The sequence below is a fragment of the Hyperoodon ampullatus genome, assembly GCF_949752795.1.
Source record: "Hyperoodon ampullatus genome assembly, chromosome: 2".
In the NCBI taxonomy this organism is placed as follows: Eukaryota; Metazoa; Chordata; class Mammalia; order Artiodactyla; family Ziphiidae; genus Hyperoodon; species Hyperoodon ampullatus.
In genome coordinates this window covers 59,939,857-60,084,035 of record NC_136915.1, presented here as the reverse complement: position 1 = coordinate 60,084,035, position 144,179 = coordinate 59,939,857, and the positions used below count along the sequence as shown (strand labels likewise).

Below are 144,179 nucleotides of genomic sequence, written 5' to 3'. Positions count from 1 at the left end.
CTGATATGCAGTTGAGATAGAACAATATTAAATGTTTACGAGCTTTAAAGTACCAACTACAATACAATCCCCTTGCAATTGCTTGTAACTGCAACTTACATGTTTTATAAAGGGACAACCCAGAAATAAATTAGCGTTTTAGTAATTTTGATACAAGTAAGCACTTTTTCCTCCTCTATACTCAGTAGTTAACATGTGTCCTGAGAAGTGGTTTTCTAATTATAAATCCTTTCATTTAATAAAAGATTAAAGAATGATATTTACTCCTATGACCACTTACACAAGAATTTCATTTTAAGTTTATTTTTTAAGTTATAATAATGAATGAAAGGGGATATAGTAACACACAAAATTTCATTTATTGTATCTTAAGTTTTCAAAGAACAAATGCTATTGAAATGGTTCAGACTATTTGATTGATAGGATATTTTGTACTATGGTGGTTGGTTTTATATAGTTTAACATTTTGACTATTTCTTCAGAAACACTTAGGCCTTTGTTTCATTTTGAATTATTAGAACACATTAAGATCTACAAACACTGTGCACTTTAAAATAGTAATCAGACTGAGGAGACACATAAAACATAATTTTTTGAAAATCAGTAACATACTAAACCTGTAGCAAATACTTTGTGGAGTAAACAATAATGTGAAGAACATTAATTCCTTCAGGATAACAAAAGACAATTTAATATCTAAAAGAAGACTTTTATAAGAGAGGAATTAAACTTCCCCTAATAAAATAAAACAGATTATTTCTAAAAAGTATTTCATTGAAAAATTCCTAAATTGAGAAGCTATGATAACCTCTCATCCATAATGAACCAAATAATTATTTATTAATAATTCACTACTGCACCAAATACAGCTATAAAACCTGAACAGAATGCATAGGGCAGTTACTTGAGGATTCTAAGAATTAAATTGTATCAAGCAGACTGGGAAAGAAAAAACAGAAATCAGAGTGCCACTAAACTGACACTGAGTTTTAACTTTTATTTTACTCTGGCATCCCATGTCTGAACTCAATTCAGCCTGAAATTCAGAAATGGAATTTGGTCAGGAACAGCAAATGCCAAGAGAATTCCTGCAGTTCTGGCTCAAGAAATGAGAAAGGTGTCCCCTAACACTCAGAGAAAGAGCAAGAGCTCTATTTTTCTTCCTTTTTCTCCATTCTCTCATGCCCCAGATCCAAACAAGCCAATGGTGGCTCAGTGACCACGGCAAAGGTGGCAATGGGAGGTATGGGAGCCTAAAACTCTAAGTGAGGAGAACTTTCATCTCCTGTAGATGAGCTGTGGTCCAAAGAGGGTAAGGCAACTCCTCCCCACCCACCCACCTTTGTCTTCTTGCTACTTTGCATCAAATTTCATATTTAGAATTCCTTCCTATGATAGAGTCATAGGAAGTATGAGAGTGGAGTAAATAAAGACATATTTCTGGCCAGAGGACCAAAAAGGGGAGCCCCAGGAAACAGGTAAGTACAGGAAATACTGCAGACTAAGGATTGTGGGAAAGTGACACCACAAATTGTTTATGAACTACAGTGCTCAACCCTAGCTACATATGTGTGTACTTGACCTTAAACAGCACACCAACAACTCTGAGACGTGAACCAGTATTTAGACCACTGGCCAGATCCCATACTGGCCACTGTGAGTGGTACACACACAAAAAGGACCCTTTGCACTATCAAAACTTTGAAAACAGAACTGACCTTGAAACCACATTCCGCAGAAAGCTGGTTATAATTTGTGGTCTTAACCCAACTTGGCCAACTGCCAGCTAAAATAAAAATATCAATATTTTTCATAGGATTTAAACAAGACCCAGAGTCTCATAACATAATATTCAAAATGTCCTAGATATAACCCCAAATTACTTGGGGTTACCAAGAAATCTCTCACAGGGAAAGAAAATCAATAAATGCCAATGCTGTAATGGCAGATTCTGTAATTATCTGACAAAGATTTAAAACAATTATTATAAAAACATTCCAACAAGGTCATATACCTTGAAATAAATGGAATGGTAGAAAATCTTGAAATAAAACAGCAATTATAAAGAACCACCAAATGGTAATTTTAGAACTAAAAATACAATAACAAGCTTAAAAACTTACTGAATGGGATCCATGGAGATGACAAAGGAAAAAGATTAGTGAATTTGAAGATAGAGCAATAGAAACTATGTAATCTGAAAAACAGAAAAATGATTGAAAAAATTAAATGGAAACTCAGGAACCTGTGGTACAATAATAAAAGGTCTGATATTTGTGTCATCTGAGTCCCAGACAGAGTGGAGAAAGAGTACATTAATAAAACATATACATATATATATATATATATACATATATATATTTGAAGAAGTAATGGTTGAAAACTACCTAAATGTGCAGGGAAATGCACAAACCTGAACGTTCAAGAAACTCAGTAAACCCAAACAGAATAAACACAAAAAAAATCCATGCCCAGACTCATCATAATCGAACTGCTGAAAACTATAGACAAAGAAAATATCATGAAAGCAGCCAGAGAGAAATAATGCATTACGGATAGGGAAACATTTATTCAAATTAACAGCTGTCTCATGGAGGCCAGAAGGAAATGGAACATTTAAAAAATGCTGAAGGGCTTCCCTGGTGGCACAGTGGTTGAGAATCTGCCTGCCAATGCAGGGGACACAGGTTTGAGCCCTGGTCTGGGAAGATCCCACATGCTGCGGAGCAACTGGGCCCATGAGCCACAACTACTGAGCCTGCGTGTCTGGAGCCTGTGCTCCGCAACAAGAGAGGCCACGACAGTGAGAGGCCCGCACACAGCAATGAAGAGTGGCCCCCACTCGCCACAACTAGAGAAAGCCCTCGCACAGAAACGAAGACCCAACACAGCCAAAAATTTTAATTAATTAATTAATTAATTTTTTTAATGCTGAAAGGATAATTTTTAACCCAGAATTCCATATCCAGAGAAAATATCTTTTAGGAATGAAAGTAAAATAGACAGTCTCAGATCAAGGTAAATAAACTAAGAGAATTTCTTGCCAGCAGATCTGTTCCAAAAGAATTGTTAAAGGAACTTCTTCAGACAGAAGAGAAATAATACCCAAAAGATGCCTGCAGCATTGAGAATGAAGAAAGAGCAACAGAAGTGGTAAATATATGGGTAAACATAATAGACTATTCTTATCCCCTGTAGTTCTTTAAAATATGTTTGATATTTGAAAGCAAGAATTATAACACTGAGTTTTAAAATGTGTGTAGATATAATACATAAGATAGTTACAATACAAGGCGAGATAATAAAAACTATATGGTGGAAAAGTAAGTGGGTGCTTTATAAATGATAACCTATAGGAAGACAAAACTAAATATAAAGATTCCAAATGCAGTGTGACTGTCTACAGGAAAATGACTTCAAAAGTCAGAAGCAAGGTTAATCAGGAATAGACTGGGGAGTGGTATAATATGAAATCCTCACACAGCATATAAGTATGCTCATGATCTTGACCCATCATGAGGACTGCTTACCTCTCCAGCTTCATCTCACTCTTCATTTCCTTGTACTATATACCCTAGTCATATAAAAATTATTTGCAATTCCCCAAATATTCCATACTAACAAACCTCCATGACTCTGTATAAGCTGCTCCTTCTCACAAGACTTCCTTCACTCCTTTCTTCACCTGGCTAATTCCAATTTATTTGTCAAGATTATCTCAGGTGTTTCCTTCTCACACAGGACCCAAAGTTAGGTTTTATGACTTTCCTATGCAGTCCACAAACATATTATTATATGCATATGTGTATTATTATATACACATTATATATGTATATATACATATAATACATATTATTATATACATTATATACATATTAATTATATAATACATATATAATATGCTAATATATACATAAATATTAATTATTTGGTTTAAAATTTCTAACAAATGCTATCAAATTAGTATATAATAAAATTATAAAGCAATAAAACTATTTGGGGAAATAACAAAAGTCCTCTTAAATCAATACATCAGTAGAATAATTGAAAAATAAATGAACTAATTTAAAATCATTTAGAATCAGTAAAAAATTCATTTAAAATTATCTCTAATACACTATCTTATTTAGTTATCATCTTGCTACCATTATTAGAATGATCTTAACTAATGTATTAAATTAAATGCCCTAAGGTAAAATTACTTTTATGAATAATATTTAATGATCCAGAAGAACAATATTAAACCCACAAAAATGTTTTTCAAAACCCATTTTTAAAACTCCATATTAAAATCACTGTTAAATAAACGTGTGTTCTGGCATTTGATAAACTTATTATAAGTTTGCCGGAACTGAATGAATCTAAGAAATCTACTTCAACTTCTCTATTTTACAGACAAGAAAATAAAGAACCAGGGAGGTGACTTGGGGAAGTTACATAGCTAATTAACGGTAGAGCTACATTAGAATCAATATTCTTTGACTCCTTCCTAGAGCAGAGTTCTTTTTTTTTTTTTAATTGGGGTATAGTTTCTTTACAATACTGTGTTAGTTTCTGCTGTACAGCGAAGTGAATCAGCTGTATATATACATATATACCCTCTTTTTTGGATTTCCTTCCCATTTAGGTCACCACAGAGCACCAAGTACAGTTCCCTGTGCTATTCAGTAGGTTCTCATTAGTTATCTATTTTATACATGTAGTGTATATATGTCAATCCCAATCTCCCAATTCTTTCTAATACACTACCAAACCTCTCATAGATACAATAAATTCTAAACTTATGAATGGATTGTATTTTTAAAATTCATTTATGATTCACTTTCAGTTAGAACTGGGAATTAATTTTTCCCCTAGAATAATTTTTTATTTGGGTTGAATTCCTAAATTAGTCCCCAAATATAGGTACTCTGAGGAACTAACAATCCTTTAATTCAATGATCTGAACAGCGAAAAATTAAGTTTAAAGGAAGGGCTATTTTTATGTACAGATCTTTGACACTCATAAATTAAACTCCTTGAACATGCCACTAATGATTATTGCTATAGTTGAAAATGCAAGATGACTTTCTAAACAGGTATTACTATGATTCTAGCACAACTTCCTGATTTTCATGATCCAACTTTGTAAAATTATATTTGAGGATTTTCCCCCCTTCCTTATGGTATCTGCCAGATGTTTTGTAGTTGCTAGCCATCTTCAGCTGTGTACCTACCTGACTTCAAAACCCTCCTATAGGAGCTGGAAGGATTTTTGTAGAACATGGCAAATTCAACACACTCATTGACTTAAATCCAACCAACACTAACTGCATCCAGGAGAACTGAATGTTCTTATAAGTTTAAGGCAATTCAGGGCTACCCCCTGAGCTGGCAGTAGTATATCTCCCTGAACTTATGAGCCACGTACCAAAGGGGTGGATGGCCTAAGAAAAATCTGGGTATTATAAGGAAGGTGGGTAAGGGAAAGAGATGCTATGTAATCAATCAATAAATGTCCACTACACTAGGAGATAATGTTCCTTGTTCTATGAAGCTCCTTCAAGGCAGAGTCATTTATAGTCTTCATGCAGTCTTTAATGACCAAAAAATTCACAAACTGCCCCTCCTCTATAAATTCCCTTCTACCAATGTTTTTGTCATACCCTGAGTTTACCAGATTTCCCATGTACATAATATAGTTATGGAGCAGTCCACCAAAGGATATTTTCTGATTTGGGAATTCATACATACATACATACATACATACATACATACATACATATCTTAAACATGTATTATTGTACAGCTAAAGACCAATTGATTATTAATGAATCACTTTTAATTGAAAAACACAAAAATTCCATTAAAAAAAGGGAAACCCAGATATTTGATGGTTGTATATTACATTAGCATTTTCCACATATACTGACTAAAATTCATTATTAATTTTTACTCCCTGCAGGATATTAAAAGCCCTGACTAAGCAGAGTTAAAAGAGAATAAAGAATTAGCACTAAAGTTCAAAGAAAAGTAAGTCTATAAAATGACATATGATATGAAGACTAGAGTTCCCTGTAGCCTCCTTCCTTACTGCTACCTCTCCAGCAGATGAGACAAAGGATGAAGGGGAAAAAAGTAGATAAAATAAAAGAAGATGTAAGAGAAAACTACTTCATGTGAATGGCTGTAAGGAAAAAACTAAAGTTCTGCATTAATGGCAGAATATAATTTATAAAACTGTATTGCCTATTGTCATGCACTAAACAAACACATAAACACACACACACACACACACACATACACAAATTAGAATTATTCAAAGAGAAAAAACCCAGGGAGGGGAACTAAACACTGTAACATTCAAGTATAGTAAAACCCTAACCTAAACAAAATTGAAAATCATTTAAAAATTTTTCCATATAATTTTAATATGCATTTTTAAGCATTAACACGGCATCAAAGGAAAGTGATTTATTTTGGAAAGATATTCAACAATAATATTGAAACCAATAGTATTCTGATTAAAGAGAAAATTCTGATTAGCTAGTATACCCCATATACATCCAAGATTTTTTTATCTGAATTTCAATTTTATATACACACATGCACATTCAACACATGATACTTAAGATACAATTTTCACAGAGATTAGCTTAAATCCTAAAATGCAGAATTTCCCCTTGAAAGCTATTAGATATTGATATTAGTTTTTAAGGAAATGTTCAATTCCTTATCTCTGAAGACTTCTAAAATCTGTTGTGGTTTAGGAGCCATCAAGCCTAAATCAGTACACTTACGTGCTGCTAAACAGACAACTCCAAGGACAGTCCACTAAACAGCTAATATGCAAATATGTGAAAGCACTCACATAAACCACAGGAAGAAATGTAGAAAAGGATTCACCGTCACCTTTTTACTGTGTTCTCCCATACATGAATGAGATGTCTCAGAATCATCACTGCTATTTTTATTATTATGGCTATTGTTAACCAGCTCAATTGCAAATTCCTGCTTTTCCTTATAGTTTCCATTAAGTCTTGGCTAAGAAGCCTTCCCTGTCTCCCCTGAACAGGCTTGGGTCCCTCTTCCTTCTATGATCCAAAGCACTTTGAACACATCTCGATTATCAACATTAAATTATTGCATTTTAATTGCTTAATTGCATGACCATTTCCGAAGTAGGTTTCAATCTCCGAGAGAAAGATATTCTATCATTTTGCCTAAGTAACTTCTACTTGTTGGAGTTTAGTATATGCCTGTCGAATGAATGGTCAATCAAAATCTGTATCAGAGATTAATTCCTTCAGTTAATTATATAGAGTAGGAGTTGAGATGGCAAGACAGTTTTTCTGACATGTTTTCACTTCCCACACTCTCCGTATTACTCAGGAAAAAGCCTACATTGCCTTCTTAATAGAAGGGAGGAAGTATTTCCGGCTCCCATCAAAGGCCAGCATATCCACTTCTATTCCATTCCCTCTCAGTCTCTCATGGGGTTTGCTCCCACAATTATCCCTTTCCTGCATCATCAATTATTTTCTTGAGCTTAATTATTCCCATCAGCTTACAAACATAGCCTTGTATCCTGTATCTTAAATGTTTTAATTATAAATACATCAAATAGAAACCCCCCTCTTGTCCTCATATCCTCTCCCAGCTACCTTCACATTTCTCACCTCTTCTTCACTGCAAAACTTTGTGACCCTGTGAGTGATGTCTGTCTTAACTTCCTCATTCCCATTCTCTTGTCAAGTCACTCCAATTGTCCTTCATTCTTCCCCCACTGCACTAAGACTGCTCTCATGAAGGTGCTGCTGATCTCTATGTCTCCACCTCCCACAGACAACTTCTCTGCTATCATCCTGCTCAGCCTCTCAGGTCACTGGACAGCGTGGATCACTCCCTTCTGGAGAGTTTATTCTCTCGGCTTCCTTAACACATAGGCTAGTTTCTTTTCCTATCTCAATGATTGTGCCTTTTCTGACTTCTTTGCTAGCTCTTCTTCCTCTCCTCAATGTCAGGAGTGACTCAGTGATGAGCTCTATTCTCTTCTCTATCTACATCTCTTCCTATAATTTTAAATAGAATCTATATACAGATGCCTCGCCAATTTCATTCTGTAACTCTGATCTCTCTCTAAAACTCAAGAATCTTATGTCCAACTGCATATTTGACATTTGCACTTGAATTTCTACTTGGCATCTCATAATTAACAAGTCCAGTAAAGAAATATGTTGGTTTGTATTTGTTCTTCCCCTAATCTTTTCCATCAGAATAAACTCTACTACCATTTATCCAGTTGATTTCTTAAGAACAATGAGGATATTTATATTAATCATGTATTGATTGCTGTGTAACAATTCTCCCAAAACTTAACTGCTTAAAACAATGAACAATTATTGTTTTGAACAGTTTCTGTAGGTCAGGAATCCAGATATGGCTTAGTAGCTCTGGCTCAGGGACTCTCATAAGACTGCAGTCAAGATGTTGCCTGAGGGCTTCCCTGGTGGTGCCCTCAGAATATGGCAACTGACTGCCTCCAAAGCAAAAGATCCAAGAGATAGCAAGACTGGGGCAGGAATTTCTTTCTGATCTAGTGTCAAGAGTCACATTGTCATTTCTGCAATATCCTATTGGTTACACAGGTTAGCCATACTTGGTTTGTGATGGGATGACACAAGGACATAAATACCAGGAAGCATGAATCATTAGGGACTCTCTTGGAAGCTGGTTAATACAATTTTGCATAGGGGAAAAAAATCACATAATTGAATCCTTCACAGTCTTTTCAACCCCAAATGTTTCTTTCTTGTAAATTATTCCATCACACACAAACACAACACAGAAAAATATGGAATACAGCAGCCTAACTATAGGTCCACATCCTCCTCCTTCTCCTCTCAAACCTCAGTAGACTTGGATAGTGCACTTGAAACCACGAGCTTTACTAGAGGCTTTGGAAAAATAAGTTAGGGACTTCCATCTACTCTGTACTAGGTAGGAGATTAGAGGTCTCATGAAGTAAAACTCCCCCCAAAAGACAAAACACTATAGGTCACAGAAATAGCTTAGCTGTCAAACACCTGAGAAGCTCCTCAGGAAGACCAGCACCTGATTGTAAGCAATCCGGATAATCTCCCCAATGTAGTCATATGGGTTCTGTTACTATATAGAGTTCTGTAACATAGTGGAATGATATAAAACCTTACCAAGGAGTTAAGTGGCATCCTCCCTAAGAAATATCAACATCATTAGTATTCTTGAAAAATTCTCTTTTACTGGAGATCTTTATGTAACTGAGCAGGACCCTGTGGGTACTTCCCAGGACAGGAACCCCCCTCCAACCCCATGTCCTCTGCCTGCCTCCTGTTTGTAGAAAAGCCATAGTCTCCCAGGACTCCCCCTGAGTCACAAAAGCGTGGCTCAAGAATTAATGATTGAAAGAATGTGAACATGTAGTGACAAAAACATTAGTTGGGCCAGGAGAACTGGTAACAATTTAAACAGTCAATCTGCCATATATCAGTCACAGAAGTTTTCGTTCCTCCCTGAAGAACATAGGTAACAGTGTCTGATGCACATTTCTGAGTCATTTTACAGATACTAAAACTCCCACCAAATGGAAGTTAACTACTTGATGATCATGAGCACAGAGTCCCCAGATCAGCTGGAGCCTGAGGATTGATGATGTTAACCACTGTGACACCACACTGTTACCTCACCATCAACCAATTAGAGAATTTTGCATGAGCTGATCACTCACCCTGCGACTCCCCACCCTCACCTGGCCTTTAAAACTGCTTCCCTGAAACCTGTCACTGGAGAGTTAGGGGGTTTTGAGCATTAGCTGTCCACACTCCTTGTTTGGCACCTGCAATAAACACTGCACTTTCCTTCACCACAACCCAGTGTCAGTAGACTGGCTTTACTACACACAGGTGAGTGGACTCAAGTTTGGTTTGGCAACATTTAGATGGTGACAAATATCTAAACAAACTGAAAGAAAAAATTATGAATCATGTCATCAAATCATAGGGATATAACTAGCCTCAGAAAGACTAAAACTAGCACTCTCTAGCTCTCCTTTCTGTTTCTTTTTTGGCATCAGTGCATTTTACCAGACCAGAAGTCTCCATTCATTTGTAATTATAGCCACCACTGCCTCCTGGCTCATATCTTCCCAGTTCAGTCACAAGAAAGAGGAGGCTCTTCCCTCTTGACCCAGTTTGAAAAAAATCTCATAGGACTCTGCTTAACTCAGCTTGGTCACATGACTACCTCATTGAGTCAGGGGAGCAGAATGCTATGACCCAGCTGGACATATTGCTCATTGCAAGGAATATGGAAGAGTTCATTCAGAGTACATGCTACAGTGGGAGAAGTAGTGCTCCAAATGAGGAAGTATGCTATTCTCAAAAGAAATAAGAGTCAGTTGACAGATAAAATAATGAATGTCAACCATACTTCCAACCCTGAACTACAGCATCTGTCTGCATACCTGAGGATACAGGAATTGAGAAATGAATGGTTGAAAGTAAAAAGTAGTTATTTTTAAATACTTGCATGGACTTATCCAGTCTTCACAGGGACTCATCTCAGTTACCGATGGTAAAATTTTTTTAAAGTCTCCTATAAGAACACATAAATTAAAGAAAATTAATGTATGCAATGAAAAAACCAGCAGTTCAAAGAAGAGGGTCCTTTTTGAGCATATAGTGAGTTACTATAAAACATAAGAGAGTAAAAGAAATTGGACCAGTGAATTTAAAGCTCAGTTGGAAGAATTCTCTCAGAACTTAAAGGAAAAAAATAATAAAATGAAAATTATGGAAGGAAGAACTTTAGAAAAATAAGATCGCTCCAAGAAATAAAATAGTCAATAATCATAAAATAATCAATAGTCAATAATACTAGTTTCAGAAGCAGGGAGGCGAACAGACCGGAACAATATAAAAGAAGAGGAAATTTTCTCAGATCAGACCAAATATTAGTCAATATTCATGAAATCAAACTCACAACTAAACACAGCATGGTGGAATGGCTAAATTTCAAGAATAAATAAATCTGACAAACATGCAGAAAGATTTCATAATAAGTTTCCTAGGGGGCTTCCCTGGTGGCGCAGTGGTTGAGAGTCCGCCTGCCGATGCAGGGGACGCGGGCTCGTGCCCCGGTCCGGGAAGATCCCACATGCCGCAGAGCGGCTAGGCCCATGAGCCATGGCCGCTGAGCCTGCGCCTCCGGAGCCTGTGCTCCGCAACGGGAGAGGCCACAACAGTGAGAGGCCCACATATCGCAAAAAAAAAAAAAAAAAAAAAAAGTTTCCTAGGAAAGATAACTGAATTATATCACCTATAGATAAGCTCTCTTTTTAGTGATAAGAAACTCATCCATTCGCCAGATATTTACTAAATTCCTACTACGTACTGTTGAGCAGCTGGAGATAGAGCAGTGAAAAAACTACAGTCTCTGCCATAGAATCTTCATTCTAGTGGGAAAAAAATTAAACTGCAAGGCAGAGAAAGCTTACCAATCTCTGTTAAGGCGGAAAAATTTTGTTTCATCATATTTTATGTCTCATCATATTTAAGAGGTGATGCATACATTTCATTTTACTTTGAGATATTCATTCTGTCAATTAGGATTAGGTTCAGCCACAAGAGTAAATTAACAGAGGCCCTTATTTCTTTCACATATAAGTCCACAGCTAGGCAGTCTGTGGGCATTTTAGCAGATCAGCTCCATGAAATATACAGAGACTTAAGACTCCTCTATTCCTAAGAATGTACCCTGTACCACCCTACCATGCCCACCCACATACATACACTCCCCCAAAACTGTTTGGGGAATCCAAGGAATCTGCATTTTAACAGGTATCCCAGGTAATCCAAATGCAGGTAGTTTATAACCCACCTGAGACATCCTGATGTAGAAGACTGAGGAAAAAGATGATAAGATGACTCCTAAAACCTTGGTAATGAGAGAAATAAAATTACTTCTAAGAATCGAACTGTGAAATCAATAAATAGTTCCTAAGAGCAGAGATAAGTAAAGCCACCTTAAAGAAAGCCAAACCACCCACATTTGACAAAACCTCAACTTTTAGGTATTTTCTTATCTAAAGAAATGGTTGGAATGAAGGTGGATGATGCAGAGTGAGCCCATAAACAATATGGAAGCAACTAAAAGATAGTCTCAGAGGTCTTCTCAAGACATGTTGCCTACATCTTATTGCACACATTTTCAGAACTCCTCCAACCATTCTCTTATGAAAAGTTTGGATTTACTTTTATTGTTACCTTTTAAAATGTTTCACATGAAACTTTATAATTTTAAATTAATTTTGTGCCATTAATAGTATCCCCTGTCAGGTTATGTCTTGGAAACATAGGTAATATTAGGCTGTGGCTACTCATACCAAAGGCTGTATATCAGATAATGTTCAACTAGGTAGCTGGGCAAAAATGCAAGATAAATTTTGGCTTCCACATTCTTATCTTCATTTCATTCTAAAGGGAAATAGGGAACAAAAGAAAAGAGAGAAGAAAACCCTAGAACAATGTGTCATAAAGCCAGATTTAAAAAAAAAAAAACGGTTAACACTATTTTGTAACATCTATCACTGTACTTCTTTTCCATAACACAAATGCAAAACTGAGTTGATTACTCCTGTCCACCAAGAGCTTTTTGAAAATTCCTGAAAGAATTTTAGGTCCTGTTCAGAAAATATATGTATCTCCAACGAAATAATCCTAAATTCAATAGGTAAGGTAAACTGCACGCCATTATACTGCTCCACCCTAAAAAATTTTCTCTTACCTCTCCTTTTTACTAAAGCCTATCCTTTCAAATTGCTGTTTAATTTCCAAATTAATTCTTCCACAGCTTCACATCACTCAGGTAACCTCTCAGTCTCTGAACTAAGGGACTCCCACCACCAAATAGTTTCCGGATGGAGATAGAACTTTTAATAAAAGTACAAAGTATGAGGTCAGCCAACAGGACCTGAGATTTGGGGCAAGTTCTTCAACGCTGGGAAATTTAGCTTTTTCATTTGGAAAATGGCGTTTGATGCAGATTCCTAAAATTCCCTCAAATGTATAATGGTGATTTAAACATAACCAGAACTCTTGTGATATGGCAGTAGATTTTCTTAAGGGAAGCAATTTGGCAAGTTTTGCATCACCTGTCCCAAGCCCCTTATTGTGTGCACTTACGGAAAACTACTTAAGCTCCATTTTACTACCGAATTAACCGGTGGGGAGGTGGAGCGGGGGGCGGGGATGTTAACCTACATTTTAGCACTGGGGAGAATGGAACTGTGGCCCCTGCAAAAATCTACGAAGGGAACAGCGCTGCAACATACACCCAGGAAGCTTTCCAGAAGCAAAACCAAGGGATCTGTCAGGTGAAAAGTACGCCCCAGGTTTTTTTCACATGCTAACCACTGCCTGAGATCCTCTAAGGCCAGGCAGAAAAGGGTTGTCTGTTCCGGTTTTTCTTTGCAAATTTCAAATTCCTTTAACCCAAAGGCTTGGCTCCAAACCATGCTGTGGGGGACTAAACCGCCTCACCCGTTCTGAATGTGGAAACATGACTCCGCCTCGCCAACGACCGCAAGAGGGAGGAGCAGCTACAGGGAAGCCAGGTGAGGCCGGGCGCCTGTCTCGCCGGCCCCGCCCGGGAGTAGACCAGCCGGCGCAAGCTCCACGGCCCCGCGCGAAAGCCTTGAGAGTCCACAGCCCACGCCGAAGGCGGCGGGGTCAGGGCGGTGCGTCACGTGACCCAACGGCGCAGCCAATCAGCGCAGCCCTCTGAGGTATTCAAATCGATGGCGGGGCCGACGGTTGTGTGGGACTGCGCTGCCGGCGGCGTCTCGGGGGCTGAGTGTCGCCTTCCACCGCCATGCCGGGCACCGGGCGCTGACAGACCTTCGGGCCCGGTGGGCGGAATGGAGAATCAGGGTGTGCCTCCCGGGCCTTATCGGGCCACCAGGCTGGTAAGACCGCGCATGAACGAGACTGGCCAGCCGGGATGATGGCCGCTTTTACGTGAGAACGTTTGTAGCTTTCCCTCGGGCGGAGGGATAGTTCCCAGAACCTCTTGCGTGGCTGAAGAGGAGAATGAGGGGAGTTCACGGGTATCGCGGCCCCTTGCAGGACACGCCTGTCCCCTCCTTTGCTCCGGGCTCCCCGGGTGGGCGCATCGGACTCAGCTTCTGAAGCGACCCCTGTTCTTGGTGCTGTCGGCGTCCCCTGGAATGTCTTGGAATATTCTGAGTTTAGCCGCTCCCCACGCCTGATTTTCTACCCGCATAAGGATTCGAGAAGAGTTTTGAGTTCTAGTGCTTTGTAGGGTCAGACTGGGGACAAGCCCGATTGTTTGTGACAGCTTCGTTTTGCCGGTCCTGTAGAATTTAATGCAGGATGTACCGACTGAATGCCACTCAGTAACAGCTATTTCATAACTAAGAATATTTTAAGTACCCATCAGGAACCACTGTTGGTAGTCACTGGATTTGTACTTGCATAGAGTGTCTTGTGTATTTGCATCATCAATCCAAGAGGATACTGTGCCACTGGTTATGTGACATTAGGAGAGTCACTTCTGTGAGCGTCAGTTTCCACCTTGGTAAACTAGAGCTAATGATACATGCTCAGGCTAAGAGATGTCCCAGAGTAGACATACTGTATGTGAAAGTGTGCTGTGATCTGTAGAATAACAAACAACTTATTCTCTGGATAAATTGCAGCTCAATATAAGTTTCTTGAATAATATATGAAATGTGGAAGTGTGGAAAGAAAAGAATACAGTTATTGTGTTTTCAGCCCTTAAATTCTGCGTTGTGATGTTGGGACCACATAGGCTAGATAAGTGGTAGCATAGCGAGTAGTAGCATAGTTGGGGTTACAAATCAGATTTCTTAACCTCTAATGTAAGATTTTTTAATTAAAAAGTTATATGTTTATTCTATACCACTCCTCTTAGACCTGCCACGAACCCAAAAGTTAGGGTAATTTGAAAACAGTTTTGGAAAGTGTGAGTATCTTTTGAAAATGTAGATATATCACAGCGTCATTAAAAAACAGTAGACTTAAAACTTAATTTACCGCATCTGTTCTATGTAAATTATTGGGATCTTCACTAGTAAATATACTAAAGGTATATTAATACTTTAATACTAAAGGTATTTTACCAGTAAAACTATTGCCTGCCAAGAGTTTTGTTTTGCCTGCATAGTTAGTTGTGAGTGCAGGTTCTAGAGTCAATCCAATGCCTGGGTTTTAGCTGTGTGACCTTGGTCAAATTATTAAATATCTCTGTGCTTCATATTCCTTATCTGAAAATGGGATAGTAATAGTACCTATTCATAGAATTGTGAGAATTAAAGTGAAATAATGAGTGTAATGCATAGTGTCTGACACAAATGCTACTATCATATTATTAATATTAGTTGAGGTTAAAGAAACAGGAAGAAACAGGAATAAATGCTTTCTCTGTTGAGGACTAAAGGCAGGTTCACTGTAGTTCTCCATTATTCCTAGGTTTCCTAAATAAGCCAACCAGCTAGTGAAGTGCTTTTAGTCAAAAACTATTACATAAAAATATTATTACAACACTAGAATTAATAAAAAGAAATCAGTATGAGATGTAAAATTTTCTTTAGCACAAATAAGACAAGTGATTTCTTCATGAATTTTAATGATTTAATAAGATGTGAATGAGAGAATTTTCTTTGTCTAATTAAAAAAAATTTTTTTTCTTTCCATTTGCAGTGGAATGAAGTTACCACATCTTTTCGAGCAGGAATGCCTCTAAGGAAACACAGGCAACACTTTAAAAAATATGGCAATTGTTTTACAGCAGGAGAAGCAATAGACTGGCTTTATGACCTATTAAGAAATAATAGCAATTTTGGTCCTGAAGTTACAAGGCAACAGACTATCCAGCTACTGAGAAAATTTCTTAAGAACCATGTCATTGAAGATATCAAAGGCAAATGGGGATCAGAAAATCTTGATGACAACAGTCAGCTATTCAGGTACTAAACAAAGAAATAACTGCAAAACTGAATTACTTAACAATGAAGTTTCACTCCACTTCTAATACTTTTACTAAAACAGCAGGCTTTTCAGGGGAAGTAATATTTTCTGTTGAAAACTTACTGCTCTTAGTCCAATTAAAACCATTTAAAACTTAAAGTTAGTTAAAGGTTATTGCTGCACAATTCAAACTTATAATAAAATAAGGAGTTGGGAGGAAAGAATGAGATAGTGTCACTTTTACATATTCTGAAATCTCTGTAACATGTCAAGGACAGAACATTATCAACCTTTAGTTTCATAGATTTAAGAATTACAAGACAAGTTCTCACAGGTCCTTACCTTCAAGTGATATGTAATCTATATAATCTAAGAACACATGTGATGAAATAAATAATAGCAAACTTTATATAATAACTAACAAAAGAAATATACTACAGGTTGAAGAGATTATTAAGAATTTATCATGTACCAGAAGCCCTACTTTATGAGTTACATGTTTTCTTTATTTAATCCCTAGAATAGCTCAGCAAGGAAGGTATTAACTCCTTCTTACAGGTGAAGAGCCTGAGACCATGCTTCAACAAATTTTATTCCCTTGGTCTGAAATATGTTCATGTACACATTCATCAGACTAGTAAACACGTTTCTTCTCATGTCAGCTGTATTGTAGCCTCTGTGGGGCCTTTCTGACTCCCTTGGGCCAGCATAATTGATTTTTCTCTCTTGTACCCGGAGCTCTTGATTATATATCCCTTAAATTAGGCCTTTGGATTCTAATACCCATGGGGTTTTTTTGTTTGTTTGTTTGTTTGTTTGTTTTTGCGGTGCACGGGCCTCTCACTGTTGTGGCCTCTCCCGTTGCGGAGCACAGGCTCCGGATTCGCAGGCTCAGCGACCATGGCTCACGGGCCCAGCCGCTCCACGGCATGTGGGATCTTCCCAGACCAGGGCACGAACCCGTGTCCCCTGCATCGGCAGGTGGACTCTCAACCACTGCGCCACCAGGGAAGCCCCCCATGTTTTTTTACTCTACAAAATTAGTACTTTTCAAATGAAATGTAGAAATTGATTTTTGCCTATGTGTCAAAGATGACTTATGTCATACAAGTAAACTGCAATAACAAGCATATGAATATCTTGTATAACACCCTACAAATCTTTCCTCTCTCCACTACTCGTCAGTCACCTTTTGAGTTCCTTTGCTGCTGCTCATCCTTTAGCTTTTACTGTCCTCAAGGTCCTAGGCTTGTCTACCCTTCACCTCTCTCTCTGGGCAATCTCATACCATGTCTCCACTTACTTTTCTTATGACTTTCAAACCTCCAACCCAAATACCTCTCCTGAGCTTTAGGCCCACTTTTGCCTATTAAACAGGCACTTCAAGTATAGTATATGGAAAATCACTAACATCTCTTAACCTAAATTCTGACCTCTTATATCCATATCTGAATGAATGGCACAGTCTTCACTGTAGTTGCCTTCATTCTTTCCCTTCTCTCCTTTAAATATGATGTAGTTATCAAACCATGTCTATCGTACTGCCTCAGTATTCTCTGATCTGTCTACTTCTCTTAATGAATGTTCTTTTCGTGAGACTACTATTCTCTCTTACCTGGAATTCTGCATAACTCTTCAACTAGTCTGTCTACCTCTAGTGCTTTTATAGTGGTAACAAAACTATGACGTAGTTAAAAATAAAGTATAACAAAAATGTGTAAGAACTTACTGGAGAAAATTATCAAATTGTACTTAAAGTAATAAGTGGAGAAGGATATTCTGTTCATGAATGAGAAGACTTAGTGTCATAAATAAGTCACTTCTTCCCAAATTGATGTATAGATTCAGTGCATCTTCATTCAAAACCCCTACATAATTTTTTGTAGGATTTAACAAGCAGATTTTAGAGTTCATTTGATAATGTAAAGTCCAAGTCAATTTTGAGGAACAGTGAGGGGAGAATTGCCTTACCTGATTATCTGGGCTTAATTAAATTTAAATTAAGACCATTAAGTGCTGAGAATATAAACCCTTACATATAAAGAAACTTGGTGTGAGTTATACATGAATTAAATACCTAAATATGAAAATAAAACTCTTCGGAAAGAATATAAGAAACTATGTTTAGGACAGAGTAATAAGAAAAAAACTTCCGAGGTGACTAAAAACTTATGCATAAACTTGATGTATGTTAAAAGATACCATAGAGATATTGTTTATGTATATTTATTTAAAGTATGAAAACATGAACAAGAAGGAAATACACTAACTATAGGTTAATGATTTCCCTTAGGAAGAGAGAAATAGAATTAGCAAAGAATTTCTTTCATTTATAAAAAAGATAATGGGGCTTCCCCGGTGGTTCAGTGGTTAAGAATCCACCTGCCAGTGCAGGGGACACAGGTTCGAGCCCTGGTCCAGGAAGATCCCACATGCCGCGGAGCAACTAAGCCCATGTGCCACAACTACTGAGCTTGCGCTCTAAAGCCGGTGAGCCACAACTACTGAGCCCACACGCCGCAACTACTAAAGCCCACGTGCCTAGAACCCGTGCTCTACAACAAGAGAAGCCACTGCAATGAGAAGGCTGGGCACCCCAACGAAGAGTAGCCCCCGCTCGCCACAACTAGAGAAAGCCCACGCGCAGCAACAAAGACCCAATGTAGCCATTAATTAATTAATTAATTAATTAAATTTTTAAAATAATAATTTTTTTTTAAATTTAATTTAAAAAATTTAAAAAAGATAATGAAGTCTTGGTAAAATGTTAATAGTTGCATTGGTTGATGGTTACCTATGTGGATGTTGTTTTATATTATTTTCTGTACTTTTTTGTATCTTTGAAATATTTTATATTGAATTGAAGGGAGGAAAAGCATTATAATCAAAAGGAGCAAGCGTTCTGGAAATTTTACAATTACAAAGGGTAGAAAATATATACAAATTAGATAACTAATGAGAGAAATTTAGAAAATGTAACATTCTAGAACCATTTATTATGTAAGTGATACCTCTCCAAAAGAATTGATCCTAATAATAACCCTGATTTATATAGGAATAAAGTTAAAATACATACAGTTTACTAAAGAAAGCAGGAAACTATTAAAACTTTTTAAAAGGTTAAATGGGAAAATTAATTTATATAGAAGATTCATTCCTTGGTAATGCAAATAAATCCAGTTTTTTTAGTTATTTTTAAGATAAATGGCACTAAAAGTTTGTTTATGATCTCACATTATTTAATTGCATATTATTCTTAAACCAGATTTCCTGCAAATTCTCCACTTAAAACTCTTCCACGAAGGCATCCAGAATTGAGAAAAAACAGAATAGAGAACTTTTCCAAAGATAAAGATAGTATTTTTAAATTACGAAACTTATCTCGGAGAACTCCTAAAAAGCATGGATTACATTTCTCTCAGGTAAAACATCCTTTTTACTAGTTACTAGTTTAAATATAATTACTGCGTGCTTAATAATAGAATCATTAAAAGTGAATGATTAATATTTGAAGCCAATACTTGGAATCTCTTAACTATATTATATTTTAAAAATGTATGTGTAAATTTGTTTGGATAATAAAAACGATAATAAAAATGGTATTGAGACATACTTGAGACAGACTTGAAATAGTATTTGTATAATTTAAGCACGTTTTGTTTTAAATTAATTTGAGGGTAGTGGAGGCAGCTGCAAAACCAAAAGCTCTATTATCATATATTGCATTATTTCTTCAGGTGACACCTTACAGCTCCACAATGGGCTGATGCTAATAGAATTACTAAATATTAGAAGTGGTGTCAGTTCATTATCTCCAAAATGTGAGCATACCATATTAAACCAAAGTAATTCTTTTTTCAGGAAAATGCAGAGAAAATTAACTGTGAAATAATCAATGAAGATCAAGAGAACTCCATTGATAATAGAGAAATAAGCCAGAAAGATGTTGAAGAAGCTTGGAGATATGTTATTCTGATCTAGTAAGCTATAACTAAGCTATAAACAAGTTCCTGAGGTGTTTAGAATGTTAATTTGATATTTTCATCAAGATATGCAGTTGAGGAAGAACAGATTAATTTGCAAAGCTTAGAATTTAACCTGTATATGTGTTTCTTAATAAATATTCTTGCGATAGTTCTGGTACGATAGAAGTAGAATGTTTTCAATAGAATTTGCTTTTTCTTTGACTCAAAGTTGTAGCTCTAGTTTGGGGTCTATATTGGAATCCTGCAAGGTTATTAAGATACTTTAAAGTAGATACTAATATAAGTCTTAGAGGTTGATTTAAGAGAAATATTCCAAAAACTTTGTTTGTTTTCCATTCAAACTCTTTCATATTTGTATTCTATTCCACTTATTTTATGGAGGAAAAAAAGTTTGTATTCTTTCTCCTATTTAGCCTGCAAACAATTTTAGGTGTGTCATCCCTAGAAGAAGTCATAAATCCCAAACAAGTAATTCCTCAATGTATAATGTACAACATGACCAATACAAGTAAGCATGGAGTAGTTATACTGCAAGACAAATCAGGTTGGTATCAATAAAAGAAGTTGAAATCATTTTAAACATGCTAACAAAGGTTGCAGCTATTGTGGGGATAAAGAGAGACCAAAATGTAGAAAGTAGAACACTTCAGTTGAGAGAATGTCAGGGAGACTACTGTTTTATCAGAGGCGCTTTAGTAATCATAGTGGACTAATTTTTAAATGAATATTATTCACACTTATTTTAGCTCTTAAGGTGGATTCCTGAATGATTTTTTTTTTTTTTAATGACAGGGTTAAGCATCCAAAAGATATGCAAACATAATTAAAACTATTGGGCTTCCCTGGTGGTGCAGTGGTTGGGAGTCTACCTGCCAATGCGGGGGGCATGGGTTCGAGCCCTGGTCCGGGAGGATCCCGCGTGCTGCGGAGCAGCTGAGCCCGTGTGCCGCGGCTGCTGGGCCCGTGCTCTAGAGCCCGTGAGCCACAGCTGCTGGAGCCCACGTGCCTAGAGCCTGTGCTCCTCAACGAGAGAAGCCACCGCAGTGAGAGGCCCACGCGCTGCAGCACAGAGTAGCCCCCGCTCGCTGCAGCTGGGGAAAGCCCGCGTGCAGCAAAAAAGACCCAACACAGCCAAAAATAAATAAATAAATAAACTTATTTAAAAAAAAAAAAAAAAAAAAAACTATTGATTAATCACATTTTATTGAGGACCTATAATGTGCCAGGCACTGTGCTGAAGATTAGTGATGAACAAGAGAGAAATGGTCCATGCCTTCCTGGAGCTTACATGAGAAGTTATATACAAATTTAAAGGGGTCAAGACATACATGCAAAACCAAAGTCACACTCTATAAAATAAGTCAAAACTCTCAAGAACAGTATTCTAAAGAACACTGGCTTTGTGTTATATATATGTTTATATAATGTATTGATTTCAGATATAAGATAGGAAAATCGGGGAAATAATTTAAGCCAGATGTATTGGAAAGCTTATAGGAAATGTATTAATAAATTTACTGAAAATGTTGGCTCATTTTTTTATAATCAGTTGCTGTCTGTAGAATTAATTGACATGCATTACTTTGAGTTTCTTTTTGTGGGCAAGAACTTTGAGGGTTTAATTGTAGGAACAAAAAAGTAAATGTTAAAACTTAAGAACTATGTTGTGTATGCTTGTAGCTTTGGACCAGTTGTATCTTTCATTACCTAAAATAACTTGATTATACGCTCTCCATCTAAGCTTTCTATTCTTTATAACTATTAACTTTTCAAGTCAAATATATGTGTGGTTTTTGTGTTTGTGTCAAAAAACTGCTACACTTATGTGTCACGTTTCATATAGTGGCAATTGAAAGATTTTAAGCAAGCCTCACTGTGAAAGTACCTTAATATTCAAATATAGCTTGTTTCAATCATAAGTCTCACTCAAATCAGTAATATTCAAATAGCATAGCTAACTTTTTAAACTTGTATTGTAAAATACTGTCTTGGCCCTATGTCTTATTAAATATGTAATCATTTTTAATCCTGCTGGTACACATACATGTGTGTATATATATATATATATATATATATATATATATATATATATACACACACACATGTATGTATAATTATATAATATAATAAGTGTGAAGTTTTAAATATACTATCATCATAATTGTATGATTGAACACTATTAATTTTTTGTGTAGATGACCTTCCTCACTGGGTATTATCTGCCATGAAGTGCCTAGCAAATTGTAAGTTAAACAAACTGTGTGTGTGTGTGTATTATATTGATAATATTTAATAAGAACCAAGGAATTATTTTTAATAATTTATAAAGTCCTGATAAAATTAAATTATATTATTTCTGTTGATGTTTAAATGAAGATCTAGTAGAACTGATTACACTTCTTTGCATGTGGAATTTGTTATAGAGCCCTTAACTTTTTCTACGCAGATAGTGATTCTATAATCCAAGCCTGTCATTTATGACTTAGTTCTCATAAATCATCAAATCATAGGCTAGAGGATCTCAGAGGATTTTTAGGTATAATCTACATCAATTGCCTTAGTGAGTCCAGAGAGTTCAAATAGCAACTTCTAAGTAAAGCAGCTTGTAAGTTGAAAGTTTCAATCAGAAATGAAGTCTTATAAAACCCACTTCAGTTCCCTTGCCATTGTACACGGCTTCAACATTTGGTGTTTCATGACATGCTTCTACTCCATAGGGTATATTAATGGGACTTTTATGTTTATGAAAAAAAATGGTCTGTCACTAATCAGATCATTTTTTAGCATTTCATTCTTCAAGCTTTTTCCACGGTGAGTTTTATAATTTAAGACCCTAGTTCAAGTATAAAACCCTAATTGCTCTCGAAGATCAGTTTTTAAAATGTGCAGAGGTGTATGCTTCTAAATCATCAAAAGTTAAATTATATTTTAATAATTTTGTTACAAAAGTATTTTTCTAGTTTTTATAAAATTAGTGTTTTAGTATTGTTCAGGATAAGTATATATTCCCTTGTTGTCCACTGGGTGTCAATATGACAAAATAACAGGATAAATAGCAATAAGTAAATAATATTAGTTATAGAAAAAATTTATCAAATCAAGGTAAAGATCTTGATCAGAAGCTAAAGATTTTTGAGATTCTCTTTCTACCTTCTCGCTACGTAACTGTCCTTCTCTCTCATACCTTGACTCATGATTAGCAACTCAGATAGCATACTTCCAGGGATTTCTCTGATGCCCCATCTTTAGGGATTTGTTTCTTTTTCTTCTCAGTCCACGTTATACATAAATGATACCAAGATATAGCTTACTAAATTCCAGTTTAACAACAATATGTCTAGCCAGAAGCAATATTAAAACTTTTACTTAACTTGTTTGTTATTTAATCCCCCACCGTAATCTTGTGACATACAGGAATCAAAGATCAGTATACTGTTCATAATTGTTTTTCTAGAAGAGAAAACTAAGGCTTAGAAAGTCTTTATTTCTGATACATAAGGAGCTATGTATTCAAACCTAGATTGTCTAACTGTAAATTCTGTGTTTTTAATTCCAGTAAAGTATTTTCTATCTTAGAAAACTTTTAATGATTATCAAATTTTTTATTCTACATATTAAGGATATTTCTTATATCCTCCTCAGAAAAATTGTCTATTTGTTCCACATAAAATCCTTATTAGCCTTTAAGCTATTAAGTGTGTGTATGTGTGTTAACTTGAAAGATAACATAGTATCTCTCAAATCTGAGTGCATATCACAGTCACTAGAGAAACTCAGCAAATATTCAGATTCAGTCAATTCAGTATGTCAGGATTTTTTTTTTTTTTTTTAAATCACGTCTCAGAAGATTCTTATAGCAAGATGCCTAGCTCAGTGTTAGGAAACTACTTAATTAGTGAACCAGAAGCAAACATTTCTAGATCAGTAATTCCTAGCTCCATAGGAATTCTGATAGATTCTGGACTGTTTAGAGGAGATTATATATACTTTTAATAGGTACACTGGATGATTCTGATTAAGTAGTCCATGGACCACACTTTAAATGCTATTAAACCTCAAGATCCTGTGACTTGCTCTCACTTTATACTGCTCTAAGTTCTAATTTTAGCTTTGCCACCAAACCTCTTTTACCTTGAGCAAGTTGCTCTGAGCTTCAGTTTCCTCACCTGTAACATAAGATCAGAATTTATTTCTGAGGAATATACTAATGAGTAGACATGATTATTTCAATAATGTTAACCTAATGGAACAGCGATGTAAAGATATTATTTAAACTCATTCAGGGTATGCTTCACGTCAGGCAAAATTTAATCACAAAAATGTAAATTTACAAAACACAATTTGAAAGAATTATTTGCAAATCCAAATAATCTTTGCTTTATAAAATGAATTGTGATAAAATCCCATTAAAATAAACTGTCCTGATGCTTTTAAAATATATTTCAAATTTTGCTTTATATACAATTTTTCAGTCATATAAATATTAAAATTAAACAAAATGCTAATAGTTGCAGCGATTTCTAATGAAAAGATGGTGAGAAGGAATGAGATATGCACAACCCTTTAAATTTTTAAATTGTGACAATTTGTTAAACATAACTCCTTCATGAAATAAGTATATGTTTTATGCTTTTTATAAGTATCTTTAAAAAATATATTTAAAATGAAATATATTTCACCTTTTTTTTTTAATTTTTTGCCTCTACTTAGGGCCAAGAAGTAATGATATGAATAATCCAACTTATGTTGGATTTGAACGCGATGTATTCAGAACAATTGCAGATTATTTTCTAGATCTCCCTGAACCTCTACTTACCTTTGAATATTATGAATTATTTGTGAACATTTTGGGTATGTATAGATTTTTATTTATTATTTAAATTTATTTTATTAGTTTCCAAGTCCCCCATAATTTAAAAGATCTAAGAGTATAGGTAAATATGAAGGTGGCAGGCTATAAATTATTTTAAAGTTCAGGAATACTCTGGTTGTTGCTATGTTGTTTTCCAGTAATTCAAGTATACCATTCCAACACCAATTCTCTACACCAATACGTGTCTTACAATTCAGTTCATTTCTGACACTTACTACCCAGAGTTAACCCAGACCCCCAAAAGTTGAGGACAAAGTCTTTCAGCTCTGATACTAACTACCCAGTGCTAGCTCAGACCCCAGAGATCAAGGGCTCAGTTCCACAACGCTGCCCTCACTTCATGCACCAGCTGCAAATGAGGTCCTCAGGTTTACTGACATTTCTGCCTGGCTAACTACCAAGTTAGGGGTTCCCACAACCCCCTGAAGTTTAATAATTCACTGTAACCGCTCACAGAACTCTGGAAAGTGCTTTACTTAATGATTACCAGTTTATTATAAAGGATACAAGTCAGGAACAGCCAAATGGAAGAGATATATAGGGCAAGGAATGGGGGTAAGTGTTGTGCAGAACTTCTGTGTTCTCTCCAGGAATTCATCCCCCCAAGCGTGTCCATGTATTCACCAACTGGTAAGCTCCCATAACTGTGTTGTTTCAGAGTTTTAATTGAGGTTTCATTACATAGGCATGGTTGATTGAATTATTGCTCATTGTTGACTAAGTCTGACCTCCAACAACCACCACTACCCCACCACCCCCTCCAGGGAGGTCTGAGGTAAGGCTGAAAGTTCCAACCTTCCAAGAAGGGCTAAGCCTAAGTCACCTCATTAGCATAAACTGAGGCTAGCTCTAATAGGCTCATTGTGAATAACAAAAGACTCCTGTCACTCTGGAAATTCCATGGGTTTTAGGAGTTCTATACCAGGTACCAGAAACAAAAACTATATATATGTTTTATTAAACTACAGTTGTCTTATAATTAAGAATTTTCTAATACTTGTAGACTGAAAGTAGATATTTTTTCACGTATTTGACTGAATCCATTTAATTAGATTGTTGAAATAAATTTTAAAGTTATTTTCATCACAAGTTGGAAAACCTCGAGTCTTGCACTTTGTAACTGAATGTTGCATGTGTCCCTATTTAAGTGGCTTCTGAATTAAGCAACTGCTATTTGTACTATACTAACAATATGTACTATAGTGATGCTTTGTTTTTTTTAACGTTACTCTTGTTTTTGTTTTATTTTTGTCCACTGTCATACAGTTGCATCTTAATTTTTGTTTCATTTCCTGGTAGTTGTTTGTGGCTACGTCACAGTTTCAGATAGACCCAGTGGGATACATAAAATCCAAGATGATCCACAGTCTTCAAAAATCCTTCACTTAAACAGTCTGAATTCCTTCAAATCAACTGAGTGTCTTCTTCTCAGTCTGCTTCATAAAGACAAAAACAAAGAAGAATCAGATACTACTGAGAGACTGCAGATAAGTGATCAAGGATTTCAAGAAAACTATGCTAAGAAAATGCAGCTAGTTAATTTAAAAAACAGAAGAGCCAGTGTTAATGACATAATGGGAGGAAGTTGTCATAATTTAATAGGCTTAAGTAGTATGCATGTTCTATCCTCTAGCATCAAACCAAGGTGTTATTCATTAGAAGGAATTGTAGATTTACCAGGGAGTTCAAGTAAAGAGGTCTCCAGTGTCTTCCATCAATCTGTTCTGAACATAAAAGGACAAAATAATAAACAATTTTTAGAGTCTGAGACCAAACAGGAATCCCTAATGCATCTTCATTCAGAGGAAAGTATTCAAAAGCCACTCTGTGTTGGTTTTAAAAGAACCTCTACTTTGACCGTTCAAGACCAAGAGGAGTTATGTAATGGAAAGTGCAAGTCAAAACAGCTTTGTAGATCTCAGAGTTTACTTTTAAGAAGTAGTACAAGAAGGAATAGTTATATTAATATGCCAGTGGCTGAAATTATCATGAAACCAAATCTTGGACAAGGCAGCACAAATGTGCAAACAGCTATGGAAGGTGAACTCGGAGAGTCTAGTACCACAGTCAATAAAAGACTCTGCAAAAGTACAATAGAACTTTCAGAAAACTCTTTACCTCCAGCTTCCTCTATGTTGACTGGCACACAAAGTAAGGTTGATGCTTTCAATGCATGTAATGTTAACTTTTAGTGTTTACTAACCCTGTTTCACTTACCTGGCTTTTCTTATCTGAAATTGCTTTACTTTTTCCCTCCAGAAGGAAAGTTTCATATTGTAAAAGACTTGTCATGGCATAACCAAGATTTATTCTACTTACCTAAAGCACGCCTTTTCTTTCCCTTAAATTGCACTTATTCTGAGTCACTTTATTTGTAATAAGTGAAGGATTTTCAACCCTTCATAATCCAATGGGTTATGAAGAAAATAATGAGTATCTTAACCATGCTTTTGAAGAATGTGGAAATTTCTGGGAATAGTCAAAAGAAATGAAATATTAAAATATTATTTTGCCTTCTTTATATAACTATATGCTGGTAGTATGAAAGCAGCTAGTGTCATTGATGATTTTTTTCTGGGGGGTAATTTGCCTTCTAGGTTTGCTACAACCTCATTTAGAGAGGGTTGCCATCGATGCACTACAGTTGTGTTGTTTGTTACTTCCCCCACCAAATCGTAGACGGCTTCAACTTTTAATGCGCATGATTTCGCGAATGAGTCAAAATGTTGATATGCCCCAACTTCATGATGCAATGGGTACAAGATCACTGGTAAGTTGATTTCTTAAGGAAAGAATAAGTCCAGTTCATAAACTGCGCCCCCCGCCCCGAAAAAAGAAAGAAAGAAAGAAGACCAAACCATCTAAGCATACTACTCAAGTGATGTCATGGTCTTGAAATCCTAGACTCTTGAGTTTAAAAAAAGGCTCTTGAAAGTCTAACCTTTCCTAGCAGCAGAATACTGGTGCATTAGTCCTTCGTGCCCAGTCTTTTATACTTTCACATCTTGATCTTTACCTAAGGACTTTGCCTATTCACTCACACTATATCACTTCATAGTGGTTAACTGTCAGACCATATTATATTGCCTTGTGCCAATTCTGTTTGGTGGGGAAGGAAGAGGAGATGTAGGCACTGTTGAAAGCCGAAGGGCACTATAACCCTGTGAAATAAAGAATTAATGGGAAATTCATGTGTAGTAAGTCAAAGTGTTTCAGATATTGTAGTAGTGGGAAAGTTGTATTTGATGTGTTATGTGAATTAGGATAGCTTGTCATTGTGGGCAGGAAGTTGGGAGAGGTACTGTGAAGCAGTCTTAGGCTCCATATGAAGATGAGGGAAAAGAGGCATTTATATGCAGATATTGACTGGAAATGAACTCTTGAAATAGTATCTCTAATATCTCTTTCCCTCCCTCTCTTTATCTCTCTCTTCCTCTCTCTCTCTCTCTCTCTCTCTCTCTCTCTCTCTCTCTCTCTCTCTGTCTATAAAGAGCTGCCACTTCCTCAGAGCGCAGCTTCAATTTACAGAATGTTCTTGTAGCAAGGAATCTGTAGCTAAGCTCCGTTCTTCCACTTATTAAGGACAGTTTTTTAATAAAATGACATACCTAATGTAAAGAGGAAGAATTATTCTTAAGTAATTGTGGCATCATTAAAAAGCATAGGGAAGTTTGTAGGAAAAGATATTTAGAGAGATATGAGTAGGAAGGAGGTAATTTTGATTTTACACTTTTTGAGATTGAGGTTATAGAACATCCAAGTGAAATTTATCCTACAGACAATGTTGGAAACATGAACCTGGTGAAGAAATATTAGGGCAGAAAGTATATTTTTTGGAAAAGTGGTAGTTGAGGCTATGGGAGTAAATGAGTTCAACAAAGCTGAGAAAAAAAAGAATAAAAACTGAGGACTGAGCACTGGAAGAAGATAGGAAAACCTGCAGGCATGTAGGAATAAGACCAAAAATATTTCAATTCAATAAATATGCTTACCATCTATTATGTGCAAAATATTTAAAATACAATTCTGATATTCAAATTATTTTAGAATGAGGTGTGTGAGTGTTTATGTCTGCGTGTGTACATGTGTGTCTCTTATATTTGGTGGGTTATATGGACATGAATGAGAGTAAATTAGTTTTGAAACACAAAATTTACCCCAGGATTTGAAGATTGTGATGGAATTGAAAAATACAATGTGTTAATTGTTTTTAAAGACTAATAGAATAGCATTAAAAACTGTTTTCCAGTTTCAAAAGATAAATGGTGCCAACCTTGTAACCACTTGTGATTATACATTCTCCCAGTCTGTGCTTTTATGGGGTTAATTTAATAAGTCACTGTTCTCTAACAGTCTTTAAGCACCATATTTATATGGTATTAATGGAACCTATGGTGTTTAGTGATAAAATTGAGACAAAACTGAAGAAAAAGCTAAGCCTTCTGTAATCATTTGGAATTTATATTAAGGAAATACTTAACAAGTACTATAAAAAATTTGGCATTTTATTCTTTCTAATGTAATCCGTTATTGTCCTCATTCTGTAAGCTGAAGTCTGCTTATCACTTTATCTCAATCCTTTAGCATAATACTACCTAGAAATAACTGGTATTCTAATTTATATAAAACCTTAAGTTTTTAAATTCACATCTTTTAATGTTTCTAGATGATACATACTTTTTCTCGATGTGTGTTACGCTGTGCTGAAGAAGTAGATCTTGATGAGCTTCTTGCTGCACGATTAGTTTCTTTCTTGATGGACCATCAACAGGAAATTCTCCAAGTACCCTCTTACCTACAGACTGCAGTGGAGAAACATCTTGACTACTTAAGAAAGGGCCATGTATGTATTCTAAGTCTTAAAATTCTCTGCATTAGTCAGTTGCAAGTGGCAAACTCATCTCAAACTAGCCTAATCAGAAAGGGAGACTTTATCAGCTCACATAAATAACCTCCAAAAGTCAGGAATGTAGACAGAATATGGAGATTCAAATAGCAATAGGATTGTTTCCATCCCTTCATCACTTATTTCCATTTCTGTCCCATATTTGAAAAACGGCTCCTTCACATGATTGGATATGGCTGATTAAAGCTCTTGAGTCATAGACTTATATTTGCAATCCAAAGGGAAAAAAACCATTCCTCACCTCCAATTTGAAAAGTTAATGGTATGGACTCAGAGTGGCTAAATCTAGATTAAATGCACATTCTTTAGGTGGTTGAGGGTGAGTGGGTTGAAGAGAGGGCCCATTATCTGAGTGGCTCTACATAGATTAGAGAAGAATCTGTTCTTCACGAAAGGTAAGGATAGTTGGAGTAGAATGGGAAGGAACTTTTATAAGGAGAGAAGGAATCTAAGCAGCCAAAAATAACAGATGTCTGCTATATTCAGTCCTTGGCTGCCCAACAAATATATTCATGTTTCTTCCTATACATACTATTCTAATATTGCCATGACTTACTGTAATTATAACTATCCCCTACAATTCTTTCTCTTGTCTACAGATTTTTTTTTTTCCTAGAGCAGGTCCTAATTGGTCATCAATTTTATACACATCAGTGTATACATATCAATCCCAATCGCCCAATTCATCACACCACCACTCCCACTCCCCCACCACTTTCCCCCCATTGTGTCCATACATTTGTCCTCTACATCCGTGTCTCAATTTCTGCCCTGAAAACTGGTTCATCTGTACCATTTTTCTAGGTTCCACATACATGCGCTAACATACGATATTTGTTTTTCTCTTTCTGACTTACTTCACTCTGTATGACACTCTCTAGATCCATCCACGTCTCTACAAATGGCCCAGTTCCATTCCTTTTTATGGCTGACTAATGTTCCATTTTATATATGTACCACATCTTCTTTATCCATTCATCTGTCGATGGGCATTTACGTTGCTCCCATGACCTGGTTATTGTAAATACTGCTGCAGTGAACATTGGGGTGCATGTCTCTTTTTGAATTATGGTTTTCTCTGGGTATATGCCCAGTAGTGGGATTGCTGGATCATATGGTAATTCAATTTTTAATTTTTTAACGAACCTCCATACTGTCCTCCATAGTGCCTGTATCAATTTACATTCCCACCAACAGTGCAGGAGGGTTCCCTTTTCTCCACACCTTCTCCAGCACTTGTTCTTTGTAGATTTTCTGATGATGCCCATTCTAAATGTTGTGAGGTGATACCTCACTGTAGTTTTGATTTGCATTTCTCTAATAATTAGTGATGTTGAGCAGCTTTTCATGTGCTTCTTGGCCATCTGTATCTCTTCTTTGGAGAAATGTCTATTTAGGTCTTCTACCCATTTTTGGACTGGGTTGTTTGTTTTTTTAATATTGAGCTGCATGAGCTCTTTATATACTTTGGAGATTAATCCTTTGTCCGTTGATTCGTTTGCAAATATTTTCACCCATTCTGAGGGTTGTCTTTTCGTCCTATTTATGGTTTCCTTTACTGTGCAAAAGCTTTGAAGTTTCATTAGGTCCCATTTGTTTATTTTTGTTTTTATTTTCATTACTCTAGGCGGTGGATCAAAAAAGACCTTGCTGTGATTTATGTCAAAGAGTGTTCTTCCTATGTTTTCCTCTAAGAGTTTTATAGTGTCCAGTCTTACATTTAGGTCTCTAATTCATTTTGACTTTATTTTTGTGTATGGTATTAGGGAGTATTCTCATTGCATTCTTTTACATGTAGCTGTCCAGTTTTCCCAGCACCCCTTATTGAAGAGATTGTCTTTTCTCCATTGCATGTCCTTGCCTCCTTTGTCATAGATTAGTTGACCATATGTGCATGAGTTTATCTCTGGGCTTTCTACCTTGTTCCACTGATCTATGTTTCTGTTTTTGTGCCAGTACCATATTGTCTTGATTACTGTAGCTTTGCAGTATAGACTGAAGTCAGGGAGTCTGATTCCTCCAGCTCTGTTTTTTTCCCTCAAGACTGCTTTGGCTATTCATGGTCTTTTTTGTCTCCAAACAAATTTTAAGATTTTTTGTTCTAGTTCTGTAAAAAATACCATTGGTAATTTGATAGGGATTGCATTGAATCTGTAGATTGCTTTGGGTGATATAGTCATTTTCACAATATTGATTCTTCCAATCCAATAACATGCTATATCTCTCCATCTGTTGGTATCATCTTTAATTTCTTTCATCAGTATCTTATAGTTTTCTGCATTACAGGTCTTTTGTCTCCCTAGGTAGGTTTATTCCTAGGTATTTTATTCTTTTTGTTGCAGTCGTAAATGGAAGTGTTTCCTTAATTTCTCTTTCAGATTTTTCATCATTACTGTATAGGAATGCAAGAGATTTCTGTGCATTAATTTTGTATCCTGCAACTTTACCAAATCCATTGATTAGCTCTAGTAGTTTTCTGGTGGCATCCTTAGGATTTTCTATGTATAGTATCATGTCATCTGCAAACAGTGACAGTTTTACTTCTTTTCCCATTTGTATTCCTTTTATTTCTTTTTCTTCTCTGATTGCCGTGGCTAGAACTTCCAAAACTATGTTGAATAATAGTGGCGATAGTGGACATCTTTGTCTTTTTCCTGATCTTAGAGGAAATGCTTTCATTTCATTTCATTGTGAATGATGTTTTCTGTGAGTTTGTCGTGTATGGGCTTTATTATGTTGAGGTAGGTTCCCTGTATGCCCACTTTCTGGAGAATTTTTATCATAAATACATGTTGAATTTTGTCAAAAGCTTTTTCTGCATCTATTGAGATGATCATATGGTTTTTATTCTTCAATTTGTTAACATGGTGTATCACATTGATTGATTTGTGTATATTGAAGAATCCTTGCATCCCTGGGATAAATCCCACTTGATCATGGTGTATGATCCTTTTAATGTGTTGTTGGATTCTGTTTGCTAGTATTTTGTTGAGGATTTTTGCAGCTATATTCATCAGTGATATTGGTCTGTAATTTTCTTTTTTTGTAGTATTTTTGTCTCATTTTGGTCTCCGGGTGATGGTGGCCTCATAGAATGAGTTTGGGAGTGTTCCTTCCTCCGAAATTTTTTGTAAGGGTTTGAGAAGGATGGGTGTTAGCTCTTCTCTAAATGTTTGATAGAATTCACCTGTGAAGCCATTTGGTCCTAGACTTTTGTTTGTTGGAAGATTTTTTTTTTTTTTAATAAATTTGTTTATTTATTTATTTATGGCTGCTCTGGGTCTTAGTTGCTGCGCGCAGGCTTTCTCTAATTGCGGTGAGTGGCAGCTACTCTTCGTTGCGGTGCGCGGCTTCTCATCGTGGTGGCTTCTCTGGTTGCAGAGCATGGGCTCTAGGCGTGCGGACTTCAGTAGCTGTGGCTCGCAGGCTCTAGAGCGCAGGCTCAGCAGTTGTAGCGCACAGGCTTAGTTGCTCCGCGGCATGTGGGATCTTCCCGGGCCAGGGCTCGAACCCGCCTCCCCTGCACCGGCAGGCGGACTCCTAACCACTGCGCCACCAGGGAAGCCCTGTTGGAAGATTTTTAATCACAGTTTCAATTTCATTACTTGTGATTGGTCTGTTCATATTTTCTATTTCTTCCTGTTTCAGTCTTGGAAGGTTATACCTTTCTATCTAAGAATTTGTCTGTTTCTTCCAGGTTGTCCATTTTATTGGCATAGAGTTGCTTGTAGTAGTCTCCTAGGATGCTTTTTACTTCTGCGGTGTCCATTGTAACTTCTCCTTTTTCATTTCTAATTTTATTGATTTGAGTCCTCTCTTTCTCTTGATGAGTCTGGCTAATGGTTTATCAATTTTGTTTATCTTCTCAAAGAACCAGCTTTTAGTTTTATTGACCTTTGCTATTGTTTTCTTTGTTTCTATTTCAATTATTTCTGCTCTGATATTTCTGATTTCTTTCCTTCTGCTAACTTTGGCTTTTGTTTGTTCTTCTTTCCCTAGTTCCTTTAGGTGTAAGGTTAGATTGTTTATTTGAGATTTTTCTTGTTTCTTGAGGTAGGCTTGTATAGCTATAAACTTCCCTCTCAGAACTACTTTTGCTGCATCCCATACATTTTGGATCGTCATGTTTTCATTGTCATTTGTCTCTAGGTATTTTTTGATTTCCTCTTTGATTTCTTCAGTGATCTCTCGGTTATTTAGTAATGTAGTGTTTAGCCTCCATGTGTTTGTGTTTTTTACATTTTTTTCCCTATAATTCATTTGTAATCTCATAGCGTTGTGGTCAGAAAAGATGCTTAATATGATTTCAGTTTTCTTAAATTTACTGTGGCCTGATTTGTGACCCAAGATGTGATCTATCCTAGAGAATGTTCCGTGTGCACTTGAGAAGAAAGTGTAATCTGCTGTTTCTGGATGGAATGTCCTATAAATATCAATTAAATCTATCTGGTCTATTGTGTCATTTAAACTTGTGTTTCCTTATTTGTTTTCTTTTTTTTTTTTTTTTTTTTGTGGTACGCGGGCCTCTCACTGTTGTGGCCTCTCCCATTGCGGGAGCACAGGCTCCGGACGCGCCGACTCAGCGGCCATCGCTAACGGGCCCAGCCACTCCGCGGCATGTGGGATCTTCCCGGACCGGGGCACGAACCCGTGTCCCCTGCATCGGCAGGCGGACTCTCAACCACTGCGCCACCAGGGAAGCCCTGTTTTCATTTTGGATGATCTGTCCATTGGTGTAAATGGGTTGTTTAAGTCCCCCACTATTATTGTGTTACTGTCGATTTCCTGTTTTATAGCTGTTAGCAGTTGCATTATGTATTAAGGTGCTCCTCTGTTGGGTGCATATATATTTATAATTGTTATATCTTCTTCTTGGATTGATCCCTTGATCAGTATGTAATGTCCTTCCTTGTCTCTTGTAACATTCTTTATTTTAAAGTTTATTTTATCTGATATGAGTATTGCTACTCCAGGTTTCCTTTGATTTCCATTGGCATGGAATATCTTTTTCCATCCCCTCACTTTCAGTCTGAATGTGTCCCTAGGTCTGAAGTGGGTCTCTTGTATACAGCATATAGATGAGTCTTGTTTTTGTATCCATTCAGCAAGCCTGTATCTTTTGGTTGGAGCATTTAATCCATTCACGTTTAAGGTAATTATTGATATGTATGTTCCTATGCCCATTTTCTTAATTGTCTTGGGTTTGTTTTTGTAGGTCCTTTTCTTCTCTTGTGTTTCCTACTTAGCGAAATTCCTTTACCATTTGTTGTACAGCTGGTTTAGTGGTGCTGAATTCTCTTAGCTTTTGCTTGTCTGTAAAGCTTTTGATTTCTCCATCAAATCTGAATGAGATCATTGCCACGTAGAGTAATCTTGGTTGTAGGTTCTTCCCTTTCATCACTTTAAGTATATCATGACACTCCCTTCTGGCTTGTAGAGTTTCTGCTGAGAAATCAGCTGTTAACCTTAGTTCCCTTGTATGTTATTTGTCAGTTTTCCCTTGCTGCTTTCAGTAATTTTTCTTTGTCTTTTATTTTTGCCAGTTTGATTACTATGTGTCTCTGCATGTTTCTCCTTGGTTTTATCCTGTATGGGACTCTCTGTGCTTCCTGGACTTGGATGGCTATTTCCTTTCCCATGTTAGGGAATTTTTTGACTATGATCTCTTCAAGTATTTTCTCCGGTCCTTTCTCTCTCTCTTCTCCTTCTGGGGCCCCTATAATGTGAATGTTGTTGCATTTAATGTTGTCCCAGAGGTCTCTTAGGCTGTCTTCATTATCTTTTCATTCTTTTTTCTTTATTCTGTTCCTCAGCAGTGAATTCCACCATTTTTTCTTCCGGGTCACTTATCCGTTCTTCTTTCTCAGTTATTCTGCTATTGATTCCTTCTAGGGTAGTTTTCATTTCAGTTATTGTGTTGTTCATCTCTCTTTGTTTGTTCTTTAATTCTTCTAGGTCTTTTTTAAACATTTCGTGCATCTTCTCCATTTTTTCCTCCATTCTTTTTCTGAGGTCCTGGATCATCTTCACTACTATTATTCTGAATTATTTTCTGGAAGTTTGCCTAACTCCACCTCATTTAGTTGTTTTTCTGCAGTTTATCTTGTTCCTTCATCTGGTACATAGCCCTCTGCCTTTTCATCTTGTCTGTCTTTCTGTGAATGTGGTTTTTGTTCCACAGGCTGCAAGACTGTAGTTCTTCTTGCTTCTGTTGTCTACCCTCTGGTGGATGAGGCTATCTAAGAGGCTTGTGCAAGCTTCCTAATGGGGGGGACTGGTGGTGGGTAGACCTGACTGTTGCTCTGGTGGGCAGAGCTCAGTAAAACTTTAATCTGCTTGACTGCTGATGGGTGGGGCTGGGTTCCCTCCCTGTTGGTTGTTTGGCCTGAGGCGACCCAACACTGGAGCCTACCTGGGCTCTTTGGTGGGGCTAATGGCGGACTCTGGGAGGGCTCACGCCAAGGAGTACTTCCCAGAACTTCTGCTGCCAGTGTTCTTGTCCCCAGGGTGAGCCACAGCCACCACCCGCCTCTGCAGGAGACCCTACAACACTAGCAGTTAGGTCTGGTTCAGTCTCCCCTGGATTCACTGCTCCTTCCCCTGGGTCCCAATGTGCACACTACTTTGTGTGTGCCATCCAAGAGTGGAGTCTCTCTTTCCCCCAGTCCTGTCAAAGTTCTGCAATCAAATCCCACTAGCCTTCAGAGTCTGATTCTCTAGGAATTCCTCCTCCCATTGCCAGACCCCCAGGTTGGGAACCTGACGTGGGGCTCAGAACCTTCACTCCAGTGGGTAGACTTCTGTGGTATAAGTGTTCACCAGTCTGTGAGTCACCCACCCAGCAGTTATGGGATTTGTTTTTACTGTGATTGCACCACTCCTACCTTCTCATTGTAGCTTCTCCTTTTTCTTTGGATGTGAGGTATCTTTTTTGGTGAGTTCCAGTGTCTTCCCGTCGATGATTGTCCAGCAGCTGGTTGTGATTCTGGTGTTCTTTCAAGAGGGAGTGAGAGCACGTCCTTCTACTCCACCATCTTGGTTCCTAATCACCTTGTCTACAGATGTAATGGGCCCTGCCCATGCTCTTACATCTCAAAAATAGTAGATGAACACTTTATTACCATTTCAAAACGTTAATGTTTTAGGATGAATTAAAATATCACTTCATTAGTGTTTTGTAGTTAAAAGAATAAAATCCATGGTTATTGGTTCTAATGATGTTAGCTACCTTTATTTAATACTTGTGTGCTAAGCATTTTATATACATTATCTCATGTACATTCACATTTTACAGATGAGGAGACAGACCAAGACCAGTTTAAATAACTTGCTGATGGTTATAAAGCTTGTAGGTTGTAGGGCTGGGATTGAGACCCTACTGACTTATTGCTACTCTGCTGCATAATACAGTTTTCTTAAAGTGTTGAATGTTTTGTGGCAAAATAATAGGTATTAAAACCCATCAGAAGAACCCTTTACCAAATAGGAACATGACCAGCATAGATTTGACTGTATGTATCATTTTGTTCATTACAGATTAAAAATCCTGGAGATGGAGTGATTGCTCCTTTGCCAACATATTCATACTGTAAACAAATTAGTGCTCAGGAGTTTGATGAACAAAAAGTTTCTACCTCTCAAGCTGCAGTTGCAGAACTTTTAGAGAATATTATTAAAAATAAGAGTTTGCCTATAAAGGAGAAAAGGAAAAAACTAAAACAGGTAAGAGAATGAACAAGTTTCAATCGTAAATATTTTCTAATATGCTATTGCTGATTGTTATTTAATGACATTTAGAATCTAATTTCTCATTTTAATGTTTTGAATCTTAAATATCATATATGTAGGCTATGTATAACTACCTGCCTGGTTTTACTCTGTCCTGAAATTTTCATAATAACCATAATAACAGATACTCTCCTTTACTTCCAGTGTTTTATATTTAAAACATGCATTACCCTGGGAAAATAATTATAAACTTAGGACTATAATATGTAACTTTTAGTGACTCATCATTTAGAATTTTTAGCTCTACATCAAAACCCTGTAGCCACATGATTCTGGCAAGTCCAATTCCTGGTCTGAGACACTCAAAGAAGTATGAAATATACTAACTAGATCCTTGTGACCTTCATAGACTTTACCAATGAGAAGGAAGAACATCTGGAATTTAGGAGAATTAACAGCAGAAGAGAATCCTAGATGTTAATGCTAACTGGAATCTAAGAAATATTACAGGGTACCTTTCATGTGTGAGAAAGTGGAGGGAGAAGCAAAGATAAAGTGAAAGGATGCTGATCTCTGTAATACATCTTTGAGAAAGGCACTGAATCCTTATAAAATGTTGACCAGTGGCTTCAGCTCAGATAATAATGTTAAATACCCTCTAATTCCTCACCTCATTTTTAAGTTTCAGAAGGAATATCCCTTGATATATCAGAAAAGATTTCCAACCTCTGAAAGTGAAGCAGCACTTTTTGGTGACAAACCTACAATCAAGCAACCAATGCTAATTTTAAGAAAACCAAAGTTTCGTAGTTTAAGATACTAATTGAATTGAAAATTATGTAATACTTGTGGAACTTTGGTAAGTGAAGCCATATCTAAGAATTCAGCTACTAAAAAGGAAGTCTATTTATCAATAAGGTTTTTCTAAATAAAACATTATGTAGGGAAGTGCCAAAATAGTTTTTATCAATGTGAAACTGCTGAGAAACTAGTGAATCTCAATGGAGAGCAAGTGACAATAGGTGATACCAAATATTTTAATCAGAAATAATCTTTTGTTTTTTATACAACTATCTGGAAAAGCTATCATGATGTGTGCTAATGTTTCATTTACTTGAATTTTGAAAAATGACATTTGCTCTTCAAGATTAAGCTGTAATTAAAAAAAAAAAAAAAAACAACAACTTATCTGCATGTGCTTATGGATGTTAGCTTAAAGAACTAGTTGTTTAGGATTACTTTTGTTTCTAAGTGTAAGAATGTGAAGAATATTTGAAAATTCAGTGAATTAATTTTCAACTGCTAAATATTGCACTCATATATTCTTTTGCTACTTTTTATCTATTTATATATATATGTGTTTTTAAAATATGAATATATATTATAAGACTTTGGTTTGCCTTAAACATTTACCCTAACTGCTTCAGTCATTCATTTTTTCAATAAATATCTTTTGCATTCTTATCTTCATGAATCTGCTAGAATATAAAGATATGAAAGAAGTATAAGGCAATCACGTATTCATTTAAAAGATATTTACTTAGCAACTACTATGTGCCTTTCATTCTTCAAGATGTGGAGGGAAAATGATGAATAAAACAGAAAACCTCTTCTCTAAAGTATTTGCTTTCTAATCAAGGGAGATATACCTACCAGATATTTAAAAAAACAATACATCCCCTGAAATCAAGTCGAGGATTCATTCAACTGAAGACTAGCCTTTTAAATTATGCAACAGTTCCCTAAGCTAGTGTTTTCCAAATTGTTGCATATTAGAATCACCTGGAGAATTTTAAAATAATACATGCTCAGGCCCTACCTTATACTGACTAAATCAAAATTTTAAGGGATGGCATATAGGCCTCAGTATTTTTTAAACTCTCTAGGTGATTCCAATATTCAGCCACCTTTGAGAATCAGTGCCCTAAATACTTTTTATAAATAAAATGTCAAGCTGGTTTCACACTGGCTTTATTATTTCATTGGAGGAAAATGCCAAGTGTAAATCCCTCTCATCTTAATAGAAGGTTCTACAAATTTCTGCTTGGCTAACTGTGTACAAACTTGAAGCAGCGTTTCTTCCACATTTTTCTGAAGATTATTTAATATCTATTTGGTAAGTGTAAAGATATACATAATGCCTGTGATGTAATAGACACTTATTGTTCAATGACTGTTTTGATTTTTCAGTGTAAAGTTGTACTGTAAAATAACCATGTTCCATTTGAAATTAATATTTTTACTAAAAATATGGACAGAAAATAACTATATCTCTTGCCCAGAAACCTTAGCTATAAAAATATTGAAGCGAATTAGAATTCTTCCCAAGGTGTTTGTATACTAGAAGTTTTCCTGTTTAAAGGTATGTAATAATGTGAATTATGTTGCATATTGAGATAAAAACTGTTGTGGGTTTTATAACAATTTAATTTTGTATTTATTGATTGATATTAAATATATAAATATTATAAAGACATAGTAAACTTTGATCTCCCTTAGTGTGCATGCAATTGAGGTTACAAAATACATGATGTAACACTTTAATAATGTGAACTCTGAAGTCAGATTTGAATCCTACTGTGCTGTTTACTGTGTAACCTGAGACAGGTTATTTAACTTCTCTAAATCCCAGTTTTCTTATCTGTACAATAAAGATTATAATAGTACCTGTCCTTTAGGATTGTTGTGAGTATTAAATAGAATAATTTGTGAGAAGTTTTTAGCACAGTGTCTAGCACAGAATAGGCACTCTATTAAGTGTTATAAATTAATACTAGAAACACCTAGAATTATAACACTAGAAGAGATCTTAGCAAAAATACAGTCCTCTCAATTGCTTTGGGCAGAAAGGAACCAAAACAAAATTGTGAACAATTGGTGAGTCTTATTAAACTATTTTTTAGTCATGAGACACAGCTTCTGATTGTACATACTGGTTGAAAATACCTGGTCTAATATAATGAGAAAATTTGATGAGGAAGGAAAGCATTAATATCTTCAGAAACAATATCCTTGAATATGTGAAAGCATACAGGACACATTACACAAATAGAAGGCTTATTAATCTTTGGCTGGAGCATGGACAGATACCGTTGTATCAGAAAAAAAGGGAAGAGTCTTTAATTTCAAATATTGATGGGTTGATTTGATGTTGAGTGCTTATAAAAAGTATCTTCTAATTGCTTTTGCCTTCTCAGGAAATAAGAATCAGAGTCAACCCTTGAGAGTAAAGCATGGTGGGGAAGATATTGCAAGTTTGAAGGGAGAGGGTGTGAAATAGTAAATCTGTGGCAATGCACAGGGAATGGTAGTTCTGGTCCCAGAAGTTATTGCCACCAACCATTCCCAACAGCTTCTGCTAATTGTTGTCATTTAATGATCCACTCTTCTCATATACTGTCTAGTTATCTAGCACTCAGTAGTGGAAAGTATCAATACAAGGAATTTCCTACTGACTAGCTTCTGTCCTTGGAAAATGTAAACTCTGAGTTTCCTCATCCATAAAATATGAATAATAACATCTACCTAACTGGGTTGTTAAGATAATCTAAAGCAGCAATATGTTTAAATCTTGACCTTAGCAAGCCCAAGCTCAATTTCTAAGTCCTTTCCTCTGATAATGAGCTTAATAAGATTTCTGCTGATTCAAACTCCTTCCCTTCCAAATCTCTGTCCTCATATCTCACAATATATTTTCTTTTCTATTCTATCAGTGGTGATATTTTTTACCCCATCTTTGGAAGAATTAAAAATAGATCCAGAATTTTATATCCTGGCAGCCTGTGTATCTCTCCCAAAGATATATCTCCCTTTGATTTTGAAGGTAAAGCACATATGTGTATATGTGTATGCATGTGGTGTTATTGTTGAAATGAAACTTCTAGGAGAGAAAGGATTGCTGGTTTTAATATTAAACTCTAAATTTAAAGAAATTAAGTCGGTTCACTGGAATAAACTTAATAGTTCTAAATACAATAAAGTATAGCAACTAAGAATCTTCTGTTAACTCAGAATTAGCTTTTGTATTAACTAAGAATCTTATTTTCTAAGAACTGGGGGAAAAAATGTACAAAATAGCTGTTTTTATCTCTCCTGAAAACCTCTCAGAATGTGTACTGAGGAAATGCAGAATGTATAAGACATTTGAAAGTAGTTTTGACTTTTGCTCATTGTAAAAACAATTTTTGTATCATTAGTTGGTCTCTAACTTATCCTTCCATAAGCAACTAGAAAACCAAAGTATATGCAACAACTGTTTCTAGGCATCGAACTACAGGTAATAAAAGACTGATTCCTGAGAAAAGGAAAACAAAGGAGGTAAGTCCTATGATTGTCCCCAGATTACTGCCTACAGGCAGTTGCCAGGCCACAGTGCAGGGAGGGGCAGCCAAAATAAAGCCCAGTGTCTCACTGCATTAAGGAGCTAGAGATCAGAGTTCAAGATGACTGAGAGAGATATATATATTAAAAAAAAAAAAGAAGAAGAAAAGAAAAAAACCCTTCAGAGATCTGCAGTGGTCTCAAGGTTTTGTTGAGTACTAATTGGCATGGAGCACGGTGAAGTAAGTCAGTTGAGTACTAAAAAAAAAAAAAAAAAAAAAAACACTAGTCAAGGAAAGAATGAGAACGGACTGGAAAGCAGTAAACCAAACAATCTCTGTACCTCATGGATCTGGGAATAATTCATATTCCCATCAGCCAAAATATAGAGAGCTTCTAATACTTGGGACATTGGGTAGCATCTTCAGAAGAGTTGTGCTTCAGTAGTGGGGCCAAATTAGCCCTAGAATAAAAACTGCTATAAATTCACCCTAATAAATCTTAAAAACAGCCTGAAAATGTTCAAATTGCTCTTCAAGTAACTTCCTGTGTGCCAAAACAAAGTTCAATACTTTAAAGAAATACAACAAAATCCAGTACTTAACAGTGTAAAAATCACAATGTCCAGCATCCAATCAAAAATTACCAGACATGCAAAGAAACAGAAAAATATATATAATCCATAACCAGGGGGAAAAGCGATCAATAGAAACATACCCAGAAGTGACAGATAATGAAATTAGAGACACTTTAACAGTTATTATAACCATTATAAATATATTCTAGGATATAAAGAAAATCAGGAATATAGTGATAGAAATGAAAGATATAAAAAAGATTCAAAGAGAAATTCTGGAGGTTAAAAATACAATACCCAAAATGAAAAATACATGGAATGAAATTAAGAGCCGATTAGACACAGCAGAAGAAAAGATTCATGAACTTGAAAACAGCAATAGGAACTACCCAAAATAAAGTACAAAGGAAACAAAACTGAAAAAGACAAAGAACAGTCTCAGTGAGCTATGTGAAAATATGAACCGAGTAACATGTGGATTGGAGTCTATGAGAGAAGAAAATGAGAAATAAGAAAGAAAAAGGGAGGGCATAAAAGTTATTGACCAAAAATAATGGCTGAAGTTTTTCTAAATGTGACAAAGACCATAAACCCACAGAAGCTCAAGTAACCCCCAACAAAAAAAAACATAAATCTGCACCAAGGCACACATAATCAAGTTGCTGAAAACTAGTGATAAAGAGGAAAATCTTAAAAGCATTCGGAGAAAAAGCAGTTTATACAGAGGAACAAAAATAAGAATTATAGACTTCTTTTAAAAAACTGAAAACCAGAAGACAATTAAGTGATATTGTTTTAGATTTGTTTTCTTGGCTGAGAATTGGTGCCAATTCACCACTAATAAAAATTTTGGCAGGGACTGTCAGTACTCTACCAACCACCAGTGATAGTCTCCTCATTACAAGCCAGCCATTGATTGATCCAGATCCAAAATTCTATTTTAGTCAGCTTCCTAAGACTAGTCTTAGTTCTGCCTTAGGTCATGTTACCCATAATATTGAGACAAATGTTTGTGTACTGGATGCTACACTTAGGAGCAATACTTAAAGTGCTACAGGGGATGGGGCAAAAGAAAATGTTGAACTGCCACAGAATTGTAACAGAGGCCTCAACTGATCCAGTGAACAGGCTGTGGAGCTGGGATGGGCCTTCGGAATTGTCCACAATAGAGAAAAGGAGCTGGGCATTTGTACCTTCATGTAAACCAGTCACTGAATATGGGTTGATTCGGGAGGACGTGTAACCTTGAGTGAAGCAGTTCCCTTCAGCCAAGCACAGTTCCTAAAGAGGAGTGCAGCCAATATTCCTGACAGCTGGGAAATGAATGAGCACTGAGGGGTTCTATGGAGAACACCTCATATTCACTGCAAAGGATCCCTAGCATTAAAACGAACAAACTGGAAAAGAGATTGTGTTACTATGAGAGAGGTTATGAGAACTGATGTTTTGGGATTATTTTTTACTTTATTGTTGATTTATTAAAAAGTAATGTCTGTTTATTGTACATGATTTGGAAATGAAAAAGTTTAAATCACCTATAATCTTTATCAACCACATAAAACTTTGTGAAATCTTGGAGTATTCTGTGTCTCAACAACTCAAAAGAAAGTGGCTCTCTTTTTGTTTTCTAAAGCTTATATGATTGACTAGGATTAGAGATTAGCAATAATTTTTCTTAAAAGTTCATGGTGAAGCTAAAAATGCAGTGAAAAGACCTATATTCTTATTCATTATGTACAGTGTCTCAGACTTTTGTATTTTTGGGTTTTGATCAGCTTTCTGATTTATATCTTGGAAGTTCTAAAGACTGCATCCATCTTTAGATTTAGCAGTTTCAACCTGTCTCCTTACAATTAAGTGACCTGATTTGTCAGGCAGTACTTTATGCTCAAGCAAAGAGTCCAAATGTCTTTCTCTTCCCCAGCTTAATATTCATGTATCCCCTCCACTTAGATTTATATTCCACCTATTGCTAAGCTGTAGGGCTATTAAGCATTGCTATTAAGTTCATTAAACAGAAAATTAAATTTCAAAATCAAATCATAAATTGCAAGGAATTACACAATTTATAAATCACAGATGTTGGTGGAAGTTTAACTTTTGGAATCAGTGTTATATAATTCCTAAAATGACTGTGTATTTATTTTTTAAAAAACCTAGTAGTAAGTTAGATTTGGATGACTTATGGGCAGCAGTGCCATCTGCAGGCCTCCTCTGTTGTAGTTCTTTTTAGTCTCTGATGTTCTCTTTAAAAGGGATTTGACTCTACTGAATATTTATGGCTTTATAATGCAAGTACAAAATGGTATTAATCACAGACTGCAGAAGGGTGAACTTATAGGTACAGATCCTCATTAGGGATTTTTAAACCACTGAGCTAATATCAACTGTCATATCCATATTTATAATTCAAATATTAAACATAATGTGTAAGATCTAGAATATATATAGAATGAGTGTGGGTATTGGAATCAGGCAGAACTGAGTTCTAATTGTGTTTATATTAGTTATCAGCTGTGTGACATTAAAAAATTTACTTCTCTGAGATGCAGGTTTTTTATTAGTAAAATGGGGATAATACTTCCTTCATGACATCTTTGAGAGCTCAAAATAGATTAAATGTATAAAGTGCCTAGCACAAATGTGCATACAATATGCCTCCAATTGATAATATTTCCCTTTCCCTTAAAATTAAAACAAAACAAAAATCTCAAGACCATTTGTTGCCTTTGTACAAAGTGCATTTAAGAATTATAAAATATATCATTACCTTTTTGGATAAAGTGGAGTTTGAAGGAACAGTTTTACTGGGATACTTATTATCCATCCTGTCCTGTATGTCTTTTCATTCTTATGTCTTTTAAAATTTAAATGTAGATATATGTTAGAACCTGCATAGAGTATTTCTGCGAGGTATTTACAAGAAATGATAAACAGTGATTGCTGAATTTTGGGGATATGAAGGAGTCTTCTTCTTTTAATGTGTATACCCTTGGAACTGTTTTAATTTCTATCATGTACAACATTGCTTTTTCCAAAATAAAACTAACAAATATAAACATTTGGAAAAGGAAAATGTCTGAGATTATCCTTGTATTAAAAATGAATCATAGGGGGGCTTCCCTGGTAGCGCAGTGGTTAAGAATCTGCCTGCGAATGCAGGGGATGCAGGTTCGAGCCCTGGTCTGGGAAGATCCCACATGCTGCAGAGCGGCTGGGCCCGTGAGCCATGGCCGCTGAGCCTGCGCGTCCGGAGCCTGTGCTCCGCGACGGGAGAGGCCACAGCAGTGAGAGGCCCGCGTACCGCCAAAAAAAAAAAAAAAAAATGAATCATAGGGACTTCCCTGACATTCCAGTGACTAAGACTCCACCCTCCCAATGCAGTGGTCACGAGTTTGATCCCTGGCTGGGGAGCTAAGATCCCACATGCTGCAAGGCACGGCTAAAAAAAAAAAGAAGAATGATAATTTGGTCTCACCCCCACCTCCAAAAATCTTTGCTTCTAAATGAAACAAGACAGAAAGGAGAAGGCTTACCTGAGCAATTCAGATTTTGAATAAACGTTCTCTGAAATTGTAATATTGATATATACTTTCAAGGGAACCTGTATACAATTTTCTTCAAAATTGATAAGAATAGAATGAACTGCCTAAGATCTCTCCTCTCAGGAAGCAGAGGCTGACATATTGTCCAACTGCTAGCTCTGTGATTATGTAGTAGACTATGAATTGAATCACCTGACACATGTTTCCAGCTGAGGTTGAGCAAGATGAGGTTCTACCTTCTTGTTTTAGCTCTCATGCTATGAACAAGTGTCCTCTTTGCAGTCTATGTAGTGCCATGTTTTTCTTATTTTTGTGCTTTTTGTAGGTGATTTCACTGTTTAAATTGAACCCCAAGCGTAGTGCTGAAGTGCTGCCTTTTATTCCTAAGCATAAGCATAACAAGGTGGTGATGTATCTGACAAGCAAATGTATGTGTTAGATAAGCTTCACTCAGGCATGAGTTACAGTGCTGTTGGCTGTGAGTTAAATGTTAATGCATCCACAATACATATTAAATAATGTGGTTTTGAACAGAAACATACATAAAACAAGGTTATAGATTAGTCAGTTCCTGAAAATGTTATGACCAAGGGCTCGAAGGAACCTAACCCTGTAATTACCCTAGGAGCAACGGTTCAGGATTTGCTATTTCAGTGTTTGTGGCGACTTTATAGAAACATCACTGCAAATAATGAGAATCAATTGTATTGCCATATGTTTACAAAAGAGTGGAGGTATCATGGCTGACTTTTTTTTCTCCTATACATTTCTGTATTTTCCATGAACATATTTATTCTCATGAACATACACTAATTTTATTACAAGGAATAAAATTTTTCAAAATATATACACTCTTAGAGACAGTTTGATATAAGTAAAACACATTGATTAGCAGTCAGATGTGGATTTGAGTTACTGCTCTGCCATTTAATAGCTATGTAACTTTGGGAAAGTTGTTTAACTTTTCACAGCCTATATCCCCATCTATAAAACAGGTAATATTATTTAACTTGGGAAGTTATTCTGAGGATTAGGAACAATGTATCTAAGTTGTCTAGCTCAATATCTGGTATAGGATGGAACTCAAAAAAATGTAACTACTAATATTAACTCCAAAAAATGTAACTATTAATATTAACTCTCTCCTAGGACTAAACTACAGAAGCCCAAGCCTCAGAGACTCACAGGTCTTTGGAAAATCATGATTTTCATGCCAGTTGTTATCCCCGTTCACAAGCACAAATTTTATAGATTCATTGCTTCAGTTTCTCTATACTTATTCTTGTTCCATCAACTATTTTTTGAGTATCCACAGTGTGCAGGAACTCTTCTAGTGGGGAATAAAACAGACAAGGTCTCTGCTGTCTGGTGTGTTAAATCATATAATTTAGGCCTTTGTAGAAGAGCTTTAATGACTTTGACCTCCGCTTATGTATCTCATTGAATACCCGGATTTGGGGGCTCTGACAATTAACCCTAAAATACACATATTCTGGAAATTGCTTCCTTTTTTTAATCAAATCCATCAGATATTTGCTTAGGTATTTTTAATCCCTAAGCTGTTTAATATGTGTGGCATTATAATGCTTGATTTTCCTTCTAACAATACTTAGATCAAACTTTATTGCATCTACTCCTTTTTTTTTTTTTTTTTTTTTTTTTTTAGAGTTCATAATATCTCCTTTCTCTCTCTACCAACCTGGGGAGATTAAAGTTGCCAAACATTTACACTAGGTTAGTTTGAGATGGTGAATAGAATCTGACTATTATACAAATTTAGAAAGTTTCTAAAATGGAAGCTCTATTTCAAAAATCAGTTTTTGAGAATAACTGAATCCACATCTCAGACAAATTTAATAAGGATGATTTAACTTTGGCATAATTCATAACAGAAGTTATGCTTCTAAAAATAAACTACAAAAATGGGAGTTCTATTTGCCCTCCCATACACAGAGAGGTAGCAGTGTATTTCTGTGTCTCTTTGCCCCCAGTCATGATCTGCTAGCTGTGTTGTCCTTTTCCTTAGTATAAGGTGTTGGAATGTCATTACCTGTGTTCCCATGTGTTTTCCAAGAGGCTGGCAAAATCTCTCCATGTGTGGTCCAGTGTCCCATTGTGTCCATTACTAGTACAGCTTAGCTGACCTCACCCATGTGCTGCTGCCCTTTTGCATTTTTCTATTTTATCTTGTCTCTGCTTTTATGTTGCATTCAGCTTTTCTCTTCTGCACACTGCAACGTCCTCTCTGTGCATCCTCTTTTCATCTGCTTCGGCTCACAACCATGTGGGAGAGACCGTTTACCTTTGGGAAATGATTTTATTTTGTCACCAGAAAATCCAACCCCTTCCCCAAGTGCGTATTTTCTAACACACTCTGGATCTTGGAAACAGGAAACAGTAAGTAGTTTTTCTTCATTCCAGAACATCCTGGGCCATAGCTGCACAGCAGAGATCAAAGCAGGCACACATCAAAAGCACCCCAACCGAGAGGAGCAGCCCTGAAGCTTCAGTGCCTCTGGCTCTTATTATCATCACTGCCTGTGAGTCATGTATATCTCATCTTTCCCCTGTCTGCTATTCCTTTTCTAGGCTCAGCAAAGAAAGCTGCTCTTTACCAAACTTTCTTAACAACTCAAGGTAAAAACTCCTTCAATTTTTCCCTCCCTCCTTCCTCTCATAATTATTATAGTTAAACAATTTCAGTGATCCTCATTTATTTGACATTTCTTAAGCTCTTATTGTGTGCCAAGTACTATGCTGAGTGATGAGGCTAGAAAAAATGAATGCTACACTCCCTACTCTCAAGGAGCTTTCAACTAATGGAACAAGACAAACAACACAAACAGATAGTTCTAATATAGTGTGATCAAGTCCACAGTAGAGGCAGGCAAAAGGTCTTTTGCGAGTAAATGGAAGGGGCACCATTTCACAGGTAAGGTGATGTATTGGATGAGGGTTTTGCCAGGCAGAGGGTTAATGGATGTAGGGACAGGGTATGGGAGGGTTAGGGTAGTGTAGACAGAGGCAAATCACAGGGGGTGAGATATAGCAGATGTGTTCTTGAGGGAAGGGTAATAGAAGCAGGTCAGGATTGCTGAGCTATGTATTTGAGGTGGGGAGATACTGCTGGGAAGAACATTGTAAAACTTTCATTCTTTTTTTTCCCTTTTATTCTGTTTTGCGGCAGTGATTTCCACCAATCTGTCTTCCAGCTCACTTATTCATTCTGCCTCGTTTATTCTGCTATTGATTCCTTCTAGTGTATTTTTCATTTCAGTTACTGTATTGTTCATCTCTGTTTGTTTGTTCTTTAAGTCTTCTAGCTCTTCGTTAAACATTTTTTTTTGTATCTTCTAGGTCTGTGCCTCCATTCTTTTTCCGAGATCTTGGATCATCTTTACTATCATTACTCTGAATTCTTTTTCAGGTGAATTGCCTACCTCCACTTCACTTAGTTGTTCTGGGGTTTTATCTTGTTCCTACATCTGGAACATATTTCTGTGCCGTCTCATTTTATCTAACTTTCTGTCTTTGTGGTCTCTGTTCCACAGGCTGTAGGATTGCTTCTGTTGTCTGCCCTCTGGTGGGTGAGGTTGGTCCAGGGACTTCTGCAGGCCTCCTGGTGGGAGGGACAGGTGCCTGCCCACTGGTGGATAGAGCTGGGTCTTGTCTCTGGTGGGCAGGGCTCTGTCAGGGGGTGTGTTTAGAGGCTACTGTAGGCTCAGAACACATTAGGCAGCCTGTCTGCTGATGGGTGGGGCTGTGTTCCCACCCTATTGTTTGTTTGGCCTGAGGCGTCCCAGCACTGGAACCTGCAGGCAGTTGGGTAGGGCCAGGTCTCAGTGCCAAAATGGCAACCTCCAGGAGAGCTCATGCTGATGAATATTCCCGGGGGACGTCCTTGCCCCAACAGTGAGTCAGAGCTGACCCTCACCTCCCCAGGAGACTCTCCAAGACCCAGAGGTAGGTCTGGCCCAGGCTCCTATGGAGTCACTACTTTGCCGTAGGCCGCAGAGCACATGAAAGCTTGTGTGCACCCTCCAAGTGTGGGGTCTCTGTTTCCCCCAGTCCTATGGAGCTTCTGCACTCAAGCCCTGCTGGCCTTCAAAGCCAAATGCTCTGGGAGCTCCTCCTCCCAATATCAGGCCTCCAGCTGGGGAGCCTGACGTGGGGCTCAGAACTGTCACTCCTGTGGGAGAAACTCTGCAATATAATTCTTTTCCACTTTGTGGGTCACCCACCCAGCAGGTATGGGATTTGATTACATCACAAAAGCGCCCCTCCTACCATCTCATTGTGACTTCTTCTTTGTCTTTGGATGTAGAATATCTTTTTTGGTAGGTTCCAGTCTTTTGTTGATGGTTGTTCAGCTGTTATTTGTTATTTAAGTATTTTCATGAGAGGAGGTAAGCTCAAGTCCTTCTACTTTGCCATCTTGTATCCTTCCTGAACATCATAAAAATTTATCTGACACACATTCAAGAACTTGGACTTTATTCTATAAAGGTGAACTTTACTAAAATATGACTTCTTGTGTTAGGTTGAATAACAGGCCCCCAGATAAGTTCATGTCCTAATGCCAAAACCTGAGATTATAATGCCTTATATGATAAAATATATATATATATATATATATATATATATACTTTGCAAATGTGATTGAAATAAGGATCTTGGGATAGAGGGATTACCCTGGATTATCTGGATCATCTGTGTAAACCCAATATAATCACAAAGTCCTTATAAAAAAAGATAGGAAGATCAGAGACAGAGAGAGATGTGAACATGGAAGCAGAAGACAGAGAAAATGCTGTGCTGCTGGCTTCAAGATACAGGAAGAAGCCACAAGCCAATGAATATAGGTGGCCTCTAAAAGCTGGAAAAGTCAAGGAAACATTCTCTGCTAGAGGCTTCAGAAGAAAAGCAGCTCTGTGAAACTAGTTTAGATTTCTGACCTCTAGAAACATAAGACAATAAGTTTATGTTCTTTAGTCACTAAGTATGTGGTAATTAACAGCAGGAAATTAATATGCTCCTTGAGAGCAGAAGTTTTTGGTTTATTGCTGCTCTATCATCTTGAACGGTCCCAGAATAACTTTCAGAGAAGAAAAAGAAATAAAAGGAATCCAAATTGGAAAAGAAGTAAAACTGTCACTGTTTGCAGATGACATGATACTATACATAGAAAATCCTAAAGATGCTACCAGAAAACTACTAGAGCTCATCAATGTATTTGGTAAAGTTGCAGGATACAAAATTAACACACAGAAATCTCTTACATTTCTGTACACTAAGAATGAAAGATCAGAAAGAGAAATTAAGGAAATAATCCCATTTACCATCACATCAAAAAGAGTAAAATGCCTAGGAATAAACCTACTGAAGGAGGTGAAAGACCTGTACTCAGAAAACTATAAGATACTGATGAAAGAAATAAAAGATGACACAAACAGATGGGGAGATATACCATGTTCTTGGATTGGAAGAATCAATATTGTGAAAATGACTACCCAAAGCAATCTACAGATTCAGTGCAACCCCTATCAAATTAGCAATGGCATTTTTCACAGAATTAGAACAAAATCTTTTACAATTTGTATGGAAACACAAAAGACCCCTAATAGCCAAAGCAATCTAGAGAAAGAAAAAGGGAGATGAAAGAATCAGGCTCCCTGACTTCAGACTATACTACAAAGCTACAGTCATCAAAAAAAGTATGATACTGGCACAAAAACAGAAATATTGACCAATGGAACAGGATAGAAAGTCCAGAGATAAACACACACACCTGTTGTCACCTAATCTATGACAAAGGGGGCAAGACTATACAATGGAGAAAAGAAAGTCTCTTCAATAAGTGGTGCTGGGAAAACTGGATAGCTAAATGTAAACAAATCAAATGAGAACACTCTGTAACACCATACTCAAAAATAAACTCAAAATGGACTAAAGACCTAAATGTAAAACTCTTAGAGGAAAACATACACAGAACACCCTTTGACATAAATCACAGCAAGATCTTTTTCAATCCACCTCCTAGAGTAATGAAAATAAAAACAAAAATAAACAAATGGGACCTAATTAAACTTAAAAGCTTTTGCACAGCAAAGGAAACCATAAACAAAATGAAAAGACATCCTCCTCAGAATGGGAGAAAATATTTGCAAATGAAGCAACCAACAAGGGATTAATCTCCAAAATATACAAACAGCTCATACAGCTCAATATCAAAAAAAGCAGACAACGCAATCAAAAAATGGGCAGAAGTTCTAGATAGACATTTCTCCAAAGAAGACATACAGATGGTCAAAAAACACATGAAAAGATGCTCAACATCACTAATTATTAGAGAAATGCAAAACAAAACTACAATGAGGCATCACCTCACACCAGCCAGAATGGCCATCATCAGAAAAATCTACAAACATAAATGCTGGAAAGGGTGTGGAGAAAAGGGAATGTTGGTGGGAATGTAAATTTGTACAGCCTTTCTGGAGGATAGTATGGAGGTTCCTTAAAAAACTAAAAATAGAGCTACCATATGATCCAACAATCCCACTCCTGGGCGTATATCTGGAGAAAACCATAATTCAAAAAGATTCATGCACCCCAGTGTTCATTGCAGCACTATTGACAATAGCCAGGACATGGAAGTAACCTAAATATCCATCAGCAGATAAATGGATAAAGAAGATGTGGTACATATATACAATGTAATATTACTTGGCCATAAAAAAGAACAAAGTAATGCCATTTGCAACAACATAGATGGACCTAGAGATTGTCATACTGAGTGAAGTAAGTCAGACAGAGAAAGACAAATATCACATGATATCACTTCTATATGGGATCTAAAAAAACGGGTACAAATGAACTTATTTACAAAACAGAAAGAGTTACAGATGTAGAATACAAACTTATGGTTACCAGGGGGTAAGGGCAGAGAGGAATAAATTGGGAGATTGGGATTGACTTATACACACTACTATATATAAAATAGAAAACTAATAAGGATCTACTGTATAGCACAGGGAACTCTACTCAATACTCTGTAATGTCCTATATGGGAAAAGAATCTAAAAAAGAGTGTATATATGTATAACTGATTCACTTTGCTCTACACTTGAAACTAACACAACATTGTAAATCAACTATACTCCAATAAAATTTTTTTAAAAAGAAATATTGAAGTAAAATCTACAACTTGGTTAGAGTCAATAAATAAATAAATAAAAATGAAAGCTGGAAAAGTCAAGGAAACATTCTCTCCTAGAGGCTTCAGAAGGAAAGCGACTCTGTAAAACCAATTTAGACTTCCGACCTCCAGAAACATAAGATAATAAGTTTGTGTTGTTTTAGTCACTAAGTGTGTGGTAATTAACAGCAGGAAATTAATATACCCCTTGAGAGCAGGAGGTTTTGGTTTCTTGCTGCTCTATCTTGAATGATACCAGAATAATCACCCCAAAATATGCTTCTTTGAGCTAAAGGCCAGTAGAACCTGAACACCCAGGAAAAGCTCTAAAACCAGGGCACAAGATTCCCTTTTGTAAAGGAAATTTACATTTATGAAGGAAACTTACATTTGTAAATAAGATGTCTTATTTTCCTATACCAGAAGGAGGAGGACTCTTTTAACTCTTGTCAATGGAGAAGGCACCAAAAAAACTGGTTAACAAACTTTATTAAACAACTCTTGTTTACCATATTTTTCTGGCCACCTTCCCCTAACTAGCCTCTCTCAGAAGCCCTTTATCTTACCTAAGATGGTATAAAAACCCAGATTTTAACCACATTTTGGGTTGCTCATCTTTGGGTGCTCTCGTGTACATGCACAGTGCGCATTGATAAACTTCTCTTTGTTTTTCACTTGTTAACCTGTCTTTGGCCCGATTATCAGGGCCCCAGCCAAGGAACTTAAAGTGGATAGAGGAAAAGACCTTTTTCCTCCCCTAGACTTCTGGCAATGAGAATGGGCTAGCTTGGACACCCCACTTGCTCTGGAGACTGCAACTGAAATCCAGGACCCCTGACAAAGCTGGCTGAATGTAAAAATTCTTACCAAAGTCAGCCTCCCAGGTTTCTATCTGTAGTGTCCAATCAAATGAGGGTGGCAAATGTCTCTTTGTCTTATCTTTTCCAAATTTAGATTAACAATTGAAAAACAATTGTAGAAATTAGTTATTTGGATTTTTACTCATGTGAATTTTGTTCTGAGGGACTGATTATTGATCCTTTCCCTCCCAGGGACAGCTATTGCTTTCTTCTTTGTCTAGTTCTGTGTCCTGAGAGTTTGGCTTTCCTCCTGCCAGGGCATGCATGTTGTCATACCTGCAACTGCAGGCAGCCACCTGTCAGGGAGATGGGGTGGAGGCCAAGAGCAAGTAGATGAAAAGACAGAAATGTGGGTTGCACTGCATTCACAGCTGGTGTCTTGCCATTGCCAGTTCTCAGGGTTGGTTTGTCTAAGTCTTTCTTGCTTTTGGCCACCTTTGGATAGATCATGAGATCTATCATGAGAGCTTCTTCTTTTGCACCTTCTATGGTGATGCCTCTTGTGTCCCTGGTTATGCTATAAGAAAGCTAAGGTTTTTGGCTTGAGTCACAATTGGAATAGTATATCTTTGTTTAAAAAAAATCTCCAAGACCTAAAACAGTATCTGGAACATAGAAGGTGCTCAATAAATATTTATAGAGGGGTGAAATAGAGAGGACTTAACAATGAGGTAACCCAAAGAGAGAATCAGAGGCCTTGTGAATTTTTATCCTTTACTGTATCAACAGTATATAGAATTTTTTTTTTTTTTTTTTTTTTTGCTTGACCACCTTAATCTAATGTGCTTTTCCAACAGGAGAGGTCATATGCCAGGGCATAACCAAAGACAAATAGGACTCATCTTTCTGCAGAGTCGGTTTATCATGAAATTTCAGAGGAGAAAAATATGTATTTATATAAACAATCTATACTAGGTGATAGGGTATATGAATATTTTTCAAACTTCAAGGAAATTTGGTCCTCCAAGCCAGTAGCCTCTGGTTATGCCCACAGATGCTTACAGGGTGAGTTAATTCTCATCCAACATTGAGACTATTTGGGTGGAGAGATTTGATAGGCACATATTTACTGGTAATGATGCAAAACACCTCAGTCATGCAGAACTACTCTCCTAAGCTTTCCATTATCACATTCTCTTCTCTTTCGTAAGAAGTTCCTGAGCACTTTCCTTTACTTTGCTTCCAAAATCGATATGCATTTGTCCTCATTCTTTTTTATTATTCTCCTAGCATTTTGCAAATCTAGCTTTACAATTACTTATATGAATGACCTTTTACAAATCACTTTACCTCCTTGAGTTCCAGTTTCTTCATTTGTAAACTAAGGAGTTTATACCAAGATATCTTTAAAGTCTATACCAAGTTTAAAATTCTATGATAATGTTTTATAGTATTAACCAGCTGCTAGTAGTTGGCTTAGAGTAGCAAATAAGCCAACATTTATCAGTTGACATCTGTCCCTCATCTTTAATTACAAGATATCAAGTAGTTATTTTTGCATTAAACAACCACCCTCAAAATCTAAAAGCTTAAAACGACAACCGTTTATTTAGCTCACAATTCTGCAGTTCAATAATTTCAACTGGGCTCAAAAGGACAGTTTTTCTGCTCTTACCTGATCTAGAATGGCCTCAGCTGAGACGACTTATCTCCATTTCATGCAGCCTCTCACCTTCCGACAGGCTAGCCTGGGCTTTTTCTCATGGCAGAGTAAAGGCCCAAGACACAGAGTGGAATTGCACAATGCTTCTAGAGGGCTAGGCCTGGAACTGGCATACCTTCCCTTCTACTGCATTCTGTTGGTCTAAGGAAGTCACAGATCAGCCCAGACCCAAGGAGTGGAAAAATAGACTCCATCTCTTGATAGGAGGAGTTGCAAAGACACGTTGCAGAGGGCATGGAAAAGGGAGAAAAATTGGGGTCATCATTGTCCTCAATCTTCCACATAGTTCAATGATTCTTTTCTTTCTTATCCCCAGCATCATAAATACTCTCCTCCTGAAGTGACAATAATAATAATAACTCACATTTATTAAGCACTTGTTGCCAGGCACTCTTCTGAGCACATTACATTAACAATTCATTTTCTTCTCACAAGAACTTGTTGAGGTAGTTATTACTGGTATATTACAATGAGAAAACACAGGCACAAAGAGGAAAAATAATTTACAAGATCCTTTCCACCAGGAAAGAAAAGTTCTTAGAGGATAAGCCATGTGATGTTGATGAGAATTAAACCAGAATTGAACAGCTCTCCATGTCATCTGAGGGCATAAACACCTTTCCATTCCTTTTCCACAAGATTCAAAGGCTAGAGTGCTCAGGAGAATGAAGTTGTCCCACCATTGTTAAAGAGATATGTGTACATTTACAATCTCAGCCAATGATTTTAAAAAGGCAGATTTTAAAATCATCTTTAATGGAAAGAATTCCTCTGTATAAGTTTTCTTCATATCCCTATGGAATCTATTTTGTTTTAATTCCAGCAATCTTTATCAAGTGACAGTGATGCCAGACACTGGGGATATCAAGAACCATGGGGACTTTTAATTTAACATAACAAAATAAACTTCAACTAATTATGCAGTTCTAGAGGAAGCATCAGCTAGGTAATTCTAGAGCATTCAGCCTTTCCTCAGAGCCACTAATGTCACTCATTGACCTCAACTTTTAAGCACACTCTAACTGATAGGACCAAAGACATCTGCCTCTATGTCTGAACTATCTCTGATCTTCCTCTTAAGTTTTTTCTCCCCTGGTACAGCCATCTAAGCTCTATTGTACCTGCCTTGCCTGTGCTAGCCCACAGACCCTATTCTAGTGTTTTCCAACGTTGCCTAATCTATCACATCAGACCTAATGAGTCTGAATCTGCAGAGAGGGAATCTGTATTTCTAACAAGTACTCCAGGTGATTCTTATGACTATGTAGGTTTGGTAAATGCTGCTTTATCTTTTATCTAGCATGATTTTAATTAGAATGATTAGTTTAATCTAGCATGATTATAGTCTAATTCTAATTGGCTTGACTGAATCCTAAAATCTGGGTTCATGAAAATTGTTTTCCATGGCAAGAAGTAAACTTTGCCTGGGAACTTAGTCTCATCATTCATACTGGGTATAGCCTAATAGGGAGACAAGATGTGGAGCCTCCACCCATGATAATTAAAAGTGATGTAGAGAAGTACTATCTGGTATCCATTTGGGCCATACATGGGCTGTTGGATGTAAATATTTTCTGGTGGGGAGAAAAGACTAAGACTGATAGATATGGAAAAAAAAATGTGCTTTAAATATCTCAAATCTAGTTGCTATATCCTATGCCAAGGCCATTTCAATTCTGACCTAATTGAGAATAAAAGCAATGAATTCTTGGTTTTTACTAAAGGTTAGATAATTAATCTTTTTGAGTTTTAATTTCCTAACATGTAAAATGGGAAGCTTGTACTAGATATTCTCTAGGCTTTTTAAAGACTAGTGTCTTAGATTCTAAGAGTCAGTTTAGTCAAATAAAATATGACAAGTCATTAGATGACTGAAATGTTTATTGAATTTATTATAGCTTTACTATACTGATCTGATTGGTTAATTCAATAATGACTAATATAGCTATTTGTTTCTGTAAATACAGTTAATGTTTTCCACTTAATCCAAGTTTGGATATGGAGGAGAAAGGAAGAAGGAACACCTAGTCCCTCCTTTTTCTCTTCACCTCTTCTCTTCCAAGAACCTCTGAAGGGGTCCAGTGGTCCAATGATTGGTTGGAGTAGCTGTCACCCATTCCAAAATAGAGAAATTCACTTAATGCCCTTCAGAGAAGAAATGGTGCCCCATTTCTTCTTTTACTCTATTTCAAATGTTAACTTTACTGATTCTTTCAAACCTAGAATCTTCTAGTTAGGAGTATCACAACCATAATAATCTAAGATCTTTTGAATGTAACAGTTAAAATTTAATTTCAGTGCGGTTGGAACCTTTCTAAATCCAGTTGTTAAAAGAAATTCCTAATTAAATATAACATCTCTAATTAATGAATGCAAAAAATAATACAATAGGCACTCAAAAATGTGTCCTCATGCAAAAAAAAAAAACAGAAATTTGACTCAACAGTAGATAATTCAGGCAAAAAATTGAAACTGTTCATTCAGAAATATGAACATTACAGGTCAAAGTGATTTTTTAAGACCAAGATTCTTTGAATAATTGCCTCAACTACACACAACCTGGACAGACATGATTAACTAAGCTAAAGAACGATTATAAGGAATTTATGTGGGAAAAAATTACTTGCAAATCTGATTGAATGTGAATTTCTGCATTTACGATTAATGCCAGGAAAAGACATTGTAGCAGTCTCATGGAATATCTCACAGCTCTAGTGCACATTTTTGTGCCGTTATCAGCAGTTGCAAACTAATCGACAGAGCTTGCATGGTAAGCAATTAGAATCTACTAATCTCGTTTTTTTCCCACTCGGCTTTTTTTTTTTTTTTTTTTTTGGTATGCAAGATAAGCAGAGTCTGGAAATAAATAACTCAACAAGTCTGATTTGGGCATCTTCCGTGGATTTCTGATATTTCACCTTTTCATAATTATATTTGATGTCTTATCAAATGTTTGGCCAAATTTTTAATTATAAAATGTCATTAAAGCCCTATAACTTATGCACAACTTTACCACATTATCTTTGTGCATGGCTTTTTTTCTTCTCTTCCCCTGTGTGCCCTTTTACTGTTCTGCTGATTACATAGAAATATCTTCTGAGAAGCAATTTAAAACCTGACAGAAGTTTTCAATCTGACATCTCATTTTACAAACTTGATTGGAATTCAGGGTATTGAATCATGGCTTGAATAGCTTGGCTTGAGCTAAAGCCTTATATTCCACAAATATTCTAAAAAGCAATCTGCTCGCCCATTTTCTGCAGTGGGCCAAGGCCATTTGATTAGAAAATATCTGCTTTTTTGAAGAGGCTGCTTTAGAAGAAACCCTTTGAGAAATGGAAATTCTCTTCATAAACCATAATAATGCCATCCTCATCAGATATAGATATTTGAAAATGAAGTCACCTATTTCTTTTTTTCAGCTATGCTCCCAGAGTCATTTTGCTGATAGTGAATTAGCCTTGAGAAGGATGAGATGTTGTTCATTCATCTCTTCATTCATTTCTAGGCATTGTTCTAGATCCTAGAGACACATACAAAGATCCTGCTGCTATGGACATGAGCCACAATTGTCTGCTGCCTCTTTTTTTTTTTCTCTTTACATTGACGATCACAGAACTGCATTTGTCATATTGTGAAGTAAGTACTGAGTAATACTCAAGTTGATACATGACTAGCTTCTCACTTCTTTGAATTTAGAGAGTACTGCTGCTCATTTGTTTAAATTTGAAGGCAAAAAACTTGAAGTTGTCATAGAAGATTAGTATTAAAACTTTAGAAAAAATGTACTGAGCACTTAACCTATTGTTATTATTACATACCAGCCTCAGTTGTGCTTGAGAATAAATGTGTTGGCCATTTTGACTGATGGGTATTGGGGCAGTGGTCAGAAGGCCCATTTATCCAAAATAACTCCCTTGACAATCAACACTAGTACAGAAAATTTGCACCGTTCATTTATCCATTCATTTATTCGCTCATTAGTACCTGCTATGTGCTCTGCATTATGTACACAATGGGGTTAAAAGACTAAATAAAACACCCTAGTCCTGATATAGAGATGCTCACAGACTGGTTAGAGGAAGAGATGAATAAATTGCCAATTATAATGTAACAAGTGCTATAACAAAGGAAGTATAAGGCTACGAGGTAACATATCATATGTTGTGTATTTTTTGGATTACATCGTCTACCCTAATTAAATAAAGCATCTCAATTAAATGAATATAAAAATACTACATTAGGTGCTCAAAACTTGATCTCATGCAAACTGGGATGAAGTTTAATGAAGGAAGGGACTTTGTCATTTTATTCACTGCCATATATACAACAGTGCATGACACTATTTGTATCTTATAAGTCTTAACAGAAAAGTCTTTCTTAAGTTTCTTGCCTCCTGCATTATTTGACTTCCAATATCACCATATCATATGTAATGCCTTCAGTCATGAAACTCCATAATCTCATTTTCTCACTTCTAAAAATGCACAACAGAAGCTCCCCACCACTGTTCTGTATGTCACTCAGGCAGTTCTCTGAAATTTATTTCAAAAAAAAATGTATATTTATCAATCAGTGAACTTTAGCTCCCAAACAAAATTAAGTACTAAGGACCAGATTAACCCTCCTATCTGAAATAATTTTTAAAAGAAACAACACTGTTCATGATATGGGACATCATCAATAAAAAAACAGTGAACACTAGACAAGGTAAACCATCCAATTGCACCAGCTTAATGCTATGAAAGGATTCTAGGCTGTGATGCCCAGAAAGTGAATCTAGATAGAGCCTAGAAGATTCCAAGTTAAGGAGATGGAGCTGAGAATTGAGGAAAACAAGGTGACTAGAGTTCATACGAAGGAGTCCTTTTAAAGCGGAAGTCTACAGAGAGAGAATTCTGAAGCTCTGCAGAGTGTCCCCCTTGAATATTCAACTGAAATACTTATTAGTGCTTCTGTGTGAGGAGATTACCCAAGGCCAAGAGAATCACCTGAGTGGATTAGAGGTCACAGTGCTAGTCACCCACACAGAGGTGAGAATATAGTACCTATTCCCAGCACCCAAACTAGAAAGTCTCATGATTCATGGAGAATTTGGTAGAATAATCAAAAGTCTTGAACTCAGTATTGGACAGTAATACTGCATAATACAGTGTTAAGGAAAATTGGTCTTACACTGAGCACTGCTTCAATCCAACCTAACAAATCTTAAAAACAAAACTCAAAAACCAAACTGTTTCCAAAAACAATGAGTCACAGAATAAAGCTCAATAATATTTAAAGGAATACAAATAAACCTAGCAAGCAATGAAGTAAAATTTAAAATGTCTGGCACCCACAGAAGGGAGTGGCAAGATATATTCAAAGTCCTGAAAGGGAAAAATTTGCAACCTAGGGTACTCTACCCAACAAGATTATCATTTAGAGTAGAAGGAGAGATAAAGAATTTCTCAGACAAGCAAAAACTAAGGGAATACAGCAATACTAAACATATCCTAAAAAAAAATATTAAAAGGCCTTCTCAAAATAGAAAAGAAGCAAGAATCTATAGGAAAGAGAAAATCACAGTTGGAAAGTAAATCACTTAAATAAGCCAGTACACGGATTTTCTTTTTAATCAAAAAAATTTCTGTGAAAGTAATGACAACCAAAATGAACAGAAAAAGGATAAACATGAGGATGTAAAAGAGGAAATCCAAGTTATAAAATGAGGGGGAGGAGAGTAAGAAAATGTAGATTTTTTTTTTTTAGACTGTGTTTCAGCCTATATGACTCTTAGTCTAAAACAAGTAGATATAGTAATGGGTTAACATACTTGAAAAACAGGGTGACCACAAATCAAAAACATACAGTAGATTCACAGAAACCAAAAAGAAGAGAACACAAGCATAATAAAAGAGAAAATCATCAAACCACAAAAGGAAAAACAAAAAGAAACAAAGAAGAAATACAAAATCAACTGGAAAACAAGGTTTAAAATGGCAATAAATACATATCCATCAATAATTACCTTAAATGTCAACAGACTAAATGCTCCAATCAAAAGACATAGAGTAGCAGATTGTATAAAGAAATTAAAAAGTAAGAGCCTACAATATGTCACCTACAAGAAACCCACTTTAAGGCAAAGGACACACATAGATTGAAATAAAGGGAATGGAAAAAGATATTTCATGCAAATGGAAATGACAAGAAAGTGGGGGTCACAATACTCATATCAGATGAAATAGACATTAAAACAAAGGTCATAAAGCAAGATAAAGAAGGACACTATATAATGGTAAAAGGATCAATACAAGAAGAGGATACTACACTGGTCAACATATATGCACCCAATATAGGAGCACCCAAATACATAAAACAAATACTAACAGACATAAAGGGAGAAATTGATAGGAATACAATAGTAGTAGGAGTCTCTAACATCCCACTCACATCAATGGACAGAAAATCAATGAGGCAACAGAGATCCTAAATGACACAATAGAACAGTTAGACATAATTGATATTTCTCAGGACATTACATCCAAAAAAGCAGAATAAACAATCTTTTCAAATGCACATGGAACATTCTCTAGGAATGATCACATACTAGGGCACAAAACAAGCTTCAACAAATTTCAGAGTATATAAATTATTTCAAGCATCTTTTATGACTACAACATCATGAAACTAGAAGTCAACCACAGAAAAAGACATGAGAAGAAATAAATAAAATGGCATCCAATCAAAAATTACCAAGCATGCAAAGATGCAGAAAAAATAACCCATAATTAAGACAAAAATCAGTCAATTGGCACCAACCCAGAACTGAGACTTATGTTGTAATTGGCAGACAGGTACATTAAAACATACAGAAAGTTAAGAAAAGGTATGGGAAATATAAAAAAGAACCAAATAGAAATTCTAGAGATGAAAACTACAATGTCTGACATAAAAAATAAACTAGATGGGATTAACAACAACAACAACAAAACTTGATTTAAGTCAAAAGAAGGCAGAAAAAAAGGGAGAAAAAGGAGAACAAAGAACAGAAGAGGTGAACAAAAGACAAATAACAAGATGATAGACTCACATTTAACCACATCAATATTTACATTAAATGTAAATGGTCTGGTGGCTTCCCTGTTGGCACAGTGGTTAAGAATATGCCTGCCAATGCAGGGGACACGGGTTTGAGCCCTGGTCCAGGAAGATCCCACATGCCACGGAGCAACTAAGCCCATGCACCATAACTACTGAGCCTGCACTCTAGAGCCCGCGTGCCACAACTACTGAAGCCTGCGCACCTAGAGCCCGTGCTCCACAACAAGGGAAGCTACCGCAATGTGAAGCCCATGTACCGCAATGAAGAATAGACCCCACTCGGCGCAACTAGAGAAAACCCACACGCAACAACAAAGACCCAACACATCCAAAAATAAATTAAATTTTTAAAAAATGTAAATGGTCTACCAAATACTATATGGTATCACATATATGGAATCTAAAAAAAAAATGATACAAATGAATCTATATACAAAACAGAAACAGACTCACAAACAGAAAACAAAGGTATGGCGACCAAAGTGGAGAGGGAGAGGCAGGACAAATTAGGAGTATAAGATTAGCAAGTATAAACTACTATACATAAAATAGATAAGCAACAATGATTTACTGTATAGCACAGGGAATTGTATCCAATATCTTGGAATACCTATAATGGAATACAATCTGCCAAAAAAAAATAATAAACCTCAAACTAATACAATATTATAAATCAACTATACTTCAATTTCTTTTTAAAGTATATAGTCTACATAGCCCAATTAAGAGGCACATACTGTCAGATTGGATAAAAGAGCAAGACCAAATCATATTTGACCAGCAAGAACTGCAGTTTAAACCTAAAGACACAAGTAGGTTGAAGATAAAAAGATATTTATTTGAGAAGATCAATGAATCTGATAAACCTCTAACTAGACCTACCAGTAAAAAAAAAAAAGAAAAAAGGAAAAAAGGTGCAATTACACAATACTAGAAATTGGAGATGCAACATAACTACAGATTCTATAGATACTAAAGAGGTAATATGGAATTATTATGAACAACTTTATCCCACTGTATTCACTAACCTAGGTGAAATGAACATATTTTTAAAAGACACAAATTAACATATCTCATGAAATCAATATCTCAAATGAAATAGATAACCTAGAGTCATATATCAACTAAAGAAATAGAATTTGTAGTTAAAACTCTTTCAAAAAAACAAAGCTCCAGGCTCAAATGGCTTCACTGATGAACTCTACCAAACATTTAAGGAAGAAATAATAGTAAATCTGTACAAAGTCTTCCAATAAAGTTAAGAGCTGATAACAATTTCCAATTTATACTTTGAATCCATCATTACCTTGACATCAAAGCCAGACAAAAGCATTACAAGGAAAAAAAAAACACTATAGACCAATATCCTACATGAACACAAAGGCAAAAACTCTTAAAATTTTATCAAATAGAATCTAAAAGTTGATAAAATATGTTTCTGGTTTATCCCAAAAATGCAAAATTGGTTTCATATTCTAAATCAATGTAATTCACCATATTAACAAACTAATAAACAATATCCATATGATCATCTTAATGGATACAGAGAAAGCATTTGACATAATCTAACATCCATTCCTGATTTAAAGCCTTCAACAAGTAGGAAATTTTCTCAATCTGATGAAGGATGTCTGAAAAAGCCTACAGTTAACATCATCCTTTGTAGTGAAAGACTCAATATTTTCTCCTTAAGATCAGGAACAAGACAAGGATATCCTTTCTTGCCACTTCTATTCAGCATTGTCCTGAAGTTCTAGCAGTGCAATAAGGCAAGACAATAAAAGAAATAAAAGGCATCTAGATTGGAAATGAAGAAGTAAAACTGTCTTTATTCATAGCAACATGATCTTTATGTAGAAAACATGATGGCTTATTTTAAAAACCTACTAGGACTATTAATGAGTTTAGAAAGATTGCAGGATACAAGATCAATATACAAAAATCAAATTTATTTCTATACACTAACATCAACAAGCAGAAGTTCATGTTAATAAAACAGTACCATATGCAATAACATAAAATGTTTAATTACTACTTACTAAATGCTGGGCTTTACGACAAAGTGACAAATAAACAGGGGCACTGTCCTCAAGACGCTAAGTGGGGAAACAAACATAAAAACAAATAATACACTCTGATAAGTAAAGGAATAGAGTTAAGTGTGGACATTCGGTCAAATATTCCTAACAACTTTCTCTTGTTAGGAAACCTATTCTCCCGTTGTCTGAGAATAACTCATAAGCAATCCATTAATTCCATAAACTGGATCAGCACAGCCAGAATTCCTAATGCTATTAGAATAGCTCTTTTTTCTGATGTCCATGTGCCTGAAGTTAAGAGGATAAGTCTTCCTAATCCACATGTGAGGTTCTTTTGTCTAATAAACCAGTTCTCTGGCCCAGAGAGGGAGGGGAAAAGTCTATTCTAAAAGATTCAGTTGCCTTTTCTTTTTTTTTTTTTTGCATTTATACCAACTGGCAGAACCTGAGAACTTAAAAGTGTACTGAGGCCTTCAATAGCTGAGGCACCATAATCCAATGAGGCTGGCCCAGAACTTTCTTTTGTGTGCTTTTTTTTTTCTGTGAATCAAGAGCTGATTAATTAAAATGAGTATAATCAAGATTTTCAAGTAAAAGTAAAATATTTCAAATTCTTTCAAAAAAACAAATCCAAATCCTTAAGTACTCATTTATAAATACAATTTTTAAATTATTCTTGTGTTCAGTTCATTAAGGCAGTTCTTCTAGTAGCCTCTATTAACTTGGTTGAAGAAACAAGTTTTATTGAGTTCTTATACTGATGCCCTGAGCATAATGATGCATAAGTGTCACAGTAGGCTGCTGCCAGACCCTAAGTTTTTAAGATATAAGATGTCAAAATGCTCCACACTCAAACCAGAGACCACAAGCAATTTAAATTATTACTCACACAGGCATATGCAAAGCAAGGGGGATTCCCTGAGTGAGGGGCAGGGCCCACCAGCAAAAGGGCACTCTGATATCCCCTGTAGGAGAGAGAGAGGCAGAATGTGCATGGTCAGGAGGATGTATATACATATATCCCTCCTTCTCTATGACCTTTTTGAATGATGCAAGGGCCGACTAAGTTCTGGTGATAGGGGAGGAGAAAAGAGGGGCAGGGTGAGTTGCCTCACATGTCATTTTTGGGGGTGCAGGAGAAGTAAGTGCAGAGCTTTTGATAGTCTATTGGTTTTCACCCTGGGGGAGCAGCTTGGTGGCTGCCAGCTTCCATCCTGACAGGTGTTGAATGATATAGCCAAATGCCATTGTGCTAGGGTAATTTAATTCTCTCTCTCTACAATAAGCAAGAAGCTCACAATCAAAAGTGGAAGACAGACATGCTAACAAATGAAACGACATGATGTGATATATACAAAAATAGACTTATATGTGAGTTTCAGAAAAAGTACAAAACAGAGCATCCTGTCTGAGGCATCATAGAAAAGTGATGCTCTACCAGGGTTGTGATAGAAACTGGGAATTTACCAGGTGGACAAAGGAAAGAAGGGAGTTCCAAGCAAAGGAGCTAGCCTGTGTGAAGAAAGGGAAGCATGAAACAGTTGACAAGAAGCAGTGAACAGCTTGGTACTGCTGGAGCACAGATGAAAGGGGAGAGTGGCAGATGCTGACACAGAAGTAGGCAGGGGTCAGGTGTGTGAGATCTTATATAGCTGTGCTAAAGTGCTAGGACTTTATCCAGTGGTAATGCAGACCTCTTCAATGGTTCCAAGTAGAGAAGGGACATGATCTGATTTTCCTTTAAGAGGAATGACTCTGACAGTATGGTTGGGGAATGGTTGAAGGCACAGAGTAGGGGCAAGTCAGCTGAGAAGCTTCCAGGAGCATCTGTCTACAAGGAGCACTAAAATATCACTGAGCGTGTAATGAAATCAAGAAAATAACATTTACCGAAACTTCCATTTGTGGATGGAAGTAATACTTACAACAGTACAGACCTTAGAATCTGACTGCTTTGGTTTGAATCCTATTTCTACTGAACAAGTTCCTTCAGGGTAAGGAGGATCAGGGGGTGCTACAAGAGGGAAGAAGGATAGACAAGTAAGCCCCATGGAGAAGACGAACGTTTTATAGCATCTCAGATTTTACTGTGAATTCTATTTTTTTATTTTTTTTTTTTGCGGTACGCGGGCCTCTCACTGTTGTGGCCTCTCCTGTTGCGGAGCACAGGCTCCGGACGCACAGGCTCAGCGGCCATGGCTCACGGGCCTAGCCGCTCCGCGGCATGTGGGATCTTCCCGGACCGGGGCACGAACCTGTGTCCCCTGCATCGGCAGACGGACTCTCAACCACTGCGCCACCAGGGAAGCCCTTACTGTGAATTCTTGATATACCCATTCCCACTCAAACTTTCCTCCTTTAGTCTTAAAGAATAGTGTAATATTCATTCAGCTGCTCAAGCAAAAACGTAGAAATCCAACTTGGTTCTCCCATGTGCCATGATACAAAAATGGCCCGGGTTTTTCATCCTTTTCTATGTCCATGGCCCTTGTCATGTGACACTGCAGTTGTCATTAATGACTAAAAAGGCAGAGGCTATTTTCACACCCCTTGATGCATGGACTGGACTCATGACTTGTTGGATTGACCTAATGGAAGATGGTAGAAGTGACACTGTATTTGTTCTGAGCCTTGGCCTTAGGCAGCTTTTCATGTTTCTACTTGCTCTCTTTCACCTCTGCCATTGCCAGGAGAATATGCCCAGGTCACCCTACTGGAGAGGAGACCTGTATAGTAAAGCCAAGCTACCCCACACATCTCAGCTGAGACCTGGATCAGCTGACAGGCAGGCTAAGTCCAGTTACAAGAGCAAGTCCAGCCAATATCAGCAAATCTACCTTAATGTTGTATGACACTGAGGTTTGGTGTTAATTTTTATGCTGTAATTTTTAGGCTGCAATATTTGCAATAAATAAATGATATACCCCATTACCCCATTTTCTTTCATCCTAGACGTATCAGTTATATCACAAGTCCTATATTCCTACTTACAAAACAGATCTCAAATCCATTCACTTTTTTCCATCTTCATTGTTCCACTCTAGTTTAAGAACCATCATACCTCATCTGAACTACTGCTTTATCTACTTCCATGCTAGACACTTATAATCTATTCTTCAAATACCAGGGAGAGTGATTTCCCCCCAAATAACATATATTAGATCACCTCAGTCATTGCCCTGCTTAAAATCCTTTAATATCTTCTCATTGCTCTCAGAATATAATCCAAACGCCTCATGATGACCTCATGGTCTGCCTAATACCAAGATGAAAAAGTAGCTTTTATTTTACCTTCAAAAATGGTTTCTTCAAAGAAATGTGGGATCAATTCTTATTTAGAAATCTCTGCTTGAAGAAAGTTGATTTACTGTTTCAACTCATGGAATATTATTTTGGTAAAAGTACCAAAATATATCAAAATGAAACAGTTTCTTTGGAAAACAGAGAAATCAAACATGATGATTTGATTTTACCAAATAGCAAAAAATTAAGGTGGAGAATAAGAGGAGAGGATGAAAGAAAAAATAACAATCCACTGATGGTCCAGTGTATCACATTGAAATGACAAAAGGACACAATTAGACCTGAAAGAGAAGTCTACATTTGGGGCTTTGGAGAGTATATAACCCAGCTGTTCTCTAACTTCACAGGGACCGGAGAACAGAGGAAATAAGTTACCCTGAGGTAGGAGGTATAAGCTGGAAAATTAGACATGAAATCAAACTCCCTAAGAATCAGCATTGGTAAGTATTACTTAATACTTACATACAGTACTTAGCTAAAAAGTGCTTTTGCTTATTTTGCTTTGTTTATACCTGAAGACCTTGGGGTCTAGTGAGGTTCAGTGGATAGTAATTAGTTTTCATTCTGACTTTAATCACACATGGTAACTTGACAATTGACACGATCCATGAGTCTGTAAGCCTTCCCATAATGAATTACCATTATTTGTATTTTTAAAACAAATAGCCGTCAAGCAGCTGCCTCCTATGATTGAAGCAGGCTGAAAAATAAAGCCTACCAAAGATGAAAAATAAAATGCAAAAATCACTAAAATCAGTTCCTGTTTTTAAATAATGTGGCTACAGCCCCAGAATACCAAAGGCAGAACAGGAATACCTAAGAAAGGCATTTGGTGCAGTTGTAGGCACCAGTAAGATTGACTTTAATCTCCCTGGAAGTGATATTCAGTATTAAATGCAGTTTGTCAATGCCTTGTCCCTGAGGGCATAATGTTGAGCAGTAGTGTAGTGTAGTGTAGTATACTGTAGTGTAGTTTTCTGGCACCTGGCTACTGCAAAGCCTTCTCCTTTGGCCCCTTGTAATGGGAGGTGTACAGGAAGAAGAGCAGCTGGGTCCTGGTATTCCTGGAATTTCTCTTCAGTGGACTGCCAGTGTACAGGTATCACAACGTGGCACATGGCTGTACTCAAGGAGATGAGACTCCTTCTGAGAAAATGAAATCCAGCGGAAGTGGTACAGAAGACAGAAAATCCTTCTAACATGTGCCTCCCAATCTGCCTTCTCTCCCTCTGTTCCCTTCACCAGGAGTGTCCTCTCCATCTTCTCTGCCTTCTCCACCTTCTCTGCCTTCTCCACACCCTGCCTATCCTTCAGATTCCAACTCATCACACTTCCCTATAAAGCTTTCAAAGTATACAACCCCCAGTGATCTCTTTCTTTAATAAACATATATCTAAATCAGAATTTTTTCTCTCTGCATCGCTGACACATCACACACACACACACACACACACAGACTGCACTATCCCAATGAACTGTACCATAATTCAAGCCAGAAACCTACTCATAATCCTTGTCCTGCCTTTTCTTTCTCCATACATTAACCAATCACAAAGTTTGATCAGTCTTCCTCTGAAATATCCCTTGAATATCATATCCATCCCCAACCCCTCCCCCTACATCAACTACCTTCATTTGTTTTGTCTCTCTCTAATTTATCTTGCCCAAATCTCCCATTCCTACATATTGTCCACAATGTAATTAGAGTGGTCTTAATAAAAAGCAAATCAGATCATGTCACTCTTCTGGGTAAAGTATTTCATTGATTCCCTCTGTTCTCGTGATATGGGTATCAATTTCTTTACATAGTTCACGAGGCTCTGCAAAATCTGGCCTATGATTATCTCTAGTCTAGCTTCATCTCTTGCCATTTCCCCAAATCATGCTCGCTTCCAGACTTTTGTAAATTCCCCCAAGCCGTGCCTGAACACTCTTCTCCCTACACTTTTACTGGCTAACATTTACATGTTCTTCCTATCTCAGCTTAGATATGTCCTCAAAAATCCTTCCAGGACCTCCATATACCAATATAGATGTTCATTATATGTGATACCACAGTATCCTATATTACCATCATTTTTTAGAGACAGAGATCTTATCTGTAAGCAGTGAAATCAACTCTAGTTAATCAAAGTGGCAAACAAAGTTTTTAAATATTAGGTAGCTAACAGAATCTCTGGGATCACTAAAGAATGAGACCTGGGGATCACCAGGCCAGTGATAATGCTCCAGGCTTCACTGTGGAATGACTCCACACTACAGCTGCCTTGGATGAGCAGAGACAACACTGATGCTAAGCATTGGGTGCTACCACTAGGACCTCTGGCCCTGCCTCTTATTGAAGGAGCCCAGATCACATTCCTGAATCCTCACTGCAAGGCATGCTGGGACAGTAAGGTTTTGTCCTCTATCTTGAGGAATGCTCAGATTAATTGTTTTATAGGTTTGTTGAAGAGATTGAGGGTGACTAGGCATAACCACTTGTTAATTTTTTTATATCAGTTTTTTTTAATATTTCTTTTTTTAACATCTTTATTGGAGTATAATTGCTTTACAATGGTGTGTTAGTTTCTGCTGTATAACAAAGTGAATCAGCTGTACATATACATATATCTGCATATCCCCTCCCTCTTGTGTCTCCCTCCTACCCTCCCTATCCCACCCCTCTAGGTGGACGCAAAGCACCAAGCTGATCTTCCTGTGCTAGGCGGCTGCTTCCCACTAGCTATCTATTTTACATTTGGTAGTGGATATATGGCCATGCCACTCTCTCACTTCATCCCAGCTTACCCTTCCCCCTCTCCATGTCCTCAAGTCCATTCTCTATGTCTGTGTCTTTATTCCTGCCCTGCCCCTAGGTTTTTCAGAACCTTTTTTTTTTTTTTTTTGGATTCCATATATATGTGTTACCATATGGTATTTGTTTTTCTCTTTCTGGCTTAGTTTACTCTGTATGACAGTCTCTATGTCCATGCACCTCACTACAAATAACTCAATTTCATTTCTTTTTATGGCTGAGTAATATTCCATTGTATATATGTGCCACATTTTCTTTATCCATTCATCTGTTGATGGACACTTAGGTTGCTTCCATGTCCTGGCTATTGTAAATAGAGCTGCAATGAACATTGTGGTACATGTCTCTTTTTGAATTATGGTTTTCTCAGGGTATATGCCCAGTAGTGGGATTGCTGGGTCATATGGTAGTTCTATTTTTAGTTTTTTAAGGAACCTCCATACTGTTCTCCATAGTGCCTGTATCAATTTACATTCCTGCCAACAGTGCAAGAGGGCTCCCTTTTCTCCACACCCTCTCCAGCATTATTGTTTGTAGATTTTTTTATAATGGCCATTCTGACTGGTGTGAGGTGATACCTCATTGTAGTTTTGATTTGCATTTCTCTAATGATTAGTGATGTTGAGCATCCTTTTATGTGTTTGTTGGCAATCTGTATATCTTCTTTGGAGAAATGTCTATTTAGGTCTTCTGCCCATTTTTGGATTGCGTTGTTTGTTTTTTTGATATTGAGTCGCATGAGCTGCTTGTATATTTTGGAGGTTAATCCTTTGTCAGTTGCTTCATTTGCAAATATTTTCTCCCATTCTGAGGGTTGTCTTTGCGTCTTGCTTATGGTTTCCTTTGCTGTGCAAAAGCTTTTAAGTTTCATTAGGTCCCATTTGTTTATTTTTGTTTTTATTTCCATTTCTCCAGGAGGTGGGTCAAAAAGGATCTTGCTGTGATTTATGTCATAGAGTGTTCTGCCTATGTTTTCCTCTAAGAGTTTGATAGTGTCTGGCCTTACATTTAGGTCTTTAATCCATTTTGAGTTTATTTTTGTGTATGGTGTTATGGAGTGTTCTAATTTCATTCTTTTACATGTAGCTGTCATTTTTGCAGCACCACTTATTGAAGAGGCCGTCTTTTCTCCATTGTATATTCTTGCCTCCTTTATCAAAGATAAGGTGACCATATGTGTGTGGGTTTATCTCTGGGCTTTCTATCCTGTTCCATTGATCTATATGTCTGTTTTTGTGCCAGTACCATACTGTCTTGATTACTGTAGCTTGTAGTAGAGTCTGAAGTCAGGGAGCCTGATTCCTCCAGCTCCGTTTTTCTTTCTCAAGATTCCTTTGGCTATTCGGGGTCTTTTGTGTTTCCATACAAATTGTGAAATTTTTTGTTCTAGTTCTGTGAAAAATGCCAGTGGTAGTTTGATAGGGATTGCATTGAATCTGTAGATTGCTTTAGGTAGTATGGTCATTTTCACAATGTTGATTCTTCCAATCCAAGAACATGGTATATCTCTCCATCTGTCTGTATCATCTTTAATTTCTTTCATCAGTGTCTTATAGTTTTCTGCATACAGATCTTTTGTCTCCTTAGGTAGATTTATTCTTAGGTATTTTATTCTTTCTGTTGAAGTGGTAAATGGGAGTGTTTCCTTAATTTCACTTTCAGATTTTCCATCATTAGTGTATAGGAATGCAAGAGATTTCTGTGCATTAATTTTGTACCCTGCTACTTTACCAAATTCATTGATTAGCTCTAGTAGTTTTCTGGTAACATCTTTAGGATCCTCTATGTATGGTATCATGTCATCTGCAAAGAGTGACAGTTTTACTTCTTCTTTTCCAATTTGGATTCCTTTTATTTCTTTTTCTTCTCTGATTGCCGTGGCTATAACTTCCAAAACTATGTTGAATAATAGTGTTGAGAGTGGGCAACCTTGTCTTGTTCCTGATCTTAGTGGAAATCGTTTCAGTTTTTCACCATTGAGAACAATGTTGGCTGTGGGTTTGTCATATATGGCCTTTATCGTGTTGAGGTAAGTTCCCTCTATGCCTACTTTCTGGGGGTTTTTTATCATAAATAGGTGTTGAATTTTGTTGAAAGCTTTTTCTGCATCTATTGAGAATGATCATATGGTTTTTCTCCTTCAATTTGTTAATATGGTGTATCACATTGATTGATTTGTGTATAGTGAAGAATCCTTGCATTCCTGGGATAAAGCCCACTTGATCATGGTGAGTTTCTAAAAAAATGTTAAAGTTGTCAGCTGGTATAGTAAGTATCTTTTATGTTTCCAGGGGACTCCTTTGGTCAGTACTATGTCTGTGCTGGCAAACAACTGAGGCTAAATAAAGGAAATATGAATGAAATAGTGCTATTTGCTGTCTGAGTGCAGCACACGTACCAATGAACAGGAAGGTGATGTGGAGATCAGGAAGGCATTAGTAACAAGCAAAGATATGAAAGGGATTCATCTGCAGCAAATCAAAAGAACATAACTGAAGTCCTCAGCCTGGTCAGAATTGGGCCCTGAATGGAGCCGATAAGGTGACCAGAGAGAGTTAGAAGTGCTACAGTATGCTTCCATAACACTCCATACTTCTCCAGTCATAGCACTTATAAAATTTTATTGAATAGTTTGTTAGTTTCTTGTTATTCTTGCAGAGTTACAAGATGTGTGAAGACGGAGATGGCTCATCCATGCCTGCTCCATAGACAATTTGTAATAGATATTTTAAAAAATAAGTGAATGAATAAATGAATGGGGGAAAAGATGAGGGCACAGAAGTGGAAGAGGGAGGTGGGCACCAGAGAATGTTGCCTGGTTCCAGTGGGGTGACCCGGATCAGCACAGGCCTGATGCTAGCCACTCCCACACAACTCTTTCTTTCTAATCCACTTCTCATTCTCTTTGGGAAGGATTGAGGTCTCTGGAAAATAGCCAAAAAACAATTAAGGGAGAAGCCAGCCCAAATTAATGCTCAAGCATCAGGAGTATCTTAGCACTGAAAGCCACTTCTATTCACCCTCTCTCAGCTGAAGGGGTGAGAAAGGGTTCCCAGAGCCATAACTCTTTTTAGGTGGATTTAGAAGGCATATAAAGGTCCCTGGCTGAGGACTTGCCTCCTCATTCCACAGCTGGTGCCAGAAATCTCAATCCTCCACTGAGAGAAAATGTCCATCCAGTAAGTATCTCTGGAAGATTATTTTTTAAATTCCTTAGTGTGTTGATGGTAAACGGTCTATTTCAAGAGCTCCTGAAGAGGATTGATGACCCCTTTAGGGAAGGCCTTGGGTCATGGTTGGGGAGTTTCTTCCTATTTATATATTGAAGCAAATATCTAGAATTCAGGTCTAAATTACAGTGGGATTTGTGTGGCTTGGAATGGGCCTTGGAAATAGTAGTGAGCATGAGGATTTCAATGAGGCAGACCTGGGTTCCATTTCTTGCCCAGCCATTTCCTAGCTGTGTGATTTTGGGCAAATTGCTTTTTGAAGTCTTGGCTTTTCTGTATATAGAATGAGTAGTACTTACCCCATTATGGTGTTGTGAGATTTAAATGAACGAATAGCATACAAAGTCCTTTTTATAGTATGTGACACATGGTAAATGCTTAATAAAAAATAACTATCATAATTAGGCAGTCTGGTCAGAGCTCTCACTCTAAGGAGTTATAAAATGGAGCCAAAGTGAGAAGGGAGAAAATAATCAAAAGTATAAGACCTAAATCTCCTTGTCTGACTATATTTAAAATGTACTGTAGCTCTTGGAGACTGGTGATGAAGTGAGATGATGTGAAGACGTGATGGTATAATATGGGTGAATAACAAAGGATGATAAACTGACCCCCAAACCTGTGGTCTCCCAGTGCATAAGAGGGAGAGGAATGAGACTGTCTGGGAGGCAAGAGAATAAATGATGCAGTAAAAGCTGAGGGTAGGGACAGGGCAGGCTAATTCTGTGGGAAGGACTCGGTCAGGAAGAGAAGTGACAATGGCAGGATTTGTTGACTTGTCTTCAGAAATATGGGAAGACTACAGAGGGCAAGTCCACTGTGGCATTAAAAGGGAGGTCATTTTCTCCTTCATCAAAGGAGGAGCACTGACCTGGGCCCCTTTGCCAACCTCATACATTTCTACCACCACACCACACCAAAACACTGTGTGCTCCCAGCCCAGGCTAGACTGGCAGTATGCACCACCATTGAGCAGAGAGCATCTTTTCTCCTGGAGCTCTGCCTCTGTCTCCGTGGACTTCCTGAGATTCCACATGGGCTTCCTCCTCATTATTCCACCATTTCAGAGTCGAACATCCTGCTGGTGGTTACAAGAAACTGTTTGAAACTGTGGAGGAACTATCCTCACCGCTCACAGCTCATGTTACAGGTTGGTCTCACCTATCTTGAAGCCATCTTCTCTCTTCTGTCTCAATCTCTCTTCTCTGTCTCCTTATTCATTGGCATCTCTCAGTACGGGCTCCCCCTGTGGGCTACAGAGAGAGGAATCTGGACGTTTGGGCTTTTTATACTAAAAACCCATTTCCTCTTTACTTCTCTAATATAGAAAAATGCTACCTAACTGGAATTCCTTAACAACTGGGACTATACCTTTCTCATCTTTAAACTGTCAGTGCCTAGCTCAGTGCCTGGCACATAGAAAATGTTCTGTAAATGTCTGTTCTATCAGTTGTAGAATAAATGAAGGCCTGGTGACAAGCATCTAGGAATATGACAATAAAGCGTGGTAGGTTTCATGCCCATTATATCAGAAGTCTTGGTTCTGGAGTCAGGCAGATGTAGGTGCTAATTGTAGCTCTACTATTTTACTATCTGTGAATCCTTCAACAAGTTACTTAAACTTTCTGAGTCTCAATTCATTCACCTACCATAAACCAAATTTTACCTCATCGAGATGTTGTGAAGGTTAAATGAGATAATGTAAATAGAAAGATTCACACAGTATCCAACACAAAGTTATCAACAGATGGTTGTTATTATTACTACTGTTATCATTATCCGAAGTCACCACATGACCCACATAACATCCTTGCTTAGACATGGTGTTATAGGAAGGTCCAAAGCCTGGGCAGGTCTCTTTCCTCCCAATTATCTCTTATGCAAAATAGAAGGAATGAGCCCGGTGCTCTTTCTCAACTAGATTCTGATGCTAACAATCTAGGTTCTAGCAATCAAATTAATGCTGTGCCTTTTAGTTAAGCCATGCCTTCTTTTCAAATTTTTATCAGAAATATAAATCCTTGTAAAGTGGGCTCCTGAAATTGAGCTATATGAAATAATACATTTGTTTTTTTTTTAATGGCAAGGATTATACAAACACTGCCAAACGCTGCACTTTTCAAAGGATCAAAGGGGACAAACCTAGCTGTTTAGACTGAACAGACTTAAGCCCTTTCTTGTGTGCCCCTCACTTTTCAGAAAAGGACACGGAGGCCTAGAGATGGCACATAGCAAATCCTGAACCAGAATTCAGGTCTATGACAGCCCTTTGCACTTTCTGCTACAGCAGGTTGACCTTTATCTGGACAGTAGCCCATATTCTCAAAGGAATATAGGTCTATATTTTAAGAAGCCAGTATTCTTCTTGTTTCATTTAAATGGTTTGTTCTGTAGACACATCTTTGTTTAGTATATAGATCCCTGCTTCTAATCCATCCCTCCTATATATCAAGAAATTTGAAATTTTTCTTAAAAGTGAGACAGTAAAAAGGCAAATATATTGGTAGCTGGGGAAATCTGTTAGATGGAGAATCCCATTCCATTTGAGATACTTTTCCCTGTCTCCTTCCAACCCTTTATCTAAACTCTGAGATGTTGCCACATATCCTACCACTTGGTCTCCTAGAGAAAGGAGAGTAGGCCAGCAGGCATTTCCTGAGAGCTACCCCCCGTGAGAACTGGGAATGGAAATGACTGCCAGCTTTAGAAGTAAGAGGCTGCCCAATCGGGCTGCTTAGATAATCACTGCTCTTTACCTGGGTGAGAAGGGCAGGGGTAAGAAGCAATGTTCTGAGTCTTGCCTTCATCACAGGCAGGATCCCCCTCTGGCTAACCGGCAGTCTCCTTCGATGTGGGCCAGGACTCTTTGAAGTTGGATCTGAGCCATTTTACCACCTGTTTGATGGGCAAGCTCTCCTGCACAAGTTTGACTTTAAAGAAGGACACGTCACATACCACAGAAGGTAAAGAACACTAGGGCTCACTCCCCCTAGGGGTCGGACCTATCTCAGCTCCTCCCTCCATGTACTTTTCAACCTCCTGAACCCAAGAGGAGACTTTTATACTCGCCTCCACTCAGAATCCCCCTGGGCCAGTGAGTCTGTATGGACACCTCGGAGATGTACTAGGGGATAAAGAAGCAGCAAAGAACTAGGGTTTTGGGGTCTGACATGCCTGGCTTCAAATCCTATATCCCCTACATACCATTTGCCTAGGTGGGTGCCCTTTGGCAAGATGTTAATCTCTAATTCTTTGTTTTGTCATCTATAAAAATGGGAGAAATAAGAGAATTTACTTCAGGGCTTATTACAAGGATTAAATGAGAACATGGTTCCTAGCCCATAGGAAGCATTTAATAATAATAATAGTTATTTTTATTATTATTAAACCATGGGTCTCTTGATGTCTTTCCTTTTTTATGATCAGAAAGGCCAATGGGAAGGAGGGAGGGGTGTCGCAAAGGAGGCAAGGCCCAAATATGTCATAATAATACAAGAAAGAGAAGTTTTCTAAAAACAGAAGATTGTTGCTAAAAGGCTTGAAGCCCTAAGCCATCATTCCAATTTCATTACAAAGATTCATTAACACCACAATAAATAGTTTGTCTTATGCCTTAATATTCAGGCCTGTTAGCAGCTTTGTTGATCACCACAGATTTCAGGCATTCTGAAGAGACATCAAAAGAAAGAATAAATGGAGTCTTGAAGTAGTCAGGATAACTTGGATTGTAATAGAAGAGAAACAGATCAGGTCAAGCAAAAATTTAGTTATGAAAGCATATTTTGGAGGTCAGGCAACGCCTTTACATGCCTTCTATAGACCTTAGTACTTTTTCCTCTTCATGAAAGTGCAAAATCAGATTTTAATTGGCTCTCCACGTAAGAAATCCTAGGCAACGTATGCCATCTAGTCTGGGAGATATGGTTCAGGAGGTCTGCCTGTGCAAGAGACCAGATTCAAGAATATCTACTTTTAAAAGTAGCAAAATAAATTTTTAAATTGAAGAAAAACATAAGAGGAACATGAGGAAGATTGAAAGGAATATAATTCAGCATAACATGTTCTATACTTCCCTGCTCAGTGTAGATTGGTGAATTATAGGCTACAGGAAGTCAGAGGTCCAATGTGAACTACCCATGGAGCTGCATAGTGTGATATGGAAAAGGCATGTTTTCTGGCTCTGGCCACATATGCTGATCACTTAATTTCTCTGAACCTTGATTTCCTCATATGTCACTGTGAAGTTTATAAGACATAAATTTAAGCTCGTGGCACATTGTCTCTTTCTCCTTCAGTCACCCCAAGAAGTTATGAGACTCTTCATTCTTCATGTTGTGGATTTATGATTCTGACTTTAGAAGGGCACACAGAATGACCATTCTAAGCTCCCCATGGACTACACTAATTGCCCTTGTCTGTGACCCTTTCCCGTGTCTCAATGTCCTTCAGGTTCATCCGCACTGATGCTTACGTACGGGCAATGACTGAGAAAAGGATCGTCATAACAGAATTTGGCACCTGTGCTTTCCCAGACCCCTGCAAGAATATATTTTCCAGGTTACTGAAACCCAACTGCATGTTATTAAAGACGTTTTACATTAGCCCTTTTTCTCTTATGGCTTGAAAGTTACTGGACTGAAAAATCCATTTGCTTCTGCAGGTTTTTTTCTTACTTTCGAGGAGTGGAAGTTACTGACAATGCCCTTGTTAATATCTACCCAGTGGGGGAAGATTACTATGCCTGCACAGAGACCAACTTCATTACAAAGATTAATCCTGAGACCTTGGAGACAATTAAGCAGGTAGGACACAGTGCTCAGACGATATCGCTCAGGAATTTAGAATTTGCAACTTAGAGTTAAGTCAGCTGTGCATTTGGATTTGAAGAATATGAGAGCCAGATAGATTAAGTTTCAAATCCCTGCTTTGTCATCAACTACTAGCAACGTGACATAGGGCAAACTTTGTTTCTCCATCTGTGAAATTTTAAACATTTATTATGTGGATTGGAGGAAAACCATATAAAATGTCTAACATATTTATTTGTGACACAAATATTTATTGAGTCCCTTCCATGTACCAGAACTTACGCTGGTTGCAAAAGATATACCAATGAGTAAGACAACATGGTCCCTGCTCTTCATGGTTTTTATAGACTAGCATGGAACTGGCACATTTAATATTGAAAACCCTACCGTTCATTGTTCTAGGAAAGTGTGTTGCACCAACTTGCCCCTTCTTATAGACACTTCTTGTTAGAAATAAAGCTATATCTTAAATGAAAAAGCATAGATAAACATGTCAGCAGTATTAAAAAGTGACAAATTTTGATAAGAACTTAGGCAATCTCGGTGCAGCATTCGATAAGATAGATCTACATTTTCAACCAATATTTATTAAGATGTAACTATTTGCAAGGCATTGTTCTTGTCTTCAGAAAGCTTAACACCTAGGTGGAGAAATCAGATAAATACATTACTTAACTATAATAGGACACAGAATGTGAGGACTCTTTTCACAGAGGGAAAACCTTCTATGAAAGGACAAAGATTACTTCTGGCAGTAGTTGGTGGATGTGAGGTGGGGCAGATCAAGGAAGGTTTAAAAGTCTTGCATTTGAGTTAGAAGTTAAAGGGAAGGCACAACTTCATTGAATTTGGAGAAAGAACAGTTCATATACAGGGAATACCATGATCAGCTGTATAGAGGTGGGAAACTGGAGGATAAAGAATAATTTAATTGGCTAGATTTGCAGTATTTTTCAATGGAGGTGGCAGTGGCATTGGGCCGGTGGTACTTCATCATTGTGGGGACTGTCCCACCCACTGCAGAGGTTTGGTATCCCTGATCCCACCTACTAAACACCAGACATGTCCTCAATCATTGTACAAACTCCAAATGCTCCCCAACATTTCCAACTCTCCCCCTAGGGGGCAATAACACTCCCAGGTGAGAACTAGTGATCTAAAGCATGCCACGTCAAGGGGAATAGTGAAACACAGGGTAGAGTGAAACTAGAAGTTTGAATAATGGACAAAAACTTGGAATAAGTCATTTAGCTGATGGGAAGCTACTGAAAGTTTTTGTTCAGGGAAGTGGTATAAGCAGAACTGTACTTTAGGTTATTTAATCTGGAAGCCACATGTAGGCTGTATGGGAGGACAAAAGAGATAAGGGATAGCTAGGAGACCAGTTAGGTGGAATTGAAGACCAGAACTAGATAGTCGGTGTAGTAGGAACAGAAAGGAAAAGGAGTCCCAACAATGGGTCTCAATATCACAAGCTGATTTGTAATCCCCAACAGACTATTTACTAAGGTTTAACATATTCTCGATTGCTCTTTCTTAGTTTAGATGTATGTTTGAAACAACATATGAGTGTGTGTGTAGATCATTTAGAGAAATACTGAAGCTGAGTTTCTAAACCATCCATTTGACTTTGACAGTGAATCCAATTACCATAGTAATTTAATTGGAAGTGTGAAGTTCATGGCATGGCTCCAGAATAGACTTTATTAGGAGTCAGGTTTCATTGTCAGCAGCACTATACCCTGACTTCGTATAAAAATGTAGTTTTAAAATTTTGAGTGTTTTTTTGTTCGTTTACTATTACTGAAATAGACTCTTAACAAGTTCCTTTGCCTCCAGCCTGATTCCCTTAAATACAGCTTCCTTAATTCTGTAGAAGCAATTTTTTTCTAAAATGCAAGTATAAATGTGTTATTCCAACTAGTGCACCCATAGTTTCCAAGTTAAAGTTAAAAGCACAGACCTTTGTGGCTGGCCTATTTTATTTCTCCTCCTCCATGTGTGTGTATCACCACAGCCATGCTGAATGACTAGTAATCCCCAAGCAACATTCAATTTTTACAACTCTATGCCTTTACATTAGGGTTCCTACTCCCTAGAACACACTGTCATCCTTCTCCATCTGGTAAATTTTACTCGTCTTTCAAGCATGTGTTGGAGTCATTGCCCTTGGGAAGCCCTGCCTAATCCCCTATTCTGGGTTAGATGGCCTTTCTTTACAGATATCATTTTGCACCTACTGCACCGTATACCAGCTTATTGGTCTAATACAGCAGTGCTATTAAATGGAACTTTCTACAACGATGGAAATGTTCTATATCTTCATTGTCCAAGTGCTACTGAGCACTTGGATGTGGCTAATGTGACTGAGGAACTGAATTTGAAGTTCTATCTAATTATGGTTAACTTATATTTAAATTGCTATATGTGGCTACCATAGTGGACAGTGCAAATCTAGACTGAAGTTCTTGAAAGCGAGGGCCATCTCTGTTTTCTTAGACCCTGACACAGCACCTGGCATATAATAGAAGCTCAAGGAATACTTGATGAATGACTGAATGACTGAATGAATGTCTTGCTTTTTATTTAAATGAGGGTGCTAAAAACTCCCTATGCTTTAAAACATACTCTCCTAATCACATAGAAAGAATTTTGGTTAGACAAATATATACTCCATCGACTATTCATTCAATAAGTCTTTACTGAGCAGGTTCCAGGTAGAAATTCTAGTGCTCTACATCCTTAGATAAGTCATTTGATCTCTCTGACACCTCAAGTTCTCCTTATGTAAACTGAGAGGTTTGTGGTAGATTAGTGGTTTTGAATTTTTTATGAGAATCTAAAACGAATTAAAGCACTGAATCCTGTCTTGAAAAAGTTTCCATTAATTCCAGGAATTCATGGTTCCCCTGAAGTCTATTTAGGTTAAGACTTTCTATACTAGATGAATCCTGAAGTTCCTTTCAGTTCCAAATTCATTCTGTATGTAAGACACTGGATTTGGTATTTAGGTTGTATCATAAAAAATTGCCATTTTTATAAAATGAAAATTATTGACTATCAGCATACAATTCAATGTAATTCAGTAAGGGGAATGTAAAGAAGTTTCAGGATTCAAATTTGTCACTGTTTGAAGACAAGCTGCATGTGCAAAAGGAAAGTAACCAACCAGAGTAATGTATGGCCTACATCAATTGAAAAGCTCAATCAGGGAGAACTTGAAGATTTCAGAGGCATGAGGGATCAGCATGGGGGTCAGAGGAGAGCTCAGCACAAAAGATGGGACTTCTACAGACTTAAAAGAGGGTAGGACCCAGAGAGATGGAAAGAAAGAGAAAGCACACTTAGGGTGAGAGTGCAAGTGGTAACGGTGAGGTCAGACTGAGGAACCAAAGGTGTAATATGATCTTTCTCTTAACATGGGTTACGGTTGTTCTCCTTCCATAGGTTGATCTTTGCAACTATGTCTCGGTCAATGGAGCCACTGCTCACCCCCACATTGAAAATGATGGGACTGTTTACAATATTGGTAATTGCTTTGGGAAAAATTTTTCAATTGCCTACAATATTGTAAAGATCCCTCCACTACAAGCAGGTCAGTTTACCACTTTGACTCTTCTTAAAACAAGTATCTATAATATGAAAAAGTTACTGGAAATACAGGGTGTCAGATCAGAAATATCAGGATAGCACTATATGGATAGTTAAATTACTCTCAGATTTTAGGACAACTGCCCCTAGCCCTTACCCTACCAGGGGACCAATGCCAAAGAGCACCATAGCAGGAAATGACATCTTCAAAAATAAGTTGCCGTGTTCTATTCTATAGTGTTTCAAAGATGTAGTGTATATGTGACTTTGATCATATAAGATTTAGATTTGAATCCAGTAAATATTTATTGAACACTTATCCATGTGCCAGACAAAATTAAGATTTTAAACAAACACGTGTATGTGTAATAGGATACACACATGTATATAACAGTGTAGTATTTTTTGTGTATTTAATTCCCAAAACTACAAGCATAACCTTTTAACTCATATACTATAGAGAAAGAATATTAAAACAGAAGAGAGTACTCTTTAGAATTCTCCATTCATCCTCCATTCATTGCCAGAAATTTGATAATGATCTTGATAATAGAATTATTTGAGTATATGGATTTTTATTTATTACTGCTTAGTATGATTCTTGAAGTATAGACCCTGGACCAGCAGCCTCACCTGGGAACCTGTTAGAAATACAAATCTTGAGCCCTACCTGAGGTAGACTGAATGAGTAATTCTAGGGGTGAGACCATAGTTCAGAAACTTCTTATGTGGTTCTTATATACACTAAGGTTTGAAGACACTGTCTTAGTAGTAAATAAACTTTAATGTGCTTAAGAATTATTGTAAAAGGCTATGGACCCAAAACCACATATGCTATAACTTTATAGATAACTTAAGATATTGTAAAAGGCACTTAGACCATACTAAAATTTTGCCTTACTCCCTTGACTTAGAACCCACCTCCAGATGTAAGATGTGACTCCAGTGTACCCTGTCTGCCACACACTGTTTGAGTGTACTTTCCAAATCTGCTGCTATTTGGATTTTCCTGGGTGATTGCAGCTCCACATGAAATTTCTCTAAGAAATGCCAGTGACTGAGAAAATGGAAATAAACTCTTTAAAAAATCAAGATCTGAAAATGTATTTCTTTGCTTGCATAAGCTGTTCTAAATGCTTTGTATTTAAAAAAAGAAAAAAAGAGGCTGTTCCACAGCCTTTTGAAACCACTTTATTTCAGACAAGGAAGATCCAATAAGCAAGTCAGAGATCGTTGTACAATTCCCCTGCAGTGACCGATTCAAGCCATCTTACGTCCATAGGTAACTTGAAGGCCTGCTATGAATCTTCAGGAAAACTCAGGTTTAAAGATCTGCTTTGCCTACCTTTGATACCAATCCTGATCATGACATTTTCTTACAGAAACCTAAAATTAAGTGTAGTTAATTTCATGTAGGCACTGTTGATTCATATAACTGAGTATACCTCATGTGTACACATTTCTCTGTGGTTTGAGAATCAACCCTTCCCACTCACAAGTTTATTTCTGTTTCTGAACAGTTTTGGTTTGACTCCCAACTATATTGTTTTTGTGGAGACACCAGTCAAAATTAACCTGTTCAAGTTTCTTTCTTCATGGAGTCTTTGGGGAGCCAACTACCTGGATTGTTTTGAGTCCAATGAAACCATGGGGGTAAGTCTTACATTTATTTGTCAGCTTTATGGTTCTGAATAATATGCCTTTCATAATGCACACTTTTTTTTCTTTTTAAATGCATCAAAATATTTTCTTCACTTTTCAAGGTTTGGCTTCATATTGCTGACAAAAAAAGAAAAAAGTATATCAATAATAAATACAGGACATCTCCTTTTAACCTCTTCCATCACATCAATACCTATGAAGACAGTGGTTTTCTGGTTGTGGATCTCTGTTGCTGGAAAGGGTAAGAAAGGACATTGGATAAATGTTACATCTCCAGTTGTTCCTGGAAATTAGGGGTTTTTTTCGGAGATGCCACTCTCAGTATTTAATCTGAATTACATCTAAAAAAGCAAGAAGAATGCTTAAGTCACAAAATATGATTGAAAAGGCTGTAGGGAGTTTAGATAATCAGAAACACTAACTGAACCTCAAAACTATGGTTAATGATTGAAAACTGATCAGGTCCATGAACCAGACCTGAAAATAAAATATTCTGTGACTTGACGAGTAAACTTAAGCTTAATTTCACTCAAACTTAACAAGATCCTTTGGGGAGCCTAGAACTCCACCTAGTCTGGGTTTGGGAAAAAGAGATATGCTTTCTTCAAAACAGCAGGTCACTAAAAAAGACAGTAGCCCCTGACGACACTGACAGAATGGTGATAGAGAAACAGAGCAGAAAGTTTCAAAGGCTATTGTTATTTAAACATATCCATGAGCAGGACTCTTTTCTCCACCCAGAGTGGGCAAGAGAAATGACTCCAGTATTCCTGAGTCTTTAGCAGGTTCTGGGCTGGGGTCTGAAGAATAGGTAGGCACTTGTGCTTTTAAAAGGCATGAAGCGTGTCTCTAAATTATTTGTAATTGGCTGTCCTCATGTTTGGCTTCTTATTTTTGCAGATTTGAATTTGTTTATAATTACTTATATTTAGCCAATTTACGTGAGAACTGGGAAGAGGTGAAAAGAAATGCCAGAAAGGCTCCCCAGCCTGAAGTTAGGAGATACGTGCTTCCTTTGAATACTGACAAGGTAACCACCCTCTACATAGATTTCAGATATAACCAGAATGTTTCATCTCACTCAGGATTTTTTCTCCTGCTGTGTGTTTATACATAAAGTCTTGAAATTTCAGAGCTGGAAGGAACTTTAAAAATTAACTAATTCCACTTCCCTCATTTATAAGCAAGGAAACTGAAGCTCAGAAGAATCACATGACTTAGCAAAATCCAACTGTGGTGGAGTCAAAACGAAAACTAGGTTTTGACTCTAAACCTGTTGTTCTTCTATTTACAAAATCCTTTAAAACTGATTGCAATCCAACTGGTTAGAACGTAAGCAAAAACAGTGGAATAAGTGGGCAAAAAAGCTTAAAAAAAAATAAGTAGGTTGGCAGTCTTTGAAGGCTTTCAGGCCAAAAGGTTTGTGCTTTATTTGACAGGTGATGGGGAGATAGTCAAAGTTTTGAACAGAAGAAAGCCATATTCAGAGCTGGTGGACTGGGTATCAAGTGTACTGACTACTTTAGTTGTCCCTGCTACTAAATGTCTGGCTTCCCTGAGCAAGTCACTCAGTGAGCAAGTTCCCCTACAGTTCGGTTGCCTGCTCATAAACCTAAATAAATTGGACTAAATAATAACTAAGGTTATTTGCAGCTTTGATTTTCTAAAATAAGGCTGTGTTGTGTGTAAGTAGTATTGGAAATAAAGAAAGGATGATGATAAGGGAACTGGGATTGGAGACAATGAAAATCACTCAGGTGATAGAAAAATGTAGTGGTAGTAGGAACAGACAAACAGACAAAAGTGAGAGTTCCTACAGGTAGAATTAAAAGGATCTTACATTTGATTGGATGGTAGAATGAATTAAGTCTTAGACATGCAAAAGACCATAGAGATCCTTTAAGCCTATGTGTCTAGAGTGTTGATACCTTTGGAAATGGAAATGTAATAGGCAGAGCAGGTTTGGAGATAAACCTGAATTGTAGAACTATGAGGAAGTGGGGAGAATGAGTAAAAGGGCTGACTTCAAGACAGACCCAGGTTGACCAGGGCTTCCAGCTTTCTAGCTGTGTGATTTGCGGCAAGACATTTAACCTTTTTAAATCCCCTTTTCTTTATCTATATCCACCATACAGGATTTTTGTGATCAATAAACGAGGTGACATATGTCAATCACTGAATATAGTCCCTCACACAAAGTGTTAAATAATATTCATTATAATCATCATCAACAGCAAAATCAGCATCAACAACATTTTCATGAGGATGTCTTGGAGGCTTTCATATGGAAGTGCAGGTCCTTGCGACACAACGTAGGGTCAGAAAAAAAGAGCTGATAGTTATTGGTATTGAAATGATGATCAGATATATGAAGATAGATAAGATTGCTAGCAGGAAAAATTCATACTTTAGAGTGTTTTAAAAGAAACATACAAGTTTGTTTATTTTAAAAATGAGGAACTTGATAGCCATAAAATGCTGAAAGAAAAAAAAAGATGGCCAAGCACAAAAGTTTGGGAAACACCCATGTGAAGAAAGCGGTAAGAAAAGAGGAGTCAGAAAAAGAAAGAGAAAAAAGTCACCAAAGGGCCCTAGTTACAGCTAAGAGAGGATAATGCCACATGATAAGGCAAGAGAAGGGTTTCACTGGTGCCCACTGCTATATATAGACAAGTTGAAAAGAATGAAGATGAGCCAAAAACCAGATTTAGTGATCTCCAGGGGAGTAGGGAGAGAGGCAGAAATCAGGTTTCAAGGCAATAAAGGTGAGCAATTGATGAGAATGTGGGAGCAATTACTATAGCCTGCACTTTTAAAAGTTTGGCAATGAAGAGAAAAATAAGTCATAAATTAGGGAAATAAGAGATAAACAGATTGAAGGAAGGAGAGGAAAGAGTATGAGTGAAGTTTCCAGTTTAGTGATTAATATAACAGTGATATCTTTAAAATATACCTTTATTATTTTTGAATAGGCAGTGAATTTGAATGGTCAAAAAATCAAAATGATTCAAAAAGGTACACACTGGAAGTGTCGCTCCAACCTCTCTCTGCCTCCATTCCATACCATTCCCCTTCACTTCTGTGTGTAACTTTTAATGTCTTTCCTTTTCCTTTGTTTATGCAAATATAAGAAAATATAAATATATATAATTATTATTTCCCATTTTTACACAAAAAGTAACTTTCTATATCCACATTTTTGTTCCTTGCTTCTTTTCATTTTAAAATATATATTGAAGATCTTGCTTTCTTCAACTGCACGGTATTCTTTTTTGTGAACATACCCAAGTCCCTCACTGCTGAGCAACAGAGTTGTTCCCATTCTTTGGCTGTTACAGATAATGTCACAAGGAATAACTTTGTATGTATGTTATTTTATATATGTGCAGATATAGCAATAGGATAAACTCTCAGAAGTGAAATTGCTGGGTCAGGGGATAAATGCATGTGTTAAAAAAATAGTGAGGGAGAAGAGTGAAAATAAGGAGCTAGTTTGGAAAGCAAAGATAATGTTACAGATCTCTTACATTAAAAACCCTAATTTAATGGTGGAAAAAATAAGATACGACAGAGTAAAATCATTAAAGTTACAGTCGCATAAGTAATGTGTTCGACATCAACATTTGAACTTACTGTATACATGTATAAATATGTATGTATGCACACATGCCGCTCTCTCCTTCCCAAAATCACCATGAGGTGCCTCGAGGCCCCACTTCACAGACTCTCACAAGACCCATCCTCACCTCCCATCTCTTCCCAATCCTGAAAATCTTTCACTATTTCCTTTTAATTCATTGTACCTACCAGAAAAATTCCATCTATCCTCTGCTCAGAAGGCTCCTTCCACCTTCTTTCTTTTACCAAAAAATCTGACACTCTCTTTAGGACACTGGTCTCTTCAGCAGCAATTTCCAGGGGTAGCAGTTTCTCCTCCTACAGCACTTGTACCACTGGGCCTGGGGTTGTGGTACACTTGTTCCACTTTGCTGCTTCCAGACCATTGCTCCTTCCCTTAAAATCCCTTAAAATCTTCCAATTTCAAATCTCATTTCAGCTAAGTATATAGCCAAGTGGTATGTCTACATTTACATATATACACCCCTCATTATTATTCTCACCGATTAACCACCATTCCTTCTCCCTTCTGGTTCAGTGTCACACTCCCCTGACCTACTCCTGACTCTCAGTTATTTCAATATACACATCATAGGTGACTCTTCCAACAACTGGCCTCTCAGTTCCATGACGTCTTCCACTGATTCTGTCTTCCATTCTATCTCAGCCACTCACTCCCCACAGTCATGCAATTGACCTTGCCATTACCTTTGACTGTGCTTCTACCATAACCTTGGTTTCATGCATGACACATTCTGACTACCACCTCTTATCTTTCAAGATTACTTGCCCTATTGCAGTTCCCACCAGGAACCTCCAATCTATTGAAGCTATTACCTTCTCATCATCTCTCACTCCCTTGAGGACTTACCTTCCCTCCTTATTCAATAACAATCTCATGGTCAATCATTGTAATCACCCCCTTGAGTAGATCTTCATTTCTCTTCCCTCTTTCTTACTTTATAGAACTTATTTGTCAAAATCATAATCCTAGTTAAATTCAACCCTCCACCCACTCCATGCTTGTACCTCTAAGGCTGAAATTAAGTGCTAAAAACACACAATTGTGTTAATTGGCCCACTTTTAAGTACATGACCACAAACCTTACTGCTACATTTCCCAACTTCACTTTCCTAGTTAAATATTTCACACCTTCCTCTCTTCAACCTTCTAACACCTCCCACCTCCACACTCATACTCAACTGATGGCTCTGCTTCCTATTTTACTGAAACAAATGAAAGAAATCAGAAAAGAACGTAGACTCCTGCCACCACATCTACCCACCCACCAGCATCTGTACTCATACTGAATTATCCATCATCCTATTCAGAACTAGTCTTTCCCATCCTTCCTCACCCTCTCCAGGACAGCACTCTACAATTCTCCCCTGCTCTCATATATCTCACTCTCCTCCTGTTTTCATTAAATCATGCATATTATGCTATTATTTTGCCCTCTTACAAAATCCTTCTCTTAACTCTTCTTGCCTCCACCACCTATCCCCTCATTCCTCTCTTGAAGACCCCTTAATGTTGGAGGGCACCAGAACTCAGCCCTTTGTTCTATCTTCTATCTGTACATTCACTCCCTTTGTAAAGACTCATGCTTTAAAGCAGACTAGAATTTCACTTCCAACTTTCCTTTTAAGTCAAGGTTCTTATATGCTACTGCCAATGCCATGTCTTTATTTTGATGTCCAATAAACACTTCAAGTTTAATAAGAAAAAACCTAAACTTCTCCTCTTCCCCTACCAAAAATTACCTTCAGTAATCCCCGTCTTTGTTGTGACAACTCTAACTTTTAATTATTCAAAAACCTTGAAGCCCTTCTTGACTCCTTTCTCAGTTTCATGCCTCTTCCCCACCCCATATCTTATCTATCAGGAAATACTCTTGGCTCTACCTTGCGTTCCTCACTGACTTCAATGTTACTAGCCTAGTCTGAACCATTGTTTTCTTTTGACTGGACTACTACAAGAAAAACTGGTTTCCCTGATTTCACTCTTGCATCTCCCCTACTCTTTTTTTTTTTTTAATTTACATGTATTTTATTTATTTATTTATTTATTTTTGTATCTCTCACATATATATATATATTTTTTATACAGCATGTTCTTATTAGTCATCCATTTTATACACATCAGTGTATACATGTCAATCCCAATCTCCCAGTTCATCACACCACCATCCCCACCCGCCGCTGCTTTGGTTGTTTGGTGGTTTGCTGCTTGGTGTCCATACGTTTGTTCTCTACTTCTGTGTCTCAATTTCTGCCCTGCAAACCGGTTCATCTGTACCATTTTCTAGGTTCCACATATATGCGTTAATATATGATATTTGTCTTTCTCTTTCTGACTTAACTTCACTCTGTATGACAGTCTCTAGATCCATCCACGTCTCTACAAATGAACAAATTTCATTCCTTTTTATGGCTGAGTAATATTCCATTGTATATGTGTACCACATTTTCTTTATCCATTCATCTGTTGATGGGCATTTTGGTTGCTTCCATGACCTGGCTATTGTAAATAGTGCTGCAATGAACATTGGGGTGTATGTGTCTTTTTGAATTATGGTTATCTCTGGGTATATGCCCAGTAGTGGGATTGCTGGGTCATACGGTAATTCTATTTTTAGTTTTTTAAGGAACCTCCATAGTGTTCTCCACAGTGGCTGTATCAATTTACATTCCCACCAACAGTGCAAGAGGGTTCCCTTTTCTCCACACCCTCTCCAGCATTTGTTGTTTGTAGATTTTCTGATGATGCCCATTCTAACTGGTGTGAGGTGATACCTCATTGTAGTTTTGATTTGCATTTCTCTAATAATTAGTGATGTTGAGCAGCTTTTCATGTGCTTCTTGGCCATCTGTATGTCTTCTTTGGAGAAATGTCTATTCAGGTCTTCTACCCATTTTTGGATTGGGTTGTTTGTTTTTTTTAATATTGAGCTGCAAAAGTATTCTCGACAGAGCAGTCAGGGTGATTCTTTTAAAAATAAATCAGAGCCCGCCACTGCTCTGCTCAGAACTCTCCAATGACTTCCCATCTCTCGCTCACAGAAAAAGACCAAGACCTCACAATGACCTATCAGTCTCTACCCCTCCACTCTCCTCTCCTGCTCTTCTCCCCCGAGCTCAGTCAGTGCAGCCACACTGGTCTCTTTAATGTTCTTCAAGGACCTTTGGCATACTCCTACCTCAGGCCTTTGTAGTTTGTTCTCTCTGCTCAAATGCTCTTCCCCAGACATCTGCATTGCTAGCTTCCTTCATCTTCTACAAGTTTTATCCCAAATGTCACCTTTTCAATGAGGCCCACCCTGACCACCTACTAAAATTACAACTACCTACTCTTCACACTTCTGATTCCCCTTACTCTGCTCTATTTTTTCTCCTCACATTCATGATGTACTAAACTCTTTATCTATTAATTATATTTATATTGTTATGTTCCCAAGTTAGAATGTAAACTTCATGATGACAGGGACTCTGTTCTCTGAAATATCCCAAATGCCTAGAATAGAGTCTATCGCAAAACATGTATTTAAGTATTTGATGCAGGTATTACTAAATGAATATGTTTTTTGAACGAGCTCATGATATTCATTCCTTTCATAAAATAATCTGAAAAATCACGTAGGAGCAATGTGGGTGACAAGAGATCTTAGAAAACATCTGGTCAGTAGTTTTTCAATTTGTTTTCTTTTTTGACAACTTACGAGTATGATTCTGTTTTCAAATAAAATAAAAATATAGCCTAACTATAAAGGAGACAAACACTGTATGGATATCTAGAGGTTGAAGTCTTTGTTGTTCTGCAGAAAAATACTTCTTTTTCCACAGCCCATCCTCAAAGCTGTAAATTTTCTTCGAGGTCAGTCTCATTTCACTGGTGAGAAGACTGAGGGCCTATGAAGTTGTGTGACTTTCCCAGTGACACACAACCAGTGACTGATGTGGACACAGACAGCTTTCCCAGTCATGTTCCTGGGCTCCCCTTTCTAGATTTTTCTGCACTGCCTCTCCCTACATGTTGACTTAAGAAGTAAAGAACTCAGGAGACAAAACTTGGGAAGACTATATTTATGGCTGCTTGATTTTTCTTTCCTGCTCACTGAGGTTTCTGTGATCCTCTTTCTTAGGCTGACACAGGCAAGAATTTAGTCACACTCCCCAACACAACTGCCACTGCAATTCTGTGCAGTGATGAGACCATCTGGCTGGAACCTGAAGTTCTCTTTTCAGGGCCTCGCCAAGGTGAGATGATTTAGGAAAAAACCTCACATGAGAGAGAACAAAATGTTCCATTCAAAGAAATTAATGAGTTTTCCTAAGCACGTGCTCTATTTTGCAGCATTTGAATTTCCTCAAATCAACTACCAGAAGTATGGTGGGAAACCTTACACATATGCATATGGACTTGGCTTGAATCACTTTGTGCCAGACAGGGTAATTAATCCATCTTCCTAATATTCGAACAGTACTTTGAGTCACATGCTAGTCAAGTAAGAGCATATTGACTGATTGACTGACTGATTGATTGACTTTTCTTTCTTACAAACAGCTCTGTAAGCTGAACGTCAAAACTAAAGAAACTTGGGTATGGCAAGAGCCTGATTCATACCCCTCAGAACCCATCTTTGTTTCTCACCCAGATGCCTTGGAGGAAGATGACGGTAATGAAAGTAATAGATGTGTCTGAACACTCTCTTTTCATTGCAGTTCATATAGTTAGTTAATTAGGAGAGGAGTTATGTTGATTATTCCCTAATGTTCAGAAATAATCCTTTATACTATTGAATGGGACAGCACTAAAGAATTTAAACTTATTTGAAAATAAGTTTTATCTTATGGTCAGGTTTCATTTGGTACTGTTGGAAAAATGCTAAAGCACCATCTGGTGTCACGATGGAACATCAATGTCTGCTCTAGATGAAGGAGAGGAGGAAGAGGGAGCAGCATGAGGTCTAGGTTTTTGCCTTTCCTGACCTAGATACATTTCTGAAAAGGGATAGAGTTCTAAGGAGAGAAATTGTGTATTCTAACAGATCCAAGAGAATGAGGATGAGGCTTTGTGTTTCTAGTTTTGGTTTTTCCTTTTAGTAAGCTGGGGCTAGAAAGGGATCCAGAGCAACAGCCTATAAAACAGCAACTCAGTTACAAAGAGTCAGTCTTAGTTAACTACTGATTATCCGGGACAAGGAGGTAGGTTATCCTCTCTGGGATTAAAATATGGAAAACCACAGAGAAATGAATAAAATAAAGAATTGTAGAGCCGTTTTACGCTAAGTGATTTTACATATACAGCCTTTCCAGTCAAAACCGCAAAAAGTTTGTTCTTATTTTGTTTGAAGGAAGTAAGCTTCCAGCTAGGTCTTGGAAATTATAGAAATAATATACCATACTGTTTTCAAAGTCTTTATTTTTTTGGCCACACCGCTCAGCTCGTGGGATCCTAGTTACCCGACCAGGGATCGAACCCGCTTCCTCAGCAGTGTGCGGAGTCCTAACAACTGAACCACCAGGGAATTCCCAGAGTCTTTTAATATACATTTTTCACTTGATTGTCACAACATTTTTTTTTTGCAGTAGGTAGAACAGCAGGTGTTAAATCATATGATACAGATAAAAACACAGAAACATTCATTAAATAAGAATTTAATGAATACTTACTATGTTCTAATCATTGTAGTAGGCTATTGGGATACAACAGTGGGCAAGACAGATAGGGTCACCCCCTTCTTAGAGCTTACAGTCCAGGGGACATGAAAAATTTTAAATCCCTTTCAGGGTTGCCACACAGCCAGGTGGTAGAAAAGTCAGAACAAGATATCAAGTCATCTGGTTTTCTTTATTTGTCAGTGTAATGCTTCCTTGCTTCCTGTATTATTTCAGTGACACAATCTATTGCTATGGGCTTTTTTTTTTTAATTCAACATTGCCTTATTAACTTCTGATTAACAGGTGTAGTTCTGAGTGTGGTGGTGAGCCCTGGGGCAGGTCAAAAGCCCGCTTATCTCCTAATTCTGAATGCCAAGGACTTGAGTGAAGTTGCCAGGGCTGAAGTGGAGATTAACATCCCTGTCACCTTTCATGGACTGTTCAAAAAATCCTGAGCACATTCTAGCCTAATATGTTTCTGGTGACAAAACCCAGAAAAACATAGTCAGGTCTGCAGTCAAATTCTGTTCAGTTTTAGCCTGCTGTATATGAGTTTTAACTTGCAAATGCACACAATTTTGAAGTGTTTTACAGAACGCACAGAGTTGAATAAGCAATTCCTTTTTTTAAAAAGTGCACATATTTAGGTAATCATACTTTCTCTGTGAGACAGACACATCATAACTAAAAATTCTTTATATATTTACAATCAAAGAGCAAATGAATGTGGATTTATTAAACTGTTTTTTATTCCTATTATAAAAGTGTATTTTAGGTACCTATCTGCTCCAATTATTTTTTAACACTTAAAAGCCAGTCCTCTACACCTGATTTGTATGTGGCTTTGCCAAATCAAAGCAGTATCTTGCAAAAAGGCTTAATTATTAAATGTCAAACCAAACTTTTTCTCAAACCAGGGACTATCATCTAAGACAATCATTGTAATTGTATGCATATATATATTATTGTTCAAAGATTCTCAAGTTTTATAAACTTTAACATTTCCATTTAATATAAGCAATTACTACTATTTCTGATTTTACAATGAGGAAACCTATCTCTAATCCACTGAGGGCTCTCAACCAAATAATTTCTCAGAGATTAAGTTATCTATTAAAAGCTTATATAACACCCAAGCAATTACATATAGTAGTGACTGTAATTTTTTTGAAAAACAGAGCATAAAATACTGACAAATATAATTTCTGTTTAAAATCAGAGTATGGGGTAATAATGTGTGTGGGGGGTGTTATACTTTGTTGCCTCGTCTGCTTTATTATATTTAAGCACTGTGCAATCACCTGAAAGTGAAAAAAGAGAAATATTGTCATTAACTTTCCAATATTAATATATTTTAAGTACTTTTGTTTTTAAAATTATTCTCTTCTGAGCTACATATTGCAAAAAAATGAAGATTGTCAAAAATGTTTATTCTATATCTTAATCCTGGCATCTATTTTATGCTCAAAAGTATTACATATCATTGTATTTAAGATGATCAGCATTGTGTTTGACTAAGTAAAAACAGCTTGAAGGAACAGACTGACTAGTGTACTTGATGCATCCATTTGATTTCTTTATTTAGATAAAATGCAAACTCGTTTTTTTTAAATTATAAATACTCATTAAAACATACTTTTCAAAGAAAATCTAAAATTACAAGAAAGTGGAAATTATAAAGTAAAATCATACACAGCTCATCTAAGCTCAACTACTGGTCTTTTCCATCATTTTTCCCCCTGTGGATTTTTAATGTAATCATTATTTCTTTGTGGGTAATTCCTAGGTAGAGCTAGATATCTCAAAAAAGAAAAAGAAAAATGCCAGAAAATAACATGGAATATGTGACTATAGATAAACATCAGTCTGTTGTTTTTGTCTCTAGGCATGGCACATGAACATAGTTCCACAAAGAACGCTATTTATCCATTTCTTTTAAAAATGAAGAAAATAAATTACTGAATAATTACTAAGTTTTATATTTATTTAAGTCTTTAAATTTTAGAGAATTCCCAAAACTGTCACTTCCTACACTTGCCAATCAGTCTCTGTCTTCTTCCCATTCCTTTTCCATAAGCAAGTCTGGCAGTTTGGTGTGCCCACTTCTCCTGTTGCAGGATCTCATTTAGAGCCCTGTACTCTGTGGAGATCACCACAGTGTTAAGAAGGGAGAGAGGCACATCTGACTAAAACATTCTGACAATACCATTTCACCAAAATTGGAATTGTCTATATAATCATTGCTAATATTATACTAAGAAGGCTTAGGAGCTGTTTTCAATTGCAAAGATGGAATTTGAGCTTTAAAAACTTACATTAGAATAAGGGAGGTTTAAGTCAGGCAAGAAGGATTAACTTGGAAATTCAGATTGAAACAATTAAATAACCTGGTTTCTAAGAATCAGAGGCATTCATCTAGGGTAATCTAGAGAATCATGTCCCATCCATAAACAAATAAATCTGTTTTAAGGGAAAAATTCAATTGAATTAAGATAAATAAACCTGCTAATAAGTAGTTATTTTTAAAATAAGTTGTATGAAGTCAACCTTTTTCCATTTAGGGCACCTTACATTTGTCATAGCCAAGGAGAAAGGATAATAACATCTTTGACAATATCAAAAAGTAATTAGTAACTGATAACTGCCTCATGGCAGATAATCTAGATAAAGTTCCTATACTACATGCTAAACCAGAAAATATCAACAGACAGAAAAGCCAGCCTACCTTCTGACTAGGATTAAGAGAAAATATTCCCTAAAGGATCCCCTAGGGAATGCCAAATCTGGTACAATTCAGTCTCAGTGGAAAAACAATCTCTGAAAGACAGGAGAAAAGGAAACTTTACTCATTGACTGCCTTTTACTTTTACAGAAAAGTGGAAATTACTCCTAATACTATACCCACCATGATACTATATTCACCATTTTAAAGATGAGGAAAGGGAGGACCAGTTACTTTTCTAGTAGTAGCAAAACTTAAACTGAAATCTAAACCTATCATTTCTTCCACTAAAAATTTGGTTTCTGATACTTTCTAAAATATTTCTACTAATTTAAAATTTATTTCAAATACAGCCACTATCATACTACTTAGTCATCAAGTCTGGATGCAAATAAAATATTTGTTCAGTAATTCTCACTATTGATTAGTGGGCCAAATGCTTCTTGAATAATAGTAACCAAGTAACAAGTATATATTATGCCAGGGATTGCTAATTAGTCTTTATGTACAGATTTGATGATTCTATTTTGCAGATGAAGAAAGTGAAGCTCAATAAAATTAAATAACTTGGCCAACTTTCCACACAGGATGAAAATCTGATTCCAAACATCATCTGTATCTGTTGGGCACTGTGAACTACTACCTTGAGGTAGTTCACAATTTCAACATTAGATCACTACATTCCTTTTGATGACATTTTAAAAAACTAGTTTTCCATTGGTTACTGTGAAAATATAAGTACCATGCAAAAATTAATGTGGAACACAAAATAATAATGACTGTGTCCAATCTGATTCCAAACTTTGAGAAGTTCTGCCATGTCCAAAAGGCACTAGGCTATTAGAACAAATGTATATATTATGTCACTTGGACTTAACTATGTAATAAGCAGAGGTGTTACATATTTCTTTTAGAGTGCCATAAAAAAGTTACTCAGACATTAAAGACTTTGTGAAGCTAGAATGTGAAGCTAGAATCTCTGTTCAAGACTCTGGTTTTTAACTTAGTAGGTAAATCTCTAACCTCACAGGACCTAGTCTACAGGGTTGTGACTTAAATAACTTCATAAATTCATCCTCAAAACAAGTCATTTCATGTCAGTTCCAACATTAAATTTACATCAAAGAGCTTTACTTATTTAAGAAAAAGAAGAAAGATGAAACAATCATATCCAATATTTCTATGATTAGTCTGTTTGGGGACATTTCTTGTTCTAATATGTGCATAATATTATACTAGATGGATGATAAAATAAGTTTAAGAAGCTACCAACAAAAATCTCAAAACTTGCTGTTTCTCAAGTTTCTTTAACTTGGATTCATCCATATACATATCTTCATCTCCTTCCAGAAGGTGAGCAAAGGGGTATCTCCCATTTACAAGAGCAACCCTTGCAATGGGACATAGGACTAAGAATTCAGGCTCAAAGTATCTACCACACTAAAAGAAGAAACATTGCTAAGTGTTAGGGAATTATGTGAATAGTGCATTTGTATTAATGATCAACTAATCCAAGAAGCAATACATTATTGCTGAAGCTATTATAAAGAGAGTTGAATAAGTACTTAAAAACCTAGATGTGAAGGCTAAGCTGATGTGAAATGTAGAAGAGACAAATATTCTTCATAACCATGACTGGTTATGAGTTATTATTTCAGTGGCATAATAGGAAATAGTACTAGACCTGACTTTGATTTGGGGGAGATATTAAGTACCTAACTTAGTGCCTAAGACATAGTAGCAACTCAACAAATGGTAGTTAATATTTTTAATCTGGGGTTTCAACAAACTTAACAGCTTTCTTTGCGACATGATTTTTCGTTAATATTTAAAGTATTTTATGGGGATTCCCTGGTGGCGCAGTGGTTAAGGCTGCCTGCCAATGTAGGGGACATGGGTTCAAGCCCTGGTCCTGGAAGATCCCACATGCCACAGAGCAACTAAACCCAAGTGCCACAACTACTGAGCCTGCACTCTAGAGCCCACGAGCCACAACTACTGAGCCTGTGTGCCACAACTACTGAGCCTGTGTGCCACAACTACTGAAGTCTGTAAGCCTAGAGCCCATGCTCCACAAGCCACCGCAATGAGAAGCCCATGCACCGCAATGAAGGGTAGCCCCTGCTTGCCACAACTAGAGAAAGCCCGCATGCAACAATGACGACCCAACACAAACAAAAATTAATTAATGAATTAATCAATTTTTTAAAAAAATAAAGTATTTTATGATACCCTACATGGGAGAGAATATAAAACAATTCTCAATCTTATACAAGGATAGAGCCATTTTTATTGACACATATCATGAGACGTATATTCCAAAAACAAGTTAGAATGCTGATAAACATCCAGTGCTTTTAAATTAAGATGTTAAGTGTAATCACCAGGGCAACCACTAATAAGGTAACTAAAAAACTGTACTTAATATTAAAATATACACTAGAAATATTTAACAAAAAAGAACACAAGTGGAGGAAGAAGGAACAAAAAAGACAAAAGATACAGAAAGCGAATGGCAAAATGTCAGACAAAAATCATATCAGCAATTACATTAAATGTAAATGGATTAAGCATGCCAATCATAAGGCAGGGATTGGCAGGCTGTATTTTTTTTAATGATCTAATTATATGTTATCTACAAGCAACACATTTTATATTAAAAGGCACAAATAGGTTAAAAAGAAAAAGGGATGGAAAAAGATATACTATGCAAAAAGTAACCAGAAGAGAACTGAAATGGCTATACTAATATCAGAAGAAATAGACTTTAAGGCAAAAATTATTACTAGAGATAAAGACATTTTATAATGATAAAAGGGTAAATTTATAACACATAAGGGAATTCTATGAACAACTCTATGCCAATAAATTAGGCAACCTCAGTGGAACAGACAAATTTCTAGAAAGACAATAGCAACAAAAATTGACTCAAAAACAAACAGAGGGGCTTCCCTGGTGGCACAGTGGTTGAGAGTATGCCTGCCAGTGCAGGGGACATGGGTTCGAGCCCTGGTCTGGAAGGATCCCATGTGCCGCGGAGCGACTGGGCCCGTGAGCCACAACTACTGAGCCTGCGCATCTGGAGCCTGTGCTCCGCAACAAGAGAGGCTGCGATAGTGAGAGGCCCACACACTGCAATGAAGAGTGGCCCCCGCTCGCCCCAACTAGAGAAAGCCCTCACACAGAGACGAGGACCCAACACAGCCAAAAATAAATAAATAAAATAGAAAATCTGAAAATACCAATAAGAAGTAAAGAGATTGAATTAGTAATTTTAAAACTTCCCGAAAGAAATATCCAGGCCCACACTGCTTCACTCATGAATTGTACCAAACATTTAAAGAAGAATTAATAACAATTATTTGCAGACTTTTTCCAAAAGTGGACATAGAGGAAATACTTCCCAACTCATTCTATGAGGCCAAATTTGCCCTGATAACAATATCAGACAAAACAATCACAAGAAAAGAAAACCACAGACCAATATCACTTATGAATTTACATGAAAAATCCTCAATAAAATACTAACAAACCAAATTCAACAATACATAAACAGGACTCTACACCATGACCAAGTGGGATTTCTCCTAGGAATTCAAGAATTAGCTTAATATCTAAAAATTAATATAATGCACCATATTAATGGAACAGCAGACAAAGCCATATGATCATCTCAATAGATGCAGACAAAGCGTTTTGAAAACATTCAACAATCGTTCATTTTAAAAAATGAAGAAAAAATCACAAATAGAAGGGAACTTCTTCATCCTGATAAAGAGTATCTATGAAAAACCCACAGTTAACATTATACTTTATGATGAAAGATTGAATTTTCTCCCCAAGATTAGGAACAGGATGTCTGCTCTCCCCACTACTATCCAACACTGTACTGGAGGTTCTAGCCACAGCAATTAGGCAAAGAAAAGAAATAGAATGTATACAATTGGAAAAGAAGGAAAATAATTTGCAGATGACATGATTTGTATGTAAATAATTCTAAGGAATTCACTTAAAAAAAACCTATTAGAACTAATAAACAAGTTCAGCAAAGTTGCAGGATACAAGATCAATATACAAAAATTAGTTGTATTTCTATATACTAGCAATGAACAACCTGAAAATAAAATTAAGATAGCAATTCCATTTACAATAGTATCAAAGAATAAAATATTTAGAAATAAACTTAGGGCTTCCCTGGTGGCGCAGTGGTTGAGAGTCCGCCTGCCGATGCAGGGGACACGGGTTCGTGCCCCGGTCCGGGAAGATCCCACATGCCGCGGAGCGGCTGGGCCCGTGAGCCATGGCCGCTGAGACTGCGCGTCCGTAGCCTGTGCTCCGCAACGGGAGAGGCCACAACAGTGAGAGGCCCGCGTACTGGGAAAAAAAAAAAAAAAAAAAAAAAAAAGAAATAAACTTAATAAAATGTTTCAAGGCTTGTACACTGAAACTACAAGACATCATTGAAAGAAATTAAAGGATTCTTAAATAAATGGAAAAAATCCCATTTTCTTGCATTGGAAGATTTAATATTGTTAAAATGGCATTACTACCCAAAATGACCTACAGATTCAATGCAATTTACATAAAAACTCCAGCTGTCTTTAAGCAGAAGTTGACGAGCTGATCCTAAAATTCATAAGGGCATGCAAGAGACCAAAAATAGCCAAAACGATCTTAAAAGAAAGAACAAAATTGAAGGATTCATACATTCCCACTTCAAAACCCACTACAAAGCTGTTGTAATTAAGACAGTGTGGTACCACCATAAGGATAGAGACATAGATCAAATTAACAGGGTCAAGAGTCCAAAAATTAACCCTCACATTTGGTCAAATGATTTTCAACAAGGGTAGCAAGATAATTCAATAGGGAGAGAATACTATTTTCAACAAATGATGCTGGGAAAACTGGATATACACCTGCCAAAGAATGAAGCTAGACCTCACATCATAAGTAAAAATTACCTCAAAATTGATCACAGAATTACATGTAAGTGCTAAAACTTCAAAACTCCTAGAAGAAATCATAAGGGTAAATCTCCATAACCTTGGTTTAGGCAGTGGTTTCTTAGATGTGATACCAAAAGCATAAACAACAAAAGAAAAAGGTAGATAAATTAGACTTTACAGAATTTTATTTATTTATTTATTTTTTTAATTTTTTGGCCATGCAGGGAGGCATGCAGGATCTTAGTTCCCCAACCAGGGATCAAACCTGAGCCCCCTGCAATCGAAGCGGGGAGTCTTAACCACTGGACCACCAGGGAAGTCCCCTATGGAAATTTTAAAATTTTGTGCTTCAAAGAACTCCATCAAGAAAGTGAAAAGACAACCTACAGAAAGGGAGAAAACATTTGCAAAAAATATAGCTGATAAGAAAGTGGTGTATCAGGGCTTCCCTGGTGGTGCAGTGGTTAAGAATCTGCCTGCCAATGCAAGGGACACGGGTTCGAGCTCTGGCCTGGGAAGATCCCACATGCTGCGGAGCAACTAAGCCCATGTGCCACAACTACTGAGCCTGAGCTCTAGAGCCCATAAGCCACAACTACTGAGCCCACGTGCCACAGCTAATGAAGCATGTGCGCCTAGAGCCCGTACTCTGCAACAAGAGAAGCCATGACAATGAGAAGCCTGCGCACCGCAACAAGAAGTAGCCCCTGCTCACCGCAACTAGAGAAAGCCCGTGCGCAGCAACAAAGACCCAACACAGCCAAAAATTAATTAATTAATTAATTAATTTAAAAAAGAAACTTGTGTATAATATACATATATACATTTATATATATTCTAATAATATTCCTAGAAATATTTATTAATAATTGTTATTCACTCGTATTTCAAAGCTCACTTTGACGAAAGCTTAGTCATTTAAAAATTGTATGTGTCATTGTGTCCACTTCCCGTCATATATTTTATAAAATAGAGAATACATAATACGTGACATCCTTTTAGAATAACGGAATCTTAAAATTGAAAGAACTTGAGAAGTCATCCAGGCCAGACTTTATCTGGTAAAAATCTTTTTCACATTTTAGGGAAGGGATTATCTAATCTCTTTTTCAACCCCCTGGTGAGAAGAACCCATTATTTCTGAGACACTAATTTACAAATCTATTTGTGAGAAAACTAGTTTTTACTGAGACAAAACCTACTTACATTAGGATTATAAAAAATAACTCTGTTACCAAGAGGAACAGCAGGAAAATCTTGCTTTGTTCTAAGAAAGTGATGCTTGTGAATATTTTTTATGTTAGCCTTTAGATAACAGGTATATTCAAAGTATATAAACCACAATATCACAAACAGTCCAATAGTAAATAATCACTAAGATATTAAATTTTGTGGCCTTAAAAATTAAATGGTAGAACCATAATGCCTCAAACTAGAAATGTGTTTAAGCGTCATGTAAGAGAGATGTGTCAGACGGAGACATTTATTTTTTTCTGACTTCAGGGGAGTTCACTTGCAACTAATAAACTTAACATTTAAGAAAAATATTAGTAAATTAACTTTATGGTATAAATAGCTAGAGTTTTACATGAAGTTATAAGTAATCCTTGACAACGTAAATGTTGAAGATAATTGTGACTATAAGACGTAATGAAAGAGCTTTGGCAAGGCTCTATTGCTATCCATAGGATTGTGAAAGTCTCCTCACCTCTCTGCTCTCTGCTCTCCAGTATCCTCAAAATGAGAGGGACTGGACCATATTATCTTTATGGTTCCTTCTAGCTTTGATAATTCTGTATAGGATGCATACATTAGGAGAGCATAGGGGTTATTCTATATTGATTTAGAATTAAATAATATCTTCAGTATTTACTGATAATCAGCTGTATGCCAGGCTCTCTATTCCAAGCACAGTGGTGAAACAAAATAGGCAAATATCCCTGACATCGTGGAGCTCATGTTCTAGTGATTGAGCAGAAATGAACAATGTAAGTAAGTAAAAATATGTATTTTGACAGTGGTTAGTGTTAAGGAGAATAAATAAAGTAGGAAGGAGGTATATGAAATATTGGGAGGGGATTAAAACTTTAGATGGGATGGGTAGGTAAAGTCTTAATTAGGTGAAATTTTAGTCATGCCTGAGGAAAGAATCTACAATGGAGTGAACTAGTGAAGTATGAAGATGAAAGCAGAGAGGTCTCAGGAACTGGGAGGTTGGTGAGATCATGTGGACTTTCAGATTGCAAACCATTGGAGAGTTAAACAGAGGTGTAAGGTGATCTGGTTTACAATTTAACATCATCTTTTGGGTAGCTATTCAGAGGCTAGACTGCAGTGAAACAAGCCAGAGATAAGGAGGCTGTTAAGAAGCTACTGCAGTAATCCAAGTGAGAGAGAATGGAGGTTTGGACTAAGGAAGTGATGAAGGTGATGAGAAGTGGAATTCTGGATATATTGTGAGGATAGGGCCAACACAATTTGCTGACAGAGTTGGTTGAGGGGAAACAGTAAAGAGTCAAAGTTAACACCAAAATTTTTGTCCTGAGCACCTGGAAGGATAGAAATACCATTAATGAAAAAGTCAGTATGAGGAGCTGGTTTAGTGACAAATATCAGAAACGGGTTTTGAAATGTTAAGTTTGAGATGTCTATAGCAATCCACATGACATATCAAGTAAGCTGCTGGTTATAAGTTTCTGGAGTTGAGGAGAAGTCAGGTCTGCAGACATATATTTGAGAGTCATTACCACATATACGGTATTTAAAGCCATGAAATTAAGTAAGATCAACAAGGCAAAGGATAGAGAAAGGGAAAGAAAAAGTTTCAAAGACTGAGCTCTGGGGTGCTCCAACATTTAGAAGTCAGGGAGATGAGAAGGAATTAACAATGAAAATTTTAAAAGGGTAGACAGAAATATACAAGAAAAACAGTCAAGGTGGGTGTTATAGAAGCAAAGTGTTTTAAGAACAAGTGGGTGACCATCTGTGTTAAATACCAGAAGAGGTCAAGTTAGAGAAGGATTAAGAATTTACCTCATCTCCTCATTTAACTTAGCAATATGGAAGTCATTGGCTAACTTTGTTAAGAGTAGGTTCTGCAGAGTGGTGGGAAAAGATACTTGACTGGTATAGGTGCAAAAATGAATAAGGGGGAAAATTGGAAATATAAAGCATAGGAAACACCTTCAACAAGTTTTTCCATAAAGGGAAGGAGAGCAGTGAGATGATAGTGAAGGTGACTGGGAGAAATTTGGATCCAAAAAGCTCTTTTTAATTGAAGAAATTATGGCTTATTTATATGCTGTTAAGAATGATCTAGTAGAGAGGGGAACATAATGATTTGGTAGAAACAGTGGAAATTTCTGGGGCAATGTCCTTGAACAGGCAAGAAAAAAATGGAATCTGGGGCACATATACTTTGGATAGGCTGAGGAAGTTTTGTACTTATGCAAAAAATTTATTATAATGAATAGACATGGAATTTAAGCAGAGTGAGACAGGAAGATAAAAAAAGATCATTAGGATAGGGTCAGTGGTTATGTCAGGCCAAACTATTTTGGGAGTAAGAGAAAATAGAAGGCAATGGTTGCAAAATAGAGTGTGTGAAATTGAGATTATAGGCAGTTTGCAGTAAGGGGTATAACAAGATTAAGAATAGGACATGGGAATGAGTGACCAAGGAAGGGTAAAGGAGAGGAGTCAAACAACCTATGATACCAGAGCACAGGTACAATCATCTAAATGAATATTGAAATTTCTAAGAATTATAACAAAAGTGGCATTGAATGGGAAGAGAGTGATCCAATAGCTAAATGTTCAACAGATGAAGGGTAACAACCTAGAAAATGCTTAAATAATTACATTAGGAGAAATAAGAGATGGTAAAATCCGATAACATGAGATTTAAGCTGGATGTTTTTTATGGAGGAGAAAGAGAGAAACGGCCTGAAATGCCAGGCCCCATGGTATGTTTCCGGGAACATATGTCCTCTTAATACATGATTCTTCTCTTTGTTCCCATATGCCCCATGTACCTTTCTGCTAATTCACTTACCATAATTGTTTCATAATTAATTGTTACCCACTAGACTCTAAACTCCTTAAGATTAGAATCCTTGTTTTATTTATATTTGTGTCTCAGTAGCTAACACTGTGCCTGGTACTTAATAAGGACTTAAATATTCATTGCGTGAGTGAATGAATGAACAAATGAATAAAGACCAAACTGCTATTTGTATCTATGAATGAAAATCTCACATGAAATTTTAAATGTAAGTTTCTTGACCTTAAATATCCATTTGACTATTTCCAAAGACCGAATGTATGAGGCGTTTACAAAATTGTCCACGTCAGTCTCTAAACATAGACTCAGTCTCCATTTGCTATTCTCTTATCATGAGAGTTGCTAATAATCTGTGTTTCAGTGTATTTTCATTGTATGAAGGAATCCTAGGTTCCTAAGAAAGTGGTGTTAGACCACTATCAGTAGCATCTAAGAAAATAAAAGGTTAGGGTTTAAAAATCCTAAGAAGCAAAATAACTTTCACTATAATGCTAGCCCTTTCTCATTGTGGTTATAGCTACAGGTTTCATGGTAGAACTGTTCCAGAACTTTTACAGCCACATCTTTCATTTGAACCAAGCAACCATTGTCTAAACAGCCATTGCAATCAGAGCCCAAAAAACTCTAGAGCAGGAGGTCTCCATGGGGGTGAAACAACCATAGGGGAATTTTGGAAATATATAAGGCACATTGTGTCATCAGGAAGATGGAAAAAGGAACACACTGATAACATTTTAAGCCAATCCAGAGATGTCAGCTTTCCTGTAATCTAGGGAACTACTGATCAAAGAAGAACTCTGTACTCTTTGTAACTTCAAATGTCATGCTAGACATTTAGAAGAGTGAAAAACTTGTTCATAATTATTAGAGCCTAGAACATGACTCAATTTTACGTTTAAATCTAGTATTTTTTTCCTTGATTTTAATATACACAGAAATTGCCAGGGATACATGACCATGTGTAAAGAGGAAAAATTGTCCTTTATTGGTTTGAGATTTTGATTGTTGACAATTTCATATGATTATGTCACTGATGGCAAAACCACTCTGAGTTGCCAATACAGCAAAGTTGTGTGAGTTTACATTTGTAGCTGTTGCATTTGTGGTGATTCTGCATAAAGGTGCAAGCCTCTAGGCACTCATGTGTTCTAATGGAGTTGTTCCCCTATATTTCCTACCGAAATACATATTATTTTTATCAAAATTTGTTTTTTCACATTTTCTCATTCATATATATATATATATATATATATGAATTGTGTGATGTTATTATATAGCTTTAAAATTATGTGTACAATTGGGTTATATCACCTATTTCACTTCAAATTAGTAAAGGTGATGTTACAAAATCTAAGTTATTAAAAAACTGTTCTATAGAAATACTGTTTGAAATCATGAAGGTTAAGAAATTCTGCTGTAGAGCAGCGGTGTCCAATAAAACTTTCTGCAATGATGGAAATGTCCTATATCTGCATTGCTCAATGCAGTTTGTACTAGCTACTTGTGGCTATTGAAATGTGAGTATAAGGAACTGAATTTTTAATTGGCATTTTTATAAGCAAGGAAACCCAGGGTCAATATCCTTTTGAGGATATTGGGAAGGATAAACAGGGCTCATGACAGGGAAAAGTAATGGATATGTTTGGACCAATTCAGAGGGCCCTGTGTAAGGATTTTGGTTTTGATCTGCTAGCATGTGAGAAATCATTGTTGATATGACCATATGAATCAAATTATTAGTATAGTATCAGGCCAAATTCAGCCTACTCTCTTTTTCATTATGGTTGAAGCTATTACTAGAAGATTGATTTTTAACAGAAAAACCGTAGATGAAATTTTATAGTAGAATGTCTTATAGCCATAAATCATCATTGAAAATTCCCATTTCCATAGAATAAAGAAAAACGTTTCCACATAACTGAAGCATGTGTAGGAAATAAATATTGCCTCGGGGATCAAGATTTTCATCACGTATATTTTTCTTAAAATACTGGCTTTGTGTTGGATACTCTGAACAGCTAGATAATTTAAATCTCCTACATAGTAGCTACAAATAGCTTTTGTTGGTTATCTGAAGGAATAATATGCTGAAATATGAATGAGAGAAGTCATTAATCACACAAAGTGTCAGTGCACTAGAACTTGGGAGAGCTGTTTCTCCATATGTGGATGATGGGCGGGAAGATAGGGCAGGTTCTCCTCTAGCGAGTGGTGAAGAGTTAGATTTGGTGATAGACTTCGGTTTGAATCCTGGCTCTGCCGTTTCTGAGCTAGGTCTGGTGCCCCATTGGTAGAAAGGGGTTAATGAAAGCCCCTATTTCACATGTTTACTGTGAGGATGAAACAAGAGAAAGCATGTAAAGTGTTAAGAGCAGTATCTGAAACTGGAGGAGTACCAAGTAAATGTTGGTTGTCATGGTTAGAGTGTTCGTAGAGGGGTAGGTTTTGGGGAGGTTTTCTCAGATGTTCTCTCAAGCAGCAAAAAGGGCTTTAGAGTCAGATAGATATGGATCAGAATCCACATTCTTCCCTATATTATCTTTGCGAACTTTGACAGTTTATTTAAAACTTTCATCTAGGGTTTCCCTGGTGGCACAGTGATTGAGAGTCCGCCTGCCGATGCAGGGGACACGGGTTCGTGCCCCGGTCCGGGAAGATACCACATGCCACGGAGCGGCTGGGCCCGTGAGCCACGGCCGCTGAGCCTGCACGTCCGGAGCCTGTGCTCCGCAACGGGAGGGACCAACTTTCATCTATAAAATGGAACAACAACGGTAAGTACCTTGTTTCCTTCTCTAGAACGTAAGTACCTTGAAGGGAAAGGCTACATCTTATCATTTTTCATATCATTCTTGACATACTGCTGTACTTAAGTTCTCAATAAACAGTATTTGTTCACTAACTGATAGAGTGTACTCAGAGCCTCAAAGGACAGGAACACAGGCTCTGCATTCTGAGGAGCCTTGCATGGCACATTTTGGGACACATAGTAGATACTTAATAAGTAGGTCTTTTGAGAGCACGTGGACTGCCTAAACTTTATCTGAGATCTGTCATTCACTTTTTAATTCTGAAAGGGAGAGAATGACTGCTGTATTTATAAAAAGCTTGCTAAGTCATAGTATACTGGTAAGGTAGCTAATGTTCCTGATTTGCTAATTTGCTTTTTAATGAGTAAACCAAAGTTCAGAAAATGTAAGTAACTTGCCCAAATGTACTCAACTAGTAAGTAGTGGAGGAGACATCAGAACTCAAACCTATCTGACTTCAAAGTCCACCCTTTCCTACCATTCTTCATTGCATCTAAATTAAGGAAAGATAAAAGAATGGCAAAAACACAACCCAGTTTAAAGGGTATTAGAGGAAACGGAAATAGACTCAAGTCAGTGTCTATATCTACTACTACCTACCCATGCGTTCATCCCCCTTCATAGTAAACTAGGCTGCAGAGTATAAAGGAGTAAGTATCAGAAACCCTGGGTTCTAGCCCTATTTTGCTTCTCATAAGCTATGTAACCTGAAGCAAAACACTCACGTAAAATGCCCTGAAGTTTGTCCACAAAGTTGCAAGAATTATACCTGCCCTAACAGCCCTCCAAGATTATTCTAAGACAAGTGAGATGACATATATAAACATCTTTGGTAAACTGAGGAGATGGATTCAAGTGTAAGGCACTGATTCAAATAATGTAACTGTTCGTTTTGAGAGTAATTAAATAGACCAATTAGCAGTCAAGTTTTAAAACCATAATAAACAAAACCAAATCACAAAGAAGAAGTCAAGTCACTTTTACTCCTGTTATTGAAAGCAGCTTTTTTGTCATCCACAGAGGTTGCTTAGGAAACCACTGCAAGTGGATTACAAATATGTTGACTGCCAGCTCTGCTCACAGCCAACACACACACACACACACACACACACACACACACACACACACATATACACTTCACATTGATTCCCCAACACAGACTCGCTTCACAAAATGTTCGTAAGAGTGATCCCAAAGGGGTTTTGGAGTGAGAATCAAAAGGTTGAAGAGAAAAAGGAACAAGAACAAACAGGGCCATATAGTTATGTCAAGTTCACCCTGTTTCCTGTAATCAAAAGGAAAGGTTTGTTTAACTGCACAAACAGTGGCCATGAGGAAACACCATTCCTAAAACACGACAAACAGTAAAACTTCATTCTGCCTCTATATAACAAAAGGTCCTCCACTGAAGTATTTGTTGTTTGGAAGCCACCACGGAGATGAAGATTCTTCAGCATGCCCAGATCACTCACCATTTGAAAAGAGCTTTGATTCTCTAGAAACTCTGTGAAGTAGGCAAGGCAAATAAATATTCTTTGTTTACTCAACCCTTTCGCTCAACTAATATTATTGAGCAACCACTATGTTCCAAGTACTGTCTAGACCAGGGAAGGTGGAAATGTTCTGTACCATGTTGTCTGATGCTATAGTCACCGGCCACATAGGACTGTTGAGCACTTTAAATATGCCCAGGGTTTTTACCCACCCTCCCAAGTTGGGCCCCAACAAGAGTCGAGCCCGTGTTGTTTGAGCCAAAAGAACGAAACCAAGTTTTGTTCAGAAGCAAAGGAAAGTTTTCTTCTTTGACCAAAGAATGGAGAGGTGAGAGTTGCGCTCTAGAGCGCAGGCTCTCCCCGACAGGCCGTGGGCGGGGCTGCTTTATTTATAGGGGTCTCCCCGTAGGGCGGGGGCAGGGCTCTCACGGGTCTGGGCCCTGCCGCGCAGCTCCTGGCACTAGCTGCAGATCTCGGGTGCCGGGGTGCAGCGTCTCTGCACACGGCCCACCGCCGCCAGCTTGGGTGGAGGTGTCCTGCATGGAGTCTCAACACAGACCCCTGAGCAGAGGTGCTGGCTCAGCTGTTTAGCACTAGGAACTCTGGTGTGAGGAGCTGGGGGCTAGGCCTCCGCACATGGCACCCTATAAGCAAATGAAACTGGACGAAACACAAAGGAAAAGGGAGAAAAAAAGAGGTTAGACTTTATCTTATTACCCAAATTCTATTTTTTTAATTAATTTATTTTTGGCTGTGTTGTGTCTTCATTGCTGCGTGCGGGGTTTCTCTAGCTGCTGCAAGCGGGAGCTACTCTTCGTTGTGGTGTGCGGTCTTCTCACTGCAGTGGCTTCTCTTGTTGCAGAGCACGAGCTCTAGGCATGCGGGCTTCAGTAGTTGTGGTTCGTGGGCTCTAGAGTGCAGGCTCAGTAGTTGTGGCTCACGCACGTAGTTGCTCCGCAGCATGTGGGATCTTCCCGGACCAGGGCGTGAACCCGTGTCCCCTGCGTTGGCAGGCGGATTCTTAACAACTGCGCCACCAGGGAAGTCCCCAGATTCTATTTTTAATTCCTGGGAATTGTTCATGTTTTACAGGTGACAGCATAACTGAGGAATTGAATTTTTTTTTTTTACCGGAACTGAATTTTTAATTGGCTTTTTTTTGTAAGCAAAGAAACAAGGTCTCAACAAGTCAATTAGCTGCTTTCACCAATATCTCCTCTTTCTACCTCCACCCTCTCTTCTCAAGGATCAAAGCACAGTCCTGAAGCCACTGTCTTTGCCTGAGACATGCCCTGACTTTCATAACTGTCCATGCGGATGCCCAACTGGTTCTAACCAGTGGAGAAAACACCCACTTTACACCCCCATGAAAATTTTTAACTCAAGCACTAAACAATGAGCTTCCCTGGAGAAAATGAATTTGCCTGATATAAGCAAAGTATTTTAAAATATTTTAACAGTTTTTTTGTCTGTTTGTTTTATAAATACACTTTATCAGATTAAGGATGTCTCCTATTTCATATTTCCCAAGAGTTTTTATTATGAATAGATGTTGACTATTAAAGTGATTTTTTGGTGTTTATCAACATATGATGTGTCTTCTATATTTTGTTGATGTGATGAATAAAACTGATTTTCTAAATTTGCATTATTAGAAATAAACCCAAGTTGGTTATATTTTATTATTCTTTTTATAAATTTCTGGATTTGGTGTCCCAATGGTTTATTTAGTAAGTGTATTATATCATGTTATCCTTCCCCAATACCTATTTCACAGATGAGAAAGCTGAGGCACAAATAGGTTATGAGACTCACCTAAGGTCTCACTTCTTATTAGGACTTTTACTTGGATTTTAAAAGATGGGCCTGAGTTTTCTTTTTTTAAGTTCTTGTCAGGTTTAAGCTTATATAGGTATCACAAAAAAAGTTGGTAAGCGTTCTTTTTGCCCCTATTTTCTAGAAAAGCTTGTGTGAGATGCATTGTTTCTTTCTTTATATATTTTGAAAAACTCATTGGTAATGGTATTTAAACTTCAAGTTTTCTCTATGGAAAGCTGTTTAATTATACATTAAATTTTTTTAGCAGTTATATAATTCCTTGATTTGTATGTCTTCTCTCACTTTTGGTAAGTTTTATTTTCCTAGCAATTTGTCTATTTCATTTAAATTTTCAGATGTTTTAACATAAAATTGTTTATAATGCACTTTTATGGTTCTTTTTAATGTCCCCTTTTACATTCCTTCTCACTTTTTTATAACGTCTCACTTTTTGTCTTCATAATTTTCATCTGACACTTATCAGTTTTATTAGTCTTTCCAAAGAGACAGTTTTTTACTCTGTCCATTTTATTATATACTTTTTCTCCATTTCAGTGTTTTCTGCTTTTATTATTTACTTTCTTTCTCCTGCTTACTCTGTTTTTAATTTGTTGTTATTTTTGTAACATCTTGGGATGACTACTTAGATTGTTGGTCTGTTCTTTGTATGATTTCAATCTTTTGGATTTTGTTTGAGAAACTCAAGGTCACATTCCTAAACCAGGGTAGGCCCCCGAGTTATGGTTGGTCACTGCATAATGCTCAGCATGAATTGGTCAGAAGAATTGATCCCTCTTTATAATGCTCAAATTATAATTACTCAGTCTCCATGAAACTAGCCTGCCGCTTACCTGTGTTTTGAATAGTACCTTTTGGGCTTCCCTGGTGGCGCAGTGGTTGAGAGTCCGCCTGCCGATGCAGGGGACACGGGTTCGTGCCCCGGTCTGGGAAGATCCCACATGCCGCGGAGTGGCTAGGCCCGTGAGCCATGGCTGCTGGGCCTGCGCGTCCAGAGCCTGTGCTCTGCAACGGGAGAGGCCACAGCAGTGAGAAGCCCACGTAATGCAAAAAGAAAAAAAAAAAAAAGAATAGTACCTTTTGAGAACATCTAATTTGTTCATCTCTTTTCCTACAAGAATGCAGAATGGCTCCTCCCAGATCTTCAACAGAGATATCTTTTTTTTTTTTTTTTTTTGCAGCACGCGGGCCTCTCACTGTTGTGGTCTCTCCCATTGCAGAGCACAGGCTCTGGACGTGCAGGCTCAGTGGCCATGGCTCACGGGCCTAGCCACTCTGCGGCATGTGGGATCTTCCCGGACCAGGGCACGAACCCGTGTCCCCTGCATCGGCAGGCGGACTCTCAACCACTGCGCCACCAGGGAAGCCCTCTCATTATTTTAATATATAGCATTCACAATAACATTGTAATTTCATTGAGCTCGTGACCATCTTTGTATCTTGTACAACATTTTGTAGTCAGTAGACTGCTGATTAAATTCAATCAGAGGTTAAACAATTCTTTCAATTTCCTATATCAGTAGGAAAGACATACCTATGGTGTTGAAGGAAAATGTCAAAGCCAACCTATTGAGAATGTGTACCTTACAACAGCACCTGAAAGCACTTTAAATGCTTGTACTAAGGACTTTACCCAATGCCACATATGACATGAAACACTTTTCCACATTATAAAACATAACAGAGTACTAAAGGTTTACTGAGTACTAAATTTTACAGAACACTATGTATTACTGTACCAGGCAGTTCCACCTTGCCTCAGAGACTTTTCCCTTGTCTATTCTTTTATTTATTTATTTGTGGCTGTGTTGGGTCTTCATTGCTGCACGTGGGCTTTCTCTAGTTGCAGCAAGCGGGGGCTACTCTTCGTTGCAGTGCGCGGGCTTCTCATTTGGGTGGCTTCTCTTGTTGCGGAGCACGGCTCTAGGCGCATGGGCTTCAGTACTTGTGGCTCACGAGCTTTAGAGCATAGGCTCAGTAGTTGTGGTGCACAGGCTTAGTTGCTCCACAGCATGTGAGATCTTCCCGGACCAGGGTTCGAACCCGTGTCCCCTGCACTGGCAGGTGCCACTGCACCATCAAGCAAGTCCCCCCTTGTCTACTCTTATAATCTGATGTGTCACTACTCATATTTTAGGATTAAGTTTCCCTGAATCTCTAGATTAAGGTAGATTCCCTTATTATAAATTCTCATTGCGTTCTACATATGCCCTTCATTGGATCTATTATATTTGCTATTACATTAATATCTGTTTAAATTCATCTATTCTGCTACACTGTAGCATCCACTAGAAAAAGAGCTAGAGACATTTTACTCTCCTGTGTATTAACATTGACTAGAACACAGATGGCAAATCCTCAATAAATACCTGTAGAATGAATTAACACTTTGGGAGACGGTTTCAGGTTAAGAATGGTCCCTCACTCAAGAACAATGCCACTGTGGCCTTCATCTCTGCCATCTTTGGTAATTGGCCAAAAAGCAAGGCTCTGTAATCCACTATTCCCTTATGTGCTATCCTTTCTATACTATGCTATACTCTTCCTCACCTCTGATTCTTCTTTCCATAGTTTCCTTCTTCTCAGTGCTCTACAAAACTCTTGATTTCTTTGCAACGATCCTTTTTATATCCCCAACCTAGTTACAGGATGTTCCTTCACCTTTCTAGTCTTACAAGAAACCTGAATCCCCCATGGGAACTTGTCTTCCCCTAAGTCCTCTTAAGGCTGCTTATTTTCTCACTCAAAATACCACAGAGTCCAGGTTCTCCCATATCCTTTTGTGCATTGTTACTTTTCCATACTCAGGCTGAATCACTTACCACTTCGATATCCATCTATACCACTCTTTATCCCAAATTATTGATGTCATCTACAGACATCCTAGCTACTCTCCCTCATTCACTGAGCTCTTTGACTTTTAGTCCAGGTCTTCTTTTTATTTAACTTCTGCCTCCTTTATGTGTAATTTTAAGGTTCACATATAAAATTAATCTGCAAAGCCACTGGCAATGTTGGGGACCATTTCAACACAAACAATCTTTATTTACCCTCTAGTCCAATGAACCATCTCTGTACCCATGTATGCAAATGACTCCTAGGCACCTCCACTTGGATATCCATATGTTCATTCAACAAATGTTCATTTAGTTTTAGGTGCTGGGGATGCAGTGATAAACAAAATATGTAAAGTCCCTGCCCTGAAGAAGCTTACTCTAGTAGATAAATCAACAACCAACAAGAAAATAAAGACTTGCTTCTCTTCTCAGTGAAATAATAATTGGGGCAAGAGACATCTCACCAGTGAAGTTGCCTGCATTCTAGGTAGTGTCATAGGTAAGTCATGGCTTGCTAAGGGTGACACCTCCAGAAAGTTTTCATCATCCAGGAGTAACCTGAGTTGCTCATGTACTAGCAGTTTGTAATTAGTGCCCTTGTGTCTCAGATGTCCTTTTTCTTTCTTTGTCTGGATGCTGTCAGTAATTCTGGGTATCTGGCTTAAAAAAAAATGCATGAGAACTAATAATAGCTTTTTAAAATATATTACTACATTATACATTAATGTATTACATGTTAATACATTCCATTAATTTATAAGTACAAGATGATTTTGTTTGGTTGATTGTGTTTTTTTACATTTTTATTTCAATGTTGAAGAGAGATGAAGAAGCCCCTGCTTGTATTTCCAGGATTATTTTTGTTTCTTTATACTTTATGGCTCTAGAGTACCCCAACTACTTGTAATTACCCTACATAGTGCATAGTATTTGTTTCACACCTCCAAATCGTTGTGCATCTTGTTTCCTTTGATTGGAAGACCGTTTTCACCCATTCTAAGCCTAAGTAATTCCTACTGTTTTGTCAACACTCAGCTCAGCACCATTCTCTCCAGAAATACTAGGAATTCCTCTTATGTGCACTCATAAATATTTTCACATTGTATTAAATTTGTGTTTCATCTACAAGACTGCATGCATTTATTCACTCACTCAAAAAATTTTATATCTATTACTAGACAGATGTTCATTCACCAGATGTGTACTGAATGCCTACTAGGAAACAGGTACTTCTTCTTGGCGTTCAAGATACAATAGTGAATAAGACAATAAATTGCCTGCCATCATGAAAGTGGCATTGTTTTGTAACATTTTGGATAACGATTAAGAGTGGGGTAAGAGCAAGTCAGTGACTGGGAGTGGGTGGGCTCTAATAGGTAGGGTGGTCAGAAAAGGCCCCTTTGAGAAGATGGTATTTCAGAAGAGATATCAACTGAGGCAAAAGAAATGCCAGGGAAAGAATCTCACTGGCAGAGAAAAGAGCAATTTTCTAGTTTCAAAGGCAGGAAGGAATTGCTGTATTGCAGGGGCAGCAAGGAGTATGTTGTAGGTGGATGGGAGTGAATAAGGCAAGAAATGGTAAAGATGAGGTTGTGTAGTCAGTAGCTGGATTGCATCACACCTCATAGGACTTTGGATTTTATTCTTTGAGATGGAGAGACACTGGGGGTTTTGACAAGGATAGTAATTTGATCTAATGGTTCTTAAATATTACTCTGGTGGCTGTGCAGAGAATAGATCAAAGGGGAGCAAACAAGAAAGCTGAGTGGCCAGACATGATACCCAGTACTAGGGATGCAACGATGGACAAGAAAGAGACTTAACAGAGAGCCACACAGGAGAGTGATAAGGAATATAGACTCCAGCAAGTCTACGTGAGTTTGAACCCTGGCTCCTCCACCTTATGCTCTGTGACCTTGGGCAATTTGTTTTTCAGTTTTTGCTGTATTTCCAGTCTTCATTATGCTGTACTTTAAAAAAAATTATTTTATTTATTTATTTATTTTTGTCTGTGTTGGGTCTCCCTTGCTGTTCAGGGGCTTTCTCTAGTTGCAGCGAGTGGGGGCCACTCTTCATTGCAGTGCACAGGCTTCTCATTGATGTGGCTTCTCTTGTTGAGGAGCGTGGGCTCCAGGCACCGGGCTCAGTATCTGAGGCACACGGGATTAGTTGCTCCGTGGCATGTGGGATCTTCCCACACCAGGGCTCAAACCCGTGTCCCCTGCCTTGGCAGGCGGATTCTTAACCACTGCACCACCAGGGAAGTCCCTATTATGTTGTACTTTTCAGACCAATACCTTCAGTCCCAAGTTGAATAAAGTATGTTGATAATGACCGTCCTTGTCTTGTTCCTTATCTTAATGGGAATGTTTTCAGCATTTCACTATTAAGAATTATATTTGTGGGGCTTCCCTGGTGGCGCAGTGGTTAAGAATCCGCCTGCCAATGCAGGGGACATGGGTTTGAGCCCTGGTCCGGGAAGATCCCACATGCCGCGGAGCAACTAAGCCCGCGTGCCACAACTACTGAAGCCTGCGCGCCTAGAGCCCGTGCTCCGCAACAAGAGAAGCCACGGCAATGAGAAGCCAGCGCACCGCAACAAAGAGTAGCCCCCGCTCGCCGCAACTAGAGAAAGCCCGCGCACAGCAATGAAGACTCAACACAGCCATAAATAAATAAATAAATTTATATTTTAAAAAAGAATTATATTTGTGGTATTTTTTTTCTTTTTTGAGGATGTCTATTATCAGGTTATGAAAGTTTCCTTTCATTCCTAGTTTGGGAAAAATTTCTTGGGCAATTTAATGTCTCTGTGCTTCAGTTTCTTTGTATATAAAAATAGGGATAATGATAATAATAAGTACTTATCTCCTAGGGTTGCTGTAAAGACTAAATAAGTTAATACATGTTTAGTGCTTACACCCAGAACCTGGCACAAAATAAATTCAGTACAAATGTTAGCTATAAGCATTACAGACTATGAGGAGGTTAGATATACCAGACGGCACTGGAACTGATCATTTATAAAAGCAACAGTGAGTGTTAGTACAAGGTGCTGGGGAAGCTCGTAGGAAGAGTTCCTACCTAGTCCTGGGTAGTCAGCACAGTGCTTGGGCACATAGTAGGTGCACAAATACTTATTGTGGTCAAATTTTATGGCTTTTCATTTTCAGATAGATCTTTTGGGTATCAATTTTAATTCCATAAAGTACTATTACTGGTATACAAGACTCATTAATCTCTGTGTTTATTTGCTACAGTAGAATTCATCTCCACTTTTAAGTATTTTTATTAGTATTTCCTCTTAGGATCTTATTATTCCTTTAAGCCTAGTTATTCTCCTATGAAAAAAGTTACTCCTTGATAACAAATAGATACTGAGGAAGATACAATAGCTCTACAGGTTACAAAGTTAGAATCTGCACCAATGGTTTCCTAAATGTTCCCCCACCTTTAGCCTGAAAGCACCATTGCCTTCCCTAATTTATTAGCAATGAGTCGTTACAGCACAAAAGTAGCGTCCAGATTATGTATGGAAATAAAATAAACTAAAGAAAATGGCCTTGTAAGAAAATGTAGTGAATGACTCTGTGTAATTACTAAAATACCACCATAGGAGGGCCCAGTGTCTTTCCTTGAGTGTGGTGTGTTCTTTGGAAGAAAGACCTCTAAGCCTCCTGACTCCCAAGGACAAGCACATAAAGGAGATGAATCACTTTCCAGTTTTCATCAGTGAATCACAGTTGAGATCACCACTACTTAATTTGAGCTTTTCAAATGTATGAGTCACCACACAAGTCTCTGCATTCTAAATTAGAATGAGAACAGATTTCGTGATGTTCGGTCAAGTAGCTCTTAAGGGGTCTTTCTTCCTGGAACCAGGGCAGTTTGCCTGGACTGGAGGAATGGGGATAGTACATCATATGTATTCCACACAGCCAGTTCAGGCCTAAATACGCTATCCCAGCAGCTCTCTGGTAAATGGCTCAATAGAAGTCAGGGGATAGAGAGAACTCTGTCAACAGTATAAATAGTACATGTAAGAGCTCTGCTAAAACCACAGGATCCAGAGACAATTTCAGGCATGGGAATCCTACCAACCAAATTCAGGTATTTCCTTCTTTTATTAAAGATGTTAGCACTTACTCACACTTGCCTCCTCTAACCCAAGGCATGCTGTCATCCACCCCAGGAGTCCCATAATCACATGGCTGACCCCCTGGATTCCTCAGTCTGTGACTTCTTTGACCTTCTGAGCGCTAATGACCTTTACCTCACATCTCCCTCCCCCATCTCTCATGTCACATCACTCACTCCCACATCCATCCTGGATTGCTACATATGCTCCTATTCCATCTCTTAAAGTTTAAATTCAAACTCTCCACTCACTGCAGACTTCCTTCCATCTCTCTCATTCAATTACTGCCACAGTATTATTTCCTCAGCTTCATCATGACTTCCAGATACCTTCTGATTCCTCTCAATAGCAGCCCCTCTTGTCTTCACCACTTCTTCAATAATATAGTTGCTACAACAGTAGTAATTACAATAACAAGTAAGTAATAGCAATTAACAACAATGACGAGCATTTATTGAGTTCTTAGTTTATTCGAAGCACTGTATTAAGCATTTTCGTGCCTTACATCATTTAATTCTCAGGACTACTCTGTGGACTAGGTATAAAGGGCCTTAGTCAAGCTGTCCATTCTGAGCCCTCTCTAGGTCTCGAACTGAACACATATACACTGCTCATCATTACAATGTAACTGCACACAAGAGATGCACAGCCATCACTCTAAAACCTAGGACAATGTAGCAGGATGGCACTATGGCTTAGTAAGGGATTATACGTGGAACCTATGTTGTTTAGATACAGGTAATGGGACTTGCCAAAGGAAGTTTTTTCAGCCTTATAAAGTAATCATACTAGAGTTTGGGTGTGACATATTATGAAATACAAGAGACTTGGTAAGCTCCCCCTCAGGGCTTCCTGCAACCTGGCAGGATCTCATCCTAGACAGGTGAAAAATCATCACCAAAGTAGGCAGTTGTGTGAAGAACTGGGAAACGAGACGTTACACTTACTTCACATATATTCGGTGAGATAATCTGGGCATCCTTTGCTTAAAATGTTTCCTTTGCTCTTATAACATCCATACATTTATGTATTAGAGTTTGCCAAACCTCCAGACTGAATACCTTATACAGATAAGTTGTTATCCCCATTTTATAGATAAATAGCCTAGACTTTATCATTGCAACCACTCTCTTGCCGACAGTTTCAATCCCTTTCCCAATAGTAATTTCATTGCGCCTACTTGTCCAAACCTCTATCTAGACCAGATTTTTCTCCTGACTTGTAGAACAATATTAGCAACTTCCTACTTAACATTTCCCCTTGGTATCCCACATATATCTCACACTCAGCATGTCCAAAACTGAGCTCAGCTCCTCCCCAAAACTGCTCTTCCTCTCGGTTCCCATCTTTTTGACGGATGCAGCTAGTTACCCAGCCTCACAAGCCAAATAACTGGATATTAACCTTTGTTCTTCTCCTTCCTCACAGTACAGGTGCAAACAAACACATGTTGCTCTTACCCCTGTTACCTCTCAAGTCCATATAATCCTGTTCATTCCCACCACCACTCAGTTCACGTAGCTCTAACCTGGGAGAATTTGATCTGATGTCCCTGCAATTTGATCTTTTCCCTACAATTCATCTCCACACTGCAAACAGATTTTTCTGAAGGGAAAGTTTGATAACATCCTTGCTATACATAATACTTCTAATGATTTTTCCCACTAGGGCTTCCCTTGTGGCGCAGTGGTTAAGAATCCGCCTGCCAGGGCTTCCCTGGTGGTGCAGTGGTTGAGAGTCCGCCTGCCGATGCAGGGGACACGGGTTCGTGCCCCGGTCCGGGAAGATCCCACATGCCACGGCCGCTGAGCCTGCACGTCTGGATCCTGTGCTCCGTGGCGGGAGAGGCCACGACAGTGAGAGGCCCGCGTACCAAAAAAAAAAAGAATCCGCCTGCCAATGCAGGGGACATGGGTTCAAGCCCTGGTCCGGGAAGATCCCACATGCCGTGGAGCAACTAAGCCCATGTGCCACAACTACTGGGCCTATGTTTTAAAGCCCGTGAGCCACAAGTACTGAAGACCATCACTATCCCCCTCTCATGTTTGGATTAGGTCATCTTCATATGTGCTCCTGTATTACCCAATTATAGTAGTTAACACATTATATTGCGATTATATAGTTACTTGACTGTTACACCTATCCAACATAAACCCCCTGGAGGGCAAGAAATATTTATCATTCAGTCCCCAGTGCTGAGCCCAGTGTCTAGTGATGCATGCAAGATTCTCAATAATTTATTGGAATGATTTGGTTTGATTGAGATCTCAACTCTCTGAGAGTACTCAGGTATATTCCTCACAGAATCTCCCAGAAGAATAAAGCAATAAGAAGCTTAAACCTAGAGCTATCTCTTTTTATTAAGGGCTTTTAAAAAATTATTAGAATTATATGTGTACCATAAAATTCATTTCATCCCTGACCTACCAAATTGTTCTATAAACCTCTGGCTAGACCGATTCTATATTGCTTGGTAAAAATGTAACCTCTTTTGCTTAAGAGAATACACACATGCACGCACACGCACACACACACACACAATTGTACAGGTGTCCAGTACACTTGAACTGGGCCCTTTGCTGAGGGTCTCAAAGGTTGACTAAAATCAAGAGGTCAGCTGAGCTGAGCTCTCCTCAGGAGATTCGGCGGGAAGAATATGCTCCCAAGGCCATTCCTGTTGCTGGCAGAATCCAGGTCTTGTGACTGTGGGGCTAAAGTCTCCATTCTCTCACTGGGGGCTGTTGACCAGGTGTCACTCTTGCTCACATTCCTCAGCTTGTGGCTCCCTCCGTCTTCAAGCCAGCAATTACATGTTGAATTCTGACTTCTGCTTTTCCAACCAGAGAAAAACTCTATTGAGTTAAAGGGTTCATGTGATTAGAACAAGTCTACCTCGCTTTCGTAAATATTTATTTTATTTAAATATTTTGGTTGCGCCAGGTCTTCATTGCAGCAGGCGGAATCTTCGTTGTGGCATGGAGGATCTTTTTTAGTTGTGGCATGTGGGCTCATAGTTTTAGCATGAGGACTTCTTAGCTGCAGCATGCGAACTCTTAGTTGCGGCATGCATGTGGGATCTAGTTCCCTGACCAGGGATCAAACCCGGGGCCCCTGCATTGGGAGCGTGGAGTCTTACCCACTGGACCACCAGGGAAGTCCTACTCTCGCTCTCTTAGGGACAACCAATTAGTAACTTTAATTACATCTGTAAAATCCCTTTTCTTACATAAAATCATATAATCAGAGAGTAACACGAGAGGACAGAGATCAAGGGGCCATCTTAGAATACTGCCAGAATACTTAAAATACTATCCACATTTCCCTCTTCTTATAAGGACATCAGTCAACAGATTAGGGCCCCCTCTAATCCAGTATGACCTCATCTTAACTTGATTATATGTCCATACACCCTATTTCCAAATAAGGTTACATTCATAGGTTCCAGGTAGACATGAATTTGGGGGGAAAACGATTCAACCCATTCTATTGTCCTTGCATTAATTTCACAGGGTTTTGCTCCATTAGATAAGAGTCATACCCACATATCTTTTTGAGAAGTTCTCCTCTCTATCTTTGGCTTCTGCAGAGATGGCTAAGGGATACACCCCTAAGCTTCTGAGAGACCCTCTGGTTTGATTAATGGGATCTGTGCGTCACATTCTTAATCTCTTAGAAGAGGCTTTTGTATGATTGAATACTTTGACCTGTTGGTCTTTCTGTTGTTTTAGTAAAGACCTGTATAGACATGGAGTCCTTCTTTCCTCTATGTCATGCTTTCAGAAGTCATTTCTGACATTTAGCATCTTTTACCATCTGAAAATCCTGAGAATTTTCAAGATTATCCAGTCCTCATCTCTTTATGTTTACCAGATTTTCCCTAAAATTATTTTTTTTTTCACATTTTAGTGTAAGCCGTAAGGAGAGACAAACCAGCACCTTTAACACTTTGCTTGGAAAACTCCTGAGATGCATATCTAAGTTTGTCATTTACACATTCTGCTTTTGACATAACTGCAGGTCACAATTTTTCTAAGGTTTCTGCCACCACACAACAAGGATTCTCGTTCCTCCTGTTCCAATAACATGTTTCCCACCTCCTGAGTCCTCATCAGCATTGTTCTTAAAGTCCAGATTTCTAAGAACAGTCTGTTCATGGTGATTTAGGCTTTCTCAAAGAAAATTTAAGTTTTCTCTATAATGCTTCTCACTTCTTTCTGAGTTTTCACCAGCTAAATCTTTAATGTCCATATTTCTGCAAACAGTCTGTTCAAGGCAGTTTGGGTTTCTTTTGTCATGTTCCTCAAAATTCTTCTAGCCTCCAGCCACTGCCTAATTCCAAAGCTACTTCCACACTAGGTATTTGTTACTGTGGGGCAGTACTGCACTTCTAAATACCAAAATCTGTATTAGTCTTCTATTGCTACACAACAAATTACCACAAACTTAGCAACTGTAAACAACCCATACTTATTACAGATATATCTTGTTTTATTGTGCTTCACTTTACTGCACGTCACAGATACTGTGTTTTATACAAAATGAAGATTTGTGCTAACCAGGCATCAAGCGACTCTATCGGCGCCATTTTCCCAACAGCATTATATTTTAGTTAAGATATGCACATTGTTTTTTAGACATGTTACTGCACTCTTAATGGGCCACAGTATAGTATAAACATAACTTTAATATGTAATGAGAAACAAAAAAATCTGTGTGGGGCTTCCCTGATGGTGCAGTGGTTGAGAGTCTGCCTGCCGATGCGGGGGACACGGGTTCGTGCCCTGGTCCGGGAAGATCCCACATGCCGCGGAGTGGCTGGGCCCGTGAGCCATGGCCGCTGAGCCTGCGCATCCGGAGCCTGTGCTCCGCAATGGGAGAGGCCACAGCAGTGAGAGGCCCGCGTACCCCCCCCAAAAAAAAATCTGTGTGACTTGCTTTATTGCGATATTCGCTTTATTGCAGTGGTCTGGAACCAAACCTATAATATGTCCGAGGAAAGCCAGTATCTGACAGTTTCTGTGAGTCAGAAGTTTGGCGTATCTTACCTAGGTCCCCTGCTTGGGATCTCAAAGGCTGAATCAAGGCACTGGCCAAACTGGAGGCTCTGAATAAGAATTTTCTTCCAAGTTCATTAAGGTTGCTGGCAGAATCCAGTTCTTTCTGATTGTAGGACTGAGGTCTCCATGCACTTGCTGGCTGTTGGCTGGGACTCACTCTCAACTCCTAGAGGTCACTCACATTCTTCAGCTTGTGGCTCCCTCCATCTTCCAGCCAGCAATGCTATGTTGAATTCTTCTCATGCTTTGAATCTCTGACCTCTGTTTTTCCAACTAGCCAGAGAAAAAATTGCTTTCAAAGGGTTCAGATGATTAGGTTAGGCCCACCTGAATAATCTCCTTATCTTAAGGTCAACTGATTAGTAACTTAAGTAAAATCTCTTTTCCCATGTAACCTAATCATAGGCATAACCTCAGAGGGTGGAAATCATGGGGGCCATCTTAGAATTCTGTCTTTTACACATCCTCACACTGAAAATACTCTAGAAATGTATTCATAGTGACAACTCTGAGTTTTCATTTCTTTCTGCTTTTTCATTTTGTGCAGTAAAAAAACGTATGACTTGGCAATCAGGAAAAATACAGAATGACACCATTATTAATTGAGTTCAAGTCACTGTGACCTTACAGAATCTTGGAGCTGTTTGCCCATTTGCAATGACTACGACTGCATGAATTACTGATTACAAAAGATAGAATAGTCAATTTTTAGAAAACTGCTTTTGTTACATTGGAAGGTTTTTCTGCAAACACATACATACACACACACAGGCACACACATGCACATATAAGTATTTCTAATAAAACAGATGTATTGTTAATGACAAGCCTTGAGACTAGGTGGTTTAAAATAAGTGTGCCTAACACTTTTATTAGGTCTTACTTTACCTAATTTTATAGCAAAAGAAATATAGATGCTGACGTCCTATTAGCTATAACAAACCAGCAGAGCAGGATTGCATAATACAATTGGCTTTCAGTTTCTCTGTTCATGCACCAAATGTTTATGAACTCCCACTACATGCCAAGCACTTGGGTACAGAGATACAGATGGTATCACCATGAACCCAAATGAAGAGCTCAAAATTTCTCATTTTTCCCAGCAGGCAAGTTTCTTATTTCAGTATTTCACTTGAACATGTATACCTTAAATATTAGTTGCCAGATTCTGGAGGGCAGATCCTAAAAAATGTTTTCATAATTAAACAAAAATACACCTGCATTACAATCAGTGTTTATTCCTTGTTTCTTAAGAAACTGATGTTTTAAAAACAGAATTTGGCAAATTATAATTTTTCTTTAAACATGACCCTTGATCAGACATTTTCTTGACTATTTTTTTCAGAATCAGGCAAAAGACCAAGGTCACCTGTCTTTGGGGTCACGTACCTTTAAGGTCACATCTCTTTGTCAACATCGTCTGTTCTTTGGAAACATATAGTAGTTGGCCCCAAATGCCACTTACTTTGAAAAGATCTTCTTGGCTTAACCTTAGCCTAACCCAGCCAACCCACTGAATCAACCCAGCAGCAACCCGGGCAGACGCTGGAAAAATGGAACACCAGGCTGCTCATGGGCTGTTTCCACTAGAGCATACTGCATTTTATGGGTGAAAGGTGATTAGTCATTTAGAAGGTCTACCCCTTGAGGACATTTTAATGCAGCCTGGCATTTCTGACACAACTTTAAATTGCTTGGCTGTTTAGTTGCTGTTCTTCACCTGCTTACAATTCCCCATCCTGAACTGCAGTTCTTCTGACCAGAAATGGAGCATGTGGGGAAGGACTACAAAGAGAAACTCCAAAGTGTTCAGTGACCTGGAGCTGAGAGGAGGGAAAAAGGAAGAACCGAGTCTGACAGATGGGGATTCTTCCACTATTCCTCTTTTCTATTCTCCTGCCCCATTTAACTGTCTTCTACTTTCTTCCATCCCTTTCCTCAACTGAGAGATCTTCCTTGCCACCATTAATTCTCAGACACTACCCAAACATCCCCACCTTCTTATCTTTCTACTAACACTGGTGCTACAGGTGCTAACATAGCCATGCTGGGCTTCCAATGGTAAAAGTTAAAAATCACAGCCTTCCATTAACTTACTGTTCACCTGTTCTTCCATGCATTCAAAGGACATTTACCAAGTGCCTTCAAGGTGTCAGGCCCAGGGCTAGGTGCTGGGGATAAGCAGGGGAACCAAACCTGGTCTCTACCTTCAAGGAGATGGAAGGAACAGTCATATACACAAGGGTCTGTAATACATTGCATTAAGTTTTTATGCAAGAGCCCGGAGGAAACGTGGACTCATCCATAGGTGCACTTAGGGAGGCCAAATTTTAACACTCCTCCCCCCAATAAAACCCTATATGCTAAAACAAACAAACAAAACAGTCCAACTCAATCAGGTACAAAATAATAATAATTTTCCAAGGATATCTGGGAACTGGGTTGAATTGGGGATGGAACTGCTTTCCAGGGATCAGTCACAGGTAAATTAAGCATATTTCTAGAAAGATGTTTGTATGCCAGGAGAAAGGGAGGTCAAATTTGTGAAAGACGTGCATTGCAGGAGGATTCAGGATATACCATATATCTGTTTATCCTGGTAAATTTTTTGCTCAGAGAGAAGAAAGAAGCATGAAATGAACTTAAGTTCACAAATATGGGAGGCAGGATATGCATCAATGCATTTTTTAGAGTGCTTATCTTGGCTAAGAACAATGCAGTGTGGTCTCTTTGCAAATCAATAAGTAGAACCATAGAGACATAATTGGTGAGGCTTAAAGGTCACCCTCTTCCCCAGCCTCCTTGTAAAACATTTGAAAAACCTTGATATTCCCTTGCAATGTTATAACGACTACCCTTTGTAACAATATCAAATGTCCTTTGCATGGAAAGGTCTCCCCATTCAAACTTTTTTTCATTGCTAACAACCAGAGACACATATTTGCAACTTAATTCTAGGCTTGAAGGCCATGATCTTGAAAGATCACTTTCAACATTACAAGTTTCAACCTATAATAAAAACATTTTTTAAAAGTGGGCTGGAAAGAGCACCTATTCCCACAAAGGGTTTGGCAACCCAGACCAACTAGGGGATGCAGGGATGAGGTAAGAGGAAACTTCAAAGTTTCCTTTGGAGCCTGGCCTCTCTTCATTCTTCTTTCAGACATTCCTTATTCATTAATGAAATATTTATTAAAAGCTTTGTCCATGCCAGTCACTGTACATGATACTAGGAGCATAGAGATGAATCAACAGTTCAGCTCAGCCCCTCAAGATAGTCCTCATCTAAGGCTGAGGACAGTGAGGTATATGATCATAATACAATGTGAGGAAGACAAAAACCCAAGATGGGTGCCAAGCCCCAAGGAGTATAAAGGAGAGTGTGCTGCATTAAGGCTAAGGGGGTCAAGGAATGATTCTCAGAAGAGGGGACATCTGAGTTGAATCTCAAAGGTGGTAAAGGATTTCCCCAGGTGAAAGAGACAGGATGGAAAGGGGGAGTGTGTGCAAAGGTCTGAAGACAGGACCCCTCACAAAGTGCTGGGAAAAAAAGAGTAACTTGAAATGGCTCCCTTCTTTCCCACCATCCTCACATCACTAATGATGATGGTGATGATTTTAACTTTCTCATAACTCAGTTCAGGCTCACAGATCCCATTGGGGGATTTACCAGCCACCACAGAATCACCACTGTGTGTGAAATTACCTCTTTATACAGGCTTCACTGTTCTTGAGGTTTGCTTCTCTGACGGATCTGTGGGCTGGTTGATGGATCCAGCACTGGGAAGGACCCACTGACCCTGGGGTTGCCTTTAGGGAAGCCAAAAGATACAGAATTCCAGGTATCCCGGAGGTTGTCTAGCTGCTATGTACCACACCCAGGTTCTCAGCAAAGGCCAGGGCCCCCTGTGGCTGGTAAGGAAGAACCTAGAACCTGGGCCTTCCCTGGAGAAGTTCTCATGGCAATAGCACAAGCACAAGATGGCAAGTTCAACCTTGTAATGACAGTTTAAGCCTCCACTTACATCACATCTGTTAACTCCCATTGGCCACAGCAAATCACATAGCCAAGCCCAAGTCAGGAGTTTAGAAGTACATTCTGCTCCGCTGAGGCCAAAGCAAATCATAGAGTACCAAGCCCAACATCAATTGAGTTAGGGAAGAGAATTCTTCCCATGAGGTCACGGGGAGGGAATAAATATTTTGAACAATAATATAGTTCGCAACACTTCCTTTTAGAGGGCATCTGAAACTTCACCTCATCTTGGGCTACACTGATTTAGCCCAATAAATTATAGCATTTGGTCTTTAATCAAGTGTTGGATAAATCTTTGAAGTCCAAAAAAAATTAATAATTAATTAAATTAATAATTAATTAACAATTAATTGAAGCCCAATAAATTATAGCATTTGGTCTTTAATCAAGTGTTGGATAAATCTTTGAAGTCAAAAAACAATAATTAATTGAAAAACAATAATTAATAATTATATTAATTGTCTATCTAAGTTTATTCTCTGAGAGCAATAGTCCTGTCCTTGAAGAACAAACAATCTGAATGGAAAGTCAGGAAATAAGCTTATTTATATAAATTGAGCACCCTCTTCAATTTTTTCAGGAAGCAGTTGCCTTTTCTGTGAAATGTTCATATTAAGCTATTTGATCATTGGAGATATGTATTTTTAATGATTTTAAAAATCATTAGGATATTTGTTTGCTGGGTATGCTATTAATCATTAGCTCTTCTAGGGAGTAAAAAAAATTGTTTAATGCTTTAAACAGCTTTATTAACACATAATTCACAATCAGAAAATACACTTCCCCCCAAATTTGCCCATATTAAATGTAAAATTCAATGATTTTCCATAAATTTAAGTTTACAGAGCCATCACGACACTCCTATTTTAGAACATTTCCATCACTCCCAAAAGTTTCCTCAGGCCTATTTGCAGCCAAACCACTTTCTCACTTCCAGCCCTAGGCAACCGCTAATCTAGTTAGTCTCTATAGATTTGCCTTTTCTGGATGTTTCATATAAATAGTATCATAGAACAAGAGGTCTTTTGCATCTGGCTCTTTTCAAAGCATAATGTTTTTGAGGTTCATCCACGTTGTAGCAGGTATCAGTAGTTCATACCATTTTATTGTTGAATACCATTCCATTATGTGGACATAACACATTTTGTTTATCTATTATAAGTATTCTTAAATTTTTTTTTTTTTTTTGCGGTACGCGGGCCTCTCACTGTTGTGGCCTCTCCCATTGCGGAGCACAGGCTCCAGACGCGCAGGCTCAGCGGCCATGGCTCACAGGCCTAGCCGCTCCACGGCATGTGGGATCTTCCTGGACCGGGGCACGAACCCGTGTCCCCTGCATCGGCAGACGGACTCTCAACCACTGCACCACCAGGGAAGCCCTTAAATTCTATTTTCCCCGATATTATTATAGCTGCTATATCTTTTTAAGTTTACTGCTTGCATACACTCACACAGGTACATATATTTTTTTTAAATCAACTATTTTTAATGTTTTAGATTTATAGAAAAATTACCAAGATAGTACAGAGTTACTGTGTAACTCACATCCATTTCCCACTATTATTAACATGTAGGATGTTAATAATATCCTACATTATTAAGGTACATTTATTAAAATTAATGAACCAACATTAATACATTATTATTAATTAAAGTCCATTCTTTAATCAGATTTCCTCAGTTTTTCTCCAATGTCCTTCTCATGATACAGGATCCCATCCAGGATGACACATTATGTTTACTCATCGTGTTTACTTAAGCTCCTCTTGACTGTGACAGTTTCTTAGATTTGCCTTGTTTGTGATAACCTTGACATTATTTGAGGAGTACTGGTCAGGTATTTTGCATAATGTCCCTCTATTGGGGTTTGACTTATGTTTTTCTTATGATTAGACCGGGGTTATGGGTTTTGCAGAGGAAAACCACAAAGGTAAAGTGCCACTTTGACCATATTTTATCAAGGACACATATTATCAACGTGACTTCACTGTTGGTGTTGACCTTGATCCACTGATCAAGGTAATGTTTGTCAGCTTTCTCCACTATACATGTACTCTTTATTTTCTCCTTTCCACACTACACCCTTTGGAAGGAAGTCACTATACACAGCCCAAACCTAAGGAGTGGGGAATTACGTTCCACGTTATTGAGGGAAGAGTATCTACATAAATTATTTGTAATTCTGCATGAGAGATTTGTCTCTTCTCCTCCATTTATTATTGATTCAATCATTTATTTATATCATTATGGACTCATGGATACTTATTTTACAGTTAGGGTTATGATCCAATAGTACTTCATTTTGTTCCTCAAATTCTTCCAGCTTTGGCCACTGGGAGCTCTTTCATTTGCTTCCTGTTCCCCAGACGTATCCCCAACATTGTACGTGTAGATTGGTTGGTTGGTTAGTCTTTGTGAGCACTTTCTTACTTTCTGGCACCATAAGATGCTCCAGGCTCATTTTGTATATTTCCTGTCCCAGTTCTAGAATCAGCCAGTTCTCCAAGGAACACTGGTTCCTTTGATTGGAGAATAGTTTTAGAAACCAAGATCTGGGCACTAGGTGTGCTCATTTCTACTGGAGTGTTATTGCTTCTGGGCCTGCTCAGCTGACAGAACAAGGAAATATATGTGTATATAGTAACCTGTGTATATACACATTTCTATGTGCAAACATCTCTACTGATATTAAGCTAAACCTGAGTTCACACTGACATCTCAAACTCTAACCCATTTCCACTTGAATAATTCTAGCCTCCTCCCTTTGCCTATCTCTAACTTTTCAGTGCAACAGTGAGACATCTTCTGACACCATCTAACATCTGATTCCCATTATCTGACATCAATTTACTTAACTGTTCAATTCCAGAACAGTGGTATCAGAACTGTTAAGCTATATGCCTGTGGGTAATAATGTTATCAACTAGTGATAGTGCTTATGCACAGTTTCTTTTGTCATTAGTTTTACAGACTCTACTCATTTCCAAAGTTACTTAGGTTAGTACCTCTTACCCCCACCCCCTTCAGTGAGGTTGCTTCATACATTTGTAATACATACAGTTTGGGCTTCCCTGGTGGCGCAGTGGTTGAGAGTCCGCCTGCCGATTCAGGGGACACGGGTTCGTGCCCCGGCCGGGAAGATCCCACATGCCACGGAGTGGCTAGGCCCGTGAGCCATGGCCCCTGAGCCTGCACGTCTGGAGCCTGTGCTCCACAAGGGGAGAGGCCACAACAGTGAGAGGCCTGCGTACCGCAAAAAAATTAAAAAATAAAAATAAATAAATACATACAGTTTGATTGTTCCTTCACATACAGCATTCAATCCTGAGACTCCTCCAATCTCCTAATTGATTTTTTTACATTTTTGTTCTTTTTGTTCTGAAGTTTTAACAAACACATAATGTCACATAACCACAATTATATTATCACACAGAATCCTTTCCACATCCTTAAAAAATCCCTGTGCTTCAACTACTGAATCTCCCCCCAACCCCACCACAGCCTCATGCCAAACCCTGAAAATTACTGACCCTTTTACTGACTCGGTAGTTTTGCCTTTTCCAGATTGTCATATAATTAGAATCATAGAGTATGTAGCCTTTCTAACTGGCTTATTTCACTTACCAATATGCATTTAAAATTCATCATGTCTTTTTTATGACTTCATTTCTTTTTATCACTGAATATAACATTCTATTCTATGGATGTACCACAGTTTATCTCTTCACCTACTGAAGGACATTTTGGTTGCTTCCAGATTTTGGTTATTATAAATAAAGCTACTATAAACATCCATGTGCAGGTTTTATGTGGACATAGTCTTCCAATAAGTTGGGTAAATACCTAGGCGCACAATAGCTGGATCATATGATAAGATTATGTTTGGTTTTGTAAGAAATTGCCAAACTGTCATCCAAAGTATCTGCATCATTTTACCTTCCCACCAGCAATGTATGCATCCTTACCAGCAACTGGTGTTCTCAGTTTTTGGATTTTGGTTATTGTAATAATATGTTTTTTCCATGCTTTTGCTTTCAACTTATTTGTTGAAATTTTATTTGGATTTATTTGTCTACATATCTCATTTTTTTCCTGTTCTTCCTTTATTGCCTGTATTGTATTAAATTTTTTTTTTTTTTAGATTTTCATTATTTATTTATTTATTTATTTAGGCTGTGCCAGGTCTTAGTTGAGGTACGTGGGATCTTCATTGCGGTATGTGGGATCTTTTTGTTGTGGCATGCAGACTCTTAGCTGCACATGTGTGCAGGATCTAGTTCCCCAACCAGGGATCGAACCTGGGCCCCCTGCATTGGGAGCACAGAGTCTTACCCACTGGACCATCAGGGAAGTCCCCTGTATTAAATATTTTCTAGTGCACCATTTAAATTCATCTATAGGATACTGTGATGGACTGAATGTTTGTCTCCCTGCAAAGTTCATATGTTGAACCTCTAACCCTCAATATGATTGCATTTGGAGGTAGGGGCCTTAGTGAGGTAATTAGGTTTAGATGAGGTCATGGGGATGGGGTCTCCTTGATGGAATTTTTGTCCTTAGAGGAAGAGGAAAAGAGATCAGAGCTCTCTTTCTCTGCCACATGAAGACACAGGAAGAAGGCCACCGTCTGTAAGCCAGAAAAAAGGCTTTCACCAGGAACTGAATCTGCCAGCACCTTGATCTTGGGCTTCTCATTCTCGAAAATTGTGAGAAATAAATGTCTGTTGTTTAAGCCATGCAGTCTATGATATTTTGTTATGGCAGCCTGAGCAGAGTAATACAGATGCCTTTGACTATATATATTTTAGTTATTATCAAGCACAATTTGTTGACTATTTTTTCTTCCCTTTTTTATCTCGCCTATACTTCTGGAACACCTGTGTTGTATCACCTGATGATGAGTCTCAGGTCTCTGAGACTGTTCATTTTTCGTTCTGTAATTTATAATTTTTGATCCAGCTTCAATTTCATTGATGCATTTGATTCTGCCATCTGAAATCTATTGAGCCCCTCTAGTAATTTTTTTCATTTTAATTATTTACTTTCAACTCTGGAATTTCTATTTGATTTTTAAAATAATCTTTATCTCTTTACTGATAGTCTCTACTTAATGAGTCCTTGTTATACCTCCTTTACTTCTTTAACTATTGTTTCCTTTATTTAACATGTTTACAGTCATTGCTTTGAAGCCTTCCTCTGCTAAGTCCAATATCTGACCACCTCAGAGATCATTTCTATTTATTGCTTTTGTAGGGGAGGCAAAAACCTTACCTCTACTCTCTTAAAGTCTCTGGCTGCTCCTGAGAATTAAATTGACAAAAGACATATTAACAGGAGAAAAGCATACACATTTATTTAAGGTTAGTTTTATATGACATGGAAGCCTTCATAAGGAACTGAAGGACCCAAAGAAGTGGCAAAACCTGAATGCTTACATACTGGATTGAATAAAGAGTGGCAAGTGTGGAAACATAACTACAATAAATGAAGAAACTAAAGGAAGATAAGAGTTTTGTTTTTTGATGTTTTTTTTTTTTTTTTGCGGTACTCGGACCTCTCACTGCCGTGGCCTCTCCCGTTGTAGAGCACAGGCTCCGGACAGGCTCCGGACGTGCAGGCTCAGTGGCCATGGCTCACGGGCCCAGCTGCTCCGCGGCATGCACGAACCCGTGTCCCCTGCATCAGCAGGCGAACTCTCAACCACTGCGCCATCAGGGAAGCCCTGATGAGAGTTATTTTAACAATGTCTGTTAGTACAGAATTCTCCTTGACTTGGCCTTGACTCCCATTTCTGGTGATAAGAATGTTTCTTTCCTCCTGGCACAGGGAGGGCAGATCTCACATTGGAGTTTTAACTTCTGCTTTCAGGAAGAAAAAGGAGAATCAGAGTGCCTTTCTTGCACCTACTGTTTAAGTGCCTTTAACTCAAAATTATCAATATATCAAGGCAGCTTATTTTGGGTAGCATGTCCTTAACCCCTTCATCTCCCCAGTTTGGAAATTCCCCAGAAGTTTCACGTATGAAAAGCTGAGTTGGGGGCCGAGGAGAGAAGGAACAGGTTACTAGCTGATTGGCGAAAGATCTTCAAAGGAAGAGAATAACATAGATAAAGCACTAATAAATAAGCAGAAAAGAAAAAAGAATCTAAGTATGTTTCCCCATATCCCGTTAAACCAGTTTCCCATCCCTGGGAATAGGTCAGTACAATTAAAAAAAAAAAAAGGTTGAGACTCATTTATCTGATGATTTATCTGATGGAGAGTGTTTATCTTGTCCTTTAAAAGGACAATAATGTAGATTAGACATTATTTGTTCCAAGTGATTTACATAGAAACCACATTCTCCACAGATGATCACCCAAGCTCCTCCTTGTTGGGCTACCAGTGTGTGCAGAGAACAAAGATTTTGGAGTTAAACAGAAGCTAAAGTATTAACTCCATTTGAAGTGCTTCCAGTATTTGCACATTAATGCTGAACTCTTGTTCTATCACTATGAAAAGATTTCAAACTGCCTTTTCCAGCTCATAAGTTCCAAAGCCTGAGCAAAGGGATCTCAATACTGAAAAGAATTTAGAATTGTGATACACAAGTGGGTTTTCTATGACTTCCTGCCTAGTACATTTAGTATGAATATGTGGCACTCTTTTAAGAACAAAGGTGCCTAAGTTTGTAATTTTATTTAAGGTAAAGTACCTGGTGACAGAAGGCATCAGGTATCCATATCCACATTGTCCCGACTATCTAGATGGGAATCCTTCAAATACCTTGTCATTGCATAAGCCAAAAAGACCAGCAATGCTCATGGTTAAGGTCAGAGTGGAACTTTTGACCCACTAGGGTAGAGTTTGTTGTGTTTTGTCATCTGTCATATTGGCATCTGCACAACTCCATCTTCCATATGTCCCCATCAGTCTGTAGGAATGGAACAGGTTGCAAAATACCTAATATAGGAGAGCTGCAGTTCAGCTTTGGTAGTTATGAGGCTTGGTTTTGTCACGTGGCCAACCTAGTCCAGAATTTTGGTCTACAAAGACTACCCCATATGTAATCTTTGGCATTGAGCATCCTAATTAGGGAAGCAGCTGAGCTGCTGAGCTACCCAAGATTGCACAAAGGTGTCTTGTGACCTAGCCACAATATTTGATGATTTGGCAAGTGTTTGTACCATAAGTGCTAGGACCATCTATAACCTTTGTGTGAGGATTGATCATGTCACCTGTGGAATCAAACCACAGAATCTGATTGAAGCATTGCCTTTGTGTGTCACCTAGGAAGGGTCAAGCACCATGACTGTTTTCAGTGCAAAGAGAAAAATTCCCTTCTAATGACTTCATCTGAGCAAAGGATGGTCCTTGCGATTCTATAGAGATTTTTTTCATGTCCAATGAACTCAGCAGAAAAAGTAGGTGATGTTGTTTACTTGGTTGTGGATACCATACACCCATTTTCTAGAACTGTTCTACCAGGTGTTCACAGTGGTAAGAACAAAAATTAGGTCAGGTTCTTTTGCATGATCTAGATGTTGACATAATGAGTAATTAGACTGATTAGCTAATGTGGCTAAGGTTTGGAAAAACAATGTAAAGGAGTGTCAGGTCTGTCCCTGACCTATTGAGAAAAGAGTAAGGGTTAATAAGAATGAGATAGAGTTTGAAAGAAAGGCCCTAGTGGAGGATCAGAGGGAGAATAGGACAGATTGGGACAAGTAATCTCAGTCAACCCTTAATATAATGGCCAAAGAAAGGGGAGGCTTCATTAAAAGGAAGAGGGTTGTTTTTGTGTGTTTGTTTTGTTTTTTTGTGGAGTTGGAAACTTAGTAGGGGAAGAAAATGGGTGGAAATGGAGTTTTTTAATCCATATTCTTGGGAAAAGCTGTCTAATTCATGATGTCATCTGCTTCCAGGGCTTGAGAATTGATGATAAAATCATTACTTTAAGGTCATTTGTAAGAATGGTCCTCCACTGGTCCTGGGACTGCTGATCTGGGTCTAGTTTGGTGTCACTCATGTGAATTCATCAAAATTCTTCTATTTTGATGGCAGTGTAGGTGGTTAGGAATACTTCATAAAGTCCTTCCCAATGAGGTGACAGGGTGTGCTTTCTTTTAGAAGCCTTGATATACCCCCGATCTCCTGGTGGAAAGGATGGCAAGGCTAGTTAGTTGGTGGAGGCCATGTTTTCTTACCTGTTGATGATGTGCTCCAGGTGTACCAGGCAAGTCTTGTATGTAGCTAGTCTTAACATCAAATTGTTCTCTTAAGTCTCCATAACATTCACTCAATCTGGGAATGGAAGTGTAGAGATGCCAGAAGGCAAAGGGCAACCAAACGTTATTTAAAAATGGGTTAATCCATGTCTACTATTTAGAGTATTCCAGATTTTTATAAGGACAGTGGGTAATGTTTAAGTCCAGTTTCTTGACAGACTTTTCCTAAAGTCCTTTTTATGTCTTGATTTTTACATTCCACTTGCCTTGATGATTGAGCATCCTCAATCATCAGGTAGGAAATTCTGATGAGTACGCCAAAGTTTTTGCAAGTGAGTAGTTTATTTCTGCTGTAAAACTAATTGCTTGATCTGATTCAATTTGTAAAGGAATGCCAAAACAAAAAATAATCTGTTATTAACTTCTTTGCCACTATTGTAAAGTGGTAAAGTGGCATCAGCACATCTAATGGATAGCATTCGGTCTATCCCACTGAACATACAGACAATTACCACCAGTGGGAATAGCCTAAACCTTTAAATCCATCTGGAGTAATACAAGGGGCGTGTGGACCTTGGAAGATTTCCTAAGGTATGTTGGCTTCTAAAATTTGGTGAGATTACAAGTAGTGCACTGGGAAATAACTGAGTCAGAAATTTTATGAATGCCAGAGCAGAAACAAGTATCTTTAAGTTCCTTGACTATCCCCTGTCTGCACATATGTCCCATCTTATGGGAGATCCGTGCAAGCCAAAAGGTCAGAAGAAAGGGGGCCACATGAAGTCTGTTTGGCCCAATGTAAAATGTGTCTGACAATTGATTGGCACCTTTTTGTATTCATTTGTCTTTTTTCAGACTGAGGAGTACTTGTCTGGTAATCAATAATATCAGCCACGGATAAAGGCAGGTTTATAAATTGGGTGGAGAAAGGGTGGGGATCCGTTTTAGGTTGTGTATTTAGCAGCTTTGTCAGCCCTATCATTCCCTAGAGATGTACAGTAGTATCAGTCTCCTTAATACAGACTGGACAATGGAGGTGAATAGCCTCTCACAGGGCAGCCATTGGCAATAGGAGTACCAGCAGGGTTTAAGAATCTGTGGGAGGGCTTCCCTGGTGGCGCAGTGGTTGAGAGTCCGCCTGCCGATGCAGGGGACACGGGTTCATGTCCCGGTCCGGGAAGATCCCACATGCCGTGGAACAGCTAGGCCCGTGAGCCATGGCCGCTGAGCCTGCGCGTCCGGAGCCTGTGCTCTGCAACGCGAGAGGCCACAACAGTGAGAGGTCTGCGTACCGCAAAAAAAAAAAAGCATCTGTGGGATTTCTAGATTGTGCCAACAGTATGGCAGACTCGAAAAGCATATCTGCAGTCAGTAAATAGGAGCATTTTTTTCCTCTTGTCAGCGTGTAAGCTCTAGTAAGATCCATAAGCAGCCCAGGCTGATTTTACAGTGGCAAAGGGTACACCTCAAGCATTTCATGTGGGGAAACAGTTATTAAGTTTTCCCAGAAATTGTATCTACAAGAGCCATCACAAAATAGAAGTAAGTCTGGGCTGCCTAAAGGGGGCATCTAAGAGGTCTTCTCGTTGCTTTGAGGCCATTTATATATGTAGTTGCAAGGCAATCACGTGGAGTGGACTGAGGCTCTCTGTCAGCTGGGGGTGGGTGGTAGAGTAGCCAGATTAAAGTGTTACAACAATGTAGGATGACTGAGGGATTGTAAATAGGGCTTATTCGTAGGTGGTCTGCCACCATGTAGAGAGATGCTATGTCTTACGAACTTGTAGGAGAGTATGGGGAATATGCTTATTCTTACACTAGGCATGTACTGTAAGAGTACTGGCTTTGTCATTTAGGGCAGCAGCTGAGGCTACAACATGCAGGCATGGGGCATCCCTCTGCCACAAGGTCCAGCTGACATGAGAAATATTCTTTAGGACGTATGAGAGGTTAAAGGTTGTCCTGCAGCAGTCTCATTATTTTTTCATGGCAATATCAGTGAAAAGGTTTGTGAAAATTAAATAAGCGAAGAGCCAGGGGTGTGGACAATGTTAATTTTAAGGCTTCAGAGGAAGTTAATGTCTCTAGGGGCCAGGAAATATACTCTGAGGTAGTATCTGGAGGAGAGCATATAGGGGTTTAACAAGGGCAGAAAAGTGATGAATCCATTGGCGGCAACAGCCAGCTGCCCCTGGAAATTTATGCAGCTGCTTTTCTTGTTTTGGAGAGAGGGGATGAACGAAATTGATTCAAGGTATTTTCGAGAGAGCTTTTGAGTGCCCTGAGATATTTCCTGTCCTAAGTAGGTAACGGTTATTTGCACCCATTGAAGTTTAGACTGGGAGGCTTTATGGACTCCTTCAGCCAGTGCCTTTAGGAGAATGACGGAGTCTATAAGAGCACCCTGTTCAGTCTGGTTACGGAGTGAAAGGTCATCAACATATTGAATAAGAGTGGAACCTTGGGTCAAGGCTACAGAATCTAAATCAGCTTTAAGGACTGGGAAAAGTATTAAGGGAGACCCACACTATCCCTGAGGTATGGAAGTCCATGTCAACCATCTTCCTCTACATGTAAATGCAAAAAGAAATCGTGGGTCAGAATGCAATGGAACCAAAAAGAAACCTGAGCAGACATCAATTACTGTAAACCAGGCTTCATCAGCAGGAACTGAGGTGAGAATGGTACCTGGATTAGGACTATGGGGTGGAGGAATTACAAAGGAGTTTGAGGCTCTTAGATCTTATGCAAATCGATACATTTAATTTCCATCTGAATCAAATTTCCCTTCTTTCTTTACTGGCAAGATTGGGGCGTTATAGGGTGAGGAAGTAAAGATAAGGACACCCTGATATAAAAAAGAGTCTATTATAGGTTTAATTCCTCACTCTGCATCTCCTGAGAGGGGCTACCAGGCCACCTATGGGAAAGGTTTGTTCCTTTTCCTGGCTCTGCACAAGCTCTGTGCTCCATAGCAATCCAATCTCATTTGCATGTGAAGCCCAGAGACTAGCTGGGACAATTTTAAGGTTGCCTCCTCTTCAGAGGATTTAAATTGAGATGAGATTTCCTTAGGGAAAGTAGGAATCTTGAGGTTTAGTCTGAGGGCAGGGGGAAAAAAACCTGCCTTTCTTATTACATTGTATGGTGGCATTAAAGTTACATAACAAATCTCTGCCTAAAAGATTTGCTGGTGAGGAGTCAGAAATTAGAAAAGTATAATGGGAGTTGAGAGCCTAAGGATATTGGGGTGGCCTGAGATGTGGACAATGGAACAGGCTGTCCAGGGACTCTGACACCTAGAATAGAATCAGAGGTGACAGGTAGTATTAAATCCTCTGAGCAGATGCTAGAGAGACTCACACCAGTGTCAATTAAGAAGTCCAGCTTCGAATCCTCTATTTTAAGTTTAATAGTGGGTTCTGCAGTGTGACTGAGGATTGGCTGACCCTGTCAGTTGATGGAGTATTGGCCCCGAGGAAGGAAGAAATGAACCTTCTGATGGTGCTGGGGCTTAGGGAAAAGGTTATTTGAGCTTTTTTTCTTTTAAGTTAAGGATAATTGTCCTTCCAATGTCCTGGCTTCTCACAATATCTGCAAATACAGGGAAGGCTATGTGGTTGGTGAGAAAAATGAGTGGACTTTGAGTTACCCTTAGAGTCATCATTTTTGTTTTTGTAAAGACTCAATGTGCCCATCAAGGTCTGTTCATTTTAGTTTCTTTTTTGTCTTGTTTTTCTGCGTGCTATTTTCAAAGAACTAGGTAGTTGCTTCTATAATAATGTTAAGAGACCGAACTGCCCAGACAATGACACTATTTTGGATTTATCTCTCTATATCAGAGAGAAGATTTCCAACCAAGGCAGAAATTAAAAGATGTTCTAGACTCCAGAGTTTACTGCAGCGTGCCTTTGCAAAGTCTATATAAAGGGTTCCACCAACGTTTTAGGATGTTTCTCTTTCTCTGAGCACATAATTCAACCTGAGACCAATTTACCTTAGAGGGAGGCCTCCATTAGCCCCACATCAGGCCCTGAATGTTGGCCTGGCTGAGCCTTTTCCTGTTATTTGCAGGAGGGCCTGGGAGATTCTGGTCACCTGTTTCCTCTGGGGAAGGCTTGGGGGAGGATTTCCCCCCGAGGCCATCTAGCCTGATAATTACAGTATAATCAAGGGTGGAAGAATGTCCTTTAATAGCCAGTCCAAGTCCCTAGAGTGGGGCTGTGAAAGGCCACTAATCTTTTTAACTCTTCTCTAAATTTGGTAGAATCTTCTGAAAGTGGTGGCAAAAAGGCTTTGGAATTTAAAAGATCTGGTGCTGTCCAGGGAAGCCGAATTCTTTGCTGTGGAGGTCCAGGACGCATCTTCATGGGACATTGCACAGGAAGGCCTAGAGATGACTGAGTTTAATTACAGAGCCCAGGGAAGTAAGAGGGGTTGTAAAGTACCGCAAAGTGATCCTGGCTGTGAGCTCCTGGAGCCTGTGCCAGATTTATTTCCTGGCTATCATTGTTTATACAAATAACCTGTATATTCCAGGCCTGAAGATCAGGCTACAGTGCTTCCTGCAAATCTTGCAGGGAAGGGCAACTTAAAGCAGGTAGCTGGGTGTTTAAGGGATTTGGGGGGGGGGGGGTAGTTGGAGCAGTTTGGGGGGAAAGTTGAAGGAATTTGCTGAGGAGATGGGGCCAGATTTTGAGGAGAGGGGTTTGAGGCAGGGGTCCACAGATCCAATAGATCTTCTGAAGGGTCAGGGACAGGAAGATGGGGATAAAGGGAGTATAGGTGGGTAGAGAAGGAAGATTTATAGTGGGTGTGGATTTTAACTTTTGTTTTTAAATCTGTTTTCTGTTCTTTAATCTTTCTAAGGGAGTATCTAAGGCTAGCCGTTAAAATCTGTTGTGTCCTCTTTTTAATTTGATCTTCCCATAGAAACCAATGGGATATTTGTTTAGGATGAGAGCTCTGTAAAAATTTTTTGAATAAAGAAGTTTTTCCAATTCAAAGGATCCATCATCTGGTTATTGACAAATAGGATCTTCAAGGGTATGTTTATTTCAATAGCAACTCAATCCAATAAACCTTATTATGGAAAGGCCAGAGGTAATTTTCTAGGCACAGACACAAGACACATCCCCAAAGCAGGTCTAGAAAGATCCAAGATCCATGCAGCCCACAAGATCCAAGAAGTTCACTCCCAGAGTTAGCCTAAGAAAGCAGAGATCTTCATTGTCATGGGACATAAGAATAGCGTTTGTGAAAATTGTGACTCCAGTCTCCCACAAGAATTTGAGATTCTTCTAGTCGCAGACCTACTAGTTTGTGACACAGGGTAGGCAATACTAGGAAGGGGCTTTCCCAGCACTAGGGAGATAAAGGTCCCTTATGGACTGGGATCCTTTATTAAGACAAACTCCCCTGAAAGCTGTCATGGTTGGACAAAGAGACTGCTGCATGTCACTTCTTGTCTTGGGTTCCCAGCCTGTGGGCAGGTCACTTAAGGCAAACCCAACAACCTGTGTCCCCCAACTGGCAGAGACCAGAGAGAATATTCTCACTGGTCACAAAGCCAAGCTCTCAGGACATAAAACCACATGAAGAGAGAATCTGATCCAGTTGTTGTAGCTGTTTTTATCCATGAAGCACAGCAAAGTTTGTCTAAACAGATGCTGATCTGGTGAGAACTATAAACTAGTCAGACTGTGAGGCCAGCTCAAACAACAGCCTTGTCAGACCTATCCCTCTGTTTTACCCTATGAATCTCCTCTTTATGACAAATGACATAGAAACAGAGACAAAGGAAAACTATCTCTGGGAGGCAGGAGATCAACAGAAAACAAGAGTACTCCAAACAGAAAACATTAGAGGTGCTATACACAAAAAACTATTTCACACCAATGGTTTTCCCTGCCAATCTGAACTTGAAAAGGGAAAAAGACAAGGAGAGACTCTTATCACTCTCACCCTCCCATCCACCTACAGGTGGAGATTTGGCAGGGAGTGACATAGTGAGAACTCTTACCAACTTCCAGAGTTTGTCAAATGTCCCAGCATCTCTCAGCTTCAGCCCCCAGAGTGATAAGCAGTGACCCAGTCAGTACTATCCCATCGTCACTGCCAGAAACGGTAGGAGAGGCAAACGCTGTAGGGGAAACATAATTAAAATGAAGAGACCAAAGGAAGATAAGAGTTATTTTAACAAGGTCTGTTAGTACAGAAGTTTCCTGGCCTTGACTTTCTGGTGATAAGAATGTTCCTTTCCTCCTGGCACAGGGAGGGCAGCTCTCACATGGGAGTTTTAACTTCTGCTTTCAGGAATAAAAAGGGGAATCAAGTACCTTAATTTCACCTGCTGTTTTTCAAGTGATTTCAACTCAAAATAATCAATATGTCAAGGTGGCATATTTTGGGGTGACATGTCCGGAAATCCCTTCACTTTTCTTCCTGTGTATGTATGGTCATACCTTCCTAAGCTTTTTTTTTCTTTTGCATATAATTTTTTAAATTGGAAATTTTTAGATAATATATTGCAGCAACTCTGGATTCTTATCCCCTCCGGGGTAGTTGTTGCTGATTTTTTTGTTTCTGTAATGGCTTGCCTGGATTAACTCTGTAGAGTCTGTCTTCCTGGCAGTGTGCAGCCACTGATGCCTTTGTTCAGGGTATTTTTTTGTTTTTTGTTTTAACATATTTTTGTTTTATTTTTAAGCCTGACTCCCTAGGGGTCAGCCTAACTTAATGGTCAGCCAATGATTGATTAGAGGTTGTACATAAACATTTTGAACCAGTAAGGTTTCCACCCTTTGCTGTGAAGCTGTGTGTGTTTAAGGTATGTCATCAAAGTTCAGGCAGTTTACAGTCTGCTCCAGCTTATTCTTTCTGCATACTCAAGACTTCACATTCATCAGGGACAAGTAGATAGCCAGGGCCCTATCTGGTCTTTCCTCTGTGAGTGCCCATCATTGAGCATGTATACACCTGCTTCCAAATCACCAGGGCTAAGTAGACACTTCTGAACCCCTCTATCACTCTCTTGATCTCTGGATTTCCCTTTTAATTTTCTAGCTGGTCTGTCAATCTCTAGCTTGCCCAAGCAGTATTGACACCTCAGGCAGCCTTCTTAAATGTTTGCTATTATCCCTGGATTTTCCTGTTATCATTTTTGACAATGCCCTTGTGTATTTGTGCTTCTCTCCAGAGCAAATCAGCCCCCTCTAGTAAGGAGGCTGCGATTCCTCACAGCTTGCCCGGCCCTTATAAAAGTACTGAATAGCAGAGCTGGGTGGGGAATGGCAGAAACCCCAGGATAAAATGCACAGACTCCCAGTATTCTTAATGATGCTTAGTTTCTCTTGAATAAATGCTTCTCAATTAGATAGATGCCTTTGGTCAATTTCCAAAATCCTGGAGTGGCTGTTTTTAACAGCTTTGTCTGATTTTATATTTGCTTTTTAGGGAGAGGGTTTGCCTACCACCTCACTCAACCTTTCCAGAAGTCCCACCTCACATTCAAAATTTTTGCTTTGAGCCAGAGGTCACTGTAACGTTTCATTATGACATGTGAAAAAGGAAAAGATATGCAAGTCTTATGAACAAGCTTATGAATGAGGAGATACATCATATTTTTTTAATAAAAAGATTCAATATCAAAAACATTGAACTATAGATAAAATGAAATTCCAATTAAAATACTGAAACAGGAGGGAAGGGGGCAGGGCCCAACCTTTGAGAGAATTACATAGCCGGAGGACATGACATAAACTGATTAGAACCAAATGGATCCAAGATGGTGGACAAGTTGACTTCCACTAGACCTTGAGCCTCAGTATATGCTCACTATAACACATCAGTAAGCTAAATGACACATCTACAGGCACCATGACAGTTCCAAGACCAACCATAAGGATCAAAAAGTGGGCAGTGGCCCAATTCCTGGAAATCCCTGCCCTTCCTGAAATAGCTGGAATACTCCTTCCACTCATTAGCCTGTGAAATTAGGCACCCCTATAAAAACTGACAACCCCATACTCTGGTGCTTTTCTCACCTTCTGAGATGGCCCACACTCTGTCTGTTTCTCTCTAAATAAGTCCACTTCTTACCTATCACTTTGTCTCTCACTGAATTCTTTCTGCGATGAGACATCAAGAACCTGAGCTTCATTAAGTCCTGAAACCAGGTGTGTGACCTCAGTTGGAAGACCTCAATTGGAAGACAGTTTTGACCGGGTTTGAATCCTAGCTGTGTGGATTCAAGTCCCAATCAGGGCTTTGGCTGGGCTTGAGTCCCAGCACAGGGGTTCAAGTCCCAGTCTAGATTTTGGCCAGGTTTGAGTCCCAGCTGTGTGGGTTCAAGTCCCAGTCAGGATTTTGGCTGGGTTCAAGTCTCAATCTGAAGTGCACGGTTTCAATATCAACAGGGTTCTTGATGGAATATGATTAGACAGTGTAGATATTGACACAGGAATAAGCCAATGGTAGAGGTTAGAAAGGCTACAAACAGATTGTGTAGGCAGAATTCTACAAATGACTCCCCTTGGACCAAGGTAGAATATGAAATG

At 38.0% G+C, this 144,179-nt stretch overlaps 2 protein-coding genes across 4 annotated transcripts; both read left to right on the top strand.

Annotated features, from left to right (window-relative positions):
* Positions 1–13,813: 13,813 nt before the first annotated feature.
* On the top strand, positions 13,814–38,341 carry DEPDC1 (DEP domain containing 1; the record flags this gene model as incomplete). 3 transcript variants are annotated; one of them, XM_079698174.1, is made up of 12 exons in its annotated part: positions 13,814–13,981; positions 15,759–16,024; positions 19,291–19,447; positions 19,887–20,005; positions 20,425–20,555; positions 22,207–22,254; positions 24,722–24,862; positions 26,184–27,035; positions 27,482–27,654; positions 29,551–29,727; positions 37,327–37,512; positions 38,201–38,341. In XM_079698174.1, the coding sequence occupies 12 exons, from the start codon at positions 13,814–13,816 to the stop codon at positions 38,339–38,341; spliced, it is 2,559 nt and encodes an 852-aa protein (XP_079554300.1). The 3 variants fall into 3 exon arrangements, with proteins under 3 accessions (XP_079554300.1, XP_079554301.1, XP_079554302.1); XM_079698175.1 differs by having other exon boundaries at positions 13,934–13,981; positions 38,207–38,341; XM_079698176.1 differs by lacking the exon at positions 26,184–27,035 and having other exon boundaries at positions 13,934–13,981.
* A 36,866-nt stretch (positions 38,342–75,207) lies between these two features.
* On the top strand, positions 75,208–93,928 carry RPE65 (retinoid isomerohydrolase RPE65; the record flags this gene model as incomplete). Its single annotated transcript, XM_079728004.1, has 13 exons — positions 75,208–75,287; positions 76,950–77,096; positions 78,583–78,690; positions 78,794–78,935; positions 82,389–82,536; positions 83,733–83,814; positions 84,053–84,185; positions 84,296–84,435; positions 85,095–85,224; positions 91,955–92,069; positions 92,167–92,261; positions 92,377–92,488; positions 93,777–93,928. The coding sequence occupies exons 3-13, from the start codon at positions 78,614–78,616 to the stop codon at positions 93,926–93,928; spliced, it is 1,326 nt and encodes a 441-aa protein (XP_079584130.1). The 5' UTR covers positions 75,208–75,287; positions 76,950–77,096; positions 78,583–78,613.
* Between the last annotated feature and the right edge of the window lie 50,251 nt (positions 93,929–144,179).